The following is a 121,896-nucleotide window of genomic DNA, read 5'->3' on the forward strand; positions in this document are numbered from 1 at the left end:
GCCTTAGTTAAATCCCCAGTACTTCAGTTACCAAATTTCTTATGAACTTTCTTTGTTGTCATAGTTGATGCAATCGAGAACTAGGATTGGTGGAGCTATGCTTATGCAAGACAATCATTCTATAGCATTTGAAAGTAGAAAGCTTAAGCCAGCAGAATTCAATTATAGTACCTATTACAAATAATTGATAGCAGTGGTACATGCCCTAAAATTTGGAAGAATTATTTAGTGGGCTTATAATTCTTGATCAAGACTGATCAACAAAGCATTAAGCATATTTTGACACAACCATTGATTTCAGATAGACATATTAAATGGGATTCTTTTATTCAAAGTTTTCAGCCAATGATTCAATATCAGCCCTGTAAAGAAAATACTGTTGCAGATGCATTAAGTCGAAGACCACAAATCAATAACATTTCAATGATTGAAATACAAACATTCGAGGCAATGAAAAATTGTTATCAAGATGACTCTGACTTCTCTAATATATGGATTAAGCTTGAACAAAACAATTGGAGTCCTATATCTAGCTATTCAATTAATGATGGATATCTCTTTTATGAGAAAAGGCTTTGCATCATGAAACCATTTAGATTACAAGTAATGGAGGAAATGCACCTCCTTATGTGGGACATCGAGGGGTGACTGCAACTTATCAAAGTATTGTTAAAAATTTCATCGACCTTTGATGAAGAAAGATGAGAGAAAGATATCTCTAAGTATGTTGCTATGTGTTTGATTTGTCAGAAGATTAAAAGTTTCAAGGGAAAAACACCAAGACTATTAATGCCTTTCCTATTCTTGCATAATCCTGGGAACAAATATCCATGGATTTTATTACCGGATTTCCTTTGACTTTTAATCAAAATAACATGATCTGGATGACAAAATATGAAGAAGGGAGAGGAGAAGATTCCAGATGAGGAGAGAGGGCACAGCTAGAGAGCACACCACAAATGACTAACTGTACACTAGATTTAGTTAAAAATGTAGAATATATACAAACCCATTTAGGGTTAGGGTTAGGGCATCTAACCCTTTCCTTTATAGCAATCTATAAGTGTTAGTACTATTCACATATGATCACATGATGTTGAGCGTGATCTCTCAACACCTTCCCTCAAGATCAACATCATGAAATAGGCCTTCCCTCAAGATAATGATTCTGGGGAATCAAAGAAGGACTGAACATTATATTCCATCACACCCCTTTAATGGGAATGTCATTCCTCTGCATCAAACCAAGAGCTTTTCGATGTTTCTAGAAAAGCTCTTTACTGAGTGGTTTGGTAAAGATGTCTGCAACATTCTCTTTACTATCACAATGCTATAGTGTGATGTCACCAAGTAACACTCTTTCTCTGATCAAATGCTCTCTGACATCAATGTGCTTTGTCCTAGAGTGATATACTGGATTCTTGGCCAATGCTTGAGTTGATTGATTATCACATCATATTGTTGTTGGTTTTGACTCATCAAAGTAATCTGTTTCTGACAATAGTCTTCTGAGCCATATAGCCTCACATGCACCTATAGTGAGTGCTCTATATTTTGCTTCAATCAAAGACAAAGAAACAATTGGCTGTTTGTTTGACAACGATGATATAGTACCTTGACCAAGGAAAAATGCATATCCCTATCTGGATCTCCTGGTCTCATGATCTCCGGCATAGTCACTATCACAGTATCCATGCAATCATGGATGACTTTCTCTGTATTCTAACCCAAACTATCTTGTACCTCTGATATATCTCAAGACTCTTTTGGCTGCATTCCAATAAGACTGTTTTGGATTTGCCATAAACTATGTTAGTGAGCTTACTGCATAACAAATATCTGGCCATGTGATAGTAAATATATAAGAGATCTGATGAGCTACCTGTAGTACCTATCATTGATTATAGGCATTTTTGAATCTTTTTTAAGTTTCAAACTCTCTTCCATGGGAGTGGCTGCAATCTTGCAAACTTGCAATATGAAACTTCATCAGGAGACTATCAACATATTTGAGCTGACTCATGAAGGTACTGTCTGAATCTCTCTAGAACTCAATTCCAAGACAATAGTGCATAACTCCAAGATCTTTCATGTCGAACTTTGCAAATAAGTCTTGTTTTAGCTTTTTGATGAAGCTATCCTTGCTTCCAGTCATAATTAGATCATCTCTGTACAAAAGTGCAATAGTAATGTCTTCCCCTTGAACTTTGTAGTAAGTATGATCTGCATTGGACTTCATGTATCCCAGATCAACAAAATACTTGTCAATTTTGATGTACCAACTTCTGGGTGCTTGCTTTAAGCTATAGAGACTTTTATTAAGATGGCAAACCTTATTCTCCTTTCCTGGTTCAACATAACCTGCTGATTGTTGCACGTAGACTTCCTCGTCTAGGTAACCATTGAGAAAAGCATTCTTGACATCGAGCTGGTACACATTCCATCTACTAAGTGTCACTAGTAATATCAAGAACCATATGGAATCCATCTTTTCTACTGGAGCATAAGTCTCATCATAATCTTAACCAAATTGCTATGCAAATCCTTTTGCAACTAGTCTAGCTGTGTATCTTTGAATACTTCCATCTGGATTGTACTTCACTTTGTATACCCATTTGTTTGCTATGGCCTTCTTTCCTGGTGGAAGGTCACATAATTCCCTAGTATTATTCTTATACAAAGCATCCATTTCTTCTTTCATAGCAGTTTTCCATTTTGGCTTCTCTACTACATCTTCAAAGTACACTTGTTCTTTGTAGCCATGATGGTAGTCATAAGAGCATAGTTGGTGGTTTCAATGTGAAGTGCTTTGCCTTTCTGAGCATATGTCAATCTGGCTGGTGGCCTACTTTCCCTAATAGACTGTCTGAGCTGTTGTGGCTCTGCTTGGGGTTTTTCTGGCAATTCTTGCTCTTCTTCATTAATCTTTTTTGTAGATGACTGTGAAATCAGTGTGTCTATCTCATGTGTGTTTGAGGTTTTCCATTTTGATTCCTCATCGAAGATTACATCTCTGGAGATAATGACCTTCCGATTGATGGGATCATACAACTTGTATGCTTCGCTTTCTTCACTGTAGCCAACCATGATGCATTTGCATGACTTTGCATCCAATTTCCTGCAATGATCATCAATTATGTGGGCAAATGCTATGCAACAAAATATATGGACATGCCCAATGTGTGGCTTGTGTTTAGTGAATGCTTCATAAGGTGTCATACCCTGTATCGGTTCGGTAGGAAGCCGATCAAGCAAGTAGTTTGCAGTGGCTATTACTTCTACCCAATACTGATTCAGAAGATGCTTCTCACTAAGCATTACTCTAGCACTGTCTGGTAAAGTACCATTCTTTCTTTCAGCTCTTGCATTTTGCTGAGGAGTCTTTGCCCAACTGAGGAGTATCAGTCTTTTGCATTTTCTCATTTGTAAGAAACATATTCCCATGTTATTTGCAAAATCAATATACGACTAGAATGTCCACCATAATGATTTCCTCTACCGTGGAAATTCCCTTGATTGCTACTAGATTGATCGCCTTGGTCGTACTGCTTCTTGCGGCAATCTCTTTCATAGTGTCCAAACTTATGACAGTAGTTGCACTGGATGTTTGACACATTGGTGGATACATTCCCTCGTCCTTGGAATCTTAATCTATTGGAGTGATTTCCTCTTTGCTGGTTCTAATGTTGCTGAGGATGATGCTGACTTTGCTGATGACTTTGTTGCTGATGATGACCACTTCACTAGAATGATCTACCTCTACCTCTCTGCCTCTTTTTATGTCTGAAGCTGTGAATGCCTGATCATTACAATGACCTTTGCATGCATGAATGGCTTGGGTCCTGAGTTCTTTATAAAGTAGGACTGTGACTGGAGTCCTTCCAGTGTCGAAATTTGCCATTGGATGGTAATACTTTGGACTAGATTCTCATATCCCTTTCCTAGTCCATTTAAGATGACTTGAACCATTTCTGTGGGATTCATAGTATCTCCTATTGCTACAAGTTGATTGTTGTAGTCTTTGATACGGAGTATGTAAGCATGACTGGTTTTGTTGTGTTTTGGAAACTCTGGTTGATTTGGTTTCTCAGTGTGAGAATCTTGGAAGTGTTCTTGGACTCTAGAGAGTTATGAACATATCCCATGCTTCTTTTGATGTCTTGATGGTGTTGAGCTGTCCTAGCATGACATCTTGCATATTCTGCTTGATCAGTTTATGCATACTTATCTTTCTTATCCCATTCTGCGTGAGCTCTGACAATGGCAAGATCTGCTACAGGTGCGGAAACTATTTGTGTAGCTGGAGATCTTGCGCTGGTGTTGTGACAATAGGTGGAGTAGAGCTACAACTTGCTAGATTGTCCAATGGTCTAGGTGTAAATCCATCGACATACTTCCATTTGTCTTGAAGTAAAAGAATGGTCTCCATTTGGTATTTCCATGTGTTGTAATTGGAGTTTTCTAGCTTAGCAAATGCCTTCAAATTGAGGTTGCTAGTCGTAGACATGGTGCAAGAAATGTACTCAAAGTGTCATGAAAATCACTGTTTGAATCAACTGCAAAACACTGACTGGAACTGGCAATGAAGATAGAACTGCAATATATAATCCGATATGAATTAAAAGGCTTGTGGAAATGATGTTGGGAATAGCTAACATGCTTTACAAGGATGTAATAAAGTGCACAATGCCATGAAATAGCCAAATAGGCTTTAAAATGGTGGCATGTGTGTGTGAAATCAAATCACGTGCTATCTACCCCACTGATCAATCGACAATGCCTCTGAACACTCTGAAGTCTACTCACTGAATTGATGAACATCAAGTTTCAGGTAATGTGATGATGTGAAACCGTATGTGAGTGTAGGGACTAACTCTGAGTAGGAACTAGTCGAGAATTTTGGCCATGGCTTAGATTGGCAACTTGGAGAAATTCAAAGCGTCCCCTCTATGGCAATCTAGTCTACTTTGGTCTAGATCTATACCAACCATTTATCAATGAAAGAACAACAAATAATTTCTTTTCTTTGGTTCTTTTTATGTGCTGGGTCAGATGCATCAATGTAGAGGTTGATGTAGAGGTTGATGTGTGTATAGGAAGTGGATTTGTTGGTGAGGCTCAAAAGAGATTGATACTTGCACCAAAATGTGTGTTTGATGTGACGAGCACGTAGAGCATGAAATATCAATCGTTTCACCTTTTTGTAGCACCTCAAATTCCTCTTGGATCAAGAGATATGACTTGATCTAGGTGGAGGGGCAAAAAAGAGTGAAAATGCACAGTGATGATGTGGCAAGTGGAGTCACATGCAATGATGATGTGGCAATGTGCCTAGCAAGAGGTGTGCCAATGGAGCATTGTGGTGATGTGGTAGCTACATGCACATGCTGTGGGAAGAATGTGCTTGTGGAGAGGTAATTGTGCCTGAAGGGGTCAGTGCCACATGGAACTACTGAGGTGGTAGGATGACGTGCTAGTTGAGCTGATAGGATGACATGGCATGTGTTAACGTGGATGCTGACTAGTCAAAGATGATGTGGCAGTCAGTGCCACATGTTAGTCGATGGTGACGTGGCCTGTGGATAACTATTGCTGATGTGGCAGGATAGGGTGACACATGTCACTATCAAAACCACTCCTTGTTTGAGTGGTGACCCTGGGATAGGGTATAGGCCATGTGGAGATTGAAGGTCTTATCAGGATCTTTTTCGATGCTTACAAAATCTTTTAGAATCCATTATTGCATGAAGCTCCATCTCTATAGAGAAAGTCCGTCATGGAGGAGCCGCTGTAGATTTTTCTCCATTCCTTCAGAACCTTCTGCCTTCAGAACCACAGAAGGTGCTATGGTCACCTTGGAGGTAGAGAAGGAGGCTGTTGTTTGTGCTAGTCGATGGCTGAATCTTTTGAAGGGAGCTACGTTAGAAGTTAGGAGCCAACGTTGATGGCCTGTGGAGGTAGTCTTTAGCTTGGAGACGTTGTTGGCATAGTGGGTTGGAGGCTCTGGAGAGGCTGCTAGAGGCATCATTCGTTTGAGGCATGGCAGATGGTCATTGGAGACCGCTCTATGGGAGCATTTGATGTGGAGGTTGCTAAGCCAGCTCGTTGACATTGAAGGTGCATTGTTGCTCGTTTGGAGTTTGGCGTCAGGCTATTTGCATGCAGCGTAGCTAGGCGCTATTGTGGAGTGGGTGCTGGAGTCTGACTAGGAGTTGTGGAGAGCCAGGCAACCAAGTCGACTATGGATGGAGAGAGTTTGTGGTGGTGGCTTTGCATGGAGTCTTTGCATCAGAGGAGCTATGGAGGCTTGAAGATTGTGAGTAGCTACTACTTGCAAGAGGCTACTGCAGGGAGCTATGGCTTTGCTGGTCAGACCTTTGTTTGGAACATTAGAGCTACCGGGTGGTTAAAGCGTTGCAGTCGAGTATGGAGAAGCTCAAAGGTGCATTACGTAGATGATTTCCTTGCCTTGGAGTTGCCTTTGCAAAGAGTTGCGGGTGTGTTGAAGCTCCATGAAATCGGCTCGACATCCATTGAAGGAGGCTAAGGAGCTTTTACTTCTTGTAGTTAATAGAGAAAGCCTTTGATGGAGCATGTCATCTGAGTTCGTGCAGCCTGTTGGAGAGTTGAGCTTCATTGAGTAGTGAACTTATAGGCCTGGAGGCTGAGGCTAGCCTTAGAGACTATGGCATTCTTAGAACTCTCTCTATTCTCTCTCTCATAGAGAGAATGCTCTCAAAGGAAAAGAAGAATGAATGTCAATCTCTTACTGTGATATCTCTCTAAAGAAGAATACCTCTCTCTCATGCAAGAAGCTCTCAACCAAGAAGCTCTCAAATCACAATGGAATGAACGAAATATCCTCTTCCCAGAAGAGAAGAAAGCACTCAACAATCTTTCTCACTCTCTTGAAGAAGAAGAATAGTAGATATCTCTCTCTTAGATGGACGAAATTCCCTCAATCTAATGGAAGGAATCAATGGATGTAAATTCTCGCAAAGTGGATGGAACTTTTCTCTATCACTCAATGGAAGTGAAAGAACATTCAATCTCTCCATCTCTCAATCTCGCAATCTCTCAATCATGAAGGATGGCACCACAACGGAAGGCAAAACCATGCTCTGATACCATGACAAAATATGAAAACCTTGCCTACTCCAAAGTGCCACAAGATGCATTGGATATCACATAGCCCAAGATATGGGTGTTGACTTTTGTGTTCACTCACCATGCTAACTCAAAACTCTCAGGTTACTTTTCAACATGGTGTTGTACCTCATGAAGATGCTCGCTCTTGAAATCCTAAGGTAGGGGTGATTGGGTGCACATAGGTGCCAATAATTAACACTTAGAGGTCGGAGTTAGCTAACAGAAAAGAGCTATGTGGTGATGGGAGAATATCGATTTATTATTCACATTTAACACTTAGTGTAATACATAACAAGTGGAAAACCAAGAAGAGAGACTATTGCTCATTCATCAGAATCACCATGTACAACCAAGCTACCTCGGCTTGCATCCCTAATTTATCAACTCAAGTCTCTTTAGTGTTGAGTTATCTTTGGTTGTGAAGTCCTACCCTCGGCCAAGGAATGTTGGCCCAAGGTTCCTACCTACTCACTTGGAATGATTATTGGCTGGCCATCCATTTGTCCACTAGCTGCATTGTGATCGAGTGGTTGTTTGTGAGACAGGTTGTTGGGATGTTCTTAGGGTACCTGAAGGATGTAGATGAGTTGCTCAAGTTTCTAGTACTTCTCCATCTATGCTTGGAGCCATGGATTCTCCTCCTATAGTGTTTGCCCCTGTGCAACTTTGTCCCTTAGGCACGCATTCTCATGGTCTTGCGCCTTAACTTGGCTATGGTCCACCTACTGCTACTTGCTTGAAGACTTCGAGCTAGGAAGAAATTTAACACATCACAGGTTAAGCTAGCTTTCAGGTTGGCTCAAACGGAAAGGAGGCAGATTTTGGAGAACTCAAATGTAGCACAAAGACATGCTCAGTGGAGACACTCAAAGATATTTGTAAACGACAAATGGGTAGATAGAAGCTAAGTGCTAAAATTGGTGTCATCAAATGTAACAATTTTTTATTTTGCAATGACCAAGACTTGGATCTTTCATTCATAAGAAGTCATTGTATGCAACCATTGAAATATTTGAAATGTACTACATATATTTCTATTTCAAAATGTACATTGTTTTTGTCACAAATACACATAAACATAACTAAGGCATTCTAAAATGACAATGTATTCAGAGAAATTATTGTGGGAAACTAATGAATTCAATGAACTCGTTCAAAAAAATCCATGTCAAAGATATTACAAAGCATCAAATAGTTCTCAAGGCCAATCAACATTTGACTTCATAAATGAAGATGCAAGAGAAGTACGATTAGTGGACAAGTTGTCACACCAATGGGAAAAGAAAGCTACCAAGCATAGAAAGAACATATGTAAGTATTGAGGGGCGATGATCATGGCATTGATTCCAAAACCTAAGAAGCATGTAATGCTATTTGAACGAAATATACAAGAAACTATAATGAAAGTTTATTGTCAAAAACTTTGCCTTAAAAGAGATACAAAGGAAGATTTGAAGCAATACGTATAGGCATTTGGAGCAAGATAGGGCCAAATAGACATAATTCTCTTCTTCGAGATTTTTCTTGCTTCCTTCAACAATCTGAAGAGAACGTAAAGACAATGCTACGAAAACCTCAGTTGATGCCAATATTTATAGGATAGTCATTTGTAACCAAGGATATCAAATGTTATCTGGATTATCACATGGCATGTACTGGTACATTTGGGCAGAGGTCAAAGCTAAAGTGATTCATAAAGTTCATGGAAAGGCTTGCTAAAAGGACAAAGAAGCACCTTGAATGCATCCACAGCCTTAAATCGAATCTTTAAAGACAATGCATTGCCACAACCTCATCTTCAACAAAGAAATGTTAGATGGAAGCATAGTGTGCCGATATCATCTTTCTCTTGTAATGTGAAAAAGAAAGTTGTGTAGAGACTGTTAACAAAATGTTGCAAGATAGTGAAGAAAGAGAAATTTCTAGCTCTACTTTGAACAAAATTTGGCATGGTCAATTTTGTAACCTAAAAACACCATCAAAGCAATGGATGTCAAAATGCAAGGTTTGTGTTGAGCATAGCAAATGTGAGGCACATTGAGGAAAGTATATAAAATGGTGGACAATCCATTTACATCACGTGCATGATGCTAGAAAGTTGTATGCTTATTGGAGGGAAGAAACGATTTCAAACATGAATCATTCCATGTGTATTACCATTGATGGAATAGATCAGATACAGCTATTTTGCCAAGGTACAGACAAACTCCACCTCCATTGGAAGGTAAACGTAGACTGAAAATGCACTTGTGTGGAGTACTAGTAACATGGATATTGACTCTTTTGCGATGTATGGATTGATAGTTTGCATGAACATGACAGTATTCAAGTGGCAACATCTATCATGAAGGCAATACAAAATATCAAGGCAAAGACGTGAGGAAGAAGATGCAGGCCCTGGAGCAGAAGATGGAAGGCCACACGTACAAAGAACAAGATCCCAAGAAAATATTTGAAGAAGTGGAAATGGGTTTTCTCCTTGTGGGGCACACACATGAAGACATAGACCAAATCTTTAGAGTTATATCTAAACATTGCATGGATAAAATCCCATTGTATAGTATCAATGCTTTGCAATGTCTAGTTGCAGCAAAAGTACATGTTGAGTGAACTTGGCATATTCTATTCCAATATAGGCATTGGCAACATTATTCATGATATGTCGACAAGGTATGAACCCATTTTAGGTAGGATGTAGACCATCATGCAAGGAACTTTTAATTCTATTGACCACCATTTTGGCAACCACCTTATAAATGGTTGGCATTAGTGTAATAAGGTCTCCAATAAGCAAATGATTCACAAGATGCTTCTTGTTGAGATATCGAGCTCCACTCGTGATATGCCAGGGTGACCGTTGTGCATTTATGTCACCGACTTGTTAGCTGCAGATGCGGTTGGTACACCGCCCATGAATAATAGCTGGATGACAGCTATCCTTATGTACTCTAGTTCGTGGCTCAGTTAATATGCCACCTTAGTTAGTTGAGTTTGGTTTGAGACCCACATATAGGGTTCTTCTATTTCTTTGTACTAGAGTTCTTTTGGCTTTCACAACTAAGAAGAGAAAAACTATTTTCAGCCTCCACCTTTGTGTGCATTCCCCCATTGTGTATGTGAGAAAGCTACAAGTGAGACTCCTTCCCTCTCTCCCACTATCTTCACATGGTATCAGATCCTGGTTCGTGGTAAGGAGCTCAAGAGCGCAAACCAAGTTCACAGTGTCCTCGTAAGAGGACCAGTGTTGCTTTCCTTTTTCGAGTTTGGGAGAAAATCTCTGCAGGTAGCACAATCGGAAGTGCAAGAGTGCACTATCTCAGATTGAGATGCCCTTTGCAATGTGGCGAGAGGGCAGTATGTGTTGCGGGATTAGGCGAAGCCCTTGGTGACTTTATTTTTCTAATTCGAGGCCATTTCGGGGCCCGTTTTGAAGGCGGAAGTTCTTCGCAGGCACTCAGAAAAAGGCCCTGTTTTTGCTGTGCGACCACTGCTCTACAGGTCGGTGAAAAGTCGCTGTAGAAATTACATCGTATGCCTGTGCGCAGAGATATTGGGAGTTGCAGAATCATCCTTGTTGCCTGTTGATGCAAAATCGTCACTAGGAAGTGACTGTGTGGTCAAATATCACTTTTGTCAGTTTTGCAGATCTGCCCGTGTGAGACAAAAGCTGTGTTTTTTGTAGTGACAAAATATTTTGCAGTGTTCTGTAATGGCGTCTGATTCTCTTTCACAAATTGTCACTGAAAGGCTTGATAAGAACAACTTCCAGGCATGGAAGTTTAGAATGATGAATTTCCTTATGGAAAAAGGCTATTGGGAGTTCATTACAGGAAATGAAGAAGAACCAGTTCTTCCTAATGTTCCCAATCAACAGGAAATGCAGGCATTTAAAGGATGGCATGAGAGAGCCAGAAAAGTTATGTACTGGCTGTCTATCAGTATTTCAGATTCTATGATTGTGCATATTCAGGATGCAAGTATGCCAAAGGAGGCATGGGATACTTTGGCAAAAATATACAGCACAAATACGCAAGCTAGGAAAATGCAGCTCAAGCAGGAGTTGCACAATGTGCAGAGAGAAAATATGAGCATCAATGACTACGACATGAAGGTGAAGAAAATTGCAGATGCACTTGCTTCCATTGGGTTGCCAGAGGAAGATGATGATCTAGTTTTTGTGACCTTGAATCATATTCTAGGAAAGGATTATGCACAGTTCCGGACATCCATTGCCGTCCGTGAAAAATTTCCTGATTTTGAGGAGTTGTTTTCTCTTCTAATTTCTGAAGAGTAGAGAAATGGTGGTGCATCTTCTTCAGGAGGAACTTCAAAAGAAACTGTCTTCTACTCAAATACTAGAATAGGTAGAGGCAGAGGTAGAGCAAGCCGATCTGGAGGCTGTGGTAGAAATCAGAATATGCAGCAAACTCAAGAAAACCAGTCCTATGGAGGAGGACATGGTAACTCTAGAGGCAGGGGGAGCCAAAGAGGTCGTGGTGGATGGTAGAGAGGCTAAAATGCAAACAGCAATATTGAATGCTACTATTGTGGTAAAATGGGTCATATGGCTAAAGACTGCTACAAAAAGCAGAATGACATTATGAATGGAAAATTGCAACAAGGCAATTATGCATCCTCTAGTAGACAGGGTGATGATAGAAATGATCATTTGTTTATGGTGCAGCACATGACCAATTCTGTGACAAGTGTAGAAGAAAGAAATGATGTGTGGTATGTTGACTCAGGTGCGTCAAACCACATGACAGGTCATGCAGAATGGATGCAGGATGCAAGGAAAATGGAAAGACTAGGATTTATGGAGATTGGTGTGACATGCAGATTGAGATCAGGAGAATCTCCTCAAAGCAATGCAGATTTGGAACGCAGGTATCATGAAAAGGAACAGAGAAGGTAGATCAGCCCATGTTTGATGTGAATGCAGGTCACTCTTATGTGGATGGTGAATCCAGTGGCTCAGAATAGAGCATTGATGATGAGTTGGGTATTCCTTCTATTGTTACACCTAGAGTAAGGAAGACCAGGGATGTTTTGAGAGCTCCTGGAAATGAGCCTATTTTGCGTAGGTCTACCAGAGCTAGATATCCTATGGATAGGCTGAAATATGATGGATTTATAGCCAATCACTATGCCTATATGGTCAAAGTGATACAGGAACCAGAACCCACTTCCTTTGAGCAAGGCATGGGAAAAGAAAAATGGGAGAAAGCCATGGATGAAGAAATGGATGCCTTGGAAACAAATGCTACATGGGAATTGGTGCCTTTGCCTAAAGACAAGAATGCAATTGGCTGTAAGTGGGTTTATAAGGTCAAGCACAATGCAGATGGTTCTATGAATAGATACAAGGCAAGATTAGTTGTCAAGGGGTATGGACAGACATATGGCATTGATTATGAAGAAACATTCAGTCCACTTGCAAGGATGGAAACCGTAAGAGCAGTCATTACTATGGCTGCATCAAAGGGATGGTCTTTACATCAGATGGATGTAAAGAATGCCTTCTTGCATGGTGATTTGCAAGAAGAGGTCTTTATGGAGTAGCCACCAGGTTATGTTCATGCTGTTCATCCTGAGTTTGTTTGCAGGTTGAAGAAAGCCTTGTATGGCTTGAAGCAAGCACCTAGAGCATGGTCTGACAAGATAGGATAGTATCTTGTCACTATTGGCTTTCATATTTCCAAGGCAGATTTCTCACTTTATGTGAGAAAAACAGAGAAAGGTATTATGCTGCTTGTCATTTATGTTGATGATTTGATCATCACAGATGATAGTGATGAAGATATCCTTCATGTGAAAATGCTACTAAAGCAGAGGTTTGAGATGAAGGATTTGGGAGAGCTGCGTTATTTCTTGGGCATTGAGGTGATTAGATCACCAAGTGGAGTATGGATTGGACATGCTGTCCAAATATGGGATGACAGGTTGTAAGCCTATTTCAGTTCCTTTGGAGCAGAATGTGAAGCTGAGCGCAGATGCAGGTGAGCTTCTGGAAGACCCTATTATGTACAGGCGCATAGTAGGAAGTGTGATTTATATGACTATTACCAGGCCAGATTTGAGCTATGCTATTGGATTCGTAAGTCAGTTTATGCAGGCTCCAAAGAAACTACATTTGGATGCGGCTAGACGCATACTCAGGTATGTGAAGTCCACATTGCAATATGGACTATTTTATGAGGCTGGGGTTCAGATACCATTGCATGGATACACTGATGCTGATTGGGCTGGTAGTATTTCTGATAGATGACCTACCAGTGGATATGTGTTCTCTTTTGGGAGTGCTGCAGTCACTTGGAGCAGCAAGAAACAGCCTATAGTTGCCTTGTCGAGCACAGAGGCTGAGTACAGGGGTGCAGCAATGGCTGCATGTGAGGTAGCTTGGTTGCATAAGCTACTTTATGATATGCATCAGTCTACAGATGGGCCAGTTGTCATTTATTATGACAACATGAGCAATATACACTTGGCAAATAACCTAGTCTATCATGCTAGAACAAAGCACATTGAGGTGCATTATCACTATGTGTGGGAGAAGGTTTTACTAGGTCTTATTGATCTAGTTTATGTCAGCACAGAGGATCAGGTAGCTGACATATTCACGAAGGCATTGAGCGCAGAGAAGCTGCGCAAGTTCAGAGACCTGCTTGGTGTGCAGGATGTATGTGAGAAAGCTGCAAGTGAGACTCCTTCCCTCTCTCCCACTATCTTCACACTTCTTTGGGAGAAACTTGACCAAACCTTCTTTTAGACATCTAGCATTTGCTGATTTTGCCAAGCATAATTAATCATATGTAATAAATCAGGCTTGAGGAGTCACTAGTAATACCATCCCAACCGAGAGTCTTCCATTTGCCACATGATTTTATTGTATCAGGCAACTCCCTTTCTTTGAAATGTGCCTCAAGCTATAGAGCTTGGGCAGGAGTGAGACATATAGTAAAATCTTATGTTGCACCAACAAAACCTTCTGCGAATGGGATTCTAGATTCCCAAACTGGCAGGCAAAGTGAGTAACAAAAGCCTGAGCAAGGTGCACCCGTGACAAGTTCAACAACCATTAGATGTCAAAACTCGACAAATATTTGTGGCTTGCCTCTTATAGTTGAACTATTAAAAGAACTCTTTAGGAGGGTCTTTTGCCTGGCCTTAGTTTCCCATTTGGCGATTTTTCTATTGTCATTACTCAGTAATAGATGCTTAGCATGACATAAACACTCACGCTTGGGATGAGCTAAGTCTTGGACACGATTGAGTTTTGTCAAATTTTGCAAGCTGAATTTGGCATCAGAAACTGCCTTCCATAAGTCATACAAGTAATTCTTCCCATAGTCACAAACTATGGGCTGCATCTGCATTCCATGCATAATCAATATTAATCTAGGACTATTCCCAAAGAGGTGCAATGGCATCATAAACTATTTGCTTATACTCATCATGCTGCAAATAACTATTATTAATTGTAAGGAGTCTTTTATGTGGCAACCTATAATGTGACATCTCATGAAAAGACAACTTTAGCCATAATGGAGCATGATCAAAATGCGGGAAGGCATAATCCACCCACATTTGGCAAATAAGAGCATCATATTGCTACACATTTACCATGTACCAACGGTCCAATGTTGCCCCATATTTTAACTATGTCATTGCTCAAATTGTTAGAGTGAGGAATAACATATTTGACTATCAATCCAATATCGTTTCACCAAACTCTGTGAAGTTTACAATCTCATAAGGTTGTACAAGAAACACCACCCCACTTTTAGGTGCTTGTGTCTCATCCTTTGCCTTATAGCAAAACTCTCCTCTCTGTCCATTTATCCCATACATCATATCCATCTGATCTACTAAGTTGCACATTGATATTTTCTACATCTTCTTCGTCCTCCTTTGCAGTGCTACCTATGTCATAAAGTTTCAAGTCTTTTATTTCCCACTTAATGGTGCTTCCCCCTTCATCACCAATTTGTGTGTATCCATCGTTAAAAATGAAAGTTCAACATTAGCATTAAAGCAGGCATCAATAGACACGGATACACACAAAGATCCAATTTGCATACCCTGACATAAACCGTCCGCATCACTGTTGAATACTATACCATGTGCAACAGTAGTGCCACTAATACTAAGTTTCACCATATCACCATTGTTCAATGTATTGCCTACAAAATGTTCAAGTTTCAAAATCATTCTCTTACAATTGAACATAATTACTCTCTCTCTCTCTCTCTCTCTCTCTCTCTCTCTCTCTCTCTTTATGATAGTGTTAGAATGTAGCTAAGCTCTATAATAACGCCGGAGGAGCACTCTCTCGATTCTCTGACTATCCAAATGTGTTAAGTCATTTTTTTGATGCTGGTACTTTGTCTCATAGACCCATGAGGTCTTCTGCAGGCATTAATAGCTCTCTCTCTCTCTCTCTCTCTCTCTCTCTCTCTCTTCCTAATTGATTTGCATTTGGATTGGTCCGAGCTAGGCTCTCATGCTCGGTGGAGGAGCATGAAAGGCCAAGGTTGGCTTTAGAATCGATCTGAGCCTCTCATGCTTAATGGAGTGAAAAATGCTAAGATTGGTTTAAAAATCGATCTTAGCCTCTTATCCTTGCAATGCTAAGTTCGGTTTTAAAGTCGATATTAAGTTATCTTAGCATGATAAGATGCTAAGATTGGTTATAAAACAGATCTTAGTCTCTAATCCTCCACAGAGGGGATATGAGGGTTGATTAGTTTTAAAATTGATCTTAAGCTCATTGACTAAGATCAGTTTAAAAATAGATATATTCTTACTTTCAAGCTTGCTGGTATACAAGAGATGAAGATCGGTTTTAAAACTGATCTTACCTTCTCATGCTTGGTAGAGCATGAAAGGCTAAGAACGATTTTTAAATTGATCTTAGCCTCTCATGCTCCATCGAGCATGAAAAGTTAACGTCTGTTTTAAAACCAATCTTAGTCTCTAGTGCTCGATGGAGTATAAAATGTTAAGACCGATCTTACTCTCCTAGTCTTTCACACTTTATGAAGATGAAATGCTTAAATGTTTAAAACCCATCTTAGCATTTCATGCTAAATGGAGGATGAGAAGCTAAGAACCAATCTTAGGATTTCATGCTTGGTGGAGGATGAGACGCTAAGAGCGATTTTAAATCCAATCTTAGCTTCTCATCTTCCACCTAGCATGAAATGCTAAGATTGGTTTTAAAATCAATCTTGTCATTTCATGCCAGGCGAAGGATGAGAGGCCAAGATGGATTTTCAAATCGATCTTGGATTTCATGCTCGATGGAGGAATGAGATGCTAAGATTGGTTTTAAAACTGTTCTTATCCTTTTAGTTTCAACCAAGCATAAAGACTAAGTTCAATTTTAAAACTCTTAGCCTTTCATCCTCCTTCACCAAGAATAAGAAGTTAAGATCTGGTTTTAAGCTCTCATGCTAATCGCTTTTAAAACTGATTTGAGCCTCTCATGCTCAATGGAGTGCAAAAGGCTAAGATCAGCTTTAAAACGAGAGGCTAAGATCAGTTTTAAAAATGATCTTAGTCTCTCATCCTTCGCCCAAGATAAGAGGGTAGTATCAGTTTAAAACTGATCTTAGCTTTTCGATCTCGCTAAAAGATGATCGGTTTTAAAAGTGATCTTATCCTTGCGTTCAAGCTTGATGGAGTATGAGAGACGGGCTCCTCACTGCTTGGCGGAGCATGAAAGACTAAGAACAGTTTTGAAACTGATCTTAGCCTCTAATGCTCTCCATCAAGCATGAAAATCTAAGATCGATTTTAAAAGTGATCTTAGCCTTTAAATGCTAAGATCTGTTATTTTAAAAGTAAGACCAGTTTGAAAACCGATCTTAGCATTTCATGCTTGGTGGAGAATGCGAGGCTAGGTTCGATTTTAAATCATTATTAGCCTTTCACTCTCCACCAAGTAGAAAAGGCTAAGATCGGTTTTAAAATCGATCTTAGCTTCTCATCCTCCACGGAGTGTAAAGGGCTTAGGTTTTAGTAATTTGAATATAGTATATAAATATATTTAAATTACTATACCTAATACTTATATGTTAGTTTCCAAAATATATTTAGAATATTCAAGATTAGGTTTTTAACTATAAATATAACTAGTAAAATATTTAAATATATTTCAAGTATATTTTATTAATTTAAATATACATAGAAACATAATTTTGACACATACGTACGTACGTATATATCATATATACAATTTTGAACTTTTGTCCCAAACCGGTCACCTCCCCTTCATATTAACCTAGTACACTACAAAATGGGTGTTTTTGGAGCGCTGTATATATTCACCTCCACACAAGTATGGCTGGCAAAATAAAAATAGAGGTGGGGGTGGGAAAGAGAAAAAATGACGACTACTTTCCAGCTCTGTATGGCAGCAGCAGCGACAACAAATCTGTGTAGAATCGATCAAAACAAGGCTCCTGGAGAAAGGCGACCAGCAGGAGCGCAGATTCGCTTGCTGAAAATCAATGGACAGCCCAGAAACGTGATTGTTCTGCCAGGGTACAATGCCAAGAATGAGCAGAGACTCTCTCCAAAGCTGAGCCAAGGTGCGAGGAGGAGATAGCAATGAGCAGGCTCTGCTCTGATACAACTTGGTGGTGCAGAGAGAAACAAGGACGCAAATACACAAGCAGCTTGGAAATTATGTGGCTTGGATCGAGAGGGTGAGAGAGACCAACAGTTACATCTTAATTAGCACATCAAGATAGACCTCTCAGCACACCCATGGACAGATAAGGTGTGCTAAATTAGCAATAACTGACGGGGGGAAACCTCCATTAAGTGGAGTAGAAATGGTCCCATCTGGGTCCTACAGGATCACCTAGCACTCCTGTAACATGCACTTTAACAGTTCTTGGATTGCAATGCATCCAAGTTTGCATTAGAAATGCTCTTGAAATGGATCTTATGGATTATTCTAGGCCTTTGGAGAAGATTTTTGCACCACTGCTGACAAAACTTACATAAGCAAGCTTTCAATTACAAGCGCATGCACACACTTGCGAGGCAAGCAAGCACACGCACAGTAAGGTTGTAGCAGATTCCTCTGCTTCACAAATTCTCTGGAGGCTTTCAGCCCTCTAGATTTAGCACATGGACCCTTTCACAGCCTACCCCAGATGAGGGGGCAAAATTTGCCCAGAACAACTTGCTACGGTCATCATCACAGTTGCCAACAAGACACCTATGCCAAGCTTGACAAACAGCCACACATCATTGTCCCGTCCGCTCACCACGATCAGCTCCATCCCTGCTCAAAGGATTAAAGAAACATATCAGCATAACTAATCTCCGGGGCAGGAGTACATCTCACCTGGCACCTGCCATGAGCCAAGACAGATCTTCACACCTAGAATCGGTGTTGTTGCCTACACGAGCCAACACACATGTTCACACCAAGAATCAGAAGCTCCAAGCCTGACAGGAGAGATCTAGCCTGTCAATCCGTATGCGACAGACTGTGGTAGATTGCCTGTTCGTCATATAGAGAAATTGGCATTCTATGCAGACTTGTAGGCTCTTTTGATCTGTGCCTCAATTTGCATTTCCTTCGTCTTTTATAGAAAGGGAGAGCCCTTGAAGAGCGCAGATGGGAGGATCTTGCCCCTACCCAACCATTCTGAGCTTTATAACACGAACTTGACGATAGGCACCACCCATGATGCAACACATTCCGCCTGTGCCCATCTCTTGCCATTCCACCAATATAGCAACAAAAGGCCTGGGGGAAACCTTGACAATGTCTTAAGCTCAATATGATGCACCTTTTACCCAGAAGACCTTCATTTATCTGACTTCACCCATAATTGGCACAAGAACAAGCTCCTCCCTCACATGATAGAAACGAATTGCATCTTTATTTCCCGAGAAGAAACCTTAGAGATGACCTTTTGTGGCAAGAGTGGCAATCAGGTCAGACATGAAGGGTCTTCCTGACAAGAAGAGGTGTTCCATCTGGTGCCCTAATAAGCCCAAAAGCAATAGCCAGCCTTTCACGGTGACCACAAAGGTTTTGCTCCTCCAACTCATCCATCATGAATTCAGGATTATGCCCACCCTCCTTTATGTGCCTACTCATCCCGCATAGCTCAGCAGATATCTCCTCCTTCTGAGGGTGTGATTGAGCATCTGAAAATTCATGCACCTTCCCTTTCACTTCAAAGAAGCTGCAGCCTGACTGCTTCTTTAACCCCTTTTCCTGCATCCGGCTTATTATCATATCTGCATCATGCTCCCTACCAGTTGCAGCATAGATGTGCGACAACATCAGATATGGTGCAACCTTCTCTGGTTCCAGCTCAAATACATGACCTGCAGCACGCTCTGCTCGTCCAACATCAAACAGATTTCTGCAGGCACCCAACAAAGTCATCCAAGAGACGGCATTAGGTTGCAATGGCATCCCATTGAGGATTTCCTCTGCCTCAGCCAATCGTCCAGCCCTACCAAGTAGGTCAATCATGCAGTTATAATGATCCACAGCAGGGCAGATGCTATGATGTCGATTCATGCCACCAAAGCACCTATAGCCGTCCTCTACTAAACCAGCATGGCTACATGCAGAAAGTACGTTGACAAAGGTGACCTTATTGGGCGTGACAGTTTCCTGCTGCATCTGTTCAAATAGCTGAACAGCATCCATGCCGTGCCCATGCTGAGAATGAGCCGCAATGATGGTTGTCCAGGAGATCACATTCCTTTCAGGCATAGTGTCAAAAACCCTATGTGCATCAATCAACCTGCCACATTTACCGTACATGTTGACAAGGGCATTACCCAGGACAACTTCTGAGTCAAGACCACGGGATATGATGTAACCATGCATCCTCTTGCCTTCAGTTACAGCTGCACAGGTGGCACAGGCTGAAAGAATATTAACAAAGGTGACGTTGTTTCTCTCAGGCATTTCATCAAACATCCTTCGTGCGTCCTCCAGCCTTCCACACTTGCCATACATATTGGCAAGAGAATTTCCCACAATCACATCTAACTTGGATTCACTGGTCACAATGCGCGCATGCAACTGCTTGCCTTTGGCTATAACTGAGAAGGTGGTGCATGCATCAAGAATGCTAATAAAGGTGACTTTGCTTGGTGGCAAACCTTCTAGTTGCATTTGTTCAAAGAGTTGAAATGCTTCCTTACTCTGCCCATTATAAGCATATGCTGTGATCATGCCATTCCATGAGATGATATCCCTATAAGGCATACCTTCAAATATCCTACATGCAACTTCCAATCTGCCACACTTGCCATACATGTTGATGAGTGCATTTCCGACCACTATGTCGTGCTGGAGTTGGCTGACCCCAATCTGTGCATGTACCCGTCTACCTGGAACTGCAGCTTCCTCGCTGGCACATGCAGAAAGAATGTTAACAAAAGTGACCTTGTCTGGCATCTCTCCTTCCTGCTGCATCTGTGCAAAGAGTTGTAGTGCTTCTGCGCCCAGCTCATGCTGAGCACAGACTGCAATCATGGCATTCCATGAGACCACGTCATGTTCAATTATTTTGTCAAATGTCCTCCTTGCATCTCCGACGCTCCCACACTTCCCATACATGTTGACAAGTGCAGTGTTCACAACAATGTCTGACTCATAGCCGCTACCTGATATGTGCTCGTGAATCTGCCTGCCTTCATTTAGAGCTCCCTGGCTGGCACATGCAGAAACAACCGTGAGTATGGTTACTTTGTTTGGCATGACCACTTCCCGGTGCATTTGCTCAAAAAGTCGCAGAGCCTCCTTGCTTTGACCAATGTGGGCGTAAGCTGCAATGACCGAATTCCATGACACGGCATTCCTCTCAGGCATTTTGTCAAAAACCCACCGTGCATCCTCCAAGCTACCACATTTGTAATACATGTTGACAAGAGCATTGCACACAATGATGTCACATGCAAATCCAGTGATCACGATGCAGGCGTGCGTCCGCCTGCCTTCTGCTAGGGCGGCTTGGCAATCGCAAGTAGACAAGATGCTAAAAAAAATGAAACTATCGGGCATTACCCTTTCGCGTCGCATCTCTTCAAACAGGCGATAGGCCTGCTGATCTAGTCCATTGAAGGCATAAGCTCTAATCATGAAGTTCCAGGAAATCGGATCTCGTTGCCGCATTCTGTCAAACAAGCCACGTGCATCCTTCGGAAATCCACATAAACCGTACATCTGCAGCAGAAGGTTCCCCAGAAACACGTTTTTCTCAAGCCCATTTCTGATAATTCGGTCATGAATGCGCTTGCCATCCCGCAGAGCTTTCGTTCGGCCACACCATCGCAACAGGGAAGCGTAAGCTACAGGGTCTGCTTGATCGCAAGAAGGACCCAGTTTTGTCTCTGTGCGTGCATTTTTTTGTGTGGCAGATATCTGGATTTTGGAGGGCTTTCTATGCATTGATTTCCGAACTCAACCGAGCATTCAAAAGGAAAGCTTTCATGTGGTTACAATATGGAACGCAACAGAACACAGATTATCAGCTACAGGTGAAACCAAAGGCAGAAAACTCTGAAAATGCATGGATATGTAATCCTACCCGGGCTCGCCAATCGATGGATAGAATGAATTTCTGGGGAGCTTCCGTTGGGTTTGCATGAGTGCGAAACAAGGATATGGAGGACTGCAAAACGAAGACCATGCGCTGCCGATTACAAACCAAACCCAAGGCACTCGAAAAGTACCTTCCAATATTCCAGCAACCTTAATCGATACAGAGGTGATGAGAAACAGGACGCAAAACACCCCTGCGCTCATCTCTGTTTTGAGTTTGTCCTTCACATTCATGCTTGTCATGGTTGTCATTGTTTGTGTTCTACATATTCATGACTGTTATTTTAGAGCCTCATTTGAAATTCGGCCTGAACCCTGATTTGCAACCCGCCATGAACAGCTCTTACACATCGAAAGCCGAGTCTGATGGGTTTTGAGCATGCAGGTGGTAACAAGGTGAACAAAAAGGAAAAGATAAAGGGGAGAGAGAAAAGGGGAGAGAGAGAGAAGGGAGGGTGTGGGATAAAAGGTGGAGATACAGTCTTCATTAAAGTCCAATGAAGAAGAGCCAATAGGAAAAATGCACTTCCAAAAATTCAAGAAATGCCTAATTTCTGCTTTCCCAAAATTGCATCGTTGCTAAGGCTACCCAGAGGGCAGGCCAAAAACACTCCGGGCTGCCCATGAACACATATTGGATGGGCATAATGGGACAGTGTTCTTTCAGAGTTTGAAGCCGACTCCATAGGGATGGTGTTTTTCAAAGCATTAGTAGAAGCTTCCTTTTTGGCCTGCCATGGGTAGGCCTTAGTGAAGGCTGTGTTATCCAGATGGGAAAAATATGGATTTCTTAATTTATGGGTCGTCCATGTATCTGAAATTCTTCCATTGGTGGATGTACTTATGGAATGAATGTGAATCATCGCCAGATTCAATAGATAGGCATGCCATTTTCTCTAAGTTTAGCGATGCAAGCGGGATTTCGGCGGGTCTTCTTGATGGCATTGGGCGGTACATTATTCGCATGAAGTTGATTTTGGCCACTGTGTCAAACCAATCATGCTGTTGTGCAAGGAATTTTGCATAGTGCCACGATATCTCCTCCAAGAGAATCGGCGCTCCTTGTGTCAGATAGGTATCCGCTGGAATTGTTCAAATTTATCTCTCATGCAATCCTTTCCTCAGAGAACTCGTCGTCACATCCATTTGTAAAACGGCAGAGATTGGTTGTGAACAACCCATCTTGTGAGAGAGTGCTCTATTTCGCTAGCTTTCGATATGGCTGGTTGTGAGGGTGTTGGAGAATCAGCTGGTGATTACCAAATAGGACAAGGACCTCTTGATGCGGTAGAAGGCTCTCCGGAGTCCATGGACACCGAAAATAATACCTTCCAAAATGGTGTTGTGTCATTCCATTCATTCTTCTGAATTCAATATTCGATTTGTCCTTCTAATTCACTTGCGAGGTTCATATCTCTGATTTCAATGTCCTGCAGAAATGCTAAAACGAGTTTGTGGGAAGAGTGTGCTTGATATTGATGACGACGCAATGTCTACAGTGAAAGGTATTGTTATTCTTGTTGTTGCATGCATCACTGTCTAATACGGGCACGGAATTCACTACTAATTGTTCTGCATGCATCTTCAGAGGCAGAGCCAGAGAAGAAGTTCCACGAAAAAGCCTGCACTTCTGTCTTCAATACTCCGGTTATGCTCTCAAGCGGGAGCAAGCCTCCCAAGCAATCAGAGATGCTGAAAAACTCTCTGATTGCAAAAGACACTATGCATTCACTGAAGAAGGCGTTCCAGGCTGCGGCGACTGAACAAGCGTACGCTCAAGGTTGTAAGTAATTATTTGCTCTGGTTTTTCATTCGCCAATGCATATTACGCTCAAGGTTGCAATTCAAAATACATTTGAGATATTATGCTGAAGGTTGCAATTCGAAACACTTCGTAGACTTTGGTATTATTGTTCCGGCTACAGTTAGTACCGAGAGATTAGTCTATCGTTTGATGACCTTTTGGAGGTTCGAAGTAGTAACAAACATTTCAATTGTGAACAGCAAAAGATTCGTAGCAATTACATGCATTCTGTTTGTTGAAGTCTAAAGTTTTTTTATGGTGGACAATCATACGTTGTTTCGTTGTTGCTCTACCTTATAAATGAATTGCAATAGTTTTGTTTTAAAGATGTTTGAATATTGGCTGAGCGATGACCAAGAAAGTGCGTTGAACAAGAATGGCATACTATTAGTTTTTTGTCTAAAATTAGATGATGTGGGAATTCTAAGAACAGACAATTGGTCTTTGTCTTGCGAAATGGTTTCTGTTGTCTGGCTTTTGCTTTTAACGCAAATATCATTGCCCTTGGACGATTTCTCAAATGTGGATTTCAGTGCTTATTGAGTTCAATACTGCTTTCACCTTCATTTGATAGTGTCTGTTAGAAACATGAATACAACAGTTATTTGAATCTACTACTACAGGCTTGTGTACACAAATGTGCGACTAAGTTACTGAAACAATGTAAACTTGCAAAATGGACATATCTTCATAGTGCTATTCTCTGTTCTGCCCCCGAAATAAAGAGGTTTTGTTGTTATAATGACTTGGAATTATAAAAGAAAACCACAAGCGTTATAATTTCCATAACGTTAAGAAATCATTTCCTAAAATAATGTTTTGTAAGTCTTTTGTTGCAACGTATCCATTGCATTTTCTTAGCAAATGCCTTTGACACCCTTTGCATACCATCTATTGTTGCAGCAAGCAAAACAACATCATTGAAAAAATTAGAATGTCCTGAAGCCCAAGAAGGGTTGACCTGTAATGAAGAAGTTTCAAGCAAAGGCCATGACATTGCAACACCCAACAAGGCGCTAGCCCTCACGCCCGGTAGATTCATAGGAGAGGGATATACCTTGCCTACACTTGCCATTAGTCAAGTCACCGACGCCATCACACATAGGTTTGCTTTGAGGGGAAGCTCCTTGTCAAGTACGGGAGCTTTAAAGATAAAAAAGCAACATATGCCACATGCTTATTTGCGAACTTAACTGATCGTCACAACTGTGAGACCATAACCTTGATTGTGCCTCATGCATTCATACAACAATACAAGGACACACTAATGCCCGATTCCTCCTATAGGATTGAGGGAGCAGTTCCTTGCAAGAAAGGTCCAGGTGAGGGGGAAAGCTATTACTTTTCTTTGCATGTTGATGCAACAACCTTTGTGGTCAAAGGAGAAGAATTCGAGGGCGACATTCAATTTGTGCATGAAACATCAATAGCAGACTTTGCACCTCTGGCATCATGGACAATAAGAATGGAGCAAGGCACAATTTCAACTATGATGGCCACCATTAGTGTTGTTGTGATCAAAGTGGATGATGAGGGTGGCGTCATGGACCACGTGATGAGGATCATGTAGCTATAAGTCTCTTTGCCTCTTCTCGGCTTTGGGTAATGGTGCTTTGCCAACCTTCTAACTTGCCATCCTCTATAGTTGTCTTTTGTCACAGAGCGCAAGCATCCTCACTCGTTAGGTACAAGAGTACAATGACAATGGCATAGTCATGTACACCCTCAAGAATATTTCCTATATGACAGTGAAGAATGTGTTAGGCTTCTACGATTTTAGCATTCTTGCGGAGATTCCGGATGATGAAAAGAAGATGGAGCTTCAACAAGTATTCATGGCTCAAGTGTCCAAGCTTGGCTACGGTCAAAGAGTAAGAACCCGTTGTCTTGACCTTTACTTGAAATGCTTTGCAAGCTAACACCTTGTGATTTGTTTTCCAAGTCACTGGAGTGTTGCACTTCAGAGGTCTTAACAAGCAACTCGTGGAGTATCAATGTGGCTCTTGTGGTGGATCATGTGTTAGCCACAACCCATCACATCCATACTGCTACACATGCACCTCCATCCAGTTCATTGTGAAGGTTCCTTTGCTTAAAGGACGCATTTGCCATCACGATGGACCAAATCTTGCTGTCACAATCCGTGGTGTGTACGTGGACACACTGCTTGGTTTCACAACACCTTTCCTCAACTTGTATGCCGAAAGTGTTTTGTGTGTGTGGTCCATGCTTCTTCGAATCAAGCCAACTGGTAGCTTCACAATTAATAGTTTGGGACACTTGGTTGCCATCACGATACCTTTTGCCCAAATTCGTGAGTTGTCATACGAAGGTCAATTTGGGCTACACGGTGCCGTTTTGTAAATGTGTTCGCAGATGTCGATAGAGCACAAAATGTTCTAAAATGTTTCTTGAGTGACAACTCCACAATCATGGTTGCTTTGAAGCGAAGGTTGGAGTTCATCCATAGCTACATGAGTAGTTTGGTGCGCCCAACGCTTACTCTGAGAGCACTCAAGGAGCTTTGCAAACCCCTTTGTACAAGGAGCACAATGTCACAATGATTAGTGCATCGGCTGAGCACATCAAGACAACAAGAAACCAAAGTGTTGTAGAGCAGTCTGAGAAACATGACTCCTACATGGACACAGACAATGCTATGGGTGAGGAATGGACTGAGGCCATACTCCCTAGACAAAACAACACTCTAGAACTTGAAGAAGACAATCCTATAGATACCTTGGTCCATGGCATCTACACAACACAGCAAGTGGTGGACTTTCAAGACAAGACAATCAATATTGTTCCATCTGAGGGCTTCACACCACTAAGCATCTTCAAAGACAAACACTGTGAGGAGCCAGCCTTCCCGACACTTTTTTACGGCATGCTAGAAACTACAACTTGCCACCCCGTACTTCGTATCAAGACATTGCCCGTTGGGAGCTTTCGAACAAAGATCGATGATTTGACTTTCAAGACAAGACAATCAATATTGTTCCATCTGAGGGCTTCACACCACTAAGCATCTTCAAAGACAAACACTGTGAGGAGCCAGCCTTCCCGACACTTTTTTACGACATGCTAGAAACTACAGCTTGCCACCCCGTACTTCGTATCAAGACATTGCCCGTTGGGAGATTTCTAACAAAGATTGATTATTCGCTATGTTAATAGAGAACCTCTTCTTCAAAACAATGAAATTTCTGGTTGCACAAGTGTTGTCCTCGTCTTGGGTTCTATGCGGATGGGGCAACTTCGTGGCCAACAGATACTTGCAAGGTATGCAGCAAAAGACACGAACATTCAACATCTCTTGCAATCCCATATAGGCTTTCGTGACTTTGCATGTCTGCACACTTCATCCAACTACAAGCACAAGCTCAAGAAGAATCTATTTGCAATGTTGAGGCAACTAGGACCAACTTTCTTTCAAACTTTTTCAACCGCAGAAAAAAACTGGGAACCATTGCTCTCTTGCCTCCGTAAAGTCCACCCCTTGTCCAACATCACAAAAGGGAGTTGGACAATCAACAATGTTCGCAAGCTTGTGCATTTTGATCCTGTGACGACAGTAAGGTAGTACATTCACAAATTCCAAGTGATGAAATATCTGCTCAAACAAGACGACGCTATTTTGGGGAAAATCCTTGATTTTTTCTTTGTCACAGAGTTCTAAAACAAAGAAGTCAACATGACCACGGCCTATTGTGGATTGAGAATGCTCTTGTTTACAACGAGTCTTCAAATGTAGACATCAAAGCTTTCGTTGATAAGCACATAAGCATAGACATTGCGAAGCTTGAGATGAAAATAAAGACATCCAACGACACAAGCATCGGAAAACCTGCAAAAAATGAGGGAGTCAATGCCAATTCCATTTCCCACAACCCCCCATGAGAGCAACTAAAATTTTGAGTCCTCATGAAGACTCAAACGATGTGATTGCCCACAAAACAAAGTACAAAAGAATAACTTTCGTCCTCCAAGAAGAGTGTGTTGAAAGTCTTAATTTCGACAACTTCCTGGACACACTATGCATGTCAAAAGAAGCATACATTACAGCATTGCATTCTACCATCACCCAGCCTTTGCTTTTCCTTCAAAGGCATCTGAAAGACATCTACACAAACAATTTCAACATTACTATTTCTAAGCTATGGAATGCAAATACAGATGTGCAATTTGTTATGAATCCCCATGGCACTGCTTCCTACTGCACCTCCTACATGACAAAGGTCGATCTGGCCACAATTGAAGCAGTGAACCAAGCTTTGCAACAATAATGTTTGCATTCCAATGCACTAGCCAACCAACGCGTGCACAAGATTGGGAATGCCATCCTAAACACACAACATATTAGCTCACAACAAGCAGCGTACCTATCATTTTCCTTGCCATTGACAAGCACAACAAGGGAGTTTTGCTATGTGAACACAAGCCCTCCTGATGAACGCACCATGCTTCTCAAACGATGGTTTCAGCTTAAGAAGCTAAGCCCTCAGAGCATTAACATCTTCTCCCAAGACATGATAGGCAAATACAAGCGAAAATGCCAAAAGATTATTAGGTTCAACAACTACATCAAAACCAAAGACCCTGAGAATCACGAACTATGCTTGCTGTACTTGCCATTCAAGAACAACAAGCATTGTATAGGCAATGCTTGCAATACATGGCATGATTTATATTCCCTCGAGAAAGTGGCAATCGAATCGAACAAGCAAAAGTTCAACAAAGAGGTCTTGCCTCAACAGAATGGTCGTAGTTTGACAACATTTTCTCTAACAATAGGCTCTCAAAGAAGCCTGTTAATAGCGTGCCAACAATGACTTCAACTTGCAGCGTGATCGTGAAGGTAGTACAAAATCATGCCGAAACAATAAGGCATGTGACTTCACATTCATGAGGATGCCTAGCCCCCTATACCACCAACAATTGCACAAACTAAACAAGACGCAATGCCTACTACTTGAAGACATTCTCCTCAAAAAATGCTTGAACACAGCATCGCCACTTTATTTGTTTTTGTATGGCGATGCCGGGACAGGCAAAACATTCACATTGCTATTACTAGTGCAAGCCTTGGCACGGCACTACTCTCAGATACATAACACTGGCAATGAATTCCTCAAAGTCTTGCTATTAGCGTACACCGGGAATGTTGCATACAACATAGGCGGGACAACTGTACACTCTGCTTTGCACTTGGCTTTGTTGACATCAACATACAAAAGCCTTGCCACGGAAAAACTACAAACACTTTGTTAGCTTTACAAAGACGTGCAACTAGTTGTGTTTGATGAGATTTCATTGGTAGGCCAAAACACCTTCGTTGCAGCAAACATGCATTTGCACGAGATTAAACACAATCACTTGCAGCCCTTCGATGGAGTAGATGTGGTTTTCTGTGGGGACTTGTGCCAAGCAATCCCCACGAAGGATAAGTAGATATTTTCATGCAAGCCTTCTACATTAGCCATGTCACCTTCTGTCTAAAAAGACAATGTCATGTACTACAAGCTCAACACCCCCATGCGGCAACAAAACAATGTATTCCTTGATCTCTTGAACCGGCTTCAGAGAGGAAGCCATACCAATGCGAACATAGAAACAATAAACCAATGGTATTGTCACGAGCTGCATGTTGCAGATCAAGTGCCTCATCTTTTTACACAAACTGAGCGGACACACATAACCATGTCGTCTTCATGAGATTAACGACAACACCTCACTGTATAAAGGCAAAAGACATTAGGCATAATACATGCAATAAATCAATCAGAAATCCATTGGATGCAAAGTCCACACAGAAGGATTGCACATGAAGCTACAGCTAAAACAAGGCATGATTGTCGAGATTTGTGCCGGCACCTCAACATCTCTGATGGCCTTGTGAATGGAGCCGATGTCATCTTCAAGAGATCAATGTCAGACAGAAGCCCTCCAATTGTCTGGATAGAGTTTGAGAATCCAAGCGTAGGAAGGCATGCATGAACAACAAACTCGCACTCTACAAACAAGGAATACCAAACACTGGATACCAATCTTGCAAATTGCACGTGAGTTTCAAAATGGGAAAAACCACCTCAACATAGTCTACAAGCACCAGTTCCCAATACAGCCAGCAGCAGCAAAAACAATCCACCAAGCCTAATGCCTAGCAATGGATTCGCTCGCTTTCGATCCCTCTGGAATAAAAACACATGGCCTTGTGTACACTGCACTATCTCACGTTCGTGATCCCGCCAAGCTCTACATCTTGAAGCTGCTTCAACAATCACAAGTAAAAGTTGATAGCATGGTCCTTGAAGAGCTAACACGACTGCGTGCAACACAAGCATGGCATACACTGCAGCTAGATTTCAGTTTCCTTACTTTTGGCACGATGTCCTTGTAATCTCTAACTAAACACATGGTCCCTGCCAGCACATAGGGCCGACATTCTTGCATCCCCTCACAACAAACTTCTTATGCCTACAAGAACTCCATGCCAAACAAACAAACGCAACATCTCTTCCAGAGTACTTGTACGTGCTTGTCACAGGGCCTCAGCATAGGCACATACTACAAAAAAAACATCGTTCTAGCAGACAAACAATTCCTCTATAAAGAAGAGGTAGAATGTTTGCTTACCACTTTCAGCACTTCCCAATGCGGTTACATAACAATCATCAACATTTACAAATCCTCAAAAGCAAATGTTAGCATTCTCACACAAACTTTGCAATGTTTGCTATCCCATGCAACGCACAACAATTACACATACATTGTTGGAGCCTATCTAGGAGGACCCTCCTAACCCTTCCGGGTTGATTTGCATACAGTCTACTATCCTGTGATAAAGGCAAAGCTCTTCCCAGGAATCCTGCTCCACTTTCGAAATAGCTCTACTTGGGTGATATCTGTCCACATTGTCAGAAGTAAAGTTCCAATCTCCGTCGACGAGAGGCCAACAATCTCCTTCAAGGGTAGAGGAAAACCTGCTCCAGCATGAGGCTCTTTCACCAGAGGAGTTCCGGGCATAAACGCATACAACATTAAACTGAAACCCATCTACATTAACGGAGGCAGCCAACCCTTGTCATGTAAAAACAACTCATGCATATGAATCTTCTCTTTGGCCAAGATGGCTGTACCACCCTTCCCACAAATAGGGCAGTTGCTATGTTACTTCAACTATAATACCATGAGACCACGGTATAAGGCAGAAAGCCAGAGGGCTTGGCAACACTTGCATTAGTAGGGTCCTTTAAGCACTTGCATTAGTAGGGCCTAAAGGGCTTGGGTCTAGGGTCATGCCTAGGCCTACGCAAGGGCCAAGGGGGAGGATTCTAGAAAGAGAGCTCCACATGGAAAGTGTGGGAAGGAGGGAACTGGAAGAGGGAGCTCACAGAGTCTAGGGTTGGGTGGAAAATTGAGAAGAAATCCCTCTATGTTTCAGAGGTGGTATCATTGGTATCAGAGTCAAAAATTTTCGTAATCGGGGCAAAGTCGCAGACTTGCAAACCTTCAACAAATACTGCGTGTTTGTGTGGGTCGCGCTCTTGGGCTTTATTTGCTTGCTGCTAGTCGGATCGAACTTTATGACAGCAAGCTCCTTGATTGATTCTCCAAGTCCAAGGCTCGTGGCTCGTTTTCGTTGGGATTTGTGACTTCGCGCCGCGCTCAAGTTCTGACAACCTCCCTGAATCCTGACAGCCTTTGTGTGACTCGTGTCGCTCTGACTTTAAATGGAGTTGCATTTGCAGCTGAAGCATGGTGATGGCACTGAAAATGAGCGGGGAAGAGACAAAGCAATGATGCAATCTTCTTGAGTGCCAAGACTGCAGAGTCCAAACAGAGAGCCGCGGTCATTTCATAGAGTGCACAATGCACAGTGCAGATTTCCGTACACAGAGAAATTATTGCACACAAAGAAACCACCATGTCATACAAAGGTTTTTAGACCTTTGAAGAAAGCCACGTCAATTTTCTAAAGGTCCCCCCTTTTTCTAAGTTCCTACGATACTTTTTCACCCCTCTAAGAATCTATATCTCTAAAATCCCAAGGGCTTGTAAAGCCTTTGCTTCTTTTTGAAAGTCCTAAGGCATATCATCCTATTTTTCTCTAAACCTCTCCAAATTCAAAGAAGAACATTGAAGCGAGGAGTTCAAGATTTCGAAGCGAGGAGTTTGAGATAGAAGAAAGCGCAAAAGCGGAATCAAAAGTGAAGATCGCTTGCAAAGTAAAGGACGCATCGACTTCAAAAGCAAATTTAAGCCTCAAATAAACACCAGGGAAGTGGGCATCACATGTTTCTCTCTCTTATAAATCTTTTTGCTTTATATCTTTTGGAATAAATTTGCATTTGAAACAACAACTCTAGAAAGGGACGATATGGTTAGAGAGGCCGAGGAAAGGGTTAGGAAAGGAAAGAGGAAATACATGAGGAGGTACAAAATGAAACTCAAGAGGATAACGTGGAAATGGAGGATATAGACTATGGTGATTATGGAATTTCGTATACGGAGTTCACTAAACTTGAAACTCGAATGCAAAATATAGAAACACAGTTAGGAGCTATAAGTGATACATTGAAAAGCCTAACTGAAGCCATAACTAAGTTAGCCGATTCTCAATCAGTTACTACTACAGAAAAATCACCGACTCCTCCTAATCAAGTTGAGAGGTCCACCTCTTGACTTTGAGAGACCTCTAACATCCTTAAGGACTTGAAACCGCCAATTTTCAATGGGGAAGAAAAGGAGCGCAATAAAGATGCGATTGATACGTTCTTGCAAAAGTGGCAAGACTTCCATTGACTCAGGAATACTCCTCCTGAAAATCAAGTCATGGAAGCAAGTCTTTCCCTTGGAAATAAAGCATATAAATGGTGGATGAGACTCAGGGAAAATGATAAAATTCCTAGGTATTGGACTGAGTTTGAACAAGCCTTCTTAAAAGAGTTCTTACCAAAAAATGAATTAGAAAGAGCATGGGAGGTTTGGGACAATTGTACAAAGGGTAAAAACACGCTAGTCGAGTACATAGCAAACTATATGAAGGTAGTCCTTAAGTTGAAGGGAATTGATGAATTCCAAAAGATAAGGGGTTTCGTGAGAGGTCTCAAAGACACTTATAAGGTTGACATGAAAAGAAATTCTCCTAAAACCTTTGAGGAAGCAATTAAGTATGCCCAAACATATAATGATACGATGGGGAAATCCAAAGTTGAAACTTCAAAGCAAACAGGTTTTGTTCCTGAGTTCAACAAATTTCCCAATTTGAAAAAGAAGGGACACTTTAAGAAGGAGGTTCCTCAGATGCCACCTAAGAAGCCTCAAACACAAATTATCCTCTCTTGAAGAAAGAGGATTATGAAAGGGCCAGGTAGGAAAAGCTTTGCTTCAAGTGTTTGGGCAAAGACCATGCTACTTGGAACTGCCCTAAAAACAAACAAGTGGGAGCTAAAGCCCCAATTAGACCTCCACAAAAACAAGTACATGCGGTGCAAGTGTTGTTGCTTAATGGTATTGAAAAGTACATTGAGGTAGAGGTCTATTATCAGGATAGCACCCACATGTGATGTTTATCATCGGCAATATGGGAGCTCACCTTTCGTCCTCATGATTTAATGAGGATACATGAAAAATATAAGGGGCAAAGAGTAAGAGTGATGGTCGATGATAGTGGAACATATAATTTCTTGAACTACTCGTTAGTTAAGAAATTAAAATTGCATGAGAGTCCAAAGTGCCCATAAATATCTGGTCTCTCTAGCAAAGGGCAGTGATAAAAAAGTTTGGGACACCATGATATATTGTGTAGAGGTGGATATTCAAGGTTATTAGGATGCCGTGGATTTCCAAATCATGCATCTCGCCCGAACAGATGTAGTGCTTGGTTGAGAATGATTATAGCCTTGGGCATAGCTTACAACAGAGTTATCTTAATAACTCCATTATGTTTGAAAAAGAGGGTAGAGTCTTCCAGATTTAAGGAGAATATGATGTGTCCAACTTGCCTCTTATTTGTTCGATGGAATTGGAATGACTATTAGACTAAGAAGAATGCGAGGTATATCTTTATGAACTTACTTTTATTGGTGATTTTATGTCTTCTGCATCAAAAAGAAGTAATATTATTTTTGATAATGTTAAAAAGTATAAATCTTCTTTCAATGATTTTATGTTTGAATTTAAATATGTTTTTCGATCTAATTTACATGATGGTTTACCCCTTGAGAGAGAAGTAGATCATAAAAAAGATTTGATTCCTGGATCTACCCCTGTTTGCAAACCCCCATATAGGCTTAGTCAAACGGAGGAACATGAGGTTGAAAGACAATTAACGGAATACCTTAGGAAGGGCCAAATTCAACCAAGTAGCTCACCTTGGTCTGCACCAATTTTACTGGTAAAGAAAAAGGATGGTACTATGCGTTTATGCATAGATTACTGAGCACTTAATAAAATCACCATAAAAAACAAGTATCCTATGCCTCACATTAATGAGCTCTTTGATCAATTGCAAGGGGTAAAATATTTTACTAAAATTGATTTAAGATCAAGATATCATCAAGTGCGAATTAGGGAAGAGGATGTCCCTAAGACATCATTTCGTACTAGGTATGGGCATTATCAATTTGAAGCAATGTCATTTGGATTAACAAATGCTCCAACAACTTTCATGACACTTATGAATAGTGTCTTAAGGCCATATTTAGATAAATTCGCTATAGTAATTTTATATGATATCCTTATTTATAGTTAAACCAAGGAAAAGCATTTGGAACATGTGCAAAAAGTGTTCCAGCTATTTAGGGATAATTCACTCTTTGCTAAAGGATCCAAATGTGAGTTCTTTGCAACAGAAGTGAAATACTTGGGACATATAATATCCCAAGAAGGGGTTCGTATGGACCCTGACAAAGTAAGGGCCATATTGGAATGGCCACATCCTACAAACCTAGAAGAATTATAGACATTCTTAGGTTTGTCCGAATTCTATAGGAGATTCATCCAGGATTATGCTAAGATTGATGTTCTGATGATAGACCAGCTTAAGGGGAAGGGAAGTACCTTCATATGGAACGAACCTCAAAAGAGAAGTTTTGAAAAATTAAAAGTAACTATAGCAACATCTCCTATCTTAAAACTAGTGGATCCCAATGAACCATTCATGGTTGAGACAAATGCCAATGATTTTGCTATTGGGGTAGTACTTTTACAAAAGGATCGATTAGTGGATTTTGAAAGAAAAAAAGTTAAATCGTGCCCAATGGAATTACTCAGCATATGAGAAGGAACTATATGCTATAGTCTATGCTGTAAAGAAGTGGAGGCACTATTTATATGGTGCCTTTGAGATCATCCTTGATCAAGAAAGCATTAAGTGGATTTGTAATCATTTAGAGCTTAAAAGTAGAAAAGCGAGATGGGCTGAATTAACGCAAGAGTTCGATATACAATTGACATATTGGAAGGGGAAGTTCAATGTGGTAGTAGACTCTCTTAGCCAAATGCCAATTGTTAATGAATTGAGTTTTACTCAATTTCGGAATGATTTCCTAGAGTCATTAAAGAGGAAATGTGAGTTTGATCCTCACTACTTTGAAATATGGAAAGCAATTAGAAATAGGGATCCAATTAATCAAGGGGCTTTCATTGAGGAGTCGCATGGAAATGGTGACACACCATAGGTTGGTGATAAAGGACTCAAGTGGAAAAAATATACTATTGAAGATGGCTACCTGCCCTATAAGGGTAGAGGATGTGTCCCAGATAATAATGATATTAGGCGCCAAATTCTATGATAGTCCGAGTGTTGGACACCCGAGAATTCAGAAGACATATGTGCTTCTGAAAAGATAATTCTTTTGGCCGGGAATAGGTAAGGATATCCAAGATTATATATTGAGGTGCCAAAAATGCCAGGTCAATAAGGCTGAACACCTTAAGGTAGGAGGTCTCCTACACCCATTAGAGATTCCATCTAGCAAATGGGAAAGCATCTCCATGTACTTTATTGTGGGATTACCTAGGACATAGAGGGGGCACAACTCTGTGTGGGTAATCATGAATCTCGGTTGACAAAGATGGCTCATTTTATTCCTGTCAATGAAGATGTTAAAACTCTAGAATTAGCTAGGCTATTTGTGGAGCATATCTATAGACTGTATGGGCTACTAGCCGGCACTATTATAGTGACTGGGATAGCAAATTTAATAGCCACTTTTAGAGGGCTGTGTTAAAGAGGTTAGAAACTTCATTGAATACGAGCACCACGGATCGTCCATAAAATGATGGTCAAACTGAAAGAGTCAATTAGATAATTGAGGATATGCTTATGTAAGTAAACGGCAAACTAATTGGGAACAGTATTTGCCCATATAAGAATTTGCATATGACAGTGCCAAACATTCAGCTACATGTTTTAGTCCATTCATGATGATGTATGGATTTTAACCAAGAGCCCCAATGGCAATGGGACTCGAAAAAGAGAAGGTTCAAGTGGCTAAAGACTTTCTTGAAGATATGAATCAAACGCTTAAGTGAGCTGAAGATAGCATAAGAAGAGCTCAGGATAAAGCACGAAGTTATGCAAATCCCCACCGTAGAATGTTGGAGTTTGAAGTAAATGAGAAAGTCTACCTCAAGATACATGAATCTTTAGAATCTCTAAAGATAGGTAATTGTCTGAAGTTTTCTCCCAAGTATTGTGAGCCATTCACAATACTTAAGAGGATTGGAGAACTCACTTACAAATTAGCCTTACCTGAGGGATGTAGAGTACATCCAATTTTTCATGTTAGTAGGCTAAAAAGAAAATTAGGAGATGATGATAATCTCATTGGAAATGAAGTCCTAGTTGAACTCATTGAACCTACATCTTTACCACACAAACCAGAAAGAATTTTAGATAAATAAGACAAAAGAACACGGCATACTATGTCGCAAGAATGTCTGGTTAAGTGGAAAGATAGATTTGAAGAGAGTTCAACATGGGAAAGGGTAAGCAGCCTCCAGAGGAGATTTCCCAATTTTGTTTTCGAGGATGCAAACATTTCTTAAGGAAAACGGAATGTTACATCAACTATAATACCGTGAGACCACGGTATGAGGCAGGAACCCAGAGGGCTTGGTAGCACTTGCATTAGTAGGGCCTAAAGAGCTTGGGTCTAGGGTCATGCCTAGGCCTAGGCATTTATGAGCAAGTGCATAGGGCAGTCCAAGGGAGGACTAAAAAGAAAGGAATCCCTTGTGGGACATGTGGCACCAAAGCCATAGGCCAATTGGCAAGTGCTGAGCAAGGGGAAGGATTCTGAAAAGAGAGCTCCACATGGAAACTGTGGGAAGGAGGGAACTAGAAGGGGGAGCTTAGAGAGTCCGCGGTTGGGTGGAAAATTGAGAAGAAATCCCTCTATGTTTCAGAGGTCGTATAATGCTAAGTACCAAAAATCCCCATCTTAGGGAGTTCTATACCATTGATTTCCCCCATTGCCACTTGATCTTTTATAAGCCATCCCAAAGCATTTGCAACTATAGCAAATAATAGAGGAGACAATGGGCATCCTTATCTTATGGATTTTTTCAGCATCAAGCTCTGGGACATTTCTCCATTAACACACACCTTTGCAGAGGCATTGGAGAGCAGTAGAGATACATAGGAGGTGAACTTGGTTCCCAGTCCGAAATTGTTAAGGGATTGTAGCAGAAAATCCCAATTAAGTTTGCATATGCCTTATCAAAGTCTATTTTTATTAAACAAATCTCTTGCTTGCTTTCTTCAGCATGTGTGCAACCTTCTGATAGGTTGATAATTGCCTCCAGAAGATGTCTATTCTTTATGAATCCTTTCTGTTGCTCCAAAATCCTTTTTTCTTGGCAAGGGTGTCAAAATACGATAGAGGGTTAGCATCACTATGGGACTCCTCTCTTGTCTGTTTCTCACTTAGATGGACTTGAGACTCATAAAGCTCCACTGTTTTCTCTGTCGAAACATCTTTTGCCTCAACCATCTTGTCTTTAGTCACTTCACCAAGCCCCTCACTCCATCTTGGGTGTTTCGCCCTTCACAAACTCATCTGCACACTACTCGAAGACACCGCAGTCATGCATAGGAGCGCTTAGCAGAAAAAACCCTAGATAGTTAGGTATATTATTAGGTTACGCTCATGAAAGATACTCATCCTTCATTAAAATCTTTTATTGTACCTATGACGATATAAAAGTTGCCAAACAAGAGTTTACTATAGGCCTCTTATTTAATGAAAAATGACTTCAAACTAGGACATTATATAATCATCTCACAAAAAATAATTTAATGAAAAGGAGAGTATTCAAGTCACTAAAGGTTAGAGAGAAACATCGAAAAAAACAAGAAGTATGGAAGGGAGTGCTCTAGAGTACATCTGTACTGTCTTGTTTAGTGTGTGAGAATAAAGAAATTCTAGCTAGACGACTTCCAAGCCAAGGGAAGTGACAAAAGGCCTTTGGATGATTTTGGACAAGTAGCCCCCCCCCACTGAGAAAAAACTACCGATTAATTAATTTATTGGTGTGTGGGGGGGGCGATTAACCTAAGCATAATTTAGAAAAAGGGGGGGGGGGGAGGGTGGAACTGAAGTTTCGCAGGGAACCCATATAGAGGGGTACATGAAATTGTGCGGATTGTGTGGAAGAGGCAAGTCTGATCGCAAAAGTGGGCTGGTATCGTGAAGCGGAGGGAGTGGTGCTACTAATGATGGCGGGAGGCTGCGAAAGCGAGGAGGGGTAGGAAGTGGGAGGGGGTTGATGATGTGAATCCGGGTGAGGTATTGGGTAGGAGGGGGGAGAAGGAAGAAGAGGAGGGGAGGGAGTTGATGATGAATTCAGGGGAGGTATTGGGCACAAGGAGGGAAGGGGGAGGAGGAGGAGGAGGGGGAGGAGAGGAGGAGAAGGGGATGGTGTATGCGTGAGCGGCTCAACCGAGGTAGAGGAGAGTCAAGGAGAGGATGGGAAGGGGAAGAGATGGAGGGCAGTGAGAGAGGTGAAGGGGACTGAGGGAGAGGAGTAGTGAGAGAGGCAAGGGGGAGGAGGGAGGGAGAGGCTGCAGGGGGAGGGAGTGGAGGTTGAGAGGCGAGGGAGATGCGGAGACGGAGGGGGAAGTGAGGTTTGGTGATAGGTTAATAGGAGATTGAGGGGGTTTTACTAGTGCTCACCACATCTCTCATCCCGAACCTCCAGTCTCTCTCTTTCCTCTCTCCAAACCTCCAATCTCTCCCCGAACCACTAAGAGAGATAGAGATAGAGATAGAGATAGAAATAGAAATAGAGAGGATAATGAGTCCATGAGGGAATCACCATCCTCTTGCCATGTCACCAAGAGAGATAGACGAGAAATAGAAATAGAGAGGTTAATGAGTCCATGAGCGATGAAACTCTTTTGTTTGCATGGGGTTGGATTTATGTGGGAGCCTACATCAAATAATCCGTCAACAGAAGCCGGCAAGAAGAGAGAGACTTTTAAAAGTGGAGTGGAGTGCAAGAAGAGAGACTTTTAAAAGTGGATTGCAGTCCCCACACTGCCCCGTGCAAGAGGAGAGACTTATTATCAAAAGTTGATGGCAGAGAGGGTCCGGGGAGAGAAATTGGATTGGGATTTGGAACGATGCATTGAATGAAAACCCCATTGTGTGATTGGAGGGAGGTAGAAATTGGATTGGGATGTGGGATTTGGAAGGATGCATTGAATGACAGGAAGAGTTCTGCAGTTATTGCAGCTTTTACCATTCTGTTGTGCTCACTCCCTTTGAACACAACAGATACAGAGAGCACAACAGAGGGTCGATAATCTAATAGGGTGGATAATCTAATAGACATGAAAATCTTGTTCAGAGAGAGATTGATTTGATTTTGACACTCCATTTTGGGTTGTTGCACAATTTGCTTGCTGGACACTCTCTGAAGTCGAACGTGTTGAGAGTAGCGTACGCATTTGAAATACAGCTGATATACATTTTTGGGTTGTTGCACAATTTGATTGTCGGTCACTCTCTGCAGTCGAAAACACCTTCGCAGCTTCTCTTTCACTTTAAGATTCGTTTTTCTTGGATCAGTTCTGATTAGTTCAAGATCGATGAGTCCCCAAACTTCACACAGGGTGGCTTTTTTTGTCTCGCAGGTTCAAAGCCTCTTCAAATTTCGCGTCGAAGGTCCGTACATGGATAGGAATCTAAGAAGAACGGTTCTCATCTTCGCTTGGTCGGCTCTGGTTCTGTGCTACAGTGCGGACATTTATGGTGCTAACATTAAATTGAGCACTGCGGATACTTCTGAAGAATGGGGATACATTGATGTTCGACCAGGTGAGCTCCTTTGCTCACTTCGATCAGAAATGATAAACGTGCAAATTTGCTTTGGTCGTGGAAAGAGAAAAAGACTACTTATCCACTTTCACGCGTAATACACGAACACGAGTGTCTGATTCATTTCCTGATTCGTTCCTTCACCTTTGTTTACAATTAAATCCAACGCACTTGCTCTTCTGGATAAATTCCCCGCGGCGGACACGGTGAAGAGCAGGCGCTCATATGTTCTGGTGGCTCTATAGGAGCCCTATTCGAAGCAAGCCGGCATGGCCATTGGTTCTGTGGTTGCAAGGTGGACCAGTTAAGTGACCTTTTGCTTTGGAAATGTGTCCATTAAATATAGTTAACACTGCCACAAACATTTTGGATCTTGCGTAGTCGCAAACACGTGTTTTTCTCAAGGTATTCTCGAATGCATACAGGGTGCATCTGGTACAGGCATTGGAAACTTTGAGGAGATAGGTCCCTTGACCACAGAATTGGTTCCTCGTCAATATACCTGGCTAGAAAACGCTGATTTACTTTTTGTGGTAATCTCCTTTCTTTCACAAATTACGCATTGAGAATATCCAATTGATCCTCATGCGGGTTTAGCCTTTGCCTTTTGTGGACCCTGGATGATACTCCTGACTTTCTCTTTACAAGGTAGATGGCCACATTAAAGGTTTTTGGAGAACAGTGCTTAATGATTTTGCACTCTGCCCATTGGGAGTGTCGCATCATTAATCGATCTAGCAAGATAGCAGGCGACACAGGCGATTTGGAATGGATGCTCTCATGAGCAATCTGTTAGGATTAGGAAACCTTCCTTTATAAAAATATACCAGGGGACATGAGCTTGTGAACAAATGGTCTTGGAACATTAAGAAGATACTAGAATACTAGGCTAGAACACAAGGTCTCACAATGTCTGCAAGATACTAGGCTGATACAAGGTTGGAACCTTGCTTACAGTCTTGCTTTGGAAATCTGATTTCTTTTGTTGGGTGCCTTAATGGGATGCCATGTTTACATCTACTATGAGTGCTTAACTTTCGAAGTTGTAACGAATGCTAGCTTTCTATATGAATGTTTTCTGTATTCTTCTTATGTGATTGTAATAATACATGTGTTTAGGGTCCTTAGTCTTGCTATAAACTGGTCGTCAAAAGACATCTAAAGGTTCTGACATCTTTCTCGCTTGATCCCTCTTCTTTGGAGAGCAGGACAGTCCTGTTGGTGCAGGTAACTACTCTATTCATATGTCCTTAACATGCTAATTATGTAAGCTCATGGTGCAATATCTTGATAACATAATTGTGATGTTGACATGTTAAGGTTTCAGCTACGTTGACAATGCATCTTTGCTGTTGACAAAGGATGAGGATGTTGCCAAAGACTTGGTGACCTTTCTTAAAGCATTTTTTCAAAATCATCGCAAACTACAAGAGAGTCCATTTTACATCGTTGCGGAAAGTTATGGAGGAAAGCATGCCACTCTTCTTGGCTTAGCTCTAGATCAAGCTATCAAGGAAGGGGAGATAACAATTACACTTGGAGGTAAGATGTGTTTTTGCGTTAAGGCCCTCTTTCCCCTCCCTTGCTTGACTCCTTGTACGCTGTAGTCATTTGATGTAGAGATTGGTCACATAAAGAAACAAACTACAGTAGAAAAGGTTTGGTGAAGTTTTTTCAACGTCTAGAATCATAGTAGCTCGGTGCCCTTCACCTCCGGAGTGCCGACAGAAACTCAGTACGAAGACTCTGTATAAATGGATGCTCAAGTATGTGTGGGTGTGTGGATTTGTATGTGTGAGAGCATATTTTAATACTATGGTCTACACCCACTGTTGGGCGCTGATGACGTCGGTGGGGATGTCATAGTAGCTAGTCCCTGCTATGCATGATGGAGTTTATGGTTTTAATACTTATGAGTGACTATCGTGAGATTGAAACTGCACTATGTCATGTTTTTAGAGGATGAGTTTAGGAATGTTCCTGGATTCATCTAGGTATATATTTTGTTGGGTCAGGGCTTTTTTATAAGTTTTGATTTCTTATACACATTGTAAACTGAGCTCAGCATCCCCCAATATTCAGGCTCTCAAAGGCTACTGCATGGCCTACAATAAACTGGATTTGAAACCCCTGCATTGTCCTTGACTAGGAATTTTGTTGTGTGTATGGGAAATCACTGTCCCAGCACGGTGGGCACTGAGTGACACTTATTGCCTACCAGCTCATCCATGTATTCACCCACCCTTCAACTTGTTATTTATGGTTGAAGGAGCCTAGTATCTAGTATCTTGATTCCCTTGTAATTTTTTGCATGTCCAAAATAATTTTCATCACACACTTTTCTTTCATCCTTCTTCCCATAAAAGATCCATTGGTCTAACGTACAGCATGATGTAGGATAGACAGCTGGCATTCTTGTCCTGAAATCCAAACAGATTTAGATATGAATCATTGTCTTGAAACAAAGTTCTAGATCAAGTCTTGGTGAGTAAGTCGTTGAAAGGAAGGCAAGTGTACAATGTGTGTAAGTTTCTGCAGTTGTTATTTGAGTGGATTTGTAGGAAACTTTGCACATCACCAACCTTTCTGGCCAAAGTCAGATATTTCTCTCAGCCTTCAAACAATGAGCCTTGTTATCAATACTGCTTTTATTCTTGGTTTTGCTAAGCACCATCTATGTTTGTTTTGGTCCCATAGATTGTGTTTGATCTTAAGTGGACTGTACAAAAGGTTAAGAATAGGCAGAGGTAGAGGAAGGATAGAATAGTGGTGAGGAAGAAGAGAAGAGGGTTGGATAAATGAAATGAAACGCCCAGAAGATCCATTAGGGTCTATGGGACTGGGAAAAAATTAAGTACTAAATAGACATAACTCCCTTGGACAAGAAAAACAACAGCAGTTTGCAATAGGGTAAGTAAGCTTACCCAACTCAGTCTAAAGTTATGGATACAACAAAACGAAACATGTAGAACTGAAACTGAGAAAACCAGTAACAAAAAATATGGACATATATGGTACTGGAGAAGCCTGAGTCTCCAGTCAAAAATTGTAAAGCGTTAATAAGATCCCCTCGGTGGTCAGTGCTCGCTCCTAGATGCTAGGAGTGTCTTCCTATTGGTTGCCATTTGGATCACTTTGTGCAGCAGACATTGGTGGACACTTTGTGGAGAGGATGTAAGGGGAAAATGGAGTTTTACAAGAAAGAGATCAACTTAATATTAACATTCAATGAGCAACAGTACCAAGGGCAATATCTTCATGCACAAGAGACAGGCTATTTGCACTGTGCAGATTTAGAGTCAGTTCCTATGACCTGGAGGTACAGACCGGTAGATGGATGACACCTTTATATGGCACCTTTATATGGCAGTGTCAGGGATGCTCAGCAATCAGATTGGCAGGATATGCAGATGGTGGTACCACAGGATCTGATGACCTTTTTCTTCCTCCCAGCAAAACAGGTTGGAGCTACATTGATCCAAATGCCGCCTTCTTTTCATTTAAATCTTGGCTTGAGATATCCCACCTTTCCAAGCAGTCATGTCATCCCTTTTCTCTTGTGGCTCCCATCACTTTGTATGGATTTATTGCTGTCCATTTTTTCAGTTTGACCATATTAGAGATCAAGAGACATATTGCTTCACCCTCAAGAGGTAGCATTCTGGTTTCTGGCAAGATCATGGGATAGGGAGTTTGCACTCTTAACCCTAGCTCTCTATTAGAAACCTTTTCTGAAATCTCTCTATTCTTTTCCACAATTTTTTTGCTTCCCATACTTGACATCCACACCACTGGCTGCAGTAAGTCTGAAAAAGGAATTTCCTCATTCTCCGATTCCATGTTTGATTTCCTGCATTTGCTCTTCCTCCACCCTACTTTGTCCTGGAGCTGACTCGAATGCATAGAAATCTGTGACCTGTCTCTGCGCTCGATACCTCAATATCCTGTGGCGCGGTCACCTCCTGCTGCTCTCTGATCTGTCACAATAGTGTCTATTTGTGTTGTCGCATCTCAATCATAAGAGCCCAATGCAGACCTGGTCATGGAAGGGATCAATCGTGAGAGTGGACCAAAGCCATGCCCCTCCTGAAAGAGGCAGTGGTATCGTCCCTGGACTCATCTAGGTATATTAGTGGTATCGTTCCCGGATCTCATAGTAGGCTGGGCAGACAGCTAGAGAATGCTCCTGCGTCTTGACCTCCCCCATCATGCATAATTTGTAGATCCTCTTGGTATACTTGCAGCTCCCCCTGCCTCAATCCTTAACTGATGGAGTGAGACCTGCATCTGTCCAATGTCAATCCTTGGTGCATGTGAGACTCCTCTGTCCTCAAGATACTGGGCTCTGATGATGAATCCATCCTCTGATACTCTCAAGAAGTGGTCGTGATAGAACTGGGTCTTAGTGGGGAACTCCTAATCCCCCCCCCCCCCTCCCACCCTTTAAGCTCCAGATGTATGGATTCGGAGGAGATCTGACCGGATGATACAGTTAATCTCATCTCGTGGGATTGACTTGGGCAGTGCATCCATGTTGTACTGAAAGGGGGGAAGCTGGTCCATTTGAATGCTATGGCTGGCAAACGATGTGGATATGTGTGCATACCATATTGTATCAACCCCGCTCTCTGCCAGCCATCTGGATGACTCTAGTGCCAGCCTCGGTAGTCTCCAAAGGCCCAAACTTTATGGAGCAATGCCACTGTCTGAAAAATGGCATCAACTTGGGAAGGTGTCATGTCGAACTCTGCCTGTACTATCTAATGAGGACTAAGGGCTTACTCCGAATCATCCTAGATCCCATAGTCACTCCTAGCCGCCAAATCTCCTTCACTTTGTCACTCAGAGATCGCTCCCCCAAAAAGGTGCTACATGCATGGTAGTCGGCCTCACTAGGGTGTCGAAAAGCTAGCCCTTCGTCGGTGGATCTTGAAAGTGTGCCTGGAGGCATTACCTCTCTAGGCGGGCCAAAGCACCTTGCCCTCGTGTGAGTCGAGCCCTAGCTGCATGGGTCATCGTGAAAACTAGCCCTTTGAAGATTGCTCCGAAGTATGTATCGGACTGCACTATCTCCACTAGCTCACCTCAGTAATTGAAGCTATGTCGGTGAAGCACTGCGCGGAGGGGTTGAAGATCATAACCTTGGTCTTCCCAAGGTTAACTATCAAGTCTCTCTCTCTACAGAATACCCCTAGGGCCTCTAGATGTCTTTGCAATCCCTCTGCTGAAGATGATATGAGGACTATGTCATCTGCATATAGTAGTATCTATATCATTAGGTTAGCCACTAGTGATTCCTCGCCTCCTAGGTGGTCTATAAAGGATGTGATCTAATCAATGTAGAGCCCGAAAGACCCTGCTTCACCCCGATCGTGATCTCAACCCAATCCAATAGGCCTTGGGGCACCAATTCTCCTTGTGACGGACTTGGATAGGCTCATCTCCCCTTGAATCATAATCTCTGGAACTCCTCTCATCTCTTGATCAGGCGGGATCGTGGGACAGTATCGAAGGCCTTCCGAAAGTCTACAAAGCAAGTGCAGACTTTCTGGCATCTCGACCTCGCCTCCTCAATGATAGCCCTTAGGGTGTGTGGTCTAGGATGGAGTGTTATCTCCAAAATCTTGCCTGCCCTAGGGTGGAGAGAGAAAAAAGAAAGATGTATTAACCTCTGCAGGAGGCCTCGCGGGCCTATGAGACGAAGTACAAAACAAAAAGTAACTCATACAAGCCGCTATGGGCTGAAGCAAAGGGCTTTTTAAGGCCCTTGCTGAAAGCTAAAGTGCTAAACTAGTGAGTAAAATAGCAGAGTAGCGAAATAGCAAAATAGTATCAAGTGCTCAGAGCTAACACTCCTAGTACATGCCCAGGCTCCATATATCCAAGTACCCTAGTAGCTCTCTGATGGGATGTCAGAAGCTCTTATATCTGTGTCTGTCGAGCTGTCTCTCAAGGTGGTGGTCTCCTCCATCTCTATATCTGATGGGCTACGTCAAGGGTGATGCCTCATCTCTGGTGGTCTCCTCTTAGGAGGGCTGAAATATACCGGACCTCGATCATGCGTGCTTTGGTCACTCTTCGTGTCGCATGTGGAGTGTCTGCCTCTCGTTTGGCAGCATTGTGGTGGTGACTCTCACTGCTGCTCTTTGGTGACCTGTGGCATCGCCTCCCGCTGCTCTTTGGTCCGTCGCATTTGGAGCCCAACACAAACCTGGTCGGGAAAATGGATCAGCTGCGTAAGCGGACCAAAGCCATGCTTCTCTTGAAACAGGCGGTGATATCACCTTCGGATCTCATAGTAGACAAGGTAGACACATAGAAAGTGCTCCTCTGTCTCGACCTCCCCCATCGGGCATAGTCTGCAGATCCTCTGCTCTCTGGGTATGCCTGCAGCTCTTTCTGCCTCAATCCTCAGTTGGTGTTATGAGACTCACAACTGTCCAATGGCGATCCTCTGTGCATGTGAGACTCTTCTATCCTCGAGATACTGAGGTCTGATGACAAGACCATACTTCGAGACCCTTTGGAAGTGGCCATAGTAGAACTGGATCTTGGAGGGAAACTCCTCTCCCCCCAAGTCCTAAACGTATGAAGCTGGAGGAGGTCCAATCGTATGATACAGTTGATCTCATCTCGAGGGATCATCTCGGGTGGTGCATCCATGCTTATTGAAAGGGTGAAAGTCTTTCCATCTGAATGTTGTGACTGCCAAACCATGTGGATACCCATGCATACCATGCTGTATCAATGCCGCTTCTTCTAGTCGCCCTCCATCTTCTCCACGCCCACCTTGTCTACATTCACTTGGCGAGGTTCGGGGCAGCCGGCGGTGAACTCAAGGAGACGGAGGTTGCAATGACAAAACACCAACCGCTCCAATTGAGCCGTGCTCAATCTGTTCCTCTTCTTTGTGTGAAAGAGGGCCCAAGTGCTCCAGTTCCTCTCACAAGGACCGGAACTGCAGTCCTGTGAGAGAACACGTATAGCAAGGCGTTTCTGCCATAAGCCAATTAAGCCGAGATAAGTATCATGAACTTGATAACTTTAAACATATTTGTAGTAGATAAAACTTCAAATTACTTAACGACTAAGCTCCAACTAGTGGCGTTGGAACTTGTCTCTTAGACTCTTACCAAAGTAGGAGTACAGTTGCCATATTTCTCCCACCAGGAGACAGGTTGCAACTGTGTCTCTCGGAGCCTAGCTGTAGGTCGACCAAAGGAGAGGCTGTGATTGCGGAACAATAGAAGTTCATCCTCCAGTCTTCGTTGCATCTCCAAGTCACCACCCGTCCAATTTTGTAGATACTGTTGCATCCCCTCCTCCAACTCGTCATTCTCATATTGCTCGACTGCGCCAGAGCGGATGCAATACATGTGCCACCGCATGGATTGGGCGGTGGAACCAATTCCACCGCTTATTCCATATAGCACGGATGGACTCAACCCTAAATCATGCCACAAGAAATTAGAATGCATTATGCATGCAAAATTCATAGACTATAGATAATAGTACATACATAATATATATCTGAAAATTCCAGGCTTCATGATAACAAATTGCCATTTAGTAACTGCAATAATTATACATATTACAAAAGTAAAAAGTCTTACTTATCAGGCGATAGGGAAGTGTTTCTGTTGAGGGCCTCTCCAATCTTGTCCATAAACTCGTACAAGAGCCCTAATGTGCTTCCCTCCATGTCTGTGATGCGAAGCACCGTGTAGATAGGATTAATCGATTTGATTAATGCCTCCGCCTGATTCCACCAAGACTCATCCATGATCATGCGAAAAAATTTGATAGACTTTGCTTGGCCTCTATCATCCCAATCTCCCCACTCCCGAGACACAACCGTGCGCAACAAGCCCTGGCGCACTCGCACAAGCCTCTCCACCACTATGAACATGTAAGCAAACCTTGTGGTTGGAGGTTTCAATAGCTCAAGGTCATTGTAAGCTCGATAGATGCTGAGGACTTTGGGTCTCTTCGTGACAAACTTCACGATACTGCGGGCTGTGGAGAAGATGGCATCAATCCAAGGTATCTTCCCTGGGTCCTCGATCAAAAGATCAAGGCAATGTGAGGCACAGGGTGTCCACACAATCTTAGGGAACTCATCTTCTAACATGGCACCCATTGACACACAATTGCTGCCATTATCTGTCACCACCTGCACCACATACTCAACACCTATCTCCATAATGGCTGCCCGTAAATGCTCCCAAATATACAGCCCTGTTATCACTGTACCTGCAGTGGAAGCGTCTATGGCTCTCAAGAACATGGTTCCCTTGCAAGAAGACACTAAAATATTGTACACATTCCTCTTGCGTGCATCTGACCATCCATCGCATAAGAGTGTGCATCCATATTTTTTCCAAGTCTCTTTCAAGGGCTTCATTTGGTCTTCCACACATTCCCTCTCTCTTCTTAGCTCTCTTGTCCGCAAGGCCTCATATGTAGGCCCTTCCCATTCATACCCAATGCGGCTTACAGCTCTCATGGCCTTCCTCCATCGTGTAGTCTTCGCCACATGAAAGGGTATTGCACATTGTATGAAGAGCTTTGTGAGCTCACTAGTGGCCTCCTTCACTGCTTGCTTTTGCAAGCGTGCTTGAATGCTAGACCTTTGTAGTGATCCTCTTTTCCCCGCACTAGCATCCACACTAATTGATCCATGTGGCAAGGGTGTTCTTGTGGCACTAGGACCCGCGCTCGATGTAGTTGATGCCCCTCTACTTCTCTTTGCAGAACCCAATGTGCTGGCATCATCCAATGGCTCAGTGTCAGCAGCCTCTTCTTCATCTTGCAGCCCTTGTCCTCCAACTTTTTGCAGCCAAGGCTGCCATACGCGCACGCTTCCATTATGTTAGGCCACCTTTCACTGCAGTAGGCACGAACTCACAAGGTCCTACATCCTTGCAGGGAACACCTGCTAGATGGTCTTTCACCCGTGTGACAGACCCCGTCTTGCGCCGCAATAGTTGCATCTCCACTTCTTGGAGCCACCGCCTCCTTTATAACTATCCAGGAGGGAGACATGGACCCAATAAGCATCTCTCGGCATTGAGGAGGATGGAGAGGTGAGAAGGAGGATGGAGAGGTCACAAGTGACTCGTGAGAAAGGATGGGAGGTAGACTGTAGAAGGAGGATGGAGAGATAGAGGTAAAAGAGGATGGAGAGGTAGAAGTGAAGGAGAATGGAGAGGAGGAGGATGGAGAGGTAGAAGGTAAGATTAAAGAGAGGATGGAGAGAAGAAGGATGGAGGGATGGAGTCAGGAGAGCAGGCTGCCAAGCTGCAGGCTGCAGCTTGCAGGATGGAGAAGATGGAGCAAAGGATGAAGAGGATGGAGAGAGCTCAGAGAAGGATGGAGGTGAGGGTAGGTCCAAGAGCAAAGGATGGGATGGAGAGAGCTTGAAGAAGTGGAGGAAGGATGCATAAAGGATGCGGGAGGCGACGAAAGACGAAGGCGGCGAAAATCTGAAAGAAATCTTGTTTTTAGGGTTTTTGGAAAAACAGAAAATACGAACCGTTTCGGCGTTTCCTTTTCTGCGCACGAAACGCACGTTTTGTGCAACTATGTACGGATCATCCGAGCAAACATCAGTATCTGTAGGCGCTCAACTCGAGCCCACTCTGTGTCTGAAAGGTCGACTCCCCACCAAGGGCTACCGTACATGCCTGCTGGGCGGACCAAAGAATAAAAAAAGAGAGACTTGGTCCGCGGGTCCTGGAAGTGGGAGTGGTAGCACTGTCGCTCCAGCCTGGCAAGAGTGGCGTATCCCCCGCTGATTCTGGCTTGCATGGCCGGGCGCATCGTGAAGATCAGGCCTGAGAAGACAACGCCCAAGTATGTGTAGGAGTCAACTATCTCAACAGGGTCGCCGGCGAAGAGGAACTGCTATCGGTGCATAGCGGGTCTGGAAGTGTTGAAGATCATCACCTTGGTTTTCCCAAGGTTGACCTTCAAGTCATGTGTATCACAGTAGACCTGAAGTCCATCCAAGTGTCGCTGAAGACCAGTAGCAGAAGAGGATAGTAGTACTACATCGTCTGCGTATAGGAGAATCTGGATGGCAGTCTCCGCAAGAGAGTAGCCTGCACCTCCGAGTGTCTTGATGGTGGTCTCGAGCTCGTCGATGTAGAGGCTAAATAGAGTCGGTGACAAGGGACATCCTTGTTTGACTCCGATAGTGCTCGTGATCTCTGGGGTCCAGCTGGTGCCAATCCTGACCTGCCCCGTCACCCGCTCATAGAGAGCTACTATTGCCCAGATAATCGCCGAGTCGTAGCCTAACTCCTGCAGACGTCTGATGAGTCGGGTGCGGGGAACGGTGTCGAATGCCTTGCGGAAATCCACAAAGCAACAATATACTCTTTGTCTCCTGTGTCTGGCCTCCTCAATGATCCCTCTAAGTGTAAAAATGTGATCGTAAGTCGAGTGATCCGTCCTGAAAGGGATTATCGTCGACTAGTCCGTCGCAAGAAGCTAGCCTTCCTGCGCCAAAATGAGGATACGCTACTGAACATTCTGTTTAGTAGCAACTCCAAGGATTTCTGGAGGAAATTCCTAGAACGCCGATCCCCCTCCCCCCTCACGAACACTTCCCTCTGGCACACCTACGCACGCACACTCTATGATATCCCTGATCAGCCTCCTCCCGAAATCTCAGCCACCCCCCGCCCCAATTCTTGTATCCTCTTCACAACCCAGGGAGTCACCCACGCAGCGCATAAGCTTCATAACGGTCGAGCTAAGGATCATGAGGGCCTATGCACGGAGTTTGTTGCCTATGGCATCAAAACTCTAGCCCCCATCCTGGCAACGCTGTTCAATGAAGCTGTCTGCCACGGGTTGCCCAGAGCTTGGACCCTGAACACTATCACACCCATCCACAAAGCAGGAGATCCCATGGATCCAGGGAATTACAGGACCATCATGGTTGGACATGTTATGTCCAAGATCTATGTATCAGTGTTAGATGGCGAGGTCAGTGCTCGCGCAGAGGTACAGGGGCTCAGGGCATCCGGACAGGCCGTTGGCCCTAGCGTTTCGCTGGGTCGTGAGTCGGAGTGTGCGGCGTAATGCTTTGCACTCGTCATCATACCATCTGTTGCAAGGGGTGGAGCCAACGGGTGGAGGGCGGGTGGACCGAGTAGTGGAAGGAAAGATGTGGCGGGCTGCATTGTGAAGGGAGTGGGTGATAAGGGTGGCTCGGTGATCTAGAGAGGGTATGGTGTCTATGTGTCTGAGGAGGGAGGCTAGGTGGGCTGAGTAATCAGGTGAGAGGTTATGATCGAAGTGTATATCATGATAGGTAGTGTAGTGTGGGGTGTGGCTGGGAGGGACTCGGGATGCAAGTATATGAAAGAAAAGGTAAGTGTGATCGGCTCCTGGGGGTAAGGGTGCAGTGCGGAAGTCAGTGATCTGTGGGGCTAAAGCAGGAGATCCCAGAATATAGTCGACGACACTGGCTCCTCCGCCATGTGGAAAACATGTGAAACCAGAGGAGGCAGGCCACCGATCTAGTCCATTGTAGATGGCCAGATCATGTATACGTCCAAGGTCCAAAAGAGCCTGCCCATACCCAGTAACGGGAGCATGACTGTCAGCCGAGGAGCGGTGGAAGCCCGAGTCCTTTGTGTCCATCTCAGGTAATAGGACCGGATCTGAGTGGAAGTCCAGGAGTGATGTCTGACGTGCACCTGTGCTTGTGTTGAAATCCCCAACTAGGAGGATCTCTCCGCGTCTGGAGAACTCCACAATGTCTGAGTAGAGATCTAGATAGGGGGATACCCCCGTATCCTCGCGAAGCATCCGTGCGAAATGTGACTTCTCAGGAGGAAAGTAGCATACTGCAATAAAGAGGTCGTGTGTGGAGCGGCGTCAGAATCAGAGCCATAGGTAACGGGCATGGACATCTCGTCTAACCACGGATGTTAAGCTCGTGAGCGCTGAGCGAAGGAGTACTGCAACTCTGCCTGACCCTCGGTCCCCCCAGTATATCTGGTCTCCTCACGGAATACTGACTCCCAGGTATAGCCACTGACCGAGGGGAGAGGGCGCTCGGGGCTCTCATGTGTCTCTGTATAGAAAACGATGTCGCGTCTAGTGTATGACTCTGAGAAGTTCCCAGGGTGAGACCATAGGGTACCATTACAGTTCCATACGGTGCATGCCAAGGGTACTGTGTGCTGAGTCTGAGTCTCATAGACCATGTCTCCCTATTTGGGGGGGGAGTCTGGTACCGTGTCTGGAGTACTTGGTGGGGCTTGGCGGTGGGGGCCAACTAACAGGCGGCCATCTCAGACGACAGCCCACTTCCCCTCCTGACGGGCTACATCTCGCTGCTGAAGCAGGGTGCGCCGCTCTTCCACCTGCATAGGTGTGAGATCCTCATCCATGAAGATAGTAGGGTGGTCCCGTAGTGTAGCACGCTGCCTGAGTGCTGCAAGTCGAGTCTGAGTATCCTTGAATCGGATGATGAGTGGCTGTGGGCGCGTGGGGTCCCGTCCTGTGCACCATGCATGCTCGATCCCATGCTCGACGAGGCCGAGGGTAGAGGGCACAAAAGCAGTCGCGTCCGCTAAGGGGGTGAGTGAATCTGCGCGGGGGATACCTCGTACTCGGATGTTGAGAGCCTTACTGGCCCTTTGTTCCTGCTCGGCGATGGTGGCTGAGACTGCTGCTTTGGGTGCCCGTCTCGCAACGTCCACCCATCTGGTAGCCTCCGCAATAGCAGTCTGGATAGTAGTGATCCGCTCCTCTACCTCTGGTGTAGTGCGCGGGGCCGCTGTGACTGTAGCAGTGAGAGAGACAACCTCCTGACGGAGGTGAGTGATCTCCTGGCGCATGCTCTGAATAAGCTGGTCTTGTGCTACGGTATGATCCCATAGCCGATGTAGCTCCGTGAAGATGTAATCTATCGTCTCAGGTGGGACCCGGGAGGGTGCGAACTGGGACATGGCGTATGGCTATGGGGCCGTGGGCGATAGGCTGGTTGTATATGGCAGAGGAGTGGAGAAAGGCTGCTGGGTGAGGGGAAGGGGGGACATAAGAGTGGTGGAGACGGAAGGGAGCTGTGTGGGGGGTGAGGAACTGTGACCCTCTCTTGTGGGGGGCAGGCTGAGTGGTACAGTGGTGGGGGGGGCAGTGATTGGAGTAGAGATGATGGCTGCGGGAGAAAGAACTGCATTGGTGTCCATTGCACCTGATGTTTTCAGGGCTGGTTGGCTGTCAATTGCTAATCCACTCCTGGAGATGTGCTTCGTGATCTCTCCCACAATTGGCTTCGGAGACTGTTTGGGTTTGTGGGCCATTGTAGGACTTGTTCAAGTGCACGATTTCGAGGGGAGGCAGATCTTGTTCAGCATTGCTGTAGGGGTGCGCAGGCCTGCGCAAGGCCAGTGGCAAGCCAAGGCTTGCAGCAGACAAGGGCCCTCAGACCACGGGAAGGCTGCGGGAGGGGGTGGGGCAGAGGCTACGGGAGGGGGAGGTGGTGCAGAGGCTGCGGGAGGGGGGGGAGTAGAGTGGAGCTACAGGAGGGGGGGGGCACACTAGAACTACGGGGAGGGGGGGGGCACAGTGTGGCTGAGCGGCGGGGAGGGGGAGGGGCTGAGCGGCTGGGAGGGGGAGGGCTGAGCGGTGGGGAGGGGGAGGGCTACGTGGAGGGAGGGCTGAGAGGCGGGGAGGGGGAGGGCTGCGTGGCGGGGAGGGGCTGAGCGGCGGGGAGGGGGATAGCTGAGCAGCGGGGAGGGGGAGGGCTACGTGGAGGGGGGGTTGAGCAGCGAGGAGGGGGAAGGGGGGCTGAGCGGCCGGGGGGGGGGGTCTGAGTGGCGGTGAGGGGGGGGGCTGCCCGGCGGGGAAGGGGGGGGGCTGAGCGATGGAGAGGGGGAGGGGGCTGCCAACGGGGAGGGGGGGGCTGAGAGCGACGGAGAGGGGGAGGGGGCTGAGAGCGACGGGGAGGGGGGGGGGCTGAGCGACGGAGAGGGGGGGGGCTGCGAGTGACGGCGAGGGGGGGGCTGAGCGACGGGGGGAGGGGGGCTGCGAGCGACGGGGAGGGGGAGGGGCGGAGAGGGGGAGGGGGCTGAGCGACGGAGAGGGGGAGGCTGCGAGCGACGGGGAGGGGGGCGCTGAGCGACGGGGGGAGGGGGGCTGCGAGCGACGGGCGGAGAGGGGGAGGGGGCTGAGCGACGGGGAGGGGGAGGCTGCGAGCGACGGGCGGAGAGGGGGAGGGGGCTGCGACCGACGGGGAGGGGGAGCGGCGGAGAGGGGGAGGGGGAGGGGAGGGGGGGGGGCTGCGAGCGACGGCGAGGGGGGGGGCTGAGTGATGGGGGGAGGGGGGCTGCGAGCGACGGGGAGGGGGAGGGACGGAGAGGGGGAGGGGGCTGAGTGACAGAGAGGGGGAGGCTGCGAGCGACGGGGAGGGGGGGCTGCGAGCGACGGGGGGAGGGGGGCTGCGAGCGACGGGGAGGGGGAGGGGCGGAGAGAGAGAGAGAGAGAGAGGGGTGTATTAACGCCTTCAGGAAACCTGGCGGGTGTATGAGACAAGATACAAGATATATGTAACCCATACAAGCCACTGTGGGCTGAAGCAAAGGGCTCAGCCTACGGTGCCACTTTGGTCCGCATGGGGAGGGAGCGTCGTGGATGGCTAGCTCCGCGCTAGTCCCCTGCTTGAAAGGGAGGGGGGAGGGCTGTGGTTGTGGTGAGGACGCTGAGATAGGCATGCGCTTGGATGACCCACGGGTGCAAGTTGCATTCAAAGACTCATCAATGATTCACGGAATTCTGCAATTCATACTACGTATCACATTCTCACTTGTGGGGGAAGTTGTGTGTGTTAGATTGGGACTTTCTTGTAGGACGAGCCACATCTAAGATTCTATTTTTCTGTGAAGTTACCATGGCATCCAAGCATGCATCTCGTGTTAAGGAGTCACTACCTGACACTGACGAGGCTGCTCAGCATGAGCATCTGCCTTCCACATTGGGAGCACCCACTAGTGGTACAGATGTGTTTACTCCAACTATATCTCCTACTACCTGGCTTGTATCTCCTACATCTCTGGATTGTAGGCACAGTTCCTTGAGGTGTTCTCCTCCATGCTTAATGGTACATTTCTACCCTTGGGGCAACAGATTGCTCAGGAGATCTCTTAGCAGATTAGTTAGCAGCTGAACCAAGTTGCTGCACATGCATTACTGGACAAAGGCAAGCAGCCTATACATCAATTGGATTGCCAGGATGTATTCTCAGCACCACATGGGTTTTATGGAAGATGCTGCATGCATCGGTGGTTTCAACCCATCAGACTGTTTTAGTTTGAGCCATCTGCTCCCCAATGTGGGGATTATCTTGGCTTTGAGGACACATTCTCTTGTCGGACATGAGGCCATCCTACAGCTTGTAGCTCTCTACACCCTTGCAAATGGAGCCATCTATCTTGGGCCAACCCACTAGTGTGCATTTGATGAGCGCTTCTATGAGCATAGTTAGTACTTTCGCCACACTAGCTAGCATATCTAGAGTGGTTTTGGGTTCACATGGCAGTCCACAATAGTGGGAGAGAGGTGAATCCTCCTCTCAGCCGTTTTGGTATGCATCAAGATGCATTTTGGGGGAATACACAGCGTGGGGTTCATGCTCCCATTGCACCGTCGATGAGTACTTATAGTCATACATAGCCCGTGGATCAGACGGGTGGCTTTACATTTCATTAGAGTGTTGGCTATGGACAGCAGCCTGGGATTGATGATATGCTATCCGGCATTGCGCTCTTTACCGGGCCTTACCTTTGGCCATCCGTGAGGAAATGCTGTTCTATCATTACGTGAACTTGAAGCGTTATGTGCCGTACATTTGGAGGTGGCCACAAATCATAAATTATAAAGTGAAAGATGTCAAGGATAAGCTGGTAATGAACAAGTTTAAAGGTGACACACACACACACACTCTCAATGAGCCGGAGGAATGGCTCATGAAGTTTGAAGATTACTTTTGCTTCTACCCCAAACAGGATGAGGAGCCTATTATATTTGCTTGGATACACCTATAGGATTACACTCACAGTTGATGGTGGTACATGAGAGACTCTCCACAAAGGCCAATCATGTGGGTAGAGTTTAAAAGTTTGATGGCCACTGCATTTGTATCCTCACTAGTACTAGATCAGTGCTTAGCAGACTTTCATGCACTATCTCAGACGGGTACGGTCCAATAATATTTGCAGTGATTTTGGAGACTTTCGCTTTTCGTGCATGACATATATGAGAAGGGAATTTTTATTCAGGTCTTGCATTTCTCCGTAGCCTCTGATATGAGGGCACTCGAACCTCAAGCCTTTGAGTGAGCTGCCCAACTCACGGAGTTATTCAAGTCCAAGTATGCCAACAAGTATATGAATTCTATGGGCAGCACACATGGGACCACATTTCAGGCTGAAAATAAACCCAAGATGCTTGAATGGCATGATTGGAAGGCTGTAGCAGCCCCTTTTGCCAGGTTCCCTACAATATCCGGCAGCAAATGCCATACGCAAGGCCTTATAGGCACCTTGATGCGAAACTAGGAGGGAAGCCAATGATGTAGTAAGAAAATCAGGTATAAAACAACACACCAGATCATTATCATGGACAGGAGAAAGAGGGCAAATCAATGCTATAAGTTGGTGGGAAATGGACTCCCGAGCATGGGGAGAGCACCATCATGGATAAGGGAAAGAGGGCAAATCAGTGCTTTAAGTTGGCCGAATTGGACTCTCAAGCATGGGGAGGTATGCAAAATGTGAAAGACTAGGACAACCAAACTAAGCATGATTATTGAGCTCTTTGATGATGAGGAGGAATTGGTGGATCCTCCTAAGATCCTTGATGTGACTCATGAGGAGATAGATGGAGCACACGAGTCAGGACACACTTCAGATGCCGGATTTGGGAGTGGTTCTGAGTTTCCCTTTGATCCATATGGTAATACTTAGCTTGGAGGGCACACCCATGATGCACATAGGGTTCAACGGAGCATTTCGTATGCCTAGAGTCTCTTTTGTTGAACATCGTGCTCATAGTCACAAGAATCGTTTCGTCTATTTTATCGTTTCGACACGTTTCATTTCGTTTGGCTTCGTCTAGGTTTCTAATTGAACGGTAGGGGCAGATAAGATATGTTACATTCAAGTTTAGAGTGCACAAAGTGAAATATAAGGCAAGACACCTAAAAAGGAAATCCAAAACACAAGCACATTTTCAAGCTTTCGATCTCCTTTCTCAAGCTTTAACTTTAGACCATTTAATATTTATGGAGTCAAAACTTAAAAGCATATGGATTCTAGAAAAAACGGGGTAAAAACATGTGTTTGGATTTGGCAAAATAGAGGTTTTGTTGAGAACGTTTTGTCCTGTTTCAAAACGTTTCGTTTGTTTCATGGTTTCGAGGTTTTGACAAGACGAAATGGGTTTTCATGGACACTAATTGTGTCGCTATAGCATTCCATGCATAGAATGCTGCTTATGGGAATGCCCCTGCGGATGTGGAGGAGCGATATTGCATCCTACTTAATCGCTCCTCTGTTATAATCCAATTAATTAATTTGTTTCTAATTCCACGATCCCAATTAACGTAAGGCGATTCAGTTGCATTAACTTGATTAATGTTCTTTCGCTCAGCTACCTCCACACTCCCTCTCCCTCAGCTTTCTCCTCGGCTCAGCTCCCTCTTCTTCCCATGCTTTAGGTGGTTTCACATGCTTTCCACATGGGGGGGCTCTAGCGTTGTTGATCACATCATGGGATTCCCTGCCTTCACATCTCGGATCATTGACTTCATTGTAGCACCTCTCCCCCCAGGGGCTGATCATACATATCTTTCCTTTAGCATCTCCACCCCCCTTCGCACTGCACCTTGCACCCCACTTAGTTCTTACTGCACCTACCACGATATACTCTTTGATCGGGATCACTCACCTTCTTACTCTGGCCGTCTGTACATACTTCTCGCTTATATTGACTTCATACCCCTTTTAGAGGATTGTGTTGCCCTTGTCACTACACGAGGTTGCCATTCATGCTTTCCCCCACACCACCTGCTCACTACACGAGGCTGCCATTCATGCTTTCCCCTACACCACCTGCTCCACCCGCCCACCACCTCCTGGGACCGTACCTTGTAATAGTTGGTATGATGATGAGTGTAAGGCTTTATGCCGTTAGCTCAGATTCAAAACAAAAAACAGTCTTCTGAGCGCACCAGATACGCTACGCGAGTACTGTAGACTAGTACGGAGGAAGAAACTAGACTTTGTTCGTTAGAATGAGGAGGAGCTACTGAACATTTTGTTTAGTAACAACTCTAAGGACTTCTGGCGGAGATTTCTAGAAGGACGGTCCCCTCCGTCACTTACTGACACTAAGATGTGGTTTGATTATGCACGTACACTTTATGACATCCCAAATCAGCCAGTCCCTAATCTCTCACACATGCTTCGTCCCACATCCTACACCCTCTTCACTAGAGGAGGGGTCAAGGATGCCGTAATGAAACTTCATAATGGCCGAGTGAAGGATCATGAGGGGTTATGCACTGAGTTCATTGCATATGGGATTAACCTCCTAGTCCGGATCTTAGCAAAGCTTTCTAATGAAGCTGTTTGTTTGGGGTTTCCACACACTTGGACCATTAACACTATCTCACCCATCCACAAGGCAGGGGATCCCATGAGCCCGGAGAACTACAGGACCATTATGATTGGACATGTCATGTCCAAGATTTATGCATCAGTACTTGACTCCGAGGTTAGCAGATTTGCAGAGTGTCAAGAACTTAGAGCAGCAGGACAAGCTCGATTCTGGCGTGATCATGGAACCATGGACCACATTCTCACACTTCGATGTATCATCGAGGAGACGAGGGCACAGAAGCAGAGGGTTTATTGTTGCTTTGTAGATTTCCGCAAGACATTTGACACGGTTCTGAGAGCCCGCCTCATACGGCGCCTACTGGACTTGGGTTATGACCAGGAGATCATTAGGGCTGTCATGGCACTTTACGAGAGAGTTTAAGGCAGAGTTTGTGCAGGTTTCGGAAGGACAGACGAGAGCATGAGCACCATTGGGGTCAAACAAGGGTGTCCTTTGTCGCCTACCTTGTTTGGCCTCTACATTGACTGAGACAGTGATGCAGACACCGGGGGGTGTAGGTTGCTCTGTGGGCACGCTGATCCAGATATTGCTCTACGCAGATGACGTGGCTCTCTTGTCTTTCTCGGTAGAGGGGCTCTAGAGACACCTAGAGGCTCTACAGTCCTTTTGTGAGTCTCATGATTTGAAGGTCAACCTGGGTAAAACCAAGGTCATGATCTTCAATACATCTCGAGCCATCATGCGTCAAGAGCAGTTCACATTTGAGGGGTCACCTGTTGAGATAGTTTCATCATACACTTATCTTGGGGTTATCTTTTCCGGACCCAGCTTCACTATGAGACTTGCGATGTAGGCACGCTTGACCAGAGGGTATGCTTCATTGGCCAGACTAGAGAGGCACAGCTTCCGCTCGCACTTTCAAGATCCACGCACAAAGGGATTGCTTTTTGACTCCTTGGTTCGCCCAGCGGGGATGTACGACAGTCCTTGTTGGCGAGACTTGTCAGATATAGAGTGGGCCCGTGTGGAGCAACTACAGGTTCTCATGTTATCACGGATGATTCGTGGTAAGCCATCTGTTCCTCATCAGATCATTCAGGCTGAGTTTGGGTCACTCCCTTTACAGCTAGATGCTGCAATTCAGGTCATCACGTACCTGTACTGAGTTAGGGAATATGGGGATTACACCTCGGGGCGTAGCAGGCTACCATGGATAGCTCTATCCTCTTCTATGGCACTTGCAGCAGGAGGGGACCAGAGGTGTTGGTATGCACGTACAGAGAGATGGTTTAAGTGACTGCGGCTTCACATGGATAGACTACCTCCCTTCCAGTACAGCATGGATGCTCCATTTTCTCCCCTCATATCACACGAGATCAACCAGGTTATCCGTGAGGATCTACTACAGCTACACACATTTCGGACCTGGTTGGGACCGAGTGAACTCCTAGTGAAGCTTAGTTTCTATAGAGATCACTTCTTACATATCATAGCGGAGGGTTTCATTGACCCACCAGAATACACGCAGATTCACCTACTGCACTTGCTGAGGGTCTCTCTTGGGTAGTTCTGGGTCTCTTCACACAGATTTCACATCGAGAGCGGCTGAGCAGAGTGACTATCCAGGGAGGCGCATATACACACTGTGTGACATGCAGGAGGTTGAGACAGAGGAGCATTTCATCTTCAGGTATCCTGTTTACTATGAGATCCGAGGGCGTTTCCATTGCCTCTTCAGGGATAGCTATGGGATTTTGACCGGTTTCCTCTCCTACCTGGATCAGCGGTGTTTGACAGGTTTCATTCATGAGGCACTTAGGCACCGCGAGAGGATACTCCGAGCACGGAGACAGGAGCAGGCTTCTTTCTCGGCTGATCCCTCTCAGAGCTCTATCACGGAGTTCTTTCAGCTAGATCACATGGACCCCCACGAGACGAGGCCTCGACATGACCGTGACTCGGAGCCTGTGACCCGACAACTCAGACAGAGGGTCGACACACAGATCACACTTGGGGACATCCCCTCCTTGTTTCGAGTCGGAGCCCGACTGACGGGGGTCACAGTAGCCCTGGTCAGACGTAGAGCTACAACCAGGAAATTTGCCAGGACCGCACCTCTAAGTGGTCGACAACACTCTATTGCCGACTTCATGCGTCCATTGCGAAGTGCTATTGTAACTGCGACACTTATGCGCTTACAAACTTCAGTGTTACTTGATCAGTTACATTCTTGGTTCATGGGAAAGAACCCATTGCTCTACACCTTCATCATTGTACACCTTGATCATTGAGTTCTCCATAGACTATATTGACGAGTCATGTGTGTAGTCCCTGGTCAAATGACCAAAACCAAAAAATCAAGAATTCCTTGACTACTCATTGCATCAACGTAAATAGGCTTTCTGGACAGATGTCGCATAGGGAAGCTCGTCCAAGCTTTGGCCCAGCTTTTGCAGTTGTTGATAGTGCCAGCCTTAATATGAGGTCCCTACACTCACTTGTGCGTGGACTTGAACTTTAGAAATGATTCCACTAGCTCCTAGTAGCTACTGCGTTTACTTTCCAAGAGTGTGATAATAACCTGCAACTGCCAAGAGCCAAAGTGCTCCATGCAACAATCCCTTTCTCAAGGTCCTCGCCCACAAGCTCTAATACCAAATGAAACGAACAATCCGATTAATCATAATCACACTCTATTCAAGCATCATGGGCGACGATGAGTTTAGATTGCCACATGTCAAGGCCTTCCTTAGATGCCCTCTTTTACCCCTTCTTTGGGTACCTTGCTCCTAGGCACTAACAATTGGGAGCACCTAGGCCTTTGGCCTTGAGACTCACCATTATAATCACCCTAGAGAGAGGCTCTACAAAAGGAAGGAAGGACACGGAACTCAAGAGGGAGTTCACGGATGAATGCAAGGGGGCACTCGACGAATTGTGGTTGGGTGGCTAATCAAACTTAAGCCCTCTTTATGGTGATGTTACACTCCTACAGCTCCAACATACACAATTTGACTAGCACCCAATGAGCTTTCAATAAAAATCAACTTCTACAAAGCTCATATGTGCTACGTGCCTTGCTCTCTCTTCTCTAAGTTTTAGAAGAACCTCGTGTGTAAGCAATATATGCTTTAGATACCACCTAACCCAATGGTACACTTACTAAGCATATAACCCACTCTAGGGAGTTTGTATTCAAAGGTACCCTCCTTCGCATTACTTGACCTAATTCCCCCTTGGAAATTGTCATGTGGTCAAAGTGGATACTACGCTAACGTCTAGCCCTATTTTCTACCCTTATCCGCTACTCTCATTTCGTCCCCCACTTGTTGGTATAGCCTTGACAATATTCTAGGTGATTTAACGTATAGAGCCAAGAGCATTCAGGCACGAGACAATGATCAACTAGATGGAGCCACATGATGATGCAACTTATGACCTCCATGTGGTGATGCAGCCATGATGGAGCTACCCATGCCAGCTATAACCTATTTGCAGGTGGGAAAACCCTCAAAAAAAGAGTTACCAAAGATAATGATTGTTCAAGGAGAGATCTTCGCATGTAATGAGATAGCTTCTTCATCTTACATGAGTTGACAGCACGATAGATGTTATGCTCACGTTGAGATAACATGACCTCGGAAGGGTCCATTGACATTAATATCTAAGTGACCAACATTTGTATTGATTGCGCTTTATGTATAGGGTCAAGAAGTCTAATGTTAGGGTCATCGGTGGAAGATCTCCCCTGAACCCAGTGCTTGCCACTTGGAGCCCAATTGAGTGCCACATGTCCATAATGGACCTTAGAACCTTACTGCCCTTTAGGCCTTAATATTGCACTCCATATGGATGCAAGCACTGTCGAGCCCTTTGGTTTCCTGCTTCACCGTAACCACACGAGACAATACTGGGATTATGGCTGACGTAACATTCCCTTCCCCTTGAGAATGGTTTACGTCCTCGAAAACAAAATTGAGAAACCTCCTCTGGAGACTGCTTACCCTTTCCCATGTTGAACTCTCTTCAGATCTATCTTTCCACTTAACCAAACGTTCTTGCCATATAGTATGTCACGTTCTTTTTTCTTGTCTATCTAAAATTCTTTCTGGTTCATGTGGTAAACATGCAGGTTCAGTGAGTTCAACTAGGACTTCATTTCCAATGGTATTATTATCATCTCCTAATTTTCTTTTTAGCCTACTGACATGAAAAACTCGATATACTCTATATCCCTTGGGTAAGGCTAATTTGTAAGCAAGTTCTCCAATCCTCTTAAGTATTGTGAATGGTTCATAATACCTGAATTTCGTTTCAATATTTTGTACCTCTTCCTTTATAAACTTCAGGGGGTTTACAACTTCTGACGCTAATAGCAAATTAAATAACTTTTCAGGGATCCATTCCGGTACGTGGGGGGGTAAGAACTCCCCAAACATCTTTATCACTAACTGACTCTTATCACAAGTTTCACGAATTTCCAACAATAAATCGTTTCGTATAAGTAGGAGACAACTTCGGACATTTACCTGTCTTTAGAGATTTTGAAGATTCAGGTACCTTAAGGTAGACTTTCTCATTTACTTCAAACTCCAACTTTCTACGGTGGGGGTTTGCATAACTTTGTGCTCTATCTTGAGCTCTTCTTATGCTATCTTTAGCTAACTTAAGCATTTGATTCATATCTTCAAGAAAGTCTTTAGTCGCTTGAACCTTCTCTTTTTCGAGTCTCACTGTCATTGGGGCTCTTGGTTGAAATCCATACATCATCATGAATGGACTAAACCTGTAGTTGAATGTTTGGCACTGTTATATGCAAATTCTAATACGGGCAGATACTGTTCCCAATTAGTTTGCCGTTTACTTACATATGCTCGAAGCATATCCTCAATGATCTGGTTGACCCTTTCAGTTTGACCATCACTCTGTGGATGATGCGTGGTGCTCATATTCAATGAAGTTTCTAACCTCTTAAACACAGCCCTCCAAAAATGGCTGTTAAATTTGCTATCTCGGTCACTAACAATACCGGCTGGTAGCCCATACAGTCTATAGATATGCTTCACAAATAGCCTAGCTAATTTTGGAGTTGTAACATCTTCACTGACAGGAATAAAATGAGCCATCTTGGTCAACCGATACAAAATTACCCACACTGAGGGCACTGTGGCCTAGGTAATCCCACAATGAAATCCATGGAGGTGCTTTCCCATTTGCCATATGGAATCTCCAATGGGTGTAGGAGACCTCTTACCTTAAGGCGTCCAACCTTATTGACCTGGCATTTTTGGCACTTCAATACATAATCTTGGACGTCCTTACCTATTCCAGGCCAAAATAATTGTCTTTTCAGAAGCACATATGTCTTCTAAATTCCGGAATGTCAGCACTCAGACTATCATGACATTCAAAAAGAATTTGGCGCTTAATGTCATTATTATCCGGGACACATACTCTACCCTTGTAGAGCAGGTAGCCATCTTCAATAGTATATTTTTTCCACCTTAAGTCCTTTATCACCAACTTGTGGTGTGGTGCCATTTCCATGCGACTCCTCATTGAAAGCCTCTCGATTAGTTGGATCCCTATTTCTAATTGCTTTCCATATTTTAGAGAAGTGAGGATCAAACTCACATTTCCCCTTTAAGGACTCTAGGAAATCATTGTGAATTTGAGTAAAACTCAATTCATTAACAATTGGCATTTGGCTAAGAGAGTCTGCTACCACATTGAACTTCCTTTTCCTGTAGGTCAATTGTATATCAAACTCTTGCATTAACTCAGCCCATCTAGCTTTTCTACCTTTAAGCTCTAGCTGATTACAAATCCACTTAATTCTCTTCTGATCAAAGATGATGATCTCAAATTTTGCACCATATAAGTAGTGCCTCTGCTTTCTTAAAGCATAGACTATAGCATATAGTTCCTTTTCATATGCCGAGTAATTCCGTTGGGCACGATCTAACTTTTTGCTATAAATGAATAAGGATATTCTCTAAAAATACTACAGCAAATTTTCCTAGATATGGCCTTAAGACACTATTCATAACTGTCATGAAAGTTACTGGAGCATTTGTTAATCCAAATGGCATTACTTTAAATTGATAATGCTGATACCTAGTACGAAATGATGTCTTAGGGACATCCTCTTCCCTAATTCGTACTTGGTGATATCTAGATCTTAAATCAATTTTAGTAAAATATTTTGCCCCTTGCAATTGATCAAAGAGCTCATCAATGTGAGGCATAGGATACTTATTTTTTATGGTGACTTTATTTAATGCTCGATAATCCATGCATAAACGCATAGTATCATCCTTTTTCTTTACCAGTAAAACTGATGCAGACCAAGGTGAGCTATTTGGTTGGATTTGGCCCTTCCTAATATATTCCATTAGCTGTCTTTCGACCTCATGTTCCTCTGTTTGACTAAGCCTATATGGGGGTTTACAAACATCGGTAGATCTAGGAATTAAATCTATTTTATGATCTACTTCTCTCTCAGGAGGTAAACCATCAGGTAAATCAGACAAAAAAACATCTTTAAATTCAAACATTAAATCATTGAAAGAAGATTTATACTTTTTAACATTATCAAAAACAACATTACTTCTTTCCGATGCAGAAGACATAAAATCACCAATAAAAGTAAGTTCACAGTGATATACCTCACATTCTTCTTGGTGTAGTAGTCATTTCAATTCCATCGAACAAATAAGAGGACAGTTAGGCACATCATGTTCTCCTTGACTCTACCCTCTTTTTCAAACATAATGGAGTTATTAAGATAACTCCGCTATAAGCAATGCCCAAGACTATATAGCCATTCTCGACCAAGCACTACATCTGCTCGGTCGAGGTGCGTGATTTGGAAATCCAAGGCATCCTGATAACCTTGAATATCCACCTCTACATCATGTATCATGGTGTCCCAAACTTTTTAATCACACCTTTGTATGGTGTTGCAAGGCCCTCTTTGTTTCTCTGTAGTACAAGCCTCTGTATATATAAATCGATGCGCACTTCTATGAACAGATCCTTGGGAGGCAAAAACCTGTATCAACTTTCAAGCCGTTGCGCAGGTACCGTGACTTTGACAAAGTATCAAGCCTACAAATATACTTCAATGGGGCTTCCAACAAACTGCGTAAACTGTTCGTGACAGTTTGCAACTGTCAAACCTCAACCAAGGCAGCGTTCCAACGCTTCAAAAATCTTTCTGGACCCAATTCCTGATCTCTGCGCCATCGCTCAGGGCTGTATTGCCAAGGGGATTTGTGCCGTGCACTGTCTTTGAATCTCGGATAGCCTTAGTGAGGCGGCTGTGCAACATAAATATTATTATTTGCAATATGATTCAAGGCTCAAGCCCAAGGTTGGGACTCGGAAGTCGAGAGCTTCAAAGCTACGTGAGTTGTGACCTCGAAAAGACTACAACAACCAGCTTTAATTATCGCTCTCCATTCAACGTTCTGAAGTCCTGATAGCCACACGAATCACGATCTTCGTGAAAATTGAAGTCTTTAAAACACAACTCAGTATACCCGAACCCTTGAATTCTTTGCACTGTCTGCAGTCTCGGCGAGTCAGCGTATGTGAAACTTCAAGTCTTCAAGTCTCCTCAACCGATTGCGAAGTGCAGTGATACCAGTGTAACATGTTACATCACCATAAAGAGGGCTCAAGTCTGATTCACCACCCAGCCACGATTCGTCGAGTGCTCCCCTTGCATTCATCCGTGAACTCCCTCTTGAGTTCCCTATCCTTCCTTCCTTTTGTGGAGCCTCTCTCTAGAATCTCCCCTGAACCCAGTGCTTGCCACTTGAAGCCCAATTGAGTGCCACATGTCCATAATGGACCTTAGAACCTTACTGCCCTTTAGGCCTTAATATTGCACTCCATATGGATGCAAGCACTATCGAGCCCTTTGGTTTCCTGCTTCACCGTAACCACATCAAACAGTACCAGGATTATGGCTGACGTAACAAGGAGGTTCTGTCTAATGAAAAGGTTCACCTTGTCATAGTGATTGAAACGGATGGGGCCTCAAGGCTATAGTGAAACAGTGGCAATTTGTCCATATGGAGTCCCAAGCTTGCAAACCATTCACGTGTCCGAGTGTACCAACTCTTTGAGCCCTTTGTGTCTCTAGTGCCATAGACGAGGTCAAGCCTAGCCATGGTAGTCGTCCGGATGTAGTGGTGCCGAAGTCCTTGACTCTGTTAAGGTATTATAAAATGCAACAATTTCAACTCGTGCTCATTGAAGGTAAACTGCTCCCGTTGTGCGGTTGCTTGAGACATTGTGAAGATCATGAACTTCGTTTTACTAAGGTTGATCTTTAGATCATGTGTCTCACGGAAAGTACGAACTGCATGTCAAGGTATCATTGGAGACCGTTGGTTGAGGAAGAACCATGCCATCCACATATAATAGAATCATGATTAGAGGTCTAGCTAAAGGTGAGTTTGCTCCACCTAGGGTCATGAGGAAAGACTCAAGCTCATCAATGTATAGGCCAAATGGTGATAAACCTTGTTTGAGCCCAATCATGCTCATGATGTCCTCTATCCACTTGGTTATCATTCCGACTCTACCTGATACCCATTCATACAGTGTCCGGGCTGCCTAGATGATGTCCCGATTGCACCGTAGATCATGTAGTCACCTGAATAGTCAGGCCCATGGCACCATGTCAAAAGCATGTGTACATATAAGTAATGCTACAAAAGGGTGAGTAACAAAACATTATAGACAAAGGCATGAAAAAAGTCTCTTAAACCATTCCGTAAACCAAAACTAGTGTGTGTGTGTGTAAACAAGATTTTGACAATAGAGAGGCATAAATTGTTCACTTTAAACAAAAACAAAATGGGAACACTGTATGTAAGGATTGAAATCAAGAGAACCTAAAACAAAAATGGAAAGAATGCTTAACATTGTCTATTAAATTCAACAAAGCATCTCATTGCAAAACTTTTCTACATTGCAGGGGTTGCTCTTGGTGATAGTTGGATATCACCGGTGGATTTTGTTGTGAGTATAAAATTCTTATATGTCGGCAATTGCTATTGTACTGCACAAGTGAGGATTCTCATTAAATTGTTTTGTTTGCAGCTATCTTGGGGTCCCGTCTTGAAATCTTTCTCAAGGATAGATGAAAATCAAGAGGAAATTATTTACAGGTGTGTAAGGTTTGCCATTAACGTGGGTTATGAGTCTTGATACTAACAAAGCCCATCATGGACATGGAAACACATTGTTGTTCTCCTCATCGTTTTTGTGTGTATCTAACTCCTAGGTGAAACCTTTTTAACGTGGACAAAAAAAGCTTTACATTATGCATTCACTGTCTGATGGTGTTTTATTCCCAGATCATTTGAAAGCCACATATCTTGATATCAAGGTGTTGCAATCTTCCAATGGGAGTGTTTCTAATAAAGAACAATATTTTGTGTTCACTTCCAAGTTTTTTATGTTAATTTTCAAGTTGGAATATTAAATTACAATTCATTTATGATTGCTAGGCAAGCTAAGATTATACAATCGGAAGTGGAGGGCGGCTCATTTCTCAATGCAACTAATGACTGGGGGACCTTGGAGAATCTTGTGTTGAATTTGTCTAATAATGTGGTAAATTGGCCAATCAACTTCTATTTCAAATTCCACTGTCCATCAGATTGGCATAATGCATGTGTAATAAACAACTATATATGTATGTATGTATACAAAGATATATATGTATGTGTATATCTATCTATCTATCTATCTATCTATTTACATACATATATATGTGTGTGTGTGTGTACTACACACATGTATGTATGTCTCACACACACACACACACACACACACACTTCTTTATATAGTGAAATCATATATTTGTGTGTGGGAAACCTCAAAAGAAAGAAAGAAAGAAAGAAATTTTATTAGAGTCTTTGGAAGACCGATGGGTCTATGAGATTGAAAGAAAACCTGATACAAATCACAGCAAGGGTGGAGCTACTAAAACGAGCATCATCACCCGTGCTAAATCCTAAGTCTGATCATACATAATCAAATACATTTGAGTGTGACAGTGAAAAGAAAAAAGACTGGAGCGGAGCGCAATCCTCCGTATGTCATGTCACCCTGGCTGGTGCATAGCCGGTGATGGGACGCTGGCGTCCGCCAAGGGGTGCCATAAGACAGTGGTAGCGACCTTGGATCTCGTAGTACACTGGGCACTTGAAAATAAAATGCTCCTCCGACTCAACCTCCTGACAGTTACACAATATGCATATGCATGCTCCCTAGGGATCCCCTCTGCTCTGCCGCTCTCTATGCGGAGGCAGTGTGATGATACTCTAAACTGTTCGAAGGAGATCTGTAGTGAGTGAGGCATTTGAAGCTCAGTGTACCCTGGTGGTGTGATGAATCCCTCCTCCGAAATACGAAGACAGTAATCTCTGTAGAAACTCAGCTTCACTGAAAGCTCCCAGGTCCTAAAGGTGTGTAGCTGTAGGAGATGCTCTGGAATGACCTGGTTGGTCTGTGGCCCGATCGGGATGGTGGGTGGGAGTGCCGGAGGGGCATCTAAACTGTACTGAAAAGTAGGTATCCTATCGATATGAAACCCTAGTCTCACAAACCATTTGTGAGTCCGTGCATACCGGCATCGCTCGTCTCCCTCTGCTGCCAATCTCATGGAGGAATTAAGAGCCAACCATGGCAACCTTTGTCTCCCTGATGTGCAGTCCCCATATGATCTAACCCAGTGTAGATATGTGATGGTCTGAAAGGCTGCATCTAGCTGGAGTGGAGAAGCACCAAACTCGGCCTGAATGATGTGATGTGGTAGAGATGGTTTCCCCCGGATCATCCGTGAGAGCATGAGGATCTGCGTGCCCACTCTATCTGTGACATGTTAGGTCCCCAACAAGGGCTGCCATACATACTGGCTGGTCGGAGCAAGGAGTCGAAGAGAAGAGCCTTGGTCCGAGGGTCCTGGAAGTGGGAGTGGAAGCATTGTCTCTCTAGCCGAGCCAGTGAGGCGTATCCCCTACTCAGTCTGGCTTGCATCGCTGGTCTCATTGTGAAGATTGGGTCGGAGCAGATGACCCTTAAGTAAGTGTATGAGGATACGATCTCAACTGGTGACCCACCGAAAGTGAACTGCTTCGGTTGCATGTTTGCTCGAGAGGTGTTAAAGATCATGACCTTGGTCTTGCCAAGGTTGACCTCTAAATCATGGGATAAACAAAAACCCTGGAGTGCATCCAGGTGTCGTTGGAGCCCCTCGGGTGTGGACGACAAGAGTGCCACATCATCTGCATAAAGAAGAATCCTGATGATGATCCCAGCAAGTGAGCAACCGGTCCCTCTGGAATCCCCCATGAAAGTCTCAAGCTCATCGATGTAGAGGCCAAACAGGGTTGGTGATAAGGGACAACCCTGTTTGACCCCTATGGTACTCATGATCTCATATGTCCAACCCTGCGCCTGTTCGAACTCGGCCTGAGACTCTCTCATAAAGTGCCATGACTGCCTAGATTATCTCCTGATTAAATCCCAGTGTCTGTAGGCGTGTAATGAGACGAGCTCGAGGTACTGTGTCAAAGGCTTTGCGGAATTCCACAAAGTAGCAATATACCCTCTCCTTCCGTGATTTGGCCTCCTCAATGACACTCCTGAGTGTGAGTATGTGATCCATAGTCCCATGGTCTCGCCTGAAACCGGCCTGACCCTCTGCTCTAAGCCCTCTCATCTCTGCGAACAGGTTGACCAACGCATCCAATACAGCTGCATAGATCTTGGACATCACATGTCCAATCATGATAGTCCTGTAGTTAGTCGGGTCCATGGGATCCCCTGCCTTGTGGATGGGGGTGATGGCGTTGAGTGTTCAAGTGCGGGGGAAGCCAAGGCAAATAGCGTCATTGAATAGCTTTGCTAGGATCGGGGCTAACGTGTCGATCCCATATGCGATAAACTCAGTGCATAGCCCCTCGTGATCCTTAGCTCGGCCATTGTGCAGTTTCAATGTCGCGTCCTTGACTCCCCCTCTAGTGAACAACGTGCAAGTGGTGGGGCGAGGTGTGTGTGAGATCTGGAGTGGGCTGGTGTGGGACATCATAAGGATGGTGTGCATACGTGTGCCAGACTCTCGTGTCGGTGAGGGGTGATGGAGACCTACACTCAAGGAATCTCCGCAAAAAATCCTTAGAGTTGTTGATGTACAAGATGTTCAGCAGCTCCTCCTCATTTCGACGAAGAAATGCCTGCTTCTTCTGACGTACGAGACGTCGGTACTTGCGTACCGTGTCTGGTGTTTCGGGAGGTGACATATGTTTTCAAGTCGGAGTTGTCAGCAATAAGCCTTGCACTCCACATTGTACCAGTTGTTGCAGGGTACAGAACCAAGAGGTGGTGGTCTAGTGGACCGTGTGGTGTGGGGAAAGATTTGGAGGGCAGCCTCGTGGAGTGTGCGACTAATCAAGGCAGGACGGTCCTCTATGAGTGGTATGTGGTCGATGTAGGTTAGGACCCTGTTTTGGCGTCCAGAGTAGGCAGGTGAGAGGCTGTGATCAAAGTGTATGTCGTGGTAGGTGTCGTGCTTCCTATGTGGTGTGTGTGGTGTGGCTAAGCGTGGGGTGGCGATAGTGAAGAATAGGTATGTGTGATCAGCTCTTGGAGGGAGTGGTGCTACTGTGAAGTCAGTGATACATAAAGTGAAGGTAGGGGATCCCATGATGTAATCTACTACACTAGTGCCCCCCCTGTGTGGGAAGCAAGTAAAACCACCTGAGGAGGGCCATAGGTCAAGCCTGTTGTAGACGATGAGATCATGCATCCTGCCCAGATCAAGGAGCGCGTGTCCATATGGTGTATCAGGCCCGTGTCGGTCCGATGAGATCCTAGTCATACCTGCTCCGTCTAGGTCCATGTCTGGTAGCATGATAGAGTCGTCTCAGAAGGAGTGGTGCCTGGCGCGTGCTTGTCGTCCTAGCGTTGAAGTCCCCAACAAGGAGAACTTCCCCGTGGGCTGAAAGGTCTGGGATATCTTGATGTAAGGGTGCATATGGCGATGTCTCACCCTCTTCTCCGGCCACTCTGGCGAAGTGGGATGTGTCTGGCGGGAAATAGCATATTGCTATGAAAAGGTCACGAGTGGCTGTGCATCGGATCCGGATCCACATGAATTGGGAGTGTGCGTCCTTCCTCTCAATGGAGATGGCTCCAGCGAGGGAAGACCTGTACAATACTGCGACCCCGCCTGATCCTCGAACTGCTCTTGTATCCCTCGTCTCATCCCTGAAGGTTGACTCCCATGTGTAGCCACTGAGTATCGATAGTGGACGCTTTGGGCTCTGGTGTGTCTCTGTGTAAAAGACTATGTCTTGTCCTGTATAAGACTCCGAGAAGTTCCTTGGGTCTGACCATAAGGTACCATTACAGTTCCAAATGGTGTAGGCTAGGGTCTTGGAAACCAAAGTCTCATAGGCCCCATCCTCCTAGGGGGTATGGACGGGTGCCGGTCAACAACCTACCATCTTGGACCACGGCCCATTTCCCCTCCTTGCGAGCAACATCCCGCTGCTGGCAGAAGAACTTATTGCTCCTCAATCTGTAGTGGTGTCGAATCCTCGTCCATGGACAGGGTGGGATGCTCTCGTAGAACGGCTCGGCGTTGGAGTGTCGCTAGTCGAGCATGTGAATCTCTGAAGCAAATGACTAGGGGCTGCTCTCGGTTGGGGTCTCTCCCAACACACCATGCTCCCTCTATGCCATGGTCGGGGACCCCATGGTGGTGGTCACAAAGGTGATCGCCTCCTCCATGGGCGTCGTAGTGGTGTTGGTGCTGTCTCACATGATCCCTCGTATCCGGATGTTGAGGGCCTTCGAAGCACTCTACTGCTGCTCCTGTATGGTGGCTGAAATGGTTGCCTTTGTGGGCTCTCGTTTCGCCACGTCCACCCACCTAGTCGTCTCTGCTATAGCCGACTGTATCGTGGCTATCAGTGCCTCCATCTCTATGGCTGGGGTCCCTTCAGGCGTTGCTCTCAGGGTCCCGAGCTCCTCTCGAAGCTGTGATGTTGTGTCTGAGTCCCTGGATAAGGGTGCCCTGCTCATGTATAATGCGGGCCTGCTCCTTGGTGTATTGGGCTTGCTCCTGAGTGTAATGTGTCAGCTCTGCCCGACGGGACCGGGTGCTGTGTATCTCAGTCAATAGGGAGTCCCAGGCATTTGGTGGGGGCCTAAGATATCCTGGTCTAGGTGGTGACAAAGACTCTCTCTCTACTGAAGAAACTCTATTCCTACGTTGACACAGATCACGGGCGATGGCATTTCATTTTTTCCTCCCAGCCTACTCTCGTAGATCACAGATATTCTCTTTCTAATCCTTTTCTTCCTCATGCCTATCTACGAGACCCTCATTTCCCTAGATAGTTCTCCTTGCCAAATGTCATCATTTTAGCCTCTCCACTTGGTGCGCCTTTTTACCCCTCTCTTGGGGCACATTTAAAACCACTTGCCCCTTGGCATTATTGCACATTTAAGTGCACCTAGGCCTTAGCACTCAGAACTACCTAGTCAATGCCATTTCACCCTCACCTAGGACCTTGGCAGTTACTTCTCTTGACCATTTCATTTACGCACATTAACTATTACAAAAGTTGGTCATCTAAGAGAAAATGCCCACCGATCTTTCCGTGGTCATGCTATCTCGGCTAGAGCATAACAGGTGGGAACTGGATCTCGAGAGGGGTTGGAATGAAGGTGGGCTGCTGAGGTTGTATTCAGGGTGGGGATAGCGTGATCTAGGCGGGGGAGTGGTATCTAGGAGTAGTGAGGCCGATACAGAGAGGGAAGCAGAATCCGACATCTGAGTAGCATGTTCAGCAAGTGTATCCAGTTCAGCAGAAGCATCCATAGTATCAACCCCAGTGTGTGAAGGCATATCCAAACCAGATGAAACTGCCTATCCATATAGGCAAGGCATCATGGGGCGAAGCCTCAGTAGTAGACATAACCACAAAATGCATGACTCTTAGTAGTAGCAGGAGTGCAAGCAATAGCTGTATGAATATCCATGATAGGCATGTCCCCAGTAATAACAGGAGTGGGATCAATAGCAGGAGGCAAAGACTTGTCAACCCTTGTCAACCCGCCACTGTTGCTTAACCAACTGCTTGGTAGACAGAGAAACCGATTCTAGAACAGGAGTAGCCAAACTGTAGCTAAAGGAGAGATAGGATGCCGAAGATCCAAAGTGCAGTGGCGAGCAAAATGACCCAACTGTCAACATTTGTAACATGCATTTGGGAAAGAGGCAAACCGGAGAGGGACCTAGTAAGGAGAGGAAAATCCCAAATCAAGATCCAGAAAAGCAGGAACTGGTTGATGCATATCCCAAAGAATACATAATCGGACATCTCTGGAAGAAGAAAAATAACTCTCTGGGGGAACATACAAAACTCTGCCCAACAAAGCTGCAATAGTATTTACATGAGGAAAAAGGGGAACTGGAAGCGATTACAAGGTAATCCAGACTGGACAGAATGAAAGGAACTCCATGTCAGGGTCAAACCGAGAATTCCAAGGCAATACGCATGCGTGTTGAAAAGGCGCCTTTGAGAAGAAAAGATTGAAGCACATCTATTGAAGCACCCTGAGCATAATAAAAACCTTTGCCAAGAAAGATGAAGCGAGAAATAGCATTGGCATCACCAGTAACGTCACGAACCCAAACTCAAAGTTGGTTTGCTGTCAGAATTCTGCACATGAAATGTATACAAAGACCTTGTTGCTGCGCTTCCCGCAAAGAAGAAAGAAGCAGTTCACAAGGCAGAGTATGATGGAGCACAGTGGCAGATGGCGAATTCTGAACATCAGAGGATGAAATTCGAACGGCAGATGGCGCATCCTGAAATGCAGAGGGCAAATTCTGAATAGCAGAGGACGAAGTCTGAACGGCAGAGGGCGAAACTCTGAAACGCAGAAGGCGAATTCCGAAATGCAGATGACGAAAGACGAACAGAAGCAGCACAAAGAGACTGCAGACTGTCAAGCTGGACTGCAAAGGAAGGATACGAGGACCAAGATGCTTTTGGGGCTTTTTCTTGAGAGAAGAGGGGGACATCTGATTTACGTTTGGAAACGGAAGTAGCAGGGAAGGCTTGAAAACGAAAAAACGAGGGAGGTGCTCTAGAAGCCTCCATCACACTTCAAACACCACACACACACACACTCTCTCTCTCTCTCACACACACACACACACACACACACACATAGAGACGCACACACGCACCCACACACCCACCCACCCACCCACCCACCTACAGACATGCGCCCACCTGCCCACTCGCCCGCCCGCCCGCCTGCCCGCACATACATACATACATACATACATACATACATACACATACACATACACATACACATACACATACACATACACATACACATACACATACACATACACATACACATACATACATACATACATACATATACAGATGTTATGTGTGTGTGTACACACACTTTTTTTTTGCTTTATATTACAGAGTAACTATCTTGAAATGGGATGTGGCGAAATACATCAAGAGAAGATATTAGTAGATTACAAGTATACATCAGAGTCTATGTAATGAGTTTGCAGACACTCATAGAGAGATTGCTGCAAAGAGTGCCTGAAAAAAGAGAAGTTGAGAAAGTAGGATCACCAAAGACTCCATGATTTCTGTCTTTCCATTGAGCCTAGTAATGAACCCAAGTGAAAAATAAATCCAACTCCTGTCTAGATGGGTGAATCCCTAAAGGCCAGAAAAACTTCCTAAAAGTAGTATTTGGAAATCGGGTTCTCAAACGCTCCCCAAGGAAGCCCAAGAAATCACGAGTATGGGAGCAATGCCAAAGGAGATGAGGCACTGATTCCCACAACTCTCCATAAGAAAATCTGTTGTCGAAGATAATTCCAAATCACTCGCAGTCTCTTTTGCCACCACTTTGTGGGACGATTCATTTGCCAAAGATGATTTGCCCTGTGTGAAACCCAGGGCAAGGGCGAAAGACTTTTATATAGAGAAGATACAGTAATGTGGGAGAGCCTCAAAGGACGGCATGTCGACCCTGGTGAATGAAGAGTCCAATCCTGAAGCCGGTCCTCAATCTGTAGTGGTGGTACTGGGTGAAAAACCTGAAGCATATGAGTAATAGTGTGCCATATAGGACGATAATACAGACCAAGACCATATTTAACAATAGGAAAAGATAAAGAAAGAAGCATTCCATCATCATGAATGACATCTGCAACTGAGTGGATCCTTTTCAGAGTAAGGAAGTATGAACTTCTAGGTTCTTGCAAAGCCAGCAGAGGGGTAAAAACCTTGGACCAATGTATGCTCTCATCTCTTAGAGAATTTTTTTGCAAGGAATCCCAGCTATGCCATTCTAAATGTGAGAGGATATGTTTCCAGTCCATCAACATGTTGGTGACCAGTGGACAACCTTTGATCTTACCATGAATATAAGTCAATAGAAAATCCCAGTGAGTGGGCTGCCAGTATCCAAAGGCAGGGGTGGTGAGTTGTAAAAGCAAATGGCGCATCATGACAGCCCAAGGGTGAGAACCCTGCATGAATTGTAGCATCATTTTCCCTTTATGAGCAAGAATATGCACATGAAGAATATTCAAACCCTCATGCATCTTTGGCGAACAAAGATGTTACATCGAAAGCAATCTCGAACTTTTCTTGCCATGTTTAGAGCACCAGTAGGTTTCCATAACTATAGACATGAAAGATGTGAGATCTCCCTTGCTAAACATAATCAAAGGCAAATAGAACTGAATATCTGCCATCAAAATGGATTGAATAATCCATAGTTTGACAGCAATGACTAAGCTTCTAACTTCCAGTATTCAAGCTTTTTCTTCAACTTTACAAGTATCTAGTCAGATTGTTGGCGACGAGTAATCATCCAACCTAAAGGGTAGCCAAGGTGGTGAACCAGGTGAGTGGGTTGGACAATTTCCCTTGGCCATAAAAGAGAATGCCAGTCTTTGGAATGCAAAGGCAACAACTTAGATTTCTGAAAATTGATATGAAGACCAGCGGCTAGACGATATAAAGATAAAGCATGCATCTGGGAGGATAGATCCCCCTCAATGTTCCGAGGAGTAAAAATTGAATCATCAGATTGGCCTGAGCAATCATAGTGCTCTGGGAATCTCTAATCCATGCAGCATGTCTGTTGCCACTAAATGATCCATATATTGAAGCATGGGATGCGTGGCAATGGCATATAGAAGTGTACTAAGTGGACAGCCTTGACGAATTGAAGAACGAAGAATCCATGCTTTAGAAATATCCCCAGACAGTATGCAGGTAGCTTACTATCACTGTAGAGCCAATAAATAGCATGCTGCATTTTTTGGCCAAAACCCAATGCATGCATCGTCTGCGATACAAAATTCCATTGGATTGTGTCAAATGTCAAATGTCACTGTAGAGCCAATAAATAACATGCTGCAATTTTTGGCCAACACCCAAAGCATGCATCATGTGCGATACAAAATTCCATTGGATTGTGTCAAATGCCTTAGCAATGTCAACTTGCACTAATAGAACATCCTGCTCTATGTATTTGGCATACTCTATTTCCAACATAAGCATTTGCAATATTATCTGTGATATGCCTACGAGGAACAAACCCATATCGAGCCATCATGTAAATACCCTTTGATACGATCAACCACCATTTTAGTGATAATCTTGTAAATAACATGCATGAGAGTGATAGGCCTCCAATCAGCCAAGGATTCACATATTTACTTCTTGGGAAGAAGTTTCGCAAGCCCTTTTTTCAAGGAATCTTGCATGTGTTGATTTTCCCAAGCAGAATTGATCATAAGCAGCAAAGTTGATTTAAGGATGTCCCAATATGCAAGAAAGAATTCAATAGTGAGACCATCCCATCTTGGAGATTTGCATCTGCCATAGGATTTTACCACATCAAATAATTCTCTTTCAGGGAAAGGACTTTCCTCTTGTGAAGGGAGATCTGCAATCCCAAATTGTCTAGAAAAATGAGCAACACATGCTGCAGCAAGTTGTGCTCAAGAAGAAGTCCAAAGACCATTAGGCACAAGAGCACGGCGAATACTTGCAGATTGTCTCTTGTAATGTAGGCTTTTAAAGAATTCTTTGGATGAACAACCTTGCCCAGGAAAGCACTTTGCTTTGATCTTGTCTTCCATTTAGTAATTTTTCTATTATTATTACTTTCTAGACAGTATCTAGCCTGAAATAGAGATTTGCTTTCTTCCTTGGACAAAGGCCGAAAATGGCTGAGCTCAGTCAAAGATTGGCAAGTATTTTTGGCTCGAGCAACAATGTCCCTCAGAGTCTTCGTACAATTTTTGCCATAATCCCGAATAACTGATTGCATTCTAACAATAAAAGCATCCCAGGCATAATCCAGAATCAATGAGACTCTGATGTAAAACCATTGCCTTGTATGCATCATGCTCCAAATAACTGTTGTTTACAATGGGCAGCCTTCTTTGTGACAGCCTATCATCTGGCATCTCATGCAAAGAAATCCTCAACCATAAAGGGGCATGGTCAGAATGCGTAAAAGCATAATCCACCCACATTTTGTTAGTGAGATTATCATAATGTTGCGGGTTGACCCTATATAAGCAATCCAGGCGAGCCTGATAAGAAGAATATGCATTATGTTGAAATGTGTAGCGTGGCAAACATGGTTGCGAATCCTTCCAAAGATTAACTAAAGTGAGGTGAAGTAATAATTGAGACCAATGATGCCTTTCAGAGGCCAACATATGAGTACAACCAGATGTATCATCTCCCTGTTGAGGGCCATTGTTAAAGTCTCCACAGAGGAAAGCATGATGTCTCCAGGTACCGCTGCATTGCCTTGAGTATCATTAAAGGCAACAGTTGGTTGGAGATCATGCTTCACCAAAGAGACTCCACCTGAAAAAGAGTGTTCTCCAGCGTAAAAGATGTCATAGCCAGCAAAGTGACCATGTTGTCCTGCATACATATGCTGATTGTGCTCCTGTAGAGCCACATATCAGGCTGCAAATTATTGAGATACCCCCATACTAGCTTCCATTTCCTAGCATCACACAAACCCTGTATATTACGTGTCAAACATTTGATTTGTGACAGCATATTTACAGTTTATATAGAGCTGAAGCAAGGCTGAATCAACTCTGCATATCCACCTCAGGATCAGGGCCTCTACCATGAGGTGACACAAGTGTTGGAAAGGTCACCTACCCATCTGTAAGCCCCCAAATGAGGAGAGCATGGGGGGGGTGAACCTAGGTTTGAGGGAGTGCCACATGGGCAGCATCCTGGCTGCCATGTGGGTGCTAGTCAGACAACAAAGAGTGAATTACCTGGAGAGATCAGCATGGCTACGTCAAAAGACACCTTTGTGAAAGGGAGATGGCGGGGATAGGATGTCTTGGATCTACCTTGGCAGAAAGGATCTGATGAGGAGCATGATTGCATGGTGATCCAGAAGAAGAGGCGGTTGCAGGAGGTGTCTACAGCAGCAAGGCCAGCACATGGCGCATTAATGGCGGGGGGAATCAGCAGGAGTGTCTGCCATAGAACTGGCTGGTTAGGGCTGGTTGGAGCCAGCCAACCAGACCAGATATTGGGCAGAACTAGGGGCTGGACCCGGCCTTGAAGTGTGGGCCAAAGGCCCTAGAACAGAGGGCCCCAAAGGGGCATTTATAGGCAGACCAGGTCAGGGCCTGGTCGCCCTGTTTGGGTCAGCCATAGGCAGCCTGACTGGTCGGTTTTTTGCCAGCCCCTTAGGGCCTATAAAAGCAGAGGCTCTTGGCCTCATTCCATCATCCAACTATCCAGCAAGAAAGGAGCAGACAGGAGCAGCCAGAAACCACTCCCTTGGGCCTCACACTGGGGGTGAAGGAGAGTGGAAGATGAGCTGCAGACTGAGTTCCCTAGAGGCTGGACCTTGGCTGTCTTCTAGGGCAGCAAGGTGTTGTGATCATCATACCTTCTAGAGCAGCCATTCACAAGCAGGTTGGAGCAGTGGAACAGCTATCTTGGGGCCTACATTCAGGAGGACCAAGGGGACCTGTGTGCTGCAGACAAAGCTTGGCAGGGGCTGCCCACCTAGCTGATTCATAGGCAGTAAGGTGGAGAAGAACACACTAGACGAAAAGTCTACAGACGCTTGAGGTGGAGCACGCGGGCTCGAGTCTAGAGATAGCTAGCAGATAGGAGAAGTACTTTGTGGTAACATCAGAGGACCACACCATTGGTGGGACTTTGGATCTATCTCTTTTGTATTGTGTCCATAGTTTTGGACGGAAATATATTATTTTGGTGGTTTCTCTATCTGGCTGGTTCATTGTCTATTGATGAATGTGCACATCTATTTTATGCATGTAAGTTAAGAAGTTTGTGATTCCACATCCCACGCCACACTATGTGAGCTCCTAGGCATTACTATCAGTCTTCCGCTGTGCGTACCCTCTGTTGGGTCATTTCTAACAAGCACCTGTTTAGAAGACAGCAAACACGCAATTTTCTCTCAGGGAAAAGAGTACGACTGGCTGTCACGGCACCCAAGTAATACCAACACCTGAATTTTCTTCAGGGGTCTGGCCATTAGAGGAAGTACCATTCCATATGCGAGGAGGCAGAGGTCTCCAAACTGTGACAGTTTTTCTGCTAAGCTTCTTGCAAGGTTTTTTCTTTTCCTTTGGATTGAGATGTGGAAGGAATCGGGGTACAAACATTCCCATTTGAAACAATTTGTGCTTTCCCCTTATCTTGGGCTGCAATGACTGGTTTATTGCTCTTAGTTTTGACCACTAAAGAGCCACCAGTATCCTTACTTTGCATTTGGGCCGGCATGCATCTGGAGGCATTTTGTGTAAATTCAGAGGGCATTGCGAGGCCATGTGCCCAAACTTCTTGCATTCAAAGCAAGCTCCTGCAAATAATCCCCATTTAAGCTTATAAAAGGCACTTCCCATAGCAACATGATTGACAGTAGCAAAATAAGATTCTGGAGTGGGGTAATCAGTTTCCCACAAGGTGCAAAATCTATTGGGATTGCCATTTGGCCATGGTGGACACACCACCTTGCCCAAAGAGACTGTAGTTTTTGGCAACAAAGAAGCCAGGCATTGAGGAAAATCCACTACCTCCACCCACACCGGACAACGATGTCTAATCAAAGCTTGATAGTCCCTGGTGGGTGACCATGGGAGAACATGAACCATTTGCTGTCCATAGAAAAGTGGAGAGTGTTTCAAGAGCGTCTGTTTATGTTGCAACTTGCTCATCCGCCATAATAACTTCAAAAAAGCTCCTGGCTGCATAATGCACTCTGTGAACAAAACAACCACCTAAAGTGCATGTCAACTAGTTACCCACATCAGCGGCAACTGGCATACGGCTTGGAAAGGAAATTATCAATCACTGCGTGCTTGGCATATTCACGAACCAGATCCACAATATCATCAACCTCCACCATTATCCCAACAGTGGGAGCGGAATCTTTCCAATCCTTGTGGATATCTTCAAATCTCTCATTCATGCACAGGGTCATCCTGACCCAAATCCTGCTTCTGCTTCTTATGCATATAAAGTCTTCAGAGTAGCCATTAGCTCCTATAGAAGCGGAAATGACAGCAGAGTTCCACACAAAGGCGAAAATAAAGATGAGATAGAGGAGGCCAGGAAGTAGAAAGGAGGTAAGTTTATACACAATAAACACAGCAAAGCTTGGAAGAGGGAAAAGGGCTAAAACCAGTTAAAAAAAAAAAAGCCAGCAGAGGTGACGAGGGAAAAGGAAAATAGATAGAGGACTTATGCACATGACAAAAGAAAGGGCAGCAGAGGTGACAAGGGAAAAGGACAGTGGACAGAGGACTTATGTAGAGGACAAAAGAAGTCAACAAGGGCGAAAGAAAGACGGGAAGACACAAGGCAGGAGCAGCAAGAACTGATATTTAGCCAAGGAGGGATCACTAGAGACTCGATGGTTATGATCCTTCCATAGAGTCCAAAGTGTGCATTAACGAACCCCGTAAAAAAGTAGATCAAATCCTTGCCTTACAGGATTAAAATCAAAGAGCCAGATGGCTTGTCAAAACAAGCACTAGGAAAGCGAGCCTACAGCCGTTGGCTTCATGAGAGCGAAGTCATAAGATTCAAGGCATTGCCAAAAGATATGTGGCATGGACTCTTGTGAGGATAGACACACAAACACACACACATATGTGTGCGCGCGTACGTGCATGTGTATGTATGTATGTATAGAGATATATATATGTATATATATGTACACACACACTTTTTGTGTGTGTGAAGATACATACACACACACACACACACATATGTACACATACATACATACATACACACATATGTGTGTGTAAAAACCTTTCATCAGGAAGAATGTACATTCACAGCTGTCCCAAAGTGAGACAGCTACTACTAATAAACTAGAAAAAAATGAAATAAACCATCATAGCTGCTCTAGTACGAATAGCTATGAAACATTTTGTACAAAAAAAAAAGTGCGTATGTATGTATGTATGCATGCATGCATATTTAAATGTATGTATATACATACATATATGTGTCGGTATGTATGTACACACACACATACACATGTATGTATATACATAATATATATATGTATATGTATATATAATACATATCTACATAGTACATATATACATAGTACATGTATATATATGCTTGTGTTTGTGCAAGTACATGTTGCATTGACAACCACTAAAAAATAGTGTAGCTATGTTTCATATATATGTCAGTTTATCAAGGCCAAGATCCCAAACAAAGACTTTCACAAAGTATAGGGGAATGGGAAGTCTTGTAAGGATAATAATATTAACCCATGTTTTAAAGAAAGAAGACAAGAAAGACGAGGGAGTTAAACACCACATATTTATTGGATGTGTCACAAAAAACACATGGCAGGGAATACTAGGGAGGAAAAAACCACTCACACACTAACGTTTATTGGATGTGTCACAACCTAATGAGCCTCTGGGCCCTGACAGTACCACAAACAAGGAGTTGAGCATGGTTGCTAGGGCAACATGAACATAAGGGATATAGGAAGAGAGCCTTCCATGGATTATCTTGTTTAGCTAGATAGTTCATTTTATAGTAAGTCTTGATCAAGCATGTATAAGTTGCTACTTCCTAAATTATTATTTTCTTTTGACAAAAAATATGTGGTTGTATTTGTACATGCTTGTATATATTTGTAGCAATTTTTACTTACATACATCTTTACATCTCTTTTTTCTCAGGATTTCTACAATTTGCTTGAGGATGAAGGGCAATCCTCATCAAGCGTGTCAACAATTTCTTCCATTGGCCAGAAGAAAAACTCCTTTTTCAACTTTGGAAATTATTACAAAAAGTTAATGTTGCGCAGTAGTCAGAAGCAAGTGGCCACAGATATCACATCTTTGATGAATGGACCAATCCGAAAGAAATTAAAGATAGTTCCAGAATCAGTAGTGTAAGGAAAATATGCCCCCCCATCTTTGTACGCGTGTTTGTGTGTGCATACATTCATATATGTCTACGTGTATTTTCATGTGTACATGTATCTATTATGTATATATGTATGTGTCTTAGTATATGTGCATGGTAGTGGATGTGCTGGTAGAGTACTTCCCCTTTCATATGTATCACCCTTACCTTTGCTAACATGATGCTGGAAGGGTTTGTATCTTGATTTCTAACTCTGAGAAACATTATTGCTCCATTGCCTCCATACCTCCACTTCATGCCATCTATCGTGATATCTTGCTGCCGCTGATGATGATGATGATGCTGAGATTGATATATAGTCGACCATGGACATGACTATGTTGTACTTAGGACTTAGTACTGCCATTCTGCATTTTTGCATTTTGCATTGGTATGGATGCTCATTTAGTGGCTCCACTACCACAGCGTGTTGTATCAGGATTTTCACAGTCTCATAGACCCATCGGTCTTCCGAAGACTTTAATAAACTTTCTTTCTTTCTTTCTTTCTACTCTTTTGTAGTATTCCTTGGAGAGTTTCGCTCCTCGGAGTGGCATCTGTAGAGAGCCACTTTTGCATCAGCATTGTGTATAAGACCTTCCTTATCTCCTACAGTTCCACACGCGTGATTGTCTGCCTTGATTGTGGAAGCTGAATAGGGTTTGTGTCCCATAACTCTTGTGTCCATTGGCTTCAAATTGTAGACCGAAGTTTTCATATGTTGGAAGTACTTTCAGTTCTTTCCGTCCAAAAGTGAAAGATATCTGCTGCAACTCGAGCGTTGACAGAGACGACTCACTGTAGCTCATCTCTTCTTCTAATTCATGAAAGAATAGACCAAAGAGAGTCGGTGAGAGAAGGCACATCCTTGTTTGTTAGACCCCTATGCTACTCCATCTTATCCCATAGTTTCTTATAGGGTATTATGCTCACTGCTTTCTTAAATCGTTTAGAAGAATAATTTAATTTCTTGTCTTACCCTCAGCCGCTTGTTGAGAAACCACACTCAACATGTGATAATATTGTGCATAGCACTAACCAATACAGTGCTATAAAGGAAAGGGTTAGATGCCTTGACCCTAACTGTGAAAGGGTTTGTATATATTCTACATTTTCAACTAAATCTAGTGTATAGTTAGTCATGTGTGGTGTGCTCTCTAGCTGTGCCCTCTCTCCTCATCTCCACTCTTCATATTTTGTCATGGTATCAGAGCGTTTTGGAGCACCCTCAAATCCTTCCTGGATGAAAAGATACGGCTTGATCTAGATGGAGGGGCAAAAAGGGTGCAAGTGTGTTCTGTGATGATGCAACACTTAGGGGGTCACATGCGGTGACTGAGCCTAGCAAGGGGTGTGCCTCTGGGACACTGTGTGCTAAGGTGGCAATTGGGTGTACATGCAGTGTGCTTGCAGAGGGATCAGTGCCACGTGGCAATGATGATGTGGCACTGTTGATTGGGCATTGATGAGGTGTCGCTTCATTGACCTAATCCAAGGTCAAGTTGACCTAACCAGAGTCAAAATTGAGTAACCCATGGTCAAGTTGACCTAACCTGGCCTACAGGTCAACCTTGATGACGTGGTAGAGACAAGGTGACATGGCCACATGATAAGGTTGATTTGCCACGTGGCAGATTGTCTGAGATGCCAGGTGTATGAGAAGGAAACGTTGGCGCCATGTGTCAACTCGTGGGCATTCCACGTGTCACAGTGGACTGGCTGCCTTGTGTGTGGAGAAGGGATGAGATGCCGGAATCTTCCCGATATTGACGGAATCGTAAAGATTCTGTCACCGTCTTCGTTGGAGCCTAAGGGTGCACGTCGAGATTGTTGTCGTCTCTAGAGCTTGGTGTTGAGGCTTGCTGGAGAGATTGGCTTGGGAGGCTGTAGATTTGTCCATTTCGCAGGAGGCTGCACTAGTCGCCTAGTTGTAATGGATACTATCCAAGGTCGTTAATCCTTGAGACCAATGACAGTTGGTCTAACCTAGGATGAGCAAGGCTCAAGGTTGGGACTAGATGTGTCCAGGATCTATATCGATTTGTGAATACAATAGTCGTCTAGCCAAGGGCTGGCAACAACTGAGATAGACTAGAGTGAGTGTTGGATGATAGATCCATTTATGAATGTCTTATCTTAAGAAAGAAGTGCTATTTTAGGTTAAGTGTGCATATTTTAGGAATACAAGCTATTCAAGTTATAACTCTTGTATTAGCATTACAAAGGAGCAAGGAATAAGGACACATGTCAAGAAGGGTTCTAGCCCAAACATACATGGTAGACTATCTGGCGCTATTAGAGCCGCAACAAAGGGGTGGCCAAGAATTAGAGCCCAAACATACATGGTAGACTATCTGGCGCTATTAGAGCCGCAGCAAAGGGGTGGCCAAGAATAAAAGAAAAGCTATCTATTGCTGTTTTGAGGAGTTCAAGAAACTAGCAAGGCCTCTTGTAGATGGGTCAAGCTCCAAGGAGAAGATAATCCTAAGCAGCAACATAAGGGCAAACAAGGCTACCTCCTCTCACCAACTCCCACCCACTAATCGCAACTTAAGCAGAAGGCCATTGAGTTAGCGAAGAAGAAATACACTTTGATCACAACCTCTCACCAATACACTCTACATGACTCTACACAATTCTCACCTATATTGATCACATACCTCATCCGCCTTTCGCCTTCAGCCTTGCTGCTCCTCGACTGGCAGCTCCCCTCTCGCCGCCGCCACTCGGCCATCCCTCCGTCTTGCAGGTCCGCTGCTGCACCCCCAACCCGCTCGTCTCTCCACCTCCCACTTCGCTCCGCCTCTGCGCCTCTCGCTCCGCTTCTATATCTCCTCCCGTTGCGCCTCCATTGCTCCCTTCCTTTGCTCCCCACCCGACCTGCTCGCTCCGCCCTCCTGCTCATTGGCTTTGCCCTTTGCTTCCACGCGCAACCCTTCCTACCCGCCTCCGACTCCCCTCTTGCTCGCCTTGGGTGTGCCTCCCGCCATTGGGGGGGGAGCCTGTGCTCCCGCTCCCGATCGTGCACTAAGACCTGCACCAAGGGGACACAAATGAGTCCAAAGAAATAGGAAAAGGCGAAAAAGAGATGGACAAAGCCAAGAAAGACGACAACACAACAAAGAAAAGCAACCGATACAGCTGAAACTTGAGGATGTGAACACACACTACAACCGAAGTGGACTCAAGGTTGACAACAAAGCAAAGGCGGGGCCCACCTCAGCCTTAGCTCCAGCCTCTATCTCTATTTGGGGACGAGCATTTTCCGAGCGAAATCTTCCGAGTGTCCGAGCGAAGGAAAAAAAAGGCTTCCAACTATGCATAAATATGGCAAAAATCGATCAGAAGAAAACATAGTTTCACTTAGAAATATGCAAAGTATTATGGCAATGCCTATTTTATACAAAAATCTTTAGGTGAATCTTTAGGAATGGTGAGAGCATAATGGGATGGCTTTTGAAGAAACCCACATGTAGAGTAGACTTCTCTATGAAAATTCCCTTATGATCCTTCTTACAACTTTTACTAAAGAGGGGGTGACATTGAAAACCCTCTCTCAACCCAGCTACAGCTACAGCCACTGTCAGTGACATACCCATACCCATGATGTCAGTTGCTTCCTTCCCTTCCTCTCCTGTTATTTACAGCTCTCTCATCTCTTATGACACCTTCTTCGGAGGTGTCATACATTGCTTCGCATTACGCCTCGACCTTTCTCTCCCCGCTGCCTCTCAGTCAACCTACGCTCCCACACCCTATGGGGATCGCCTCGTCCATGCCACTATCATCCCCATATCGTACCCAGCTCACCCAGTCACCACCTAGCCTTCGGCCGCATCCTCACACTCGCATGCTCTCACTTTCATGCCACAATTCTTCCAGTTTAAGCTAGGGCACGGACAAGCTGATCCATTAGAGGCTTGGGAGGACTTGTTGATGGAGGTACACAGTATATGTGAGCGCGAGTTGGAGCTGACACGCTTCGCATAGGAGCAGGTCCACTTCACCCAGGAGCAGGGGCACGTCATACAGGAGCAGGCTCGGGCTATTCGAGATCTCATTCAGGGACTCAAATAGGACATCTCGCAGCTCCCCGACAGGAGGTCACCGTCGTACGCACAGTCCCAGGGATCACCCCAATTGTCGAGGCACAGATTGCAAACATGCAATCTGCTATAGTTATATTGCTTGAAAACGAGAGTACAAGAAGGCCTAAAGGCCTGCGGGCTGTAATCACAAAGCGGATACAGCCCGTGGTAACAAAATAATTACAAGCCTCTCAGGGCATAATCATCTGAGTGTGGACAAACAGCCACGGTGGGGGGGAGTAATGCCACTGAAGACTCTGAGCAGAGTGTTGGAAGAACAGCTCTTGATGGTCCCAGTTGCGAAGGAAGCGCCGTCGCTTCTTCTTCCCTGCCCGGGACTCCCCCTGAATGTGATCCCACTGACCCTTGAGCGTGTGAATGATCGTGCTCCAAATGTCCGCTAGGGTTTGGGTAGCAGAAGAAGCCTGATCTCCTAAGGTCTACGCGCATGTGGAAGTCCAGATATGCCAGCCTACAATACTCCCTATGATCTCCCAAACTGGGTGCCGAGTCATTGCTCCTACATCTGTCTCTGTCAGATGCCAAGGGAAGCTTTCCATGTATGCCCAGGTGGCCTGCGTGATGAAGAAAACTGGATCTTGCCGAGAGCTCATAAGCCAAGTGATGTCCCATCTTGGTGTTGCACCAACAAACGGCTCCCCAAGTGACGGGTCTAGCTCAGGTGCAGCCCTCGCTAAGATCCCCATGACTCCCTTCCACACTGACTGAGCATGCAAACAGCTCCAAAGGCAGTGCTTCAGGGACTCCTGAAAACACATCCGGCAGTGCCCCTCTTGCCCCATCTGCCTCAGCCATCTCCCAACTGGTAGCCCCTTGTGGACCACCATCCAAAGAAAGTAAGAGATCTTCCTCGGCCGCCAACTTGCCCAAAGAGTCTTCCAGAATGTACGAAGAAAGACTAGAGATATCCCTTGGGCATACCAACTATATGCCCGGGTGGGTAGCCTGCGCTGGAGAGCCCCCAGAGCACGCCTACCGGTACGCACGCTGTATGAGAAGAAGGGGGTAGGGTTCTCTGAGGTCTCCAGTGGTGGCCAGTGCCACTCCCCTGGGTCCCACTCCACTTCTGTCAAGGAGCGGCCCTCCCAAATCCAGAGTCTCCAGTCCTGGTCCTGAACAATCAAGGGGTTTGTATGCCATGCTTTCCCTTGCAGCCCTATGATGCGAAGGCGCTGCCAGGGAAGCTGGGGGTCGATCACGGCCTCTCTGCTTTGGAGACGGCTACCATCGGCGATGGAGAAGAAGTGAATCGAGGAGTCCCAGAAAAGGCCTGCAACCACCAAAGGAATGGTTGGGGAGTGAACTGCCCTAGCCACCTCTCATCTCCTGGGAGGAGCTGTCTAGTGATCATGGGAATCCTCCAACTTGCAGGAATGGCAGCATCGATCTCCGCTCGACGAGCCTGGATCCCACGTGCCATACCTACTGCTGCTGCCAGCTTGCCTGGGCCCCGCTATAGACGTCCCTCCAAACTGTGAGCAAGTGCGCAGGCCCACGCGCCCAGAGCGCCCATGGGATATGGGATCTCTCTCCAAGCTGGCGACCTGTATCATCTGTCACCTGGCTGCTCCAGATGAGTGGCTGTCTGTCTATTTCCTCTCGGCAGCTGGGGGGAACTTGAGAGAGGCTGTGCCGCAACTTCCTCCAGACCGAGATGAGGCCGCGGAGGAAGGGGGAGCGGGGCCGAGTCAGCGGGGCTGAAGTGAAAATCCACTGGATAGACGGCTGCCAGTCACCCCCTCTCTGGGGGATACACGTGCTGAGACCATGTTGAAGCAAGAGCTTCCACGTTTGCCCTCCTGGGGATAGACCGCAGATGACTAACTTGCTAAGTAATGCCCGACTCTGCAGTTCTGGATCTATGATGCCAAGACCGCCCTTTGTCTGGGGGAGAATGACCGTCTGCCAGGTGACCCGGGCTTTGGTGGTGCCGGAACCATCTGAGCCAGACCACAGAAAGTTCCGCACTAGTCTCCTCAGTTGGGCTACGCACGATCTCGAGAAACACCAGCAAGATGCCACGTAGCAAGAGGTGGCTAGAAGGACCCGATTGACCACAAGGGCCCTGCCTGCCAGAGATAGCCGAGCCGTGCTCCAGAAGGCTAGCTTCCGTCATATGGAAACTAGGACCGGTAGGAACTGTTGAGCCGGCGTGATATCCAGCCCTACCTGGAATCCGAGGTAATGTGTCTGTCCTCTAGGGATCCAACAAAACCCCAGGAAAATACCCCACTGTGAGCTGGCTCCTGGATCCGTAAGAAAACCAACTACCACTTGATTTTCGCCCTAGCGGTTAGGCAAAAAACCTCTAAAGACAGTCTCACTTGCTCCAGTGACTCGATATCATCTTGCACATACAGGGCCGTGTCGTCTGCATACTCGGAGTCGAGAAGTTCTGCATCATCTCGAATAGGGAGGTGCATCGCTCGGAGACCAGTGGTGCGGGCTCGTAGGAAGTGAGTCATGGCCTCCACAAGAAATAGGAAGAGGTAGGGCACAAGCGGGCAGCCCTGACGTATCGAGCGCTCGAGGGTGAATCTCTCCCCCATCCTGCCACTGATGATAACCCGGCTGGAGGCCGATTTGTAGAGGCTAGCAATACCTTTGATCCACTCGTCCGGGAAACCGAACCGAGAAAGTGTGCCCTCCAAGGAGGACCAGTCTACCTTGTCGTACGCCTTCTCAAAGTCAAGAAGGAGTATGGCAAGGTGCTGGCCACTATGCTGGGCCCACTCCGTCGCCTCTGAGAATGTGAAGATGTTGTCCAAAATGCTGCGATCTTGGACAAAACCAGTGTGGGTATCATGGATCAAATCATGTAGCAGGGGTCGGATGCGGCTACTGATCATCTTGGCGAGGATTTTATAGGCAGTCGGGAGGAGGGTGATAGGGCGCCACTTTCTGATCTCCTGACGGTCCCCCCCTTTGGGGATGAGGCAAATCAAGCCTGTCGCAAGGCTCTCTGGCATCTGTCCGTTGGAGAAGATATGCTGGAAGGTTGCGAGCAAGGGCTGGTAGATCTGCTCCCAAAAGGTGGTGAAGAAAGCTCTAGAGAGCCCATCCTCACCTGGGCATTTCTGCCCATCTATATTGCTCACAGCTTCCTGCATCTCTGCCATGGTGAAAGGGGCGAGAAGGGTTTCACTCATGCTAGGCTGCACGAGCGACGGCGTATACCTTCACACCTCCTCCCTGCATCGGCGGGCACGAGGGTCCGAGGGCTCCTGCTGGAACAGGGATCTGTAGAAATCGGTCGCCAAGTCCCTGATCTCATCTGGATCTGTCTTGACAATACCATCCTGCGCTCTAAGAGATCAGAGATGTTCCCCTGCTGACCTTTGGCCATGAGTCCCGAAGAACTCTCTACACATCCTGTCGCCTTTCCTAGCCCAAAAGGACTTGGAAGCATGAAACTAGAACTCTGAGCGTCGCTGGGTGATCTCCTCTAACATGGCTCGGGCTCTAACCTCTTGTCGTCTGAGCTCCTCAGAGCCTGGAGAAGACTGCTGCATCCGTTGTATCGAGGCAAGGTCTCGTCTGAGACCCCTCTCCTTTGCCCACCGCTGCTACCTGACGAGGGTCGCCTCCTGCTGACATATGAGACTAGACTCGGCAAGAACGTGAGCTTTGGGATCCGGCACGAGCGGGGAGATAAGGAGTGAGAGGCTGAGTCTAGGACTAGGATGACTGGGGCATGGTTAGAGAGGGTCGTCCCTAGAACCACCCCTGACTCTCCACCTCTACCTATCGCCCAATCACTAACATAGAAATGGTCCAACCGCTCCAAAAGTCTGCCTCCCTCCTTATTGTAACCCCAAGAGAAGTCCAGGCTCCCTGTCCATTTGCAAAAGGAAGGCTCCCTCCAACTGTCCCGACCTCCCACAGCGAACAAGGACTCCCATTCCGCCTGCTCCACCTGAGCTATACCGAGGAACTCTGGGCCCCGTCCCTGCTGATCCTCTAAGCCCTCAAGGTTATTGAAATCCCCTCCTACAATCCAAGAATCCATCTTTGGCAATAAGTATGTCAAAGAGCTCCAGAAAGCGGCTCTCCGTCTAAGGTTGGTCGGGGCATAAATATTGAGGATGCCGATGCGGGATCCCTCAATATTCAAGCCCACCCAAAGCGCTCGTTTTGGGATCAAGGTGCCAAAACCATACACATGCTGAACTAGAGAAGTGTCGATGCAGGTACATACACCCCCTCTCCTCCCCTGCTCGCCAATCGAAGGTTCCCAGTAGGTGTGGGAGTGTCCTGTGAGGACCTTCCCACACTTACTGGTCTGAGAAGCTGAAAGCTTGTGTTCCTGCAATAGGAGCACATCTACTCTTCCCCCCAAAGTTGGTTGGAGCTCCTGTCTGAGCACCATCTTCCTGGGGCCGCGGGTTCCTGATGAGTGGAACCCGTTGACGTTCCAAGAGATAATGCGTATACTCATGAAGAGGAGAGATGGGCCACAAACAGCTATTTGCTTGCGGTCAATGTCGAGGTGGTCGGAGGATGTCCAGTGTGCAGACAAAGGCGCTTCTATGAAGGTTTTGAAGGAGAGGCCGGATCATCGAACCCATCCTCTAAAACCTTCAACAGAGGGGAAAGGCCCTTCGTCCCATGGTGGTAAGCTCTCTCTAACCAACTCGAAGCCTCCGCCAGGGAAATACTGTAGAAGCCCGCTACCTCTGAGGTTCTCCAAGGGCAGAGCCCATCCGCGTAGATCCATTCCAGAGGCGGTGAATGATGACCAAAAGGCGGAATCGTTTGGCGCTGTGGCGCCATCTCAGACGAACGTCACCCTCCTTCCACTGCTGCTGAAGAAGCTTGGCTGCTCTGCTACCGATCCAGTCCTGTACCTGCTCCTGGGACTGATCACGAATCGTCTCCCAAACATTTTCATTCGTCCATTGCTCATTCTCGTCACTGGTGATAGTGAAGGAATAGTTAGGACCATCATGGGGGGCAAGGACGGACACCTCACCCTCCGCCCCCTTTCGGAGGAAGAAGATGCTGATGTCTAGGCATGCAGGGAAGGAGCCAATACCAGCTGCATCCAAGTAATCCCAAGGTCCATCTCGGTAAAACTCCAAAGGTAGAGCTCTAGGAGCTGCCCTTGGGTGGGGGGACGAAGATGAGGAGTTAGAACCAGAAAGAGGGGTGCTGGTTGTTGAAAGAGTTGGAGTGGTGCTGGCTCTCTGCGGGGAAGGGCCTCTCCCCTCCATCGAGCCAGGGGGATAGGCGCGCAGGAGGTCTGTGCTGGCTTCGGGGCCGCGGGCAGCGCAGGTGGATGGGGGGGTTCCCGTGGGATCATGCTCGAGGGAGAGGGGGGGCTGAAACCAAAGGTGCTGGGGGGGGGGGTTCCCGTAGGGGGGAGAGGTAGGGGAACCGAGGAGGAGGGGGGAGGAGGGGGGGGGGGCGGGGTGAAGGATGAGGGGGAGGTTGGCTGACCTTCTTCTTCCCTTTCTCCTTCCCCTTACTGGGCTGCTGCTGATTGGTGACCCCAGGGGTCTCTTGCTGGAGAGGGGGTGGCTTTTTTGTTACTGTTTTGTTTCCTTTCCGTTTGCTTTTGACCTCAGTCCAGCCTTTCCCTTCGGGAGGGGGTGTCGATGCCTGGCGGGAGGGATCCTGAGTTGCCTGGATGGGGGCCATCTGAGGTTCTGTCCTCGTGAAGCGAGGGCAAGAGCGCGCTTGATGCCTGAAACCGTGGCATCTCAGACACTGGTTTGAGTGACCAGTGACCATAACGCGCTGCGTCACCACACCTGTGTCCGTCTCAATCTCGAACCCCGAGGGGATACTTTGCGGATCTAGGACTGCCACTTTGACACGTGGCACCCCTTGGGCTGCCGCCGCATCAACGAAGGTGTCCTGCATGAGCCAGCCAAAGTGCGCCCCCAAGTCCTTGATGATCAGGCGAAGCTCTGTTGCGAGGCCTGGGAAGATGAGGGTAACTGGATGGTGGGGAATGCGGAAGTGGGCATCGAAGTCCGCTACATTGAAACCCTTATACTATGGGACCATAAGGATGATCTTCCCACCCACAGAGGTACGGGACCGTCTGACCATATCGCTCGCAGCTTGTGCTGAGGAGAGCTTGAGCCAGAAGATATCACGTCCCATGAGTGCGACCTCCTCAATGTGACTGTCCTCAAGGTAAAGGGTGGACTGCAACTAGTCCCTGATGTTTGCTCGTGAAGGGGCGTAGCCAATGACTCTCCCATAAACGGACGTCTGGGAAAAGTCAGTGGTGGCCTGCTCACCAAGGAGACCTAATGCTCTATTAGTGTTATGCGGTAGGTTGAAGGAGGGGGGGGGGTCCGTCTGGGCCACCGGTTCCGGACTTACGGCCACCATACCGCACCGACAAACTGCGAAAGCTCCAAAAGGCGGGGGAAAGGAAGTGGCAGAGGCGAGGGAGGGAGGAATGGGGCGGAGGCGGGGGAGGAAAGAGGGAGGGATGGAGATGTACGAGGAAGCGGGGGGGCGAGAGGCGGTAGAGTGGGGAGAGAATGGCGAGGGAGGGGAGGAAAGGAGGAGGGAGGGGGGGTGGCACCACGGCGCAGGACGGGGAAAGGGAGGGAGGAGAGGCGAGGGTGTGGCAGCGCGGCGCGAGGGAGGCCGGGGAAGCAAAGAGGAGAGGAGGGAGGGGACCGGGGGGGTTGGGAGCATAGCGCAGAGGTGGGGAAGGGGGAGGAAAGGGGGCGGGGGGGTAGTAGCGCAACGCGAGGGGGGGGAGGCGAGGAAGGATGGAGGGGCGGAGAAGGAAGGAGAGGGGGGGGTGGATGGCAGGCGGAGAAGGAGGAGAGGGGGATGGAGGGAGGCGCGGCGGAGAGGGAGGGGAAGGGGGGAGGGGGCCGCGCAGCGCGAGGGAGGTAGACGGGAGCGGGGGGGGTGGGAGCATTCACAGGAGCTGCTTTCTAATCCTTGGTGAAGGATATACCTACTACAGAGCCTTACTGGACGATGTTTGTGATGACGATGATGATGAGATTGATTTGTAGTTGACAATTGACATGACTATGTTGTACTTAGTACTTAGTTTTTGGCATTCTGCATCGGTGTGGATGCTCGTTTGAGTAGATCCACCCTCAAAGTTCGTTTGTATCAAGATTTTCAATGTCTCATAGACCCATTGGTCTTCTAAAGACTTTAATAAACTTTCTTTCTTTCTCCTCGAAGACTTTGCCGCTTTGATTAGCCGATCACTGCACGAGGCTGCCCTTCACGCCTTCTTGTACATCACACGCTCCAATCGTCCACCGCCTTTGGGATTTGTACCATGCCATAGTTGGTATGATGACGAGTGTAAGGCTCTTTGCCGACAACTCCAATTCGAGTCTAAACATGGGCTTTCGAGCGAACTGGACATGATACGTGAGCACTGTCGTCTAGTCCGTCGGAAGAAATGAGCCTTCGTTCGCCGAAACGAGAAAGAATTATTGAACATTTGTTTAGTAAAAGCTGCAAGGACTTTTGGCGGAGGTTCCTTGAACAGCGGTCCCCCTCACTACTCACAAATACTCAGGTTGGGCACACCTACGCATGCATATTATATGATATCCCCAATCAGCCCACTTGTGATCTCTCGCACACACCATGACCCACCTCTTGCCGAGTGAAAGATCATGAGGCGTTATGCATTGAGTTTGTTGCATACGGGATTGATATCCTAGCCCTAATCCTAGCAAAGTTGTTCAATGAAGCGGTTTGCCTCGGTTTCCTACGCATATGCAACCTCAATAACATCACACCTATTCACAAGGTAGGAATCGCATGAGCCCAGAAAGCTGCAAAACAATTATGATTGGGCATGTCATGTCCGAGATATACGTGGAGGTCAGCCGCTATGTAGAGATGTAGGGACTCAGGATAGAGGGGCAGGTAGGGTTCGGACGTGATCATGGGACCATGGACCACATACTTACACTCAGGAGTGTCATAGAGGAGGCCATGGCATGGAAGCAGAGGGTTTATTTCTGCTTTGTGGACTTCTGCAAAGCCTTTGATACAGTGCCACGAGCACATCTCATCAGGCGGTTACAAGAGTTGGGCTATGGCGAGGAGATTGTATGGGCTGTTATGGCATTATATGAGAGGGTTTCTGGCAGAGTTTGGACAGGCGGTGGATGTACAGATGAGATCATGAGCACCATTGGGGTCAAACAAGGCTGCCCACTTTCTCCGACCTTGTTTGGCCTCTATGGAGACGAGCTTGAGTCTTTTATGAGGACCCTAGGAGGAGCTAGTTGCTCTCTTGCTGGTTCCTTGCTCCAGATTTTATTATATGTTGATGACGTAGTGCTCTTACCTTCATCCGCCGCTGAGAGGCTCCAGAGACACCTAGATGCACTACTGACTTTTTGTGAGTCCCATGGCTTGAAAGGTCAACCGGGGTAAAACCAAGGTCATGATCTCCAACACCTCTTGAGCAGCTGCACACAGACAATAGTTTACTTTTGACGGGTCACCGGTTGAGATTGTTTCATCATGCACATATGTGGGGGTTCTTTTTTATGGCCCTATCCTAACGATGAGACCAGTGATGCAGGCCCGCATGTTTAGAGGACACGCTTGCCTTGTCCGATTGGAGAGAGGCAATGCTTCTACTCACATTTCCAGGATCCATGGACCAAGACTCTTCTCTTCGAGTCATTGGTCCGACCTTCAGGCATGTATGGCAACCCTTGCTGGGGGCCAGACCTCTCCGATATAGAGTGGACTCGAGTGGAGAGATTACAGGTTCTCGTGTTATCACGGATGATCCGCAGTAAGCCATCGGTATTACAGGTTCTCTTGCTATCACAGATGATCCGCATGTTGGGATATCTCAAGGTGTATGCCTCAGGCACACCTTATGTTTCTATGTGTGAGTGCTAGAGGCACAGTTAGGTGCCCACAAGCACAGTTAGGTGGTGGAGAGCCACATAGGATGATTGAGAGAATCTAGGAGCAGATTGAGATGATTGTGGAGCTCTGAGGTCATCAGTGATGTCAGTGAGCATGTATGAGGTGCCTACTTAAGGACCTCACTCTTCTTCATTCTACAAGCAAGTAATGCAAGTATTCTGAGTTTGTGTCCACTCTTTGCTTTCCTTTCAGCCTTCCAACATGGTATCAGAGCCATTTGATCCCCCTTGAGCCCATTTCTGCCACATCATCATCATCATCTTCTTCTTCTTCTTCACCATCTCTCCCTCTTCTTCCCAAAATTTGCTTAAGCCTGTTCTCCTCAGGTTCTCAACCATTTCCCACGCCCTTCCTGCTGGAGATCCACCTTGAAGGGGCGAACTTCCGGCTGCAAGGAATTGAAGAACCTCCATCTCTGCTGGTCGCCATTACACGGTTTTCGTCGATTTCTCTTCCTGCGTTTTCTCTGCGCCTGCTCCTTCTTTCTCTAATTCCTTTCAGGGGAAGCTTCTCCATACCTTGGGCTACCTTGTGCTGAAATCTGAGCAGCAATGGCTGCATATTGAAGGAGAAAACAGAGAAAAACCAGTCGACTTTGTAGAAGGAAGAGAAGGTGACCTGACGCGTTTTTGCGCCTCTTCTTCCCAGAGGATCTACTGTGGTATACCAGCTTTCTTTTGCCTCAGAAAGCCCCCTTTCTTTTGCTTTGAAGAGTGAGCTATAAGCCCTCCAAGTTCAGCTCTTTAGTTTTGACAGTTTTGACAAGCTTTTGAAGATGATGCTACATAAAATGCTACTCTAGCATTTCTGGTCTTTTGAAGCTTTCAATAACTTCAGTACAAGTGTGGCTTCAGTTTTGTTTTGAATTACTAGACCTGGTTTTGATTGGAAAGTTCTCATTTTAAGCCACCTCTGTGAAGCATGTAAGAAGAAGCATCATTGTTTGAAATTTGGTCACAAGACTTTGCTACATTAAATGCTTATATTTTGAAGCATTTCAATTGTTATTCTAAGCCCTGTAAGAGAGAAGACACTACCCAATACCTGGGTTAGAGCCTCTCATGGCTTGCTTATGCAAAATATGTGAAAAGCCAAAACATAAAGCAATGTCTTGTTATGCTACAAAGGATGAAAATGCCAACCTGACTTCCTTGTTGAAGATTGCCAAAACAATGGTTGCCAAAAAGGAAGCAACTACAGAGATCTACCCTCTCATGGCACTTTTATTTGACTCCAAGTACAAGAAAAAGATGAAGGTCAGATACCTAAGATATGCTTCTCTACACAACTATGGAGATGACAAGATAATTGTTCTCTTGAAGGATATGACTTTCAGATCCACTTGTTCTATCATAGTACCATCTTATAAGGCACTAGACACTGCCCATGTGGTAAGACCTTGCCTTGACATGGATATTTTGCCTCCACAAGATGAGGCATCCCATGAAGATTATGCATTTTAAATCATCTCTATGTATGTTCCAGATCTCTCTTTTTATGTCAAGGTACTCAGCCTGGATAGTCCTCCAAAATGAAAGAAATAAACTATTGTGTTTTTGTGTGTTTTATAAGCACCTCTGGTCACCTTATGATGTAGGCCATGTGTATGTTTTGTTCCATGGTACCTCCTGCAGACATTGTGTGCATGTACATGCAGGGGAGATAACCATTGGAAGGTCTTTTTGTATCCCTTTTGTTTACCTTACACCCAAGGGAACCCTTGCTAGCATGAGAACCTAGCCATAGATTAATCCTTGACCACCATGAGATGGCATGAGAAACTATGAGACTAGATGTATCCTTGACATAGCCTGAGGCATTTCCTTGAGGGGGGGTTTGTTGGGATATCTCAAGGTGTATGCCTCAGGCACACCTTATGTTTCTATGTGTGAGTGCTAGAGGCACAGTTAGGTGCCCACAAGCACAGTTAGGTGGTGGAGAGCCACATAGGATGATTGAGAGAATCTAGGAGCAGATTGAGGAGATGATTGTGGAGCTCTGAGGTCATCAGTGATGTCAGTGAGCATGTATGAGGTGCTTAAGGACCTCACTCTTCTTCAATCTACAAGCAAGTAATGCAAGTATTCTGAGTTTGTGTCCACTCTTTGCTTTCCTTTTAGCCTTCCAACACCGCAATAGGCCATCGGTTCCCCATCAGATCATTCAAGCAGAGTTCGGGGCTTCTCCATTGCAGTTAGATGCAGCCTTCCAGACTATCACGTATCTATACGGTGTGGGAGACTACGAGACTTGTACTGCAGGGCCACACAGACTATCGTGGCACTGTCCTCATCTATGGCATTAGTAGCTCAGGCTGATTAGAGATGCTGGTATGCACTCACATGTAGATGGTTCGAGCGACTGGGTTTTCGTATAGACAGGCTGCCACCTTTGCAGTATAGCATTGATGCTCCATTTGTCCAGTTTCGGGGCAACTAGCTCAACCTGATCATCGAAGAGGATCTGTTACAGCTACATACTTTCAGGGCCTGGTTGACACAAATAGAGCTCCCTGTGAAGCTCAGCTTCTATAGGGACCACTGCTTACGCATCCCTGAGGAGGGTTTCATTATCCCGCCAAGGAATACTTAGATCTACCTTCCACACTTGCTTAGGATTGCCATTGGGCAGTTCCGTGTTTCATCGCACCGACTTTGTATCAAGAGTGGATGAGCAGTTGTATCTGCACACTGTGTGACCGGCATGATGTCGAGTCAGACGAGCACTTCACCTTCCGTGCCCAATCTACTACGAGATTTGTGGATGATACCATTGCCTCTTTTGGGCCCCTTTTCGTACTTTTCTCATATCAAGATCAGAGGTGACTCGCCGCTTTCATTCAGGAGGCGGTCCGACATAGAGGGCATCTCATCAGATCATAGAGACAGGTGCGGGGGGCCTTATCAGACCCATCTCAGAGTGTGATCATGGTTCTTCCAGCTAGAGTATATTGTCCCCATGACCACAAATATCAGGCGAGACAGAGACCCTGAGATTGAGACACAGCACACTCGACAGAGGGCAGATGCACATATCACTCTAGTTGACATCTCATCTATGTTCAGACCTGGGGCACAGCCGACAGGGGTTACTATGGCGCTTGTCAAGCGTAGAGCTGCTGCGAGGAGATCACGACTGACTACACTCCCAGACAGTAGACAGCAATCTATCACAAGTTTTTTGCTTGCACAGCCTAGTCCATCACCGGGCCTACTTTGACGTTTCATGCCACGTGTGTGATGTATGACTATGGTGACATTGATGATGATGGCATTGACTATGTCCTACTCAGTTTTCTAGCATGGGTTAGGATGCTCATTTAGTAGCTCCATCCTTTTGCTCATTGTATCCGGTTTTTTATCAGTCTCATAGACCCATATGGTCTTTAGTAGACTTAATAATTTTTCTTTGTTTCTTTCTTTCTCGTGCACTGCTAGTTCAACCCTAATTTGTGCTTCCAGTACTTTTACTGAGGTTGCAGCAATTCCAGTCTTGGGCAGCGAGGCTAGTTCGTCGTTTTCCAAAATAGCAGTTCGCAGCCAGATTCACCACTACCCCGGTTGGGCTGAACCGGTATCCTAACGTGGGGGCTAGCTTCAGCATAGGGATACTCAATTTATGCAGGTCACCATAGAGACTCCCAAGGGGAAAACGTTCGTTACCTCGACCCCAACAAGCCCGCCCTCTTATTCAGTCTTTGCAGCTGCGACATCCACCCCTTTCGCAAAGACATATCAGAAATAGAGGATCATCCCAGACTTGCAGGAGCAGATCTATTACTTGCAGCAGAAATATGAGAGCTCACGACTCTAACCTGTAGCTCTTGGGAGGAAGGTGTAGGACAAAGAAAGTAGTGTAAAACAAGAATTATGGCAGAAGTGTTACACAAATGCAGTGTGTCTCCACCAGCACCACAATTTGTCTCCATTGTTGAGGAGATGATCACTAATCAAGTAAGTTTTATCAAAGAAGAGATGATCGTTGATGCTAGTAACAAAGTAAATAAAGCTGATCTTTATATGGAGGTCAAGGAGCAGGAATCCAGAGCAAACAATAGAATGACCTTATGCATTAGGGGTTTGATAGATGGCTACCTTGATGATCCACATCAGTCAAAAGGGAAAACAAGCGCAGGTGTACTTTAGATAGAGGGCAGCAAGAGTTAAGATCCTCAAACAAATGTGTAAACAGAAGGGTACAAAGATTTGGATATCTGAGGAGCTCACTCCAATCTAGCTCAAATAGAGAAATAATGAACTCACTGAAGTAAAGGAAGCAAGCAAATGGGCGTTTTATCGGGATGGACAAGCATTGATTAGGACTTCAAATCCAAACCTAAAGATTCTCAGTCTTAAACCGATGTTATAAAGGCCACCCTATGATAGTATCGGAATGTGGCTATGCCCTATAATAACTAGGGAGGAGCTGAGCTTTGGGCACTCCCGTGATTCTCCGGTCATCGAGATGTAAGTGTTGTACTTTGTTGCATAGGTCGGTAAGTCCTTTTGTAGACGTTAATGTATCCTCTCTCTCTCTCTCTCTCTATATATATATATATATATATATATATATATACACACATACTTTTTTTGTGAGAAGAAAGCTTTTATTTCTATATAATAATTACATTCATAGCTGCTTCAAAAAACGAAGTAGCTACTACTCAAGAAAAGATCTCAGTATAGGCTGTATACACATCCTGATCAATCAAACGAGTTTGAAAACAATCGTAGAATGATTGTTGCAGAGATCGTTTGAAAAAAAGAAAGGATGAAAATAGTGGATCACCAAAGACTCTATGATTTCTATCCATCCATAAAGTCCATAGGGTCGAATATCGCACCCATATAAAAAATAATTCAAAACCCTGTCTCTGGGGATGAAATCCAAACAACCAGAAAAATCTGCCAAAAGTAACAGTAGGAAATCGCTGTCAAAGCCTCTGTCTGATGAGAGCAATGAAATCAGATGTATTTGGACAGGACCAAAAGATGTGGAGCACTGATTCAGTAGAGTGCGAGCATCTGTGACAAACAGCTGAAGCAATATGTCTGTGTGCGAGTAACTGTCTAGATGGAAAAATGCCAAGGAGAACTCGCCATAGAAAAAGCTGTTGTCGAAGAGGGACTTTGTAATGCCAAAGGAGACGCAGCCTTTTTCTCCACCACTTCATTGGACGATCCATATGCCAAACAGTATTTGCTCTGTTGGAAATCCAAGGTGGAGGTAATAACACTCTATACAATGATGACACTGTGATATGTGAAAGCTTCAAAGGACGGACATATGAGGAAGGAGAACGTAAAATCCAATCCTCGAGCCGATGCTGTATTTCTAAATGAGGTACCGGCAAGTACGGTTGGAGCATTGCTGAAATTTTATGCCATAAAGGACGATAATGAGCTCCCAAGCCATATTTGCGAGCAGCCAAAGAAAAAGATAGAATTGTGCCATCATCGTGAAGTACATCCGCCACAGATGAAATGCCTTTGAAGGAGAGAAAATAAGAACGTCGAGGTTCTTGTATGGCCAAAGGTGGGTGGAATACTTTAGACCAAAAGAGATTCTCTACCCTCAAAGAGTTGCCCAAGAGAGAGTCCCTGCCTTTCCATTCCAAGTGGGATAAAATGTGTTTCCAATCAAGAAGCAGAGAAGAAACAAAAGGGCATCCTCTGATCTTGCCTTGGATAGAGCCAAATAAAAATTCCCACTGAGTAGGCTGCCAATTCCCAAAAGCAGATGTATGAAGATGTAATAAGAGAGAGCGAATCATAAAAGCCCAAGGCTGATCTCCTTGTAGAAATTGCATCATCATTTTCCCCCTATGAGCAAGTAAATGCATTTGAATATTGAGAATGTTCAGACCCCCGTGCATCTTTGGAGAATAGAGACAATGCATGGAGAGTAATCTGAGACTTTTCTTGCCATGTTTTGAACGCCAGAAAATTTCCATGATAGCTGACATAAATGAAACCAAAGCTGCCTTAGTAAACATAGTGAGAGGCAGATAAAATTGTATGTATGCTATCAAAATGGATTGTGTAATGCGCAGACGAACATGTAATGGCCAAGTTGCAAGCTTCCAATATTCAAGTTTTGCCCTCAACTTTACTAGCACCCAATCAGTTTGTTGTGAACGGGTGAGTCCCCATCCTAAAGGATAACCAAGATGTCGAATGAATTGAGAAGCAGGGACAATTTCCCCAGGCCACAAAAGGTTGTGCCAGTCCTGTGGATGTAAAGGCAACAATTTTGATTTTTGAAAATTTACCCGAAGGCCAGCAGCCAATCCATATGTAGAAAGAGCATGCATAATCATGGACAGATCAGCCCGAGTATTTTTTGGAGTAAAGAAAGAATCATCGGCATATGCTTGAGCAATCATGCTGCGACTGCCATGGATCTCCAAACCGTGCAGCTGGTTAGTGTCCAAGAGGTGATCCAGATATTGAAGCAGTGGATGAGTGGCTATGGCAAAAAGTAAAGCACTCAGTGGGCATCCTTGTCTGACAGAGCAAGCAAGAGTCCAGGATGGAGAAATATCTCCTGAAAGTATGCAGGCAGCTTCACTATCTTGATATAGCCAATTGATGAGTTGCTGCATTTTTGTGCCAAAACCCAAAGCCTGCATAGTCGATGAAATGAAATCCCACTGAACTGTATCAAAAGCTTTGGCAATATCAACTTGCAATAACATAACATCCTGCTGTGTGTATTTGGCATATTCAATTCCAATGTAGGCATTAGCAATGTTATCGGTGATATGCCTACGCGGGACAAAGCCACATACACACACACACACACACACACACACACACACACACACAAATTTTATTAGAGTCTTCGGGAGACCGATGGGTCTATGAGATTGAAAGAAAACTTGATACAAATCACAGTAAGGGTGGAGCTACTGAAACGAGCATCATCACCCGTGCCGAATCCTAAGTCTGATCATACATAATCAAATATCTCTGGATATAACAATGAAAAGAAAAGGATTGGAGCGGAGCGGAATCCTTCATATGTCATGTCGCCCTAGCTGGTGCATAGCCAGTAATGGGACGCTGGCGCCCATCAAGGGGTGCTGTGCGTCTCGGTCTCTTGGACGAGGCTCGACGCAAGACCAGAGCCACCGTGACTCCTGTGGGATGTATCTCGGGTCTAAACAATGACGGGAGGTCCTCGAGAGTGATCTGTGTGTCCCCTCGATGTCTCGTGTTGTGCTGCAGTCGTCGGGTTCGGGTCTCTGTCACGTTTGCAGCTAGAGACTAGACGATCAATGTCACTCGATGGGAAGAACTCTGTGATCCTGCTCTGAGAGGTGTCTGATAATGTGGCCAAGCCCCGTTGCCTGAGTAAGTACTCTCTGTGTTGGACCCACTCGTGAATGAAGGCTGCGAGGCATCTGTGATCTGTGTAGGCGAGGAATCTGGAAAGGAGCTCGGAGCCGTCTCTGAAGAGGCAGTGGTAGCGACCTCGGATCTCGTAGTACACTGGGCACTTGAAAATAAAATGCTCCTCTGACTCAACCTCCTTATAGTCACACAATATGCATAAGCGATGCTCCCTAGGAATCTCCTCTGCTCTGCTGCTCTCTATGCCACAGAGAGAGAGAGAGAGAGAGAGAGAGAGAGAGAGAGAGAGAGACCTCTGCAAGAGGCCTCATGGGCCTATGAGACAAAGTGCGAATCCAAAAGGTACCTCATACAAGCCATTGAGGGCTGAAGCAAAGGGTTCATCATGAAGACCCTTGCTGAAAACTGAAAACTGAAAGCTAAAGCTAAAGTGCTAACATACTAAACTAGTGAACAAAATACTAGAGTAGCAAAGTAACAGAAGAGTGTCAGGTGTTCAAGGCTAGCACTCCTAGTACATGCTCAGGTTCCACATATCCAGGTAACCTGGTGGCACTCTAATGAGATGTGAGAAGGAGGTCTAATGACAAGACTGTGCTTTGATTTCCTTAGGAAGTGATCATGGTAGAATTGGATCTTGGTGGAGAGCTCCTCTCCCCCCCAAGCCCTAGATGGATGGAGCTCGAGAAGGTCCACTAGAGGAGGTCCAACCATATGATACAATTCATCTCATCTCATGGGATCATCTCGGGTGGTGCGTACAGACTGTAGTGAAAGGGGGAAAGCATGTCCATCTGAATGCCGTGAATACCAAACCACGTGGATATCTGTGCGTACCATGCCGTATCAACACCACTCTTTGTTAGTCGCTCGGAGGACTCTAATGCCAACCTCGGTAGTCTCCACTGGGGTAAGGCCCAAACTCTGTGGAGGAGCGTCCCTGTATGAAAGATGGCATCAACCTGGAGAGGGGTCATGGTGGTGAACTCTACGTGTATAATCTGATGAGGGACTAAGGGTTTACTTTGAATCATCTTGGATCCCATGGTCACCTGTAGCCTCCCAAATCTCTTCCACTCAGTTGCTGAAATATCACTCCCCCAGAAAGGTGTTGCGTACATGGCAGTCGGTCTCACTAGCGTGTTAAAGAGTCAACCCTTGGTCGGGGGGTCTTGGAAGTGTGCCTGGAAGCATCGCCTCTGTAGTCGGGCTAGAGCACCCCGTCCTCGTGTGAGTTGTGTCGTACCTGCATGGATCATCGTGAAACCTGGTCTAGTGAACACTATCCCCAAATATGTGTAGGGCTGCACTATCTCCACAGGCTCGCCACGGTATGTGAAACTATGGTGACGGGACACTGTTCGTGAGGTGTTGAAGATCATAACCTTGGTCTTCCCAAGGTTTCTTCCCAAGGTTTACTGTCAAGTCTCTCTCCCTGTAGAACATCTCCAGAGTCTCTAGATGTTTTTGCAGTCCCTTTGCTGAGGATGATATGAGGACTATGTCATCGGTGTACATCAATATCTGCACCATCAGGTCAGCCAGGAGCGAACCCTCTCTGCCTAGTCGATGGACAAAAGAAGTGATCTCGTCGATACAGATCTTGAAAAGAGTCAGTGATAGGGGGCAGACTTGCTTTACTCTGATGGTGCTCTCAATCCAGTCTGATAGGCCTCCTGGGGCGCGTATCCTCCCTCTGATAGACTCATAAAGACTCATGATCCCCTAATCCTGACATCTGGGAGCTGTAGCTCTTGTAACCTCCTGATCAGGCGAGAGCGCGGGACAGCCTCAAATGCCTTATGGAAGTCTACGAAGCAAGTGTAGACTTTCGGATGCCTCGACTTCACCTCCTCAAAATAATAGGCCTCAAGGTAAAAATGTGATCCAGGGTGGAGTGCTGTCTCCGAAATCCTGCTTGCCCAAGCCATTGCCCGTGACCCTCCGTGTGGCTGTTGATCTCCCTCTCTAGTACCGACCCATATATCCTAGCCAAAGTGTGGCCAATCATAAGAGTACGGTAGTTCCTAGTGTCCATGGGATCACCTACCTTGTGTATCGGTACTATGGTGGTGGTGCTCTAGGTAGGTGGGAAGCCATGGCATACGGCATGGTTTAACAACTGTGCTAAGATCGGGGTCAAGATCTCTTGCCCATGCACAAAATGTTCAGTGTGTAGTCCCTCATGATCTGGTGATCGACGGTTATGAAGCTGGAGAAGGGCAGCTACTACTGTGTGTGTGTGAGAGAGAGAGAGAGAGAGAGAGGGCTACTATTGTGGTCCTTGATGCATGAACAAGCACACACATGTGTCTGCATGTATATGTGTGTATGTATGTATGCACACATGCGCGTGCTTGTTCATGCATCAAGGGCCATAGTAGTAGCCAAGTCTCCTCTATCTCGAAGATGTATCTTGCTACCAACCATTATTTCATAGGTTTTCTTTTCAGTACGTAATGTGGAGGTGTACTAGACACCTCTAATTCCCTTGCATGGATGGTATGAGCATGATGTATATCAGATCTTAGTCTCATCGGTCTGTTTGCTCACGTTAATACACAGGTCATTACCCCGCAGGCCTCTGATATGGGCGTGACCTGGAGCTAGCGACTCGACATATCCGACAAAGGATGGACACACATATTACACTTGGAGGCATTCCTTTCATGTTCAGGGTTGGAGCGCGATCAGTAGGGGTCACCGTAGCCCTAGTCCAACGCAGAGCGACTGCCAGGACACCACACCCGGCAACCCCCATAGATAATCGATAGCACTCTATCTCTGACTTTATACTACCACTATCCCACCTTCCGCCATGACCTTCTGCCTTGTGGGGGGAGATTCAGGTAGCTGTGATATTGGACTCGATTTTGCTTTGTACTTTGATGACATATGATGATAGTGGTGATGGGGAGGGTCACATTGATGTTATGTTATGACTTTGTATTGATGTTCTTATAGCTATGTAGCATGTAGCATGGTGGTTTAGTAGCTCGACCCTTTCAGCTTATTGTGTCAGGTTTCTCACAGTCTCATAGACCCATTGGTCTTCCGAAGACTCTCTCTCTCTCTCTCTCTCTTTTTCTCTCTCTGCCCACATGCATGTGTTTTTTTACCCAAGTTTGCCTTTGAATGCATGTGTACATATGCATTTATTTGAAATTGGCCCATCATATAACATGTGCTATAAAAATGCTATTACGCTAGAACAGCATATGTCAGAACGCAGTAGAAAAATTGTATGGCTTTTTATTTCACCATAAAACAATAAGACTTGTAAATTGATGTTCAACTAATTTGCATTTTGCTAGTTGGACCGAAGTGTCGACGGCGGTATTTGACACATTGAGCAATGAGTTCATGAAAGATGTAATCACAAAGGTAAGTGCAGTTTGTAATCATAGTCAAGTACATGTAGCTTGATTTATTGATACCAATGCCATTGATGACTGATCAATATTTTTAGAATTCTGTGCTTGGTTTTATCTGCTATGTCTGCAGGTAGATGAATTACTATCTGTTGGGGTGAACTTAACAATATACAATGGACAGGTTTGTTTCCCATCTGAATTTTATTTTTGCAGTAAAAGTATGACCGTTCTCATAGTTGACTCAAGTAACAAATACCTCTGAATCGTGAATTGTGAAAGTTTGGATGCACCTTGCCACCTTATAATAATTTGTGCGAAACATGAAACATTATTTCCCAAGGTTCTTTAAAAGTATCTAATGCGTGCTTTTTGGACATAAAGAGAATATAATACTTGTAAAAAATAATACATTAAAGGTCCGGCCAGTCTTATCATGCATATCCATACTCGGATCATTCTCCACTTTGGGTAAAGCTATCTTTTCATGAGATTCAAATGACAGGCTGCCCGTTCAAAGGCTTCCTATTGTTGATAACAGTAATGCAGCATGAACCATACAAGGACATGGTCTGTAACAACATTGCACCTGTTAGGGAGGATGTACCCAAGGCTAAAAACATCTGTCAGCTTTTGACATAAATCAGTCACTAGAGGGATTTACCTCCTACTGAGGATGCTCATCTATGTCAAGCTAGGCAACTTTTACAATGGTGTGTTATTCAAACAAGTACTTATCGGATGGGGGCTCCACCTTGCACGCAAGTCCATTTCAACTAGGTTGAGGTGCATGCAAGGTATTGTCAACATCGGATATGCATTGCAAGGTCGATCACACATTATACAACGTTTTCTGGGTAGTGAAATGCACATCCGTAAAAAAACACGCCTTTAGGTATGTTATTTGACCAAGTATTTATCAGATGGGTGTGCCTCTTTGAGAACATTTCAATACCACTTTTCAGATAAGCGATGCTTGTCTAAGGATTTTAAAAAATGATTGCATCATAAAAGACAACGTGAAAACATTTTCCGGGTTAAGGATGCTAATAGTAACTGGACCACCTCATGAGCACTGCTAGCCCAAGCATATGTGAGCCACTATGCCAAACAGTTTGAGCATGGTACATGAGATTCTTTGGCATGTGTGTCCAATTATCTCCCATGAACAGGCCACACACATTGGGGCATCTTTCAAAGAGAGAGCTAAGAGATGCAATAAGGTCATGTAGCAAATGAAAGGCTCTGGGATGGGATGATCTCACTATAGAGTTTTTTCTTAAGTATTGGGATGCTCTTTCACCTACATTGCTACATATAATCAATTATGCTTGGGAAACTCAGCAAATGCTGGCTAGTTGGACAAAAGGGTTGGTCAAATTATTTCCTAAGAAAACTTGTGTGAATAATGTGCTGAGACTGGAGGCCCATTATACTTATGCTTGTCATCTACAAGCTTGTTGCTGAAATGGTGGTTAATTGTATCAAAGGTTACTTGCATGATGGGCTACATCCAACCTAGTATGGGCTCATTCCCCCTGACACATTATGGATAATATCGCTAATGCTTATGTCGGGATTGAATATGCAAACTACATGCAACAAGATGTTCTCTTGCTACAATCTCATTTAGAAAGAATGTACATTCATAGCTGCTCCACAGTGGAGCAGCTACTACTTAAATTAGAAATAGTAATGAAACTAGAAATCGTGATAAAACACTTCTAGCTGGGCCAAAGGAAAATCTCCCAAAGAATGCGCGTCCTGAAGGGACAGATTTAGGGAGGAACAGAAGAAATGATAAACATCCACCTAGGAGTGCCCATACAATTGAGTGTTACGGGCATGGCATGATATAAAGATCACAAAGCCTAGTAGGACACTAAGTGAAGAACTAAATATAGTCCGGTGTAGAGGCATATCTCCCAAACAGCTAAAACCGTCTGCCAAAAGAAATGCTAGGAAAACTAGCATGAAGATAAGTCCTTAGTCTAGGAAGAAAATCACGGGCAGCAGTGCAAGTCCAGAGCAAATGTGTGGTTGTCTTCCTGGGAAGAGAACAAGAAGGCCAAGCCTAGGAAGCCATACGCCTAGCAGTTAACAAAGAGCCCACTGGTAGTGCGCTAGCAAACAACGCCACAAGAAAAGCCGTTGTGTAAGAGGGAGTTTATAGTTCCAAATGCGGCGGAGACAAACCTTCCACCAAGAGGTTTGTTAAGATGCCAAATATGAATTCCTTAGTGTTGAATCCAAGGTTATGGAAGTAAGATATAATAAGCTTTCTTGGTGGAAAGATCTGCAAACTAAAAAGAAGAATACCCCAGGAGGCCTCGATCAAACTTCCAATCCATCAGACAAAGAGTAGTAAAGGGGCAGGGGACAAGGTAAAAGTATTGCAGCATGGTGGTGAAAATCCAGCAAAGGGGCGTTTGATGCAAACCCAAAGAAGACTATCTCCTGGACTGAGAGGACAGGAAAGACCCTGATCATCCCATCACATCATTGACCGTAGAAATACCTTGACGATGCAGAAAATAAGCCTTTCTAGGATGCAGATGAGCTAAAGGGGGGGTAAAGACATGGCTCCAATGAATGCTCTCTAGGCGGAGGGCCCAAGGTTCGGATGTTGTTCCACCAATGTAGATGTGTTGTTGAAGAAATCGAGTAGAGAAGGGACACGTATGAATGCCACCATGTAGACGCCCGAAAATAAGTTCGAATATGGTAGGAATCCAATGGCCAAAGGCGTTAGTAACAAGTAAGGCAATCAGACAAGAGAGCATAAGTGTCCATGGCTGACGTTGCTTCAAAAAATCAAGCAAAAGCTTGGCCTCGTGAGCTATTACATGAGTATGAATGTTTAAGACATTTCCCATGCATTTGGGTGAATAAACATAATTGTTAAGTGAGGAGCCGAAGCGCCTTACGGTTAGTTTAAGTGCGCCAAAGGCATTCCATCGCCTTGGATGTAAGTTCTCAATATCTTAAGAAGACCGAGGGATAAGTGGCAAATAAAACTGCACATAGGCCATGATAATGGATTGCACGATCTGAAGACGAACATGCAAAGACCACATAGACAGCTTCCAATAGCCGATCTTAAGAAAAATCTTGTGTAGTACCCAAAGCCTTTCTTGTAGCAAAGAAATATGACAACCAATGGGGTAGCCCAGATGTCATAGTCTTTGATCAGAGAGCAACGCTAGTCCAGGCTATAAATTGTGAAAAGCCAATCACACTAATGCAAAGGCAGGAGTTTGAACTTTGGACTCCGCAAAATTCACTTTCAACCCAGTTGCAAGACCAAATAAATCAAGGGCCTGCATAAGATGTCAAACATCCAATTCCGAGTTCCTGAGAAGAAGAAGAAATCATCTACATAGGCCAGATTGACAAAAGGAGCACCTCTAGTAAAATTGATACCATGTAAACAATGCTGCGAAACAAAGGCATCAATATGCATCAGGAGAGGATGAGAGCAATTGCAAAAAGCAGAGCACTGAGAGGACAGCTGTGATGAACTAAGTGTCCCAAAGTCCATGGATAGGATAGGACATTAGATAAACGGCAAGAATCCATACCACCCTCATAAAGTCAATAAACCACTTTTTGCATTTTGGGTCCAAAGCCACAAGAAGGCGATGAATCTAAATCCCGTGCATATAGACAATGCTTGGAAGAACGGATATTTAGCCAAAGATGGATCACACACACACACACACATACACTCACACAGGTTTTTTTTTGTAAGAAGCAGTATTCATTTGCATATATATACATTCATAGATTTCTCAAAACGAGATAGCTACTACTTAGAATTACAAACAATATTAAAGCACTTTGAACTGGTGGGCCGAAGGAAGGTCTCTAAGAGAATGCACATCGTGCAAGGAGGAACGGAAGAAATGATAAATTCCCAACTGAGAGTGCATGTACAGTCAAATGTTATGAGCATGATGTAATGACCACAAAGCCCAATAACGGCACCAACAGAAGAACTGATCATTATGAGGCCTAGAGGAATATTTGCCGAATAACCAAAGCTCAACTCAGCCCTATTCTTTTGTATATGATCGATAATGCTTGGCTCTCTAGCTCTTTGCCTTCCTTATGGAAAAAAGGATTGCTGCATTTGTTGCCACAAAAGTCCTTGTGCCAATATCTGTAGGATTGGAGCGCACACACACATACTTTTTTTTTGGATGAAATCTTTGATTGATTATATTATATGAGTAGCAACCTCAAAACGAGGTGCTACAATTACTGTACACACACACACACACACACACACACACACACACACATGCAAACAATAAGTACGTGTGTGTGTGTGTGTGAGAGAGAGAGAGAGAGAGAGAGAGAGAGAGAGAAACTGGCCTTCAATAAATCAAAGGGCAGTAAACTACAAATAACCAGCCAATGCTTTCAATTAAAATATTCAGCAAGCGACTTAAACACAGATTCGGAGCTAGAGTGCCCTTGCACCAAGACAAAGACACACAGATTGGCCCAAAACCTTGTCTTCCCTTTCAGTATTTCTTTAATTAAGTGAGAGGCGCTGAAATCCAGGCTATACAAAGATAAATTCCTTCTTACAACTGGGGCATTCCACATCCCAGTAGGCATTTACATACCTTGCATAGCCTTTACTGCTGACTGCTCTCACCACTCCTGGCAGTAGGTCTCCATCCCTAGTCTAGGAAGCTTGCATACAGCCTAGAACTGTTACTAGCAACCCACTCAGCCAACTAGTCATGCACGAAGGGTTCGAAGACACCCACAAATATTGGAAAGAGCCCGCTTCTCTCGTGGGCATCACTTGAAGTGGACGATATAGTTGCTCTTGTTCGGGAATATGCTAGAAATGCTGTCATGATCTTTTTCCCGGGTAGAATGCTTGTGGAAGTAGTTGTGGGGAGTTTGTTCAGGTTGACCTAGACACTTGGATGTTTTGTTCAAAAGTGCATTATGCTGCAAGAGATTTCTTTGAGGTCTTCATGACTGATCGATGAAGAACAAAAACAGATGCTTTTGGAGCATTCTCCTTTATATTATGGGCAATAGATGGTCCATGTCTTGCCTTGTCTCTTACCCGGGACTACTCCTTACTTCTTAGGCATCGCTGTCTGGTGTGGGTAGAGGCTGCGGACTTCCCTCAATGCCTTGAAGAACCTTTACCTAATCTTTGGGTAAATGGCATGCCCTCCCAGGCAGCATGGAAATTTTAATTGCTTTTACATTTTATGGGATATAGATGTCCCCCTGTCGCTGTTAATAATGTTGTAATGGGCAGTGCTTACTTTAGGCTCAAATGGGGTCTCTTTGTAGGTGCCTATTTTGAATGCAAGAAATCTGGGCATATGGCCTCGCAATGTCCCCTCGCCTTGCATTAAAATGCCTCCAAATGCAATGCCCTCTCCTGTGAAGAGTAGGGATGATCCTGGGACCTCGGGGCTGAAAACTAAAGTGAATAAACCAGCTCCTACAGTCCAGGATAAAGGAAAAGGTCGTCACATTGTCCCTGCCACGTGTCGACGATGTCTGTCCTCACGGGAGTCTATGCCCCATATCTTTTGGCAATGCCCAAATTGTTATGATTTCCTGCTCTTGCTACACCAAAGGCTTGAGGCTCGTTTTCCTAGTGCTTCTTTTGACAAGCGATTTTGGCTTTTTGGTTTTCATCCGGTAAGGCAGGAATATGATCTACTTTTTTATTGGGTTCACTATTGGGCCTCTATGGAAGGATGGTAACCATGGAGTCTTTGGTGATCTCTCCCTAGCTAAATATCAGTTCTTCCGGGCATCTTTAAGGTAATCTTTTTATGATTGTCTACATGCGTGGGATATAGATTATCCTACTTTCTTGTCATATAATGATATCTTCTGATGGTTGTAACTGGCTGTCCTTTTTCTTGGGCTTTTCTTTGTAATGTAATGACAATTGGATTTCACCCAAAAAAAAAGTGTGCTTGTAAACAAAAGCAAACAATAAGATGATAAACACAAAAGTTAACTGTTGATTCGAGTTGTAGGTGGGGATTCCTGCATCTATTTTGCTGCCCCTAATTGTTTTAAGTGCATTTAAAGAGATCGAAATTGATGCGGGACAGATTATGAGCACTCATACATAGGAGACGCACAAATAGGCAGGTTTTGGCTTGCACAAAAAGAAGAATGACCTGCTGAATGGAATGCAGGTGGATTTAATTTGTGCGACAGAAGGAACAGAAGCTTGGGTCCAAAAACTAAAGTGAGTGATGTTCATTTCTTCTTTTCAGCCTCTCACTGGTGTTTTCTAATGGGGAGCTTTAAATCGGGGCAAGAATAGTTTTAAAAACGTCTCTATCGGCAATGAACACTCAGATAGGCTTCGTATAAAGATTTTCATTCAAATTTATCTGTCCAACTAGACTCAGCTTTCAAGGGTTCTTTACCTCACTTCACTGAGAAAATATTAAATGATTTATCCCATAGTATACTGACCTCTTGGCAGTTTTGCAAATAAAGAAAGCTAACATGTACCTTGCTTTGGGTTGTAAACCATAAACTGTCCTCACAGGTGGAAGTACTTAAAGGATTTTCAAGCTGCAGCTCGCACGCCAATGTATTGCAATAGCACAGACGGAACTGGTGCTTTTGTGAAGTCTTTCAAAAACTTATCCTTCTACTGGATTCTTCTTGCTGGACACATGGTAATTGGTTTGAACTCATATTTCTTTCTCAAAAGCTTCATTTTCTGGATCCTGCTTATGAACTGCAAGCACACTGTTCTACCTTGAAGGAAATCTGGGCACTGTCTGTTGCATCACAACCTGATGTTGTTGTTTGAAAAGATTTCTGGACTCTTTCTAGACATAAATAGAGTATCAGACTAAAAAGTTTTCTGATCTTTTTGCTGTTCTTTCTCCAGGTTCCTGCTGATAGTCCATGCATTGCCTTGGACATGCTTGGCCTGATAACTAGCAGATAAATATGGCTTCATACCGGAAGTTCATTCATTCATTCATTATATATGTAATCATTGATTTCTGATACCATAGTTACCAGCCGAAACGGAAACGGAAGAAACGCAAGAAACGGAGTTTCCGGGCCCCGCCGAAACGGAAACGGAAGAAACGGCAATATGATACAATTTATGTATAAAAATTTATTTTTTATACATAATATAATTATCAATAGAGTGCAAATCATACATAATACAAATTACAATTATCTATACTTGAAGGCTGAAGCTTCAGGCTTCAGCCTTCAAGCATCAATGCATCATTCATGATTCATGCCTCTATGATTCTAAATTCTTGAATGATGCTTCAATAATCTGAAATCAACATGTATCATGGGTCATGACCAACAAGTTTGGCATTACAAGAATCTGAAATTTAGCAGTTTGAAGTACTTAAAAGTTTAAACTTAGCACACAAGTTGAAACTTGAAACTTGAAACTTGAAAGTATTTAATGTCCAGGCTCCATAGATGATCATGATTCATGGTCCACAAATTTCATGATCATGATTCATGAGTCATGCAAGACTCAAAATAAAAGCATTCATGGATGATATAAAAAAAAGCAGCAGGACTACTGATCATCTGCATCATCCATGGACTCCTCGTCATCGTCATCCTCTGCGTCCTCAGATAAGTTCGAGGCATCTGTGTCACTGTCTGAAGAAGAATCATCAACATCAGGATCAGGACCATCGGGTGCAACTGAAGTACTAGCACCATCTCCAGATGGTTGAGTGTATGATCGTGTGTGGTGTGCTGGTGCTGACAGCTCCTCATACAACATGGTGTATATGTCCAGCTCCTCCCGTGGGATATCTGGTATGACCTCCATCTTCTCCACGTCCACCTTGCCTACATTCACTTGGCGAGGTTCGGGGCAGCCGGCGGTGAACTCAAGGAGACGGAGGTTGCAATGACAAAACACCAACCCCTCCAATTGAGCCGTGCTCAATCTGTTCCTCTTCTTTGTGTGAAAGAGGGCCCAAGTGCTCCAGTTCCTCTCACAAGGATCGGAACTGCAGTCCTGTGAGAGAACACGTATAGCAAGGCGTTTCTGCCATAAGCCAATTAAGTCGAGATAAGTATCAGGAACTTGATAACTTTAAACATATTTGTAGTAGATAAAACTTCAAATTACTTAACGACTAAGCTCCAACTAGTGGCGTTGGAACTTGTCTCTTAGACTCTTACTAAAGTAGGAGTACAGTTGCCATAGTTCTTCCAGCAGGAGACAGGTTGCAACTGTGTCTCTCGGAGCCTAGCTGTAGGTCGACCAAAGGAGAGGCTGTGATTGCGGAACAATAGAAGTTCATCCTCCAGTCTTCGTTGCATCTCCAAGTCACCACCCGTCCAATTTTGTAGATACTGTTGCATCCCCTCCTCCAACTCGTCATTCTCATATTGCTCTTGACTGCGCCAGAGCGGATGCAATACATGTGCCACCGCATGGATTGGGCGGTGGAACCAATTCCACCGCTTATTGCATATAGCACGGATGGACTCAACCCTAAATCATGCCACAAGAAATTAGAATGCATTATGCATGCAAAATTCATAGACTATAGATAATAGTACATACATAATATATATATGAAAATTTCAAGCTTCATGATAACAAATTGTTATTTAGTAACTGCAATAATTATACATATTACAAAAGTAAAAAGTCTCACTTATCAGGCGATAGGGAAGTGTTTCTGTTGAGGGCCTCTCCAATCTTGTCCATAAACTCGTACAAGAGTCCTAATGTGCTTCCCTCCATGTCCGTGATGCGAAGCACCGTGTAGATAGGATTAATCGATTTGATTAATGCCTCCGTCTGATTCTACCAAGACTCATCCATGATCATGCGAAAAAATTTGATAGACTTTGCTTGGCCTCTATCATCCCAATCTCCCCACTCCCGAGACACAACCGTGCGCAACAAGCCTTGGCGCACTCGCACAAGCCTCTCCACCACTATGAACATGTAAGAAAACCTTGTGGTTGGAGGTTTCAATAGCTCAAGGTCACTGTAAGCCCAATAGATGCTGAGGACTTTGAGTCTCTTCGTGACAAACTTCACGATACTGCGGGCTGTGGAGAAGATGGCATCAATCCAAGGTATCTTCCCTAGGTCCTCGATGAAAAGATCAAGGCAAGGTGAGGCACAGGGTGTCCACACAATCTTAGGGAACTCATCTTCTAACATGGCACCCATTGACACACAATTGCTGCCATTATCTGTCACCACCTGCACCACATACTCAACACCTATCTCCATAATGGCTGCCCGTAAATGCTCCCAAATATACAGCCCTGTAATCACTGTATCTGCAGTGGAAGCGTCTATGGCTCTCAAGAACATGGTTCCCTTGCAAGAAGACACTAAAATATTGTACACATTCCTCTTCCGTGCATCTGACCATCCATCGCATAAGAGTGTGCATCCATATTTTTTCCAAGTCTCTTTCAAGGGCTTCATTTGGTCTTCCACACATTCCCTCTCTCTTCTTAGCTCTCTTGTCCGGAAGGCCTCATATGTAGGCCCTTCCCATTCATACCCAATGCGGGTTACGGCTCTCATGGCCTTCCTCCATCGTGTAGTCTTCGCCACATGAAAGGGTATTGCACATTGTATGAAGAGCTTTGTGAGCTCACTAGTGGCCTCCTTCACTGCTTGCTTTTGCAAGCGTGCTTGAATGCTAGACCTTTGTAGTAATCCTCGTTTCCCTGCACTAGCATCCACACTAATTGATCCATGTGGCAAGGGTGTTCTTGTGGCACTAGGACCCGCGCTCGAGTAGTTGATGCCCCTCTACTTCTCTTTGCAGAACCCAATGTGCTGGCATCATCCAATGGCTCAGTGTCAGCAGCCTCTTCTTCATCTTGCAGCCCTTATCCTCCACTTTTTGCAGCCAAGGCTGCCATACGCGCACGCTTCCATTCTGTTAGGCCACCTTTCACTGCAGTAGGCACGAACTCACAAGGTCCTACATCCTTGCAGGGAACACCTGCTAGATGGTCTGTCACCCGTGTGACAGACCCCGTCTTGCTTATGCCGCAATAGTTGCATCTCCACTTCTTGGAGCCACCGCCTCCTTTATAACTATCCAGGAGGGAGACATGGACCCAATAAGCATCTCTCGGCATTGAGGAGGATGGAGAGGTGAGAAGGAGGATGGAGAGGTCACAAGTGACTCGTGAGAAAGGATGGGAGGTAGACCGTAGAAGGAGGATGGAGAGATAGAGGTAAAAGAGGATGGAGAGGATGGAGAGGTAGAAGTGAAGGAGAATGGAGAGGAGGAGGATGGAGAGGTAGAAGGTAAGATTAAAGAGAGGATGGAGAGAAGAAGGATGGAGGGATGGAGTCAGGAGAGCAGGCTGCCAAGTTGCAGGCTGCAGCTTGCAGGATGGAGAAGATGGAGCAAAGGATGAAGAGGATGGAGAGAGCTCAGAGAAGGATGGAGGTGAGGGTAGGTCCAAGAGCAAAGGATGGGATGGAGAGAGCTTGAAGAAGTGGAGGAAGGATGCACAAAGGATGCGGGAGGCGACGAAAGACGAAGGCGGCGAAAATCTGAAAGAAATCCTGTTTTTAGGGTTTCTGACAAAACAGAAAATACGAAACGCCGTTTCTTGACGAAACGGCGTTTTCGTTTCGGCGTTTCCATTTCTGCCCACGAAACGCACGTTTCGTGCAACTATGTCTGATACATACATTGTAAATAAAGTTTCATCTAATTGATCATAAGGGTTATCTGCTAAAGTTGGTATAGTCAGATTCAAAGGAAAAAACCACAATCCTAAGGTTTAGAAGGGTTTAAGTGGTAGAGTATTGTCTTCTTGCTAGTTCTATGAAATTGTTATCGGTTTTACAAGAACATGCTTGCTTTGATCTCTGGATTCTTCTTTGCTACTATATCTTCATCAATGGGCCATTCCACGGATCCAAGTGGTCTGCAAGCAAAATATTACTTCCATGTTTTCTTCCAGCAAGAAATAATTCTACACGATATAGTGTGCTAGTGATGAGTCATGGCCAAAAGGGATTGAGAGTACATCAATCTTAGCCGCAAAATCGAGGAACAAAATCTGCATTAGGTGAAAGAAAATGGTAAAAAAGGTGCAGTGACAGGAAGGGGTGGTGTAGATCTTGTGTGCCTTCTCAGAAGGATCTTTGTGCTTGCTCAACTTTGCAATTCCTTAAGCTATATCAACTCGTCTATCCATGTATTAAGCTCGGTTAAGCACCTTCGATTGTGGACCTTCGCTAGTGGCTATGTGGCACTACTAAGCTACATCTTTGCTTTGCTACGTTGCTAAGCTTCCTTCTTCCCTAGATGACCACCATGAAGATTCGTCTCCCATTAGAAGCTCCCAACAATACCAAGGACTATGTTACTCTAAGCAACAGTGTGTCCAGTAGCCTCGACAACAATGACTGTTACTCCTAGCAATGTTAACCACAAGAACACTCGCTCTAACTTTGAAATAGCCGATGGTATTTTATATAGTCGAGCTCCCTTCAACACCACCAGCCTATAAATGATAGTGGTGTCAATCTGTGCCTCAAATCTCACACGATAATTAGAGAGAGACTCCTTCACTCTGAATACTGATTATGAATCATCACTCACCTCTTTGTTTTGCTGATTTAGAGGCTAACTTGTGAAGTAGTGATCTCCATTAGTCGAGGATACTAATTGAGGTGTTGCATGGAATATTTAGGCCATCTACCACATTTTTGTATTTGTATTATAATTCTAAGATAAGGGCAAAAAGATTGAGAAGGCATATAAAACCTTAGCTTATTTTAAGCTTGTCATTCAACTTGTTTCTTTGTTGATGATTTCTTTAATTGTTAACTTGTGATATTTTTAATTTTTAATTTTTGATAGTGGTATCAAAGCTTGCCTATATTCTAGGCATACTCGGAAAGAGAGACGATTTACTTCTTGAATTGTTAGATTTGGTAATAGAGGACCAAAGTTGAACAAGGAGGCAGTCCCACATTTAAGAAGGAAATCTAAGAGTCTGAGTTACTTTAGTTACGGAGTTAAGCCAAGGAGTCTAGAGCATAGCATGAGCTACAAGCCATAGACTAATTCAATTACCCAATGAAGACTAAAGTATAGAGACTTGTTCAAATTGTCTTCAGACAAGTAAAAAACACAAACACATCTCCATTCTTGACAACAAGGTGCCAACAGTCGGAGTATAGTCGCATAGTAGACAGACTATAAAAGACATCACACAGACTATAAAAGACTATCACAAGATGTAAAAAGGACACAGAGGAAATTTTGCAAAAGGTCATATACTTCTTGTATATTATGTTTTGACAGAGTGTACATTAACTCAACAAGTCAAACTCTCAACAGGAGTTGATACAAGTTTTTATAGCCATCCGATATCAGTCCGACTGTTGTAAGGTAACAGTAAGTTTCAAAATGTAACAGTCCTAGCCAAAAACATTATGTGGTGGATCAGGTCACTAAGGAGTCCTGTTAGGGACAGTTACAATTGTCCCTACAGTTACAAAATGATCCCCACTACCTTGTTCAAATGACTCCCTCTTACCAGAGGTGGATTTAACCTATTCTATGGTTAGTGTTCACGTGGGTGGAGGTTATGCCTTCAACACCTGGTACTTCCGGTGGAGAGGCTTTTTCTTAAAAATTCGAGGACACGAACCCTTATTCACTGAAAATACTCCTTCAAGTGCACCTTGAAGGTATGGGAAGTGTTGAGATCGATTATTGTTCCTCAAGTGATAATTGGATCCACAGTCTTTGTTTCTTCTTGCTGTTCCTGAGTCTTTGGTGTTGCTTTTGCTCCTTTGGGATGTTCATTGGTTCTATTGGGGCTGGCACATCTGGAGTTGTTGGGGGTAGCTTTGACTTCGATGCTAGCATCCTCCTCTTGCTGACCTGCAGTAAGCTTAGGAATCTGGGTCATGAATTCTGCAGGGTCACTAAAAGTTGCAGGTCGTCCTTCTTTCTCTATGTCAAAGTTTGTGAGATGGTCCTCTAATGGCATTTGTTTTTTTTCGACATCCTTTGATCTTGCCCCTAAATTCTTCAGCTCGTAGGCCATCGCCTCGTAGGCATAGGCAGCCGATGCGAAAGCATCATATGGTCATTTGGCTATCGTGAACAGTTTGTCCTTCAAGGTATTCCACATTTCTTGTGATGTCCGGACCAGCTGATTTTTCAAATCAAAAAATTCATATTTGCTAAGGAAGATGCCATCTAGCTCGTCGGCCATTTCTTTGAGTTGTTGTTTGACATGTTGGAGCGCTTGAAGCTATTACTGTAACAAAAGATTTTCAATTTGAAGATCATTTTTATTTGCACCCATACGATTGAGTTGAATAAAGAATTCATCTTTCATCTCTTGGAGCCATGCTGTCACAGTCAGCATGCAATCCTCTTGCACCTTGACCTGTGTGGTCAACTTTGCAATATGCTTGTTGTGTTGCTCTATGGACCTTGCATATTCGTCCTGAAGTTCTGTAATTTTGGCTTGTGCACTGGCAAGCCATTGCTGCAAGTTGGAATGCTTGATCATGAATTCCTGTGCTGCCTCCTTTTCTTTTTGGAGCTGTTCGACTTGCTGTTGCAGTTTAGCTTGTTCTCTTTGTTGTTGGGCAACAAATTGTTGGAGTATGAGTAGGGCATTACCAGCTTGCATGCTTGACACCTCTGCATGTGGTGCGACTGCCGATGTGTCCTTCCCAGGAGTTTCCAGTAAGTCGAGCTTACGGATTGGAGACAAATTCTCAAATTGGGACTTGGCAGGTGAGTTGAGGAACAAACGAGCCACGTCGTCCTCAGGCTCAAGCCATGTTTTCTCCGGCATCTGTGCTTTAGTGTGTTGATTGAGCTTGATTTTTTTGACGGATTTCTGTGGTGTTTGTTGAGGGGGAATCTCTTCCTTTGCCAGTGGTGTGTCCTAGAGTGTTTCTACCAATGACTTACCGTATACTACTTGTAAAGCCTCATCCTCCAAATACTGAGCTGCTTGCAAATCTTGCACTGTGGTAGCCTTTAATTTGTCTGATTCGTTGCTGTCTTGCTTTGTTTTGTCATGCATGTGCTTTTTTCTATTATTTCTATACTGTATTATGACATTTGGCACTTCTTTCTTATTTTGTGCTGCAAATTCAAACAATGCTGTGATGAATGGTGCAATCTTTGAATGTGCATTCAATGTAGTCAAATATTTCTTTGCTATCTTCCCCATGAGATGTGTATGCAATAGGTGAGCCCAGCTGATTCGTGTACCCTTTTTTGTTGCATGGACTATTGCATATGAATCTCAGCTGATTGTGTTGGGCTTCACCAATAGCTGCATTCTCTCTAAATACCATACCAATTGTTGGCGACGGCCTGTATCTTGTACATTACTCACAAAGAAATAATTCTTTTGTGTTTCAGGCGGTCCAAATTCTCTATGCATCTCACTATCGACATCTTTCTTGTAGGCAACTTCCGCCCTAATCAGAGGTAATTAAAAAACTTCGGAGATAATCTCTGGTGTCACCATGAGATTGTTGCTCAACATACCTCTTGATTTTTGGAACGCTTCATATTGTGCGAGAGGATCTTGCAGGGCCTTCCAAGATGTCCATGGGAGACTTGCGTACTGAAGCAGGCCTATCTTCTTGTTGAGATCCAGAGAAACTTTGAAGCTTGCAAAACTGGCGGCGCTCACAATCTGCTTCTTTAGCGATGGTTGGGGGGCTCAGCATCTGACTCGGTCTCCTCATTCTCTGTGATAAGAATCGCCTTCTCCCCATTTGGGCTTGTGCGAGGGCTCTTTTTGGCTGGAGTCAGTGACTTCTTGCTTCTACCCATCTCATCGTCTAGCAAAGCAGCTTGGTGAAGGAGTTCGAGCGATGAATCCTGTGTTTCAGAAGGTAAGGGAGTTGTAAGGTGCAAATTGCATTTGGGAGCCATTTGAAGGGAAGCTTGAGTGTAGAAGCTGTCGTTCACTGGGCTTGTTTGGAGATTCACTGGGAGTTTCACATGTGCCGGACTGGCAAAATGAAGCGACGATTGGGTGTGTGTATAATCCACCTCC

General features: G+C 44.8%; 2 protein-coding genes across 3 annotated transcripts; one reads left to right on the forward strand and one right to left on the reverse strand.

The window, feature by feature from the left end:
* Positions 1-18,658: 18,658 nt before the first annotated feature.
* Positions 18,659-22,039, reverse strand: LOC147890607 (pentatricopeptide repeat-containing protein At4g13650-like). Of its 2 annotated transcripts, XM_087391085.1 has the most exons (3): positions 22,012-22,039; positions 21,732-21,980; positions 18,659-21,628 (listed from the first exon to the last, which is right to left on the reverse strand). In XM_087391085.1, exon 3 carries the CDS (start codon positions 21,590-21,592, stop codon positions 19,112-19,114), a length of 2,481 nt encoding a protein of 826 aa, XP_087247211.1. In that variant the 5' UTR covers positions 21,593-21,628; positions 21,732-21,980; positions 22,012-22,039; the 3' UTR covers positions 18,659-19,111. The 2 variants fall into 2 exon arrangements, with proteins under 2 accessions (XP_087247211.1, XP_087247210.1); XM_087391084.1 differs by having other exon boundaries at positions 18,659-21,980.
* Positions 22,040-39,435: 17,396 nt separating this feature from the next.
* On the forward strand, positions 39,436-117,668 carry SCPL51 (serine carboxypeptidase-like 51). Its single transcript, XM_087390414.1, has 16 exons — positions 39,436-39,502; positions 39,697-39,880; positions 40,098-40,183; positions 40,306-40,413; positions 41,089-41,107; positions 41,201-41,422; positions 67,515-67,558; positions 67,640-67,707; positions 68,050-68,155; positions 82,866-83,080; positions 106,771-106,840; positions 106,961-107,011; positions 113,025-113,077; positions 113,387-113,519; positions 113,738-113,854; positions 117,518-117,668. Exons 2-15 carry the CDS (start codon positions 39,736-39,738, stop codon positions 113,795-113,797), a joined length of 1,380 nt encoding a protein of 459 aa, XP_087246540.1. The 5' UTR covers positions 39,436-39,502; positions 39,697-39,735; the 3' UTR covers positions 113,798-113,854; positions 117,518-117,668.
* The last annotated feature ends 4,228 nt before the right edge of the window (positions 117,669-121,896 follow it).

The sequence above is a fragment of the Dipteris shenzhenensis genome, chromosome 19 (genome assembly GCF_047967505.1).
Source record: "Dipteris shenzhenensis isolate YYH24624 ecotype China chromosome 19, Dip_SZ_1.0, whole genome shotgun sequence".
In the NCBI taxonomy this organism is placed as follows: Eukaryota; Viridiplantae; Streptophyta; class Polypodiopsida; order Gleicheniales; family Dipteridaceae; genus Dipteris; species Dipteris shenzhenensis.

Bases quoted from the DNA above. Each gene is read 5' to 3' on its own strand.
- SCPL51 (XM_087390414.1), top strand. From the start codon at position 39,736: ATGGATAGGAATCTAAGAAGAACGGTTCTCATCTTCGCTTGGTCGGCT. The intron at 67,559-67,639 runs GTGAGTATAAAA...TTTTGTTTGCAG, and splicing joins TATCACCGGTGGATTTTGTT to CTATCTTGGGGTCCCGTCTT. The intron at 68,156-82,865 runs GTAAATTGGCCA...CTTTTTTCTCAG, and splicing joins TGAATTTGTCTAATAATGTG to GATTTCTACAATTTGCTTGA.
- LOC147890607 (XM_087391085.1), bottom strand. From the start codon at position 21,592: ATGCATAGAAAGCCCTCCAAAATCCAGATATCTGCCACACAAAAAAAT.